Genomic DNA, 144,179 nt, shown 5'->3' on the forward strand with positions numbered 1-144,179 from the left:
TCGGTTATCGAGTAACCAAACCTGAATGGTTCGGTTCGGTTATCGGGTTATCCAATACCTAATATCCATTTAGATAGTCCTAATAGCAAGCATATTGAATTACTTACCCTGAAATATAACTCAATTTAATAGAAAATATGACTTTTTATAATAAATATGACTTCATAATAGCAAGTATATTTAATTACTTAATAGAAAATATAACCTTTTCTAATAGAAAATAAGACTTTTTATAATAGTAAATATTACTTCATAATAGCAAGTATATTGCATTACTTAATACTAGGAAATATGATTTTTTTTTCTAATAGTAGATATGATTTTTTATAATAACAAGTATGATTTTTAATAATAGCAAGCATATTAAATTATTTAATATACTTAATATGAATTTTGATCATAGTAAATATGATTTTTTATAACTATGCTCTGGTAATCATCTCCATTGATGGATCTATTTGGAGAATAAAGAAAAAGAGTGTTATACATTTTTTCTATAGTTAAATTATTTATATTAAATTATGTATGAACAAATACAGAGTTCAAAATTTTTTTAGGTTATTATTTTAGGGTTGTTTGTAAAACAAAATCAATTTTTTCCCGACTTGCAAAATTAGGCCAATTATTTTAAAGTTTGACGTTTTTGGGCCACATTTGGCTCCAATTTGATATTTATAGGCCACATTTTGAGCTATATTTGAACCCAAATGTGGCTCAAAATAATTCGATTGAATTCAAATATGACTCCGTCAAAATTTAAAATAATTAATTTATTTTTACAAATTCAAAATAAATTGACCTATCTTCACAAACTGTCCTAAAATAATAGCCTAAAAAATTTTGAACTCACAAATACATGTTTGCAAGATGCTACGAAGATTAATAGCCTCAGTGAATTTTCGATTTCCAAGATCTGTAGAGTTTATTGGCAGCTAAATATGAACAATAAAACCTTTCTGCACCATCATTTTTATCATTTACAGACTCGCATGAGAATCTTTCACATTCAAATTCGGCAAAGTCGGTTGTGTTAATATATATTAGTAGCCTAAAATATAAAAATAATTTTAAAAAAAGCCATAACTATAAAACTATAGTAAAAGTAGCCATTTTGTAGTGAAAAGACAAGTATATCCTCAGTGGGGTCCACAAATCCCTCTCTCTCTCCTCTCTCTCTCTCGATTTTTTCTTGCTTTCAAATTTATTTTGTTCCTCTATCTCTCACTCTCGCTCAGCTCTCTCTCGCTTACTCTCTCTCTCTCGCTCAAACTCTCTCCATCGCCAAGCTCCAGCCGCCGCCGCCAACTTCCACCGCTGCTGTCGAACTCGCCGATCACCATCAGCCGCCTCTTGCCGGCACAACAGCAGCTCCTTCAAGACAGCAGCAGCAGGAGCTGGGAGTCGTAGCAGCTGCTGTCAGCAGAACACGAGAGCAGTAGCCGCGCGCCGCCGCCTCGCCTATTCGCGCCATCACCGTGGAACACCACCACCCCTCCCTCCTTTTCCAGCTCCAAGCTCCCTCTCCGATCATATCTTAACAGCAACCGTTAAAGCAGGATAGCAGCTGTTCTGCTTAATCACGTCGCCACTCCAAACTCGCCAATAGAGCTTCGCCGGCCACCGTCGTCGCCGCCATCCTCGCACAATCAGCCGAGAAATCCGTGGAACAGAAAGGGAAACGCTGAGAAAAGCCCCCTGTTCTCTCGCTGAAATTAGAATAGAAGCACGAGTGGGCCCTCTTTGCCGGTTTATTTCGTCGCCGACCGGCCACGAGGCTGCAAACCGAGAACGCGTAGCCCTTCACCTATCTACAGGCTACCACCACCAACAATCGAAATGCTCAAACACTCTCTACATCTCCCAAACCAATAGCCGCAATATCCTCCGGCGAAACGACGTTAGTGAACGATCTCAAGAACGTTTCATCTCGTTCTTGCTCTCTCTCACGATCGCCTCGTCTTCTGCGACGGCTAGAGAGCAGGCCTATTGCCGCTGGACACCGTTCACTCTTTCTCTTCGGCCCTCACAATCGAGAATTCAAGAAAACAACCCTCTTTTCCTTCGTTTATTCACTTTAAAGTGAATAAAGGCTCTTGCGAACTCTCGTCGTTCGCCAAGTTAAACGCCGGGTAGCCTTCTATGATTTATAATTATAGATATTCGGCGATTAAGCGAAACTCGTGGAATCATACGAGTTGGAGACGATCGGAATTCGTCGTTTGCTTACGAGGCTAGGTAAGCATGGAAATGAAATATATCTTTTATTTTATTTTATTTTGCAAAGTTATTTGAATGGTAAACTTTGCATGGGAGTAAAGAAATGATTATTATATATTTATATGCTATTTATATATATACTCCCTCCGTCCACGAAATGAGTACCCATTTGTGGACGGCACGGGTTTTAAGAAATGTATGGAGTGTAGTGTGAATAATTTAAGGGTCCCACTTTTTGAGTGTATTAATTAAAGAAATGTGTGGGGTACACTTGCCAAAAAGGGAAATGGGTACTCATTTCGTGGACGGACGAAAAAGGAAATATGGGTACTCATTTCGTGGACGGAGGGAGTAATTATTATTGAAATTCGTAAAATGGTGGTGAGACGATTTTCAAATTATAATTGTTAAGTCATTTAAGAATTATTGATTTCTAAGTTTTCAATAAACGAGGAGTGTCTTGATGAGAGAAGAATGATTTGTATAAAGAAATTGTTTAAGATATGGATAAGATGAGATGGGATACGATTGTCACAAGACAAGTCTATCCTATTTGGAGTTTAATGTCTCATGGATTGATAGAATAAGACATGTGTTAAGCAGGAGAAACACGATTAAATTGTGGATGGATGGATTGTTGGAGCTTTTGTTGGTTGTAGGATGAAATTGTGCTTAAATTATGTAATCGTGTACTATTTGTGTACTGAAGAACCAGGTTTTGTGTACAATTTCGTGCACTTGATAACTATGGATGATGTCAGGTTTCGTGTACGTCTTTGTGTTCTAATTTATAGATTTCGTGTACTATTCGTGTACTGAAGAAATAGATTTTGTGTATGACTTCGTGTACTTGATATTAATAAATAATAACAACTTTCGTGTACTGTTTCATGTTTATGTTTATAGGTTTCGTGTACTGTTTCGTGTATCTGTTTACAGGTATTGTGTACTATTTTGTGCACTTGGGATAACCAGGTTTCGTGTACTATGTCGTGTATTGAAGAACATGTTCAAGTGTGCACGAGATATTGTACACGACTATGATCTTTTGAACACGGCACTAGACACGAAATCAAATAACATACTTTTAAATGATTTGGCATCGATATGGATGTTAAGATTTTCATTTTCATTGAGAATTATGCTTCAAATCTCAAAATAAACTTACTTAACACGTTTTTATTGAATTCTCTATTAAATTAGTAAAACTTAAAACTTACAACTTTGTAAGAGAATGTACATAAATATTAATGAAGTAACTTAAGATTTATACGAATAATAAGTTATATTGTTGTTTTAAAGACATTCTTAGTAAAAATTATGAAAACTACTCAATTGGCTCATTGTACCAATTTATAATGATCGATCAATTCAAAAATCGATCTAAAATCAAGCATCTTATACGGTGCACGAGATTAGGGTACACGAATCATTCGTGCAGTGCAGTGGTTCGTGCAGTGATTCGTGTACCCTAAGGATTCGTGTACCCTAATCTCGTGCACCGTATAGGATGACTGATTTTAGATCGATTTTTTAATTGATCGATCATTATAAATTGATGCATTGAGTAGTTTTCATAATCTTTACTAAGAATGTCTTTAAAACAACAATATGACTTACTATTAGTATAAATCTTAAGTTACTTCATTAATAGTTACGTACATTCTCTTACAAAGTTGTAAGTTTTAAGTTTCACTAAATTAATAGAGAATTCAATAAAATCGTGTTAAGTAAGTTTATTTTGAGATTTGAAGCATAATTCTCAATGAAAATGAAAATGTTAACATTCATATCGATGCCAAATCATTTAAAAGTATGTTATTTGATTTCGTGTCTAGTGTTGTGTTCAAAAGATTATAGTCGTGTACAATATCTCGTGCACACTTGAACATGTTCTTCAATACACGACATAGTACACGAAACCTGGTTATCCCAAGTGCACAAAATAGTACACAATACCTGTAAATAGATACACGAAACAGTACGAAACCTATAAACATAAACACGAAACAGTACACGAAAGCTGTTATTATTTATTAATATCAAGTACACGAAGTCATACACAAAACCTATTTCTTCGGTATACGAATAGTACACGAAATCTATAAATCAGTTTTAGTAACTGTTCAAAATGACCAACTAAAAACTTGTGTATGACAAATGGGATGATTGAGTTTAGATCGATTTTTGAATTAATCGATCATTATAAATTTTTAGGAGAATTAGAATCTCTAAATTAGTGGAAACAAATTTAGGATTATTTTTAGGAGAATTAAAATCTCTAAATTCGTGGAAACAAATCTAGGATTATTTTAGAAGAATCTCTAAATTAGTGGAAACAAATCTAGGATTATTTAAAGATAATCTCTAAATTAGAGGAGACAAAACTAGGATGATTTTTGGAGAATCTCTAAATTAGTGAAAACAACATAATTGTCGAACAAAAAATAAAAAAAATTATTAAAAAAAACATAATTTTCGAATATAAATAAACAAAATTTTAGAAAAAAATATTATTTCCGAAACAATAAAAAAATAATATATGAAAACAAAGCTATGATTATTTTTAAAAGAATCCCTAAATATGTGGAAACAAATAAATAAAACATAAATTTTGAAAAAGAAATAATTTAATCTTCAAAAAAAATATTAATTTCGAAAAAAATAATAGCAGGAAATAAATCTAGAATTATTTTAACAAGAAACACAAAATTATTGGTAACAAATCAATAATAATATTTTGAAACAAATAAATAAAAAATATCAGGAATAAAAAATCATATAGACATCGAAATATATGATTTATATAATTTTAGGAAATAAAAAACCGAAAAATAAGGCAACAAAAAAACGATAAATAAGGAAACAGAAAAAACTTAAATATTAAAACATAATTGTCGAAAAAGAAAATTAATCTTCAAAAAAAATATTAATTTCAAAAAAACAATTTAATTCCGAAAAATAAATGATAATATTTTGAAACAAATAAATAAAAAAAACCAGAAATAAAAAATAATATAAAATTCGAATTATTATAAGATTTATAAGAATAATTTTCGAAAACAAAAAATAGAAAATTAAAGCAGCCAAAAAACGGAAATAAAGGAAACAAAAAAAAGTCAACTATTGATAAAGAAGATAAACGAAAATTAAGCCTAATCTAAGGGAAGTAATTAATGGAGGATAATTATGTAAAACACCAAAATCATAAAAAACCCAACTCCTCTTAATAGTAATATCCCTTCAAACCACCAAAAATCTTTATTGTTTATTTAATATATTATAGTTATATTATTTGTGGTCCCCATTGAGGATATGTTTGTCTTTTTACTACAAAATGGCTACTTTTACTATAATTTTATACTTGTGGCTCTATTGAATATATTATTTATTTTATAGGCTAAATATAAATTTCCCCCAAATTGTAATAGCCTCATCAATTGCCAAGAATTTAGCTCTAGTATCCTCAGTTGTTCAGCTTCTTTACGACCAAAGCTCACCTCATCCCCCACCTCCCCCTTCCATCAACTCCTTGGCAGCCGCCGCCAAACTCTCCCACTTAACAAACCCCACTCTCAGCTACTCCGCCATCAACACCGTGTTAAGCGGCTGCTACAACAGCCACATTTCCGGCATCGACATAATCAGAACCCTCGCGCACATACTCTCCATCACCGCATTGGCTCAAGAACCCCGCTTCCCCCCATTCTCCACCCAAATCTGTCCACCACTCGCAACCCACAAAAATTTGATGCCAGATCTCTCCAACCCCGTCTTCATCTCCTCGAATTGCTCCGCGAGAGATCCCGGTTTGCCGTTGTTGAAGCAATGTAACAGTTCTTTTTTTTTTTTTTTTAAATAGTTGGATCTGGTGGATCGGGTGGGTCGCAAAAACGGGTCAACAAAACGAATAGGAAAGACCCGGTCTCATAGAAGATAATAAGAGACCGATCCTATGGAAGACCAGATCTCAAGTGGTTAATGCTTAAAACTAAAGGTTTTTTATTCAAATTCCCTTAAAATTTCTCTTAATTCAATCAAATATATATCCTTTGAAGAAATACTAACAAAGTAAAACTCATCACACGAGTATTATTGATCTTTTTACAGGTAAAAAATGTATTAGTTCCAGTAAATCTATGCACATAATGCCAAAATCATGGCAAGAATACGAGGCACAGGTATCAACATGTCGAATCAGTCGTAGCGACTTCACTACGGCAGATCTTGTGATTTGCTTTCATGCCTCAACTTGCAATAAGCCAAAAAGTGCAAAATGGGAATATAAAGGAACTGTAATTCGAGCCATAACAGTATAATGTCGAAGCAGTCGTGGGGACATCCTAACTAGGATGTTTACCTGAAAAAGTTGAGCATCTTACTGTCCTGATGAAGACTGCAATCATAAGATCTAGCTCTGGTATCGGGCGATGAATCTTGGAACTTTCATGCCAAACCCGTGCTTCGCCCTCTCCACGCTGTTCAAAAATCAATCATGTTGATTTTTTATCAATCAATGGAAAGGAACATATGCTTTTTGGAAATGAAATGGAATAGAGAAGAATCATTGAAGCTGATATGCAACATCAATACAGTTTTATTGGAGCAAACATGCAAAAATGAGCACTTGATACAAAAAGTGACCACAAAAATTGATATATGACACATCGTTCTCTTGCATAAAGATGGATCAACTTACGTAGGGGCAAGTTTGCCTATGCTCTCTAGCTCTTCCCCGGTTTCCTCGTCAACCACTTCTCCAGAAATCTTGACAAGATAAGCTCTGCCACTTAAAATTGGAAGACCTCTACCAGCAAGTAAGTCCAAATCCTTCTGGTGAAGTTCCCGGCCATTCACAAAAACCCCCGTGTTTCCAGCAGCACACTTCTCCGGCATCGGATAATTGAATTCCTCAATATTTGGCTGCCAACAAAATAAAATTTCCAACTTTTGAATCTTATGATGACTACATCAAATACTGTACATCTTTTCTTGTATGACATAAATTTTAATATTCAAAGAAGATCGATCAGATGTAAGCTCACCATGATAATGCCCAGACAAGGAAAGCCCATCACGCCCCAAAATCCAGCACGTATATCATACCTGGAGTTTTAAAACATTATGTATTAGCATTCTGGATCAAAACGAGAAAATCAATAAAATACTTTTTGAGGTCTAAAATGCAAGGTAAAAACAGTTGCTTGTGTATTTGGATGGAAATGCTGTAATTTAGTAATTTCAACACTTTTCCACTGCTACATGTGTATTTTTTTTAGAAAATGTTTCATCCAATCTAGTGAAATCATGATATTCACTAATGCAAATAATGTGACCCCAGTTCCATTCAATGTGAATATATATATATAATTTTCATGATATCCCTACACAACATAAAAATAGATAGAATAAATTAAAAAGTAGCAAGTGTGCCAAACATCTAGAGACTAACATGACATAAAGCTCTTTGTAGACTGGACCTAGCTAGCTGATATTCTATATAAAATTCATGTAGGAAAAAAAAAAAAAAAACGATGGCAAACTCAGACGCATGCCAGTTCTAATATGTAATAGACATTTTTATAAAGTGCAGATTGCATACCAGTACTCTCCAGATTGAATTGGTCCAGCCAACAGTTCAGCCTTCTGAACGAGATTTTCTGGTATCAAGCGCCCATTCACAAAAACTTGTGATGTACCGAGTTCTGCATTTGGTTCCCATTTTCTAAAGTCTCGAGATCTACTGTTGGCAAGACCTGAAGATGAAGACTCTGCACCTTTGTCGTCCCTTAAGTGCTGTTCTTTACTTTCTTCCCAAGTGTCCTGTGATATACAGCTCTTCGGAAATTCTTTTGACTCGATTTCAGTTGACACAGCCGAGTCTCTTTCAGAATTCTGCCAAGAGACATTGCGGTCGAACCCAGATTTTGTACCTTTATTCTCATTGTCATGTTGGCCGACTGCATTATCAGCTGAACAATGATCAGGGGGTTCCTCAGTAGACAAAATAGGATGCGGGAGTGACTCGACTTCTTCTTCTATATGTAGTTCTGCAGTTGAGGAATCATGTTTTTCAGATGGAAGAGTATCTGGCATTTGCTGATCCTTGGAGAGACTCGAAACTGAAGAAAGCGAATCTAACTGCTTCTCATACTCATCAGAATTTGACTTCTTGTCTGCTAGAGAAACCTTGGGAACGGAATCATCATTTGAATCGGAGCAAGCATACTTATCAGCTAAATTCGAACCACCCTGGTCGTAACCGACATCTTTATCTGCTGCCAAACTAGAACAATCATCCGTCTCAGTCGCTACATGGTCAAAACTTGCAGGAACTGGCGCAGCCAAAGCCTTGTTCCCGAGTTCAAACAAGATTATTGAAGAACAGGCCCCACATTTTAGCTTCTGTTGCCTTTTCGCCAGTGAAATGTGATTTATTGGAAGCCTCAGCGATTCAAAGCAACTGGTGCACGCTATGAAAGGAGCACCACCTGCAACAGGATGCATCATATGCACATCCCTACGAGCTTCCTCCATCTTTCTAGGACGACTCTGATGAATTCCATTGTTTTCAAAATCAAGATCCGTGGAATTCGGTGTTATAGATGGCTGGGAATGAGAACTATGCGAGTTGAAGCCTCCAGGACAATAACCCTGTGGCCCGTGCCCAACAGGATACGTATGATGATGATAGTTGGGATTCGATAGTACATGCGGAGGTAAATCCCAATCCTTATCAAAACAATGCACGCAAGAGCAGGTCGGACTGTGAATGAAGTTTTCATCTAGATGATTCAGACTGCCACCATAACCATGGCGACGGTCATGATAGGGCTGATGCAAGTATTTAGATTGTGGGTGGCCATACGGCCACCGGGGCATTTCCTGCTGATAAGTATTAGCATACGACGAGCCTTCATGTTGGTATCCTCTACGAAAATGTGCATCCCTATGGGCATAAGGAACATATCCAGGTCCTAGACCTATATGAGGGTGGTGTGCTTTCTCATCCAAAGCAAGGGGTTGCTGGTATACACCGTGTGAAGTAGGCAACGCTTCTTGAAGATAAGCAGCATGATTTCTGGGATAAGGATCATTTACGATCATGTCAGTACCCATCCTGTGCCCGGGTTTCTCTGTCACTTCACAAGACCGAGTAAGATGATCCTTCAACTCATCAAGTTTCCGTAGGAGCTCAGCCCGACAATTCTCCAGATTCTCAAACCTGGATGGCCCATCCATTTCATGATTCATATATCTTCTTGCCTCTTCACCCTGCTCATAATAAGAGTTCTCGTTGTAACTAGACGGCCCTTGATCACGATGGAGATAATAATCGTCTCTCCCCTGTCCAGGAGCTCCTCTGGCAGGCGAAGAAGAAAACACTGGCCCCTTACCAATCACACGCCTTTGGTCCATCGTAAGCCTCAACCTTAATGACTCAAAAACGGAATCCTTATATTAATCAAGATTTCTCCACACTGAAAGCTCACATATTCTGGCCAATCCACATTCAAGTTTCAATCTGTTCCCAAATTTCTTTTAACTATGAGTCTATGAATATAAAACCCCAATTTCAGCTTCTGGTCAATCCACATTCAAGTTTCAATCTATTGAGCTGTAAAACAGTTAAATACCATTACATAATTGTTTCAACTTCTTCTGCCAACAAAGATTTCTCATTGAGCACAACATCTTTTTTCTGAATAATCAAATAAATATGTATGTGCATCTAAACAATCTGATGCAGATATTACAAAAATTCACAGCATAATCACCTTTGCCTAAATGCAGCATCAGAAAAATTAACGATTCGAATTTTTTATATCGAGTTCACGTTAGTAATTAATTATATGACTCACTGCATTTCATCAAAGATTTGGACAAGAAAACATCAAGATTCGAACACAATTAGCTCGAAAACATCTGTATTAACAAATACTTGAACCCTAAAAATTCCCAACTGATAAGGGCACATTCTTTTTCAACACATACACACAGAATACACAAAGATTGACGCACACAAAATGAGTTGTACCTTTTTAGAGCAGCACTGCAGCAGCACACAGGAGGGGAGAGAGAGAGAGAGAGAGAGAGAGAGAGCTATGGGAAGGAAGGGGGTTTTCACGGCTGGTACAGCTGACCAGTCGCCAACCGTACATCAACAACTAATGCCATTTTCTTTAATTTTTCAACTGCAAGTTAGTTGACTAAGAAAACATATTTATTTCTAAATCTGTAATTTATGTCTGGATTCTGTCATTACACTCCACCAAATCAGAGTACAAACGAGGATATCTCAATAAGCAATTCCCTAAAAAAAGGTATTGGATCCAAGCGGCGGATCATCCGTGCACAAACCTCAACTCACTAAAAAATGATTAAATAAACACGTCAATGAGATTTGATTAGTGAACAGTCACATTCAAGAATAAAAAGTTAGAATCCTGTCGACTTTTCCGACAATTACAAATAACATAGGACCATGTCAAAAATAAAAAGAAACAAACTTTTGCTCAAAAAGAAGAAAGAAAAAAAGATGCTAATTTTTATATGGGATGTGATTTTTGGACACTAGGTGTCTATACCTTCATAAAAAATTGGTTTTTGCTTAAAAATTAATTTGATCGATTTTTTCTTATTTAGTGATTTGTCTAAAATATCATTTTCAAAAATATATTCAATCGATTTTGTTACTATTATTTTTGGTTTTTATATATTTTTATATAAAAAAATTAGTGAACTTGGAAAAAAAAATATAAAAATCAAAAATAATAAAAAAATCGGTTGAATATATTTTGAAAATGATATTTTAGATAAATCACTAAATAGCAAAAAATCGGTCAAATTAAATATGAAGCAAAAACTAATTTTTTTATGAAGGTATCTAAGACACTTGATGTCCAAAAATCTTTTTCCTTTTTCTATATACTCCCTCCGTCCCGCGAAGCGTGACCCACTTTCCTTTTTGGGTTGTCCCACGAAGCTTGACCTGTTTCTAAAAATAGCAAAAAATTTACCCTTTATTCACCTTTTCACTTTTTCACCTACCACACTTAACACACAAAATACCAATTTCTTAATTCCCGTGCCGAAAAGAAATGGGTGACGCTTCATGGGACGGAAGGAGTAAGATTTACTAGAAAAATATGAAATTTAGGGTTTCTTCCATAAAAAAGGGAGATTTTGGATTTTGGAGGGGTGAACTTGAAGCTTTGACTTGGTTGCCGACATCTTTTTGAGCTTTGACTTTTCTCGACGACTTTTAAAACCTTCTATAGTACTACTAGTATTTATTTTTCAGGTCATATTTTTTTCCTCAAAAAAGAACAAGTCATATTTAGATTTTTTCTGAAAAATAAAAGGCCGTTTGAATTTTCAATTCAAGCGTTTATTTGAAGTCCCATGGTGACATGGTAGGGTGTAATCAAATTGACTTGAGCTCAAGTTACTCATCAAATATATTTGAACTTAAGCAACTTTGTATATAGCTCAAGTCACTCATCAAATATATTTGAACTTAAGCAACTTTGTATAAAGCTTATTTGTATGTACGATGTACTGACATATGATGCATTCGACAATAAACATATTGGTTTTAACAAAAGTTCAAGTTGCAAACTGCTGTTTTCTTTGTCTTTGAAAAATACTCCCTCCGTCCCACGAAGCATGACACAGTTTCTTTTTTTGTATGTCTCACGAAGCATGACACGTTTCTAAAAATGGCAAAAAATTTACCATTTATTTACATTTTCACTTCTTCACCTACCACAATTAACACATAAAATACCAATTTCTTAATTTCCGTGCCGAAAAGAAGTGTGTCATGCTTCATGGGACGGATGAAGTATGTGTATTTGTTTTTGGGTTAAGGTGCAGATAGGTCCCTCAAGTGGAGGCCCTTAGAGCGTTTCAGTCCCCTTACTAACTGTGTGTGCAAATTGGCCCTCGAACTCTAAAAAATGGTGCAGATCGCCCCCTCTGACTTAACACCGTTATGGGCCGTTAGTCAGAGGGGGCGATCTGCACCGTTTTTTTGGAGTTCAGGGGCTAATTTGCACCTTTTCCCTTTTTAGAGTTCGGGGGCTAATCTGCACACTGTTCATTAAAAAAAATCACATCTCATCTTCTCCGACCAACTTTTCCAGCGTCAATCGCCGTCAGATGAGGAAAATCACGAAATCAAGTTCCCAAGCCCCAAATCGGGAATTCCAAATCGGCGTCATTGCTCCCGAAAATCACATAATCGAAATGGAAACTCGAATTCTCCCTCGAACGTCACCGCCCCCAATTGCAGAATCACCCCCAACGAATCGAACTTCGCCTCGCCGTAGGCGGTGATCGTGACCCCAATCGAGATCGAGATCATGTTGGCCATGGTCTCTGATTTGAAGGCGTCCTTCTTCAACAGCACGCCGATAGTGTAGATGGCGACGGGCATCGTCGGCCTTTATCACCGAATTTCGCCGGATTTGAGAGAAAGAGGCGACTCTTTATCGAGAAAAGCTAGGCGACTCCTCATCGAGAAAAGCCAGGCGGCGGCGCCCAAGAGAGAAAGAAAGGGGCGGCGCCCTCCGCCGGCCTCGCCGGAGCTTGAATCAGCGACAACGACGATCAAATTTTGACCGAGAGAGTTGAATTAATTAAAAAGTTAAAAGGTGCAGATTAGCCCCTGAACTCCGAAAAAACGGTGCAGATCGCCCCATTGACTAACGGCCCATAACGGTGTTAAGTCAGAGGGGCCGATCTGCACCGTTTTTTTAAGTTCGGGGGCCAATTTGCACACACAGTTAGTAAGGGGACTGAAACGCTCTAAGGGCCTCCACTTGAGGGGCCTATCTGCACCTTAACCCTTTGTTTTTTTGGATCGTCTTCAGAAAAACATACACTTTTTATTTTTGAACATTAAAGCATATTCATTGAGAAGCTTTAAAAAGGAGCTCTAAAAAGGTAGTTCTCACCTTAGAGTTTTCTCTCTCCAATGCATTTAGAGTCCTCCTTCTAAAAAAGGTTCTAATTTCTCTATTTTAAAATTAAAAATTTATTAAACTTTAAATTTGAAAATTGCAATAATTAAAATAAAAAATTATATTAAAAATTAAATAACAAAAATTAAAAGAAGTTAAAAAAAGCCTAATAATAAAAATTAAAAAGGGCAAAAGTCCACTATTCCAAATTAAATACAATCGCCTTCTTCTTCTCTTCTTCTCAGCGGGTGCTTCTTCCTCTTCTCACTGCGTCTCTTTCATGTACTCTCTCTCTTTCTCATAACACGTGCCTTACTCAAATGCCCTTGCACCTGACTCTTCCCCTCATCCTCGCTTCGAAGCGCCCCGATGCACTGGCGCGCGCGGCTCTAGCCGCACGACTCAATCCGGCCCTGGAGTCGCGCATTGGAGATGCTTTTATTTTACCATAATCCGGCCCTAGAGTCGCTGTGTTCCGATTACCGACGGCATGTGCCGCTGGTAATTGCGTGTTTTTTTTGTAGTGGATGCTCTTACATCAAATAAAAGAATTATTAAGGGGCTTAAGATATCTCAAGTTTTCAAACCATTTCAATAAACAATGGATATTATAGTAGACACTCCTTTAGTAATAAATATTTCATACTTCCTCCGTCCACAAAATATTGTCCTAAGGGAGGGAGGCACGAGTTTTAAAAAAAAGGGACGGAATTTAAAGTACCCACTTTGAGATGTCTTATAAAACTACCCACTTTGCAATTGATGGTGATAGGTTTGCATAGTTTTCCGTAAAAGTTCTTACACTTTTCTTACACAAGTACAATTGTGTAAGATAATGTGTAAGAGAGGTAGTTAAATATGACTCTAAATCTGAGGAAATGGCATTATTTGCTAACTTACGTCACTTTGTAACCCTAAAATACCCTAAAATGCATTAAGTTCGAAAAAATAAGGACATGTTTTCGTGTTATAAAACATCTATAAGAAAGTTGAAAAAATTTTAAATGAAGCGTATTATGAAACAAGTTTTTTTTTTTAAGCTAATACAACAATTACCCGCCTGTTAATCGTAGCCGGTAACAGTAGCCGGCTGGAAATGGATCCCGGCGGCTACTGTGAGCGGCTAGGATTAACTGGCGTCTAAATACTTCATTAGCTTTAAAAAAAATTCTAGTTTCATAATACTCTTGATTTTAAATTTTTAAACAGACCTAGTTTTTATTATTATTATAAACTTAAAGGGTGATTGGACAATTCACGGGTACAATGCAGCTTTATAGGGTGTGAATCTCTTTGCAGTAAATTCACGAGAAGGAGATTGACAAAATAACTCAATAAGTCTAAATTTAATTTAGTTTATTTGATTGAATATGAATTAATATTGTAACACATAAAATAATAGCAAATGGTGGATAAAAAAATTACAAAATCATATATTATGAATCAATGAAACATAATTGACCTTACCACCAAGTACCCGCTAGAACTCTGTAGCCGGCTGAAATAGCCGTGGGTAAGAAACTACTCACGGCTACTCCGTACTGGCGGGTAAGTTATAAAATATTTTTAAAATAATTTTTCATATCATTTTATATAATATTGGTATTTTTTACCCTTAATTTACTACTATTTCTTCTATTTATACACGAAAACCTATTTTTTTTTTATTATAGACTTAAAGGGTGATTGGACAATTCATACGGCTACAATGCAGCTTTATAGGGTGGGAATCTCTTTGCAGTAAATTCACGAGAAGGAGATTGACAAAATAAACTCAATAAGTCTAAATTTATTTAGTTTATTTGATTGAATATGAATTAATATTGTAACACATAAAATAATAGCAAATGGTGGATAAAAAAAATTACAAAATCATATATTATGAATCAATGAAACATAATAGACCTTACCACCAAGTACCCGCTAGAACTCTGTAGACGGCTGAAATAGTCGTGGGAAAGAAACTACTCACGGCTACAGCGTACGGCTACTCAGTACTGGCGGGTAAGTTATAAAATGTTGTTAAAATAATTTTTCATATCATTTTATATAATATTGGTATTTTTTACCCTTAATTTACTACTATTTCTTCTATTTATACACGAAAACCTATTTTTTTAAAAGAATTATAAACTTAAAGGGTGATTGGACAATTCATACGGCTATACAGATAGGCGAGAATCGCGGAAGCTTTATTGGGGGGATATACACGGCTTTATCTCAAATTCACAAGGCAATTTAAGGCTTGTTTGACCAAGAAATTTGAATTGGGGCCCATTTACATGTATAAGAATTAGAAGTTTTAACCTAGCCGCATTCACTCACGGAAGACGGCATCGGTTTATTTTTTGAGAGAGAGTGAGAGAGAGAGGGAGCCGAGAATACAATATCATATTTTTTGAGAGAGAGTGAGAGAGAGACGGCATCGGTTTATTCTTCGTAAGCATTATCATATTTTGCGTTTATAATAAAATATTGTTTGAAATAATATTTTTCTTCTTTGCAGACTTATTTGGAACGAGAATACAATCTGATCATGGAGAATGCGCACCGTATGTTTAGCTCTCCTTCATAGCAGCGTATTCTACGCTCTGACGCTCCCTATATGTCGTGGCAGCCGCACGCTAGCAAGATGTATTCAGTGTATGGCGAGGGTACCTCATCGACTCAGGGAGCTTGGTTGGATGCCATTGCGGTACACAATTACACCTACATCATAAATAACTTTGATTTAAAATAAAAAGGATTGTTGATCAATTATTTCTTCATGTACAGGTCATTGTTCCTGTATATGTTGAGGGACGTTTCGTTATCTGTAGCATTGATATGCTCACGGGTAAATGCCGCGTCTTCGATCCGAACTTGTTGATAAACATACATTTTTACCTCTTGTTGTGTCATTTTTGATGTTTAGTTATGAGGATTTTGTGTGTTTGTTGATTTATTTGAGCTTATATTGGTTTATGGTCAAGAACTTGTCACTTGCTTGTTGTTTGAACGAATTTTCAGATATAATGAAGCAGAATTTGGAAGAATGACTAAAAGATACTCCTCAATGTAGCTCGATCACCAACCTTATAACATTCTTAATCCATACCATCTTCCACCTCATAAAACCAGATTTTTCAATACGAGAAACCATCACAACACAACAATTATTTCTCATGATATTATGACTTTCTAAAGCATCCTATGTACCCATTTTTTTTTTCAATTTTTTTCTCTTTTTTTTTTCTTTTCTCCACCATTCTTTTTTTTTTTTCTTTCAACAACTTGTAGGGTACTAGGATTTTCAATTTAAAACCACAAAACATAACTCATGATCATTTATCTCCACAACCCAATTATCTCCTATCAAATAATCTCCAAGCTCCCACCCATAGCTAAATCAAAGAATATGGAAAAATAAGGCTCAAAGGGGGCGAACTATGATCATATAAAGATATAGGACAAAGATGGGGTATATAGGCTAGCAAAGACGGCCTTCTATCATCTCAAAGTTATTAAGCACACTATGTGACCTCGAGGGAGAAACCAAGACAAGTTCTAGTGAGAAACATGCATGCTCAAACAATCACTCAAGAATAAGAAATAAGACTGTAAAATGGTGACAGTCAAGGCTCAAATCTCACAGCTTATTTCATTGATTGCAACATCAAAAGAGACCATGCTTATCATTCATCAATCATGCTCAATCCCAACAATATCAACACAAACACATGCAACATCACAATTTTAAAGCAGAAATCATCATAAGCCAATTATCCAACTAATTCCTGCACAGCTCATATCATCATCAAGGTAACATCACAGAGAGAACCACCAAAGCAAGACTAAACAACTCAACGACGACACAAACAAGAACAACCAACAAAAAATGCACCCAGAAAGGCACATCCCCCCAAACTTATTCACCACCAAGGAGAATAAGTTTGAAAAGAAATTGTGGGGCACAAAAACAAACAAACTAAGCAAAAAGAAATGAACTAACCAAGATTGGGTTGCCTCCCAATAAGCGCTATTTTTAACGTCGTTAGCTCGACGATCTAGCAAGTGTAGGTGGTGGCCACTTTTCATGAAATTTGAGTACATCATCTGTTGCGAACCAATGATAAGGTGGTTTTCCAACCTTCAAATTTTCTTGAAAACTATGGCCATCTTGTGAACAATCAAAAGTACTACCACACTCCAAAAAGTGTTCATCAGATGAATCAAAATTAAAATCAAAAGATGGAGTTAGATAAAAGCTAAAGAGACAAGCCTTCAATGATTTTCCTTGGTCGATGCAAGTGTCGACTACATTTAGGACATTACGCTCTTCAACACTTTTAAAATTTTCATCCTTCAAGCTCATCTCAACTTTCAGAACTTCTTGCTCTTCTTCCATCGCTTGAGGCTCTTCATATGATGTATCACTTTCGAGCTCAATGGTCATACACTGCTCTTTTGGACTCACCACGGTATTGCTTGAGAATTGGCCCGACTGATATAGATTGCTAATAGCAGTGGTCATTTGAGTCATCTGAGTCTCAAATACCTTCATCTGAGTCACTACAGCAGCAGTGGTAGACTCAAGCTTCTCCATTCTCTCATCCGACTTGGAGATAAATTTCATCAGCAGCTCTTCCAAATTCGGCTTCTTCTCCTCATTGATGACTCCATTGGTGACTGAGAAGCCTGGTGGAGCCTGAAGCGCGTTATTCGGGCACCCTCCATGATAGAGCTGTTGCCAACTCTGATTGTTTCCCTGTTGTACTCTTTGAAATCCACCCTGCTGAAAATTCCTGAAATTCCAATTGCTGACAAAATTTGCCTCTTCCATCATCATCGGATTTTTCACAGCTGACTCCATCTTAGCAATACTCAAAGCATTTATCTTGGAAGACAATGCAGCGATTTGAGTGGCTAACAAAGTAACTGAATCAGAATTTGTGGTGGCAGCAACATTCTCCAAATATACCCTCCCGGCTGGCCATTGATAGCAATAGTGCCCATGCTATCAAAAATCTCCATAGCTGCTCATGCACTATCTGGAAAAACTCCAGAACCAAAAAAATAAGAACCAAAAGAAAAAAAGAGAAAATAAATAGAAATAACAAAAAAAAAATCCAGATTAGTATCAAATAATCAACAGATTGTACTGATAAAAATCAGTCCCTGGCAACGGCGCCAAAAACTTGTACGCTATTTTCTTTACACGCCGCAAGTGTACGGGTGCAATTGTGTATAGCAGTGACAAGGTCGAATCCACAGGGACTAATGGTTATCAATTCCTATTCTTAATTACTTTACTCTATCTGGAAAAACGAATTTTAAAGGTTTGATTTTGGAAAACAAACTTAAATTAAAATAAAGAAACACTGAAAAGAAATCAAGCTGTGAAAATGCAACAGAAGAAAGAGAGTTTCCCAAGGCAGAGGTTTCAACAGATTCTCCTAACCAACACGTTTGATTCAATTAATGAGATAATTCCTAAGGCAATCTCAAAGTTAATTCATACCCACTCCCGTGGCATACAAATCGTTGATTACATGCAAGGCTACCATCACTGGATCACACTTCTAACATGTAACTCCTAAAAGTTCCTAGGATTAAAGCCTTCACAATTATTAATTCCCTTTAGAATTAAAATAAATGTGTTCTATGTTCTTAGTTCAGGTAATAATTATCATCTCCCGATCTCAAATTAAAACCTATGATTATGCTAAATTGGTGATCAAGCAATAAAGCAAACAATTATAACAAGAACATAAAAAAGAATAGAAATCTCAATTAATTGAATCAACAGTCAGAAATTCGAATCATGTTTACTCCCTAAACCCTGGGAAAAAGAATTCTAGCCACACATAGACATATGACTAACAATCAAAATCTCAATAAAACTAATGAACATTAAACAATAAAAAAACCGTAGTGAAGTCGAGAATCTTCAGTCTTGCTCTTGCTCCGTGTCTCACAACTCTCAGGAAAAATAGAAAATGATCCAAAGTGATAAAAAGGTCCTTTCAATATGTTTCTGGGGAGTATTTATATGCCCTAGGTCTCAAAATATAGGTCAAACCCGTGTTGGATCGAAAAATAGCTGAAATAATAGAAAAATCGCGCAAAAACTGTGCTGTCACGCGGCCCAAGGCGCGGCCGCGCGCCCAGCCCGCATGAGGCGCCATGAGATTCTGACAGCTTTGCGCAGTAATTTTGTTTATTTTTGTTCTCCCTCGTTCGAACTTCGATTTACGATCCATTTGCGCTCACGAACTCCTCTCGAGACGAACTACAACTTGTATTTCAGCCAATTCTTCCACATTCTGCTTCATTATTTCTGAAAATTCGTTCAAACAACAAGCAAGTGACAAGTTCTTGACCATAAACCAATATAAGCTCAAATAAATCAACAAACACACAAAATCCTCATAACTAAACATCAAAAATGACACACCAAGAGGTAAAAATGCATGTTTATCACTTGTATCGGATCCAGCCACAGAGCCGCCACGAACTGCTGCGCGCTCTGTATCCTTTGGGCTGTCTTTTCTACCGGGTGCTTGAGGTATCCCGTTGGTTCGACAGGACACGCATTGTGGAGAACGCGAATCAGAATCTCCAATGGCGTTAGCTGCAGATCGAGTATGCCGATCCTGCCGAGTAGTTTTCACAGACCGACCGATGCAGCTCTGGTGTTTTCGCGTGCATGAACGTGGAGTGTTTGATCGCAGACTCGCCGAGCCTGTCGTGGGGCAATGACCATGTTCAGCAGTATAGGCACAAGATAGGCAGTGTCATCTACGAGTTTTGCACGACTCCCAACAAACTTTGATATTGTATTTTCATCCCTATGACTATTTACATCCTTATGACTATTTTGTTTACCAACATTTTTACATTACATTCTAGTATCGTTTTATCTATATTTACTGCCATGATGACTTGTGATACATATAAAACTGTTAGATAAGATGAATAAACTAATTAGCCGCCACAAATATGTAGCCGTGTGGATTAGCCTCCACAAAATTCACTACTAGCGGCTACAGTATATATTACATTTTCGTGGCGGCTAATTTGTTTATTAAACTTTAATGACATGTTTAATGCATAATCACATAATTTCAAGCTCTGTTATGGTATATACTAAATTTATTAGCAAGTTGTTCATTTTCCCAAATTCTCATTCATAATTCCAACTCATAATTGTAGTGACATGTAAATGGTGGTCATTGTTAAGTAAGTCTGATTTATTGTTTGAATTTGCCAAATATTAGAATTGAATATCTTTAACAACGTCCAACAAACCAAAATAGAGCAATTAGCCGCCACAAATGTCTATCCGTGAGGATTAGCCGTTTACTATTTCACTAGTAGTGGCTACAACTTAGGTGGACATTTTGTGGCGGCTAATGTTGCAGATAGTTCCTTTTGTATGTTTTAAACATGGTACAACTGAAAAAATATTGAAAATCGTTAAATTTAAACATAAATACAACTACACATCGGTGGCCGTACCCTTGCACGATCGACGTGTGTGACCAGACCAGCCACAGAGACCACACGTTTTGGGTGCTCGTTTCTTGCGACTACTTGATGCCTCCACTGTTGATGTGCTTTGAGTCGGCCTTTCACCTGCGGATCGAACTCGAGTTTCCTTTGGACGACCAGCTTGTCGCCGAGAGAGATTTGGTAAAACAAGCTTAGATGCAATTTCGAAAGGAATATTCCAATTCTCTATGGGAGGCAAGTGATTAACGTCACCAGAGTATGTGTCAACTAGTGAACTGCTCCAGTAGTAAGAGTGCATGTAATCCTCCACTGACTCGTTCGCCTCACTGCAAAACAAACGATTATATTTATTGATCATAATAATGGTAATTGTGTTCATAAATAGAAATGACACACGTAACGGCTGCAATCGCATGAGAACACGGCATCTGGTCCAAGTCGAATTCGTTGCATTCACAGCTCTGCTCTTGAAGGTCAACCATATAATGGCGACTAATAGCACGAATCATGTATTTTCTCTCGGTGGTCCTCTTGGCTGTGTAACGACGACTTTTTACAAGTTCTGCACTGAGCTTCTGTTTTGCCTCCGGAGTCAGATTTTCATCGCTCTCTTGTACGGCCGCAAGCCTGTCGTTGAACCACTGCTCGATAACTAATCTGATTGCCTCCAACATCGAGCAGATGGGAAGACGCCTGGCCCACAACAAACGTGCATTAAAACTCTCGCCGGCATTGGATGTAAGGAAACTGTAACGGGACACAGGACATTGTGATCGTGCCCACTTCTCCGGTCCTACGCGCAACAACTTCTTGTACGCCTTTGGCTTCAGAGCAGCCATGGCTGAAATTGCAGGCGTGTAATCTGATTGCTCGTAGGCGTATGCAGCTTGGCGGAAAAGCTCAGCAACACTGGGCCCGTAACCCTTGATCTTGTTCAACAAGTGGTAGTAGCAAATACCGTGAGTAGCATTTGGAAACTCGCTCTTCACAGCATTAGCGATGGAGACATGCGCATCAGATACAATAAGTAAGTTCTCGGGCTCGCCGCAAGCTTGTCTCAGATGTGACATAAACCACTTCCACGACGACTCATCATTCTCGATCGGACCGACACCGATCGCCAAGGGAAAAACTGCCTCATTTCCGTCTTTTGCCACAGCGACAAACAAAATGCCACTATTTTTTCCCTTCAGGTGTGTGCCGTCAACCACAATCACTGGTCGAAGGTGAAAGTAGAAAGGTGAGATGGAAGCCGCAAGAGCAACAAACAAATGTTTGAACCGGCAGTCTATGTCTACTTCCAAACCAATCAAGGTGCCAGGATTCGCTTCCCTCAGGGCATATAGATATCTTGGGAGCAGGAGGAATGAATCATCAACTTGACCGTATATCATCTTCATCCCGAGATTTCTTGCACGCAGCGCGACATCATATTTGATTTTGATGCCGAAATCGCGTACTAACTCCGCCATGATGGATTTCGACTTAATGACCTCTCCATCATCGCGTATTCTGTTTGCCCCATACGTTGTAACCACCTTCGAGTGCGCCTTGATTTTTTTAGCTGTGCGCAAGTCCCCTTAGCATGAATGCTCTTTCAACTTATGCACTCTTCACATCCCTCGGCCGTGACTAGACGCACGAAGATCAAAATTGCACTTGTCAGAGTGCTTGCACGAGAAATAGACCCGTCTCGGATCTGAGCAGACAACTTTTGTCTCAGTGCCTCGCTTCATGTTCCACAAACCAACAGCAATGATCAGGTCGTCTTTGTTGTTGTAAAAAGAATTCTTCTGCAGATCATCAACTCTAGAAGGGTCACTCTCGCGAGCAACCAGCGAAGCCGAGGCGTCCACTGGAATCAAGGGAACTAACCAGTTAGTTAGATCTCCGTTACGTGTTGTACTTTGTCGGATCCAACCTGCTCGCTCGGTCTCCGTAAAATCGATTAAATCGTCGTCTAATAAATCCTCAGAGGCATCAGAAGCAGTGCCCACCTCGAGCGCAGGGTCAAATTCTTCGTCATCTTTCTCAGAATCATCATTGTCTCCTGATGCAACCGAGGCTTCAGCTTCGTGCTCAGGTTCATCATTTGTCCGCACCTTGTTCAATCTCCCACATACTTCATTAAGCCTTTCGGTTTGATTCCATGCAGATTCGTCTAGCGGTTGTCCATCCCATGTAAAATATTATCGTGGATGCGAGCTCTGGACACCATGAAACGACGTATGATGATACGGCGTCTCATACTGACTGCATTGTGCTTCATCTACGTGTCCTGAAGGCTGAGCAAAATCAAAAGTAGGGATGCATGCTTCTTCAATCGGACCGTTGTAGTGCTCAACGTACACCATGGGATAGTCGGCAGTTGCCAACAAGGCTTACACGTCATCGTCCGTGGTCAAGCCACATTTCGTCTCCCTACCAAATAGATTGGTCGCCAAATAATACAATTGGTAGCTCGAGCTCAACGAATGCGTCCTCATAATATTGTTGATGCTGCACATCAGGTTCTCAATAGTTTCGTTGAAGAGGGGAAGGACCTCTGTAGCCCCACCAACATAGTATATACCATCGACGACTCCGTTGTATCTCACATATATGTATCTAACAAATTTCATCTATAAAAACACATAAAATGTAGTATTAAAATATGCATAAACGCTTTAAAAATTCATAATGAACCATAACAAGCAATCACTTAGTGTTATCTCATAAAATAACATCTTGTATTTGTAAATTAATAATTTATTCTCATAAATATAACATAAAACATTCAAACTATTAGTTACACAAACAATATATGAGAAAATCACCTCTTCAAGTAGAATTTGAACACCAATTGCACCACATATCGCACAAACCACTTCTCAAATCTTGAGGGTTTCAATTTCTCAATTTTTTAACTCAACTCACGAATCTACGAGTATTTGGATTTATGTTTTCTCATTCACAAATGCAGCCCTATTATAGACTAATATTAGATTCCTTTGTACAAATTCACGTGAAATGTATTGTTCACTCATTCAGTACACTTCAATCTATTATTCAATGTGCAATGAAATGCATGCAGATAGTGAGCATTAAAGCCTCATTACAATCCAAATTTGTGCAGTCACCTTATCTCTTATTTCATGTCGACATGTACTTTTTTTGACTAAAAAATTAACAAAAAAATAGAAATACACAAAAAAGGATACATATGTTACTTTCAAATATTCATAACAAGGTAAAATATTTTACAACCATATTTATTACTTCAAAATGATATTTTTTTCCCAAAAAAAATTTTAGCCGCCACGAAATCGTAGCCAGCGTCACTGGCTGTGGGTGAAAATTTTCACACGGCTAGTACGATCGGCTATGAAGTTCTGGAGGCTAATCTTTTTTTAGAGCTCAAATATTTTTTTGTTCAAAGTCCAGGAGTTTCAAGTGTTTTCTTCAAAAATAGCCTATTATTTTATGTGTTTACTGTATTATTTTGTGTTCAATCAAATCATGCATAAAGTGAGTATTATTACCCCCACTATAATCTAATTTTTTGCAGATTCAGTATCTCTCATATTTCACATCAATGTATACTTCTTGTACTATAAAAAAAATAAAAGTAAAAATTTAAATAAAAACTCTAAATTAAGGTATTCGTGTTATAATATAACATTACTAAGAGGGCTAAAAAATTCACTATTATGTATATTATGCAACAAAAAAATATTATGAAACAAATAGCGTAATTAGCCGCCGGAATTTCATAGCCACTACTCAGTAGCCGCATATATTTTGTACCGGCGGCTACGGTTCACGGTTATGAATTTCCGGCGGCTAATTACGCCATTTGTTTCAACATATTTTTTTTGTTGCATAATATACATAATAGTGAAATTTTTAGTCCCATTACTAATGTTTTTATAACACTAACGTAACCTAATTTTTTTATAACTTTTCAAACATAAAGTATACATTAATTGTGAAAGTGACGTGAGTTGGGCATTTATTGTATCTTCATCAGATTTTGAACCAAATCCATTTGAAATTGACGTGAGTTGGACGCATTACAAAAAATCAAGCATGTTAGGCTTTGACTTTTTGACTTTGGGTTTGAGTGGGTAGTTTTGTAAGACATGTTATAAAAGTGGGTAGATTCCCCTATTCACAGTAAAAAAAAATATATTTTTTAGTTATTGAGTGGAGAAAGAGGTCAACAAATGAAGAAAAATGGGAAAAGTTAATTAATTTAGTGAGTGGAGAAAGGGACCCACAAATTATTATTAATAATATATTAGGACAATTTTTTGTAGACTGATCAAAATGACAAACACAAAAACTCACGTGAAACCAGTTTCACAGGAGACCACCTGAATGACAAATTAGGACAATATTTCGTGAATGAATGAAGTATATTATACTCCCTCCGTCCACGAAAGAACTTCCTATCTTTCCTTTTTGGGACGTCCTCAAAAGAACTTCCTATCTATTTTTGGACTATACCCCACCACTTATAATCCTCTTACTTTTTACTTTTCACAACTCCCAATATTAATTATAACACCTTTTCACCACTTCCAATACACTCAACTACCTTTTATCCACTCTCAATACACTCAACAATATTTTTTCTTAAAACTCGTGCCACTCCCTCCTAGGAAGTTCTTTCATGGACGGAGGGAGTATGAGATTTTAATTTTTTTTAGAATGAATAAATAAATAAAATCAAACCACAAAATGCTACTCAATTTGTAAAATATTTCTCCTTTAATGGATAGATCGGTGTTCGAATCATTTAATAAACATGAGTGTCTGTGCATGTGAATTATAATTTTAAAAAAAATAAAGGTATAAGAGTATTTAAATTATAACATTAAATAATTTCAGTCAAATTTTTACGGGTTACACACTAATTTTAAAAAAAAAATAGAGGTATAAGAGTGTTTGAGTTTGTGCTCAAGTTGTGTATGTGCGATTTGACTGTGTTGGTATAATAATCACAAAAAACCAAAAGATTGTGGTGTAATTGTAATGTTTTAAAAGTTATGTTAGTAATTGTGAATTTAGTGAAACGAGGTGTTAAATCCAACAATTAACCTTTATTTATTTTGATAAGGTACGAATATTTTTATGTAAAACATTCTTCGAATTATGATATAATTTTGTTTTATCAAAAACAATATTTTTAGGGTTGAAAATTCTCTATTTTTACAATATTATTTAAATAAATAACTAGCACTTGCAGACGTGCAATGCATGGGAAATATTTTTATATATTTTATATATATAATAGATAATAATTCAATTATCATATAAAAAATTATAAATATATTAAAATTATATAAATTTAGTTCAACATTAAAAAAAAGTAAAAAAAAAAGGACTTCATAGTAATAAAAACTGATACTATGGAAAGCGAAAAAAGGAAAAAAAAAAGAAAAAAAAATAAGTTACAAGAAAAAAAATGAAAAAAAAACAGAATTAAAAATGGACTTGTTAGATAAAGGAGGAGAGAAAAAGAGACACTTTTTATTATTATTATTATTATTAATCTTTAAACAAATATAACTCTTACATTTAAATTCAATATTTATATAAAATATAGTATCAAATTAATTAAAAGTCTTGTCACAATATTAGAAAATAAATAAAATATAAAAATAAGAAGATAAAGATAAAGAAAAAGAGAAAGAAAACTAATACTCCCTCCGTCCATGAAAAAGAGTCTCATTTGGGACTCGGCACGGGTTTTAAGAAAGTTGTTAAAATAGGTGTAAGTGGAGAGAGAAGTAAATTTATAGGGGTAGTGTTAATAACAATTTTAAATGCTTAATCCTTTTAACTTCTAAACTTAATTAATTGCTTTATGTTCCTGAAAGTGAAGATTTAATTAAGGTGCACTAAAATTTCAGATTCAAACAAACTCAAATTTAAGAAACAAACTTGAATACATTTAAAATGAAAATTCAATCATGCACTGTAAAACAATGCACCGAATTCAAATTTAAGAAGAAAAAAAAGCTAATCAAGTGCAATCCACCTACAAATTTAAAATCCCCTGAATCCAAATCAAAATCCCAACAACAAATTCAACAAATCAATTTCACCTACAAATTTAGGAAATTACAGCAACAAATTCAAACTCTATACAACAAATTCGATTCCAGCAAATTCAACAACTTTTTGGATATTCAAAATAAATTCGAACGAATTCAACAACAAATTGGACAACAAATTCCACCAAAACAAATTCAAGCTCAGGTGGAGCGAGGCGGTGAAATCAGGGTTTCGAGCTCTGAGAGGCGGCGATTTGAGGGTACAACGAGGGATTGTCGTTGTTACCTGAGAAATAGAGAGAGCGAGGGATGAAGGGCGACGCAGAGAGAGGCGGTCAGCGGCGGCTGTCCGGCTGTGAACGGAGAAGTGACTGGGCTCTGCGGCGGTGGCCTTCCGGTCGTGGCGCTCGGGGGAGCGGTGAGAGAGAGAGAGAGATAGAGACGAAGCTAGGGGATTTAGGGTAGATTCTGGATTTTGAGGATTTAGGGCTGAGTGGTGAGAGAGAGAGATGAAGCTAGGAGAGCGGCGCTCAGGCGCGCCGGAGAGGGAACCGCGACGGTCGCAGCAGAATCGCCGGAGAAAAGTGGGCCAAGATAGGAGACGCAAAGAGCGGCGCAACCTTAGGAAATTTCTAGAGTTTTAATGAAATGGAAGATAAAGTTCAGCAAATATAATTAGGTAGGTGGGAGGATTAATTAATCTGAAAAATGGTTTAATTAAGGAATAATTGTCTCCATAATTGAGGTGTTTAAAAATATTAATGGTGGGGCCATCTATGGCAACTAAAGTAAATAGTGAAGTAAAATAAGGGTAATTTTGTCAAAAAAGTGAAACATGACTCTTTTTTGTGGACAAAAAAAAGAGGGGAAACATGACTCTTTTTCGTGGACGGAGGGAGTACTATATATTCTACAAATAAATTTTTAATTTTGTTATAGTCACAAAATTGCCATTCAATTATAAAATTGATTTCATATTAAAAATTATTTTTTTTACTATGTTATAGATTTTGCATGTAAAAAACAAGAGATGAACATCCAAATTCTTTCTGGTCAAAGGCAGCGAATTATTAATTAATTTTTAATAAAAAAGAAAAAAAACTACCCCACAAAAGATTGCAAAAGAGAAATAATCTATATATATATAAAAGCTCAACCTGAGCCAATTGGAGCCATTTTGGCGGGAAATTGTATCATCCTTTTAACCAACATGTATTCATTTTTTATTTATCTGCTGTGTAAATTTACAAATATTCAGAGGATCCACACCTCCAATACTTTGGGTCCAAGAAAATACTTTGGCTCCAAGAAATTAATCAATATAAATATCAATTTAATTGTTATAATTCCCACAAATCAAAGGATGCTTTGGCTCCAAGAAATGATCTAATATAAATATCAGTTCAGCCTCACAAGTTCTCATGCATTCTGTCATTACCATAAACCAGGGGAGAGAAGAGGAGATAAGAGGGAGCAAGATGGTTAGTGGTTATGGCCGATCAGTTCGACGGTGACGGCAGTGGATCGGTATTATGAAGAGGTGAAGAGAAATAAACAATGAAAAAGAAGTTACTGTAAAGGGATTGTGGCTGGACAGTGCTGCCGGGCACCGCCTGCGCCACGGCGGCCGACGATGAGAGAGCAAAGTGGCGGCGGCGGCAGGGGTGGCTGCTGCCCATTCTGATAAGAGAGCGAGGGAGATGGATGGAAGGCGGCACCGGATCTGGAGAACAAAGGCAGACGGCGAGGAAGGATGGATTCCGGCGAGGTGACGAGAGAGAGATGGTCAGAGGGGGAGAGATGTCGGAGGCAGAGAGAGAGAGGCGCCGATTCCGGCAATGGCGCCGGCGCGACGCGGCACAAGAGGAGCCGAGTGGGTGAGAGTATATGTGAGTGCGAGTGTGCTGTGTGTTTTGTGCTTTGAAAAGTAGAGAGAAAATGAAGAAGCTCACTCTACTTTACAAGAGAGAGAATGAAGAAATTGAAAAAAAAAATAGAGAGAAGATGAGATGATGCGGCGCTGCTTGGCTTTACAATTAAAATTAGGGTTGTTTAAATTGTACTCCATTTGCCTTTCAAAAAAGTTGTACTGCATTAGCTCCAAAAAAGAAAAATTGTACTGCAATTTGTATTCTTTTTATCATCATTTTATATTTTTTTAATTAGTTTTGTTTGCCTAGATTGTTGAAACTAATTGATTTTTTAAAACATGAGAGATTGATTTAATTAAATTTAGTTTGAGCTTTTTATTTCTTTAACGTAATAACTTGGGCTTTATATTTCAAATATTTTAATTCAATTAAGATTCCAAAATTACTTGGATTTTTATATTTCAAATATTTTAATTCAATTAAGATTCCAAAATTATCATATTATAGACGGATGGTTGATATATATATATATATATATATATATATATATGAGTTATATACCTTTTTATATAAACTTAAATATAATATTTACAAATAAATATTCGTTAATGTTAATTACAATTGTAAAATAAATATTTGTATATAACTTATTTATTTGAATTCAGGAGTATTCACAATCATTTAATGTATCAAATTGTGAAATAATATCTTCACTATTTATGTAAAATACTAAATGAAAAATATAAAATTAATAATAAAATATATTTTATATTTAAAATTTACATTTTAGATGGTAACCATATTTAGTTATATGATTAAATTGTTATCATATTTATTTATATAGTTAAATCAGTGTATATTGTTATATTGAAAACATTATTCTAATGATATTATTCGCTTTAAAAAATTGATACTAATTATTAATTTACAAAACTTTTTATTTTTGTAATTTACCTACCTTTTGAAATAGTACTACTAACTAATAAAACACAAATACTGATAAATCCTTATTGTTAATGCCTCCGTAGTCTGTCTAATATAGAGTCATTAGAGTGTAATAGAAAGTTAGGAAATGAACAACCCACTGTAATACCATTGCTCTAAGCAATAATAAGCATGCAACATGCTTAATTAATTGTTTTATAATTACTCATCGTTGATAATGATAACTAATTATTAGACAAAATGAACTTGCTTGAACATCAAACAAAAAAATCCATTATAAACAAATATGTAAGTTCAGAGAGAGAGAAAAAGAGAAAAATTCACTAAAATACGGATATGCGGGTACCGGCCTAATACTCACATCGGGTATTAGGGTACCCGACAGTAGCGTCGGGGTCGGGATCAGGTAGGGTAATTTGGAAATTTTTGGGGTTGGGTACCCGCAAAAATCAGACAGGGTACCCGACCCGCCCCGTTTAGCCACCCCTATTTTCATAGGTTGGATTCATTTTATGTTCGTATATCAATGGTTACTAATTATTGATATTTGAAACTTGAAAATTTTTATTCTCGATAATATTGTTTATATGAAACTCTATGAAATTGATTTATAGAAAATATTTTGTTATTTATTATATATATTTTGCTTTATTTAATATTATATTTTTTTTTATATTTATAATTATATTTCATATATTTGTGAATTTCGTACCCGTGCGTATGCACGGGTAAAAATACTAGTAAATTATAATTTTGCAGCTTCTCTCTGCTGTCTAGAGAAAGTAAAGAAAAATTGGAGTGGAATAACTAAGAGAGCTCTTAATTGTATTAATTCTCTCTCACGACGCACGTGGCTAGGGTATAATCGAATAACCGAATAGTGGTGTGCTCAAGTTTAATTTGTTCAGTATCGAATCGAATTCGAACTTTGCTTATCGAATGCTTTAAGATTCACGATCTTAATCGAGTCTATACAAACTTTCTAAATTTATATTTATATTCAAAATATTGATTATTTTCTTTTGAAAAAAATTTATTTTATTCAAAATAATAAATATATTAATTATTTTTATATAACAAACAGATAATTAAATATTTAATACAATTATTATTAATTTTAATGAATAAATATAAATTGTATCTACTAATAATTTATATTTCAAGCTAAATCACTTAACGAATTTATTTACGAGCTAATGAACCGAATATTGCGAAGCTCAAATTCGGTTCGTTTATTTATTGAACTTCTCTAAATGAACTTGAACCCGAGCACCGAATAGTTCACGAGCGGCTTGACTTGGTTTGTTTACAGTCGTACGGCACAATCTTTTCATGAAAGAGAATAAAAGCACAAAAAGGGCACATAAATCCGTTTAATATGTTTATTTTGTTTTTGTTGAACTGCAGTCATGAAATCAAACTCACCTAATTGTTCGTTTCTGGGCAAGATCTCGTGAGGCGGCCGCGGACATCACAGATAAATCAGAGCAGAACAATTTCGGTGATGGTACTTTATTAAAGAAATAAAACATACTACTAGTTTTAATATATATTTATAAAATTCGTATTGACTCAATAAACTCGAATAAATATACAAGTCTTGATGGATTTGATCAATTAAGCCACCTCCCCTTCCCACCCATGAAATAAATAATCATATTCACCTCATATCATAAGTTAGAGGCAAATATTATTACACCTGAAAATGAGTATATAGTTTCCAAACTAGCTTATTATAAATTTGCAATTTTTTTGCCAAATTTTCCATGCTTCTGAGATTTCAACATATAAAGATGGGATGCTGAAAAAGAAAAGATCCCTCAATAAATTCAATCCAAGACCAAGAAAAATAAAAATTGCTACACAAAAAATTCCAACTAACTAATAGTACCAGAATGTTTTCCTATACACCATATACTTGTAATAAAGAACACAGCTCATAACACAAACAATCAAATGTTGACACAAAACAAGCAATTTTACCATCCACCAAAACTCCAAACCCAGAAACAGATGCAAAAAAACAATCACATCATAGCAATATTCAATATCTACCTTTGGAACATCAAGCAGCAATCTGCCTTGTTCCACCCCTCCTCTTCAACATCATCTCTTTGAGATCTACGTATCGATCATGGTGAAAATCGATCCAAATGCACAACTGCCTTATTGCCTCTCTCTTCTCCTCACTCAGACTCAACATACCACTATCTTTCTCATTCATCTTCCTCTCCAATTCCCCCACCTTCTCATCCCTCTCTTCTATCATCATCTTCAACTCTTTCGCCTTCTCCTCGTGCTGCCTCACCATCTCAGTTAGGCTTTTCCTCTCCTCCTCGTTCTTCTGCAGTGTCATCTCCACCTCCTCAACCTTCTCTGTCAACACCAGCACTTGCTGAACTAAGCTCATAATCTCCTTCTTCATCTCATCCTTCTCAGCATTGTTCCCACTGACCCAGTTCACCACAACCTTGAGCTCATTCCCGATTTCATAAACCCGCGACTCCAAGTGGCCGTAGTCCTCCTCAAACTTCACACTAAATGTGTCAATCACATTCAAGGTCTGATTCATCTTCTCAGAGATTTCTGCAACCAAATTCAGTTGAGCTTCCTTGTAGATCGAAACTATCCCAGCCAACGAAGCAATCCTCTCTTCGAGCAACTTGTGCTCTTCCTGCAACTTCTCAACTCTCTTCTGGTGGATCTCTTCCTTCTCACTCAATACCTGCTCTGTGATCCGGAGCTTCTGACCTGACAGCCGTTGCTTAACCTCAGTAGCTCTCATGTTCTCCACCAATGAACTGATTTCATCCTCTTTGATCTCCAACTCCGACTTTAGGTCTTCTATGGTTTCTTCAAGCTGATCGATGTCCTGATTTTTCGCAGCCATGCTTTCCCGGAACTGATCGGAGATCTCCTCTGTCTTCTTCTCTGATATCATGAGACTCTCATGGCAGTCCCTAAACCGGACTTCCAGTTGCTTGTGCTCTTCACTCAATCTCAAGAGTTCATCTCTCTGTTCTCTCATTTCTCTCTCCTGTTCTACTATCTTGTGCCCTAATTCAGAGTTCCGAGTCTCAGCCAGCGATAGTTCCTCTTTCAAATTCTCAATCTGAACCAAGATCTCCGATATCTCTCCACGCTGTTTCTCAATAATCCTATCTGCCTCACTTTTCTGATCACTCATAAACCCTAATTGCTCTCGGAGATTGTTCACATCTGCAGTCAATGTCAAAATCCTCCCAGATGATTCACTCTCTCTTTCCCCAAATTTCTTCTGCAAATCGGATATTTCACTCTCTTTCTCCGTCAACACTTTCTCCATCTCAGAATTCCTAAATTGCAGCTGCGCATTTTCTTCTCGCAACAAGGAGACTTCGGCGCTTTTACTCTTCACAGAACTCTGATATTCCTGATGCAATGCTTCCTTCTCATCTACGGCGGCCGCCAATTTCCTCTCCAATTCTTCCCGCTCGGAGACGGACGACTTCTCCTCGATATTGATTTCAACTTCGCCGTTTCTTTTTCCCGATTTCGCCGGAGAATCATCGGAATCCGACGAATCCGAGCTCGACGAGGCACTGTCTCTCCCGCTCTTGCCGCGAAACTTATTCCTCAATTCTCCAGTTAGATGATCATGACGAGCGTAAAGCGACTCGAACTGTTTGTGGAAATCGTGAACTAAATCTGCCAGCTCCTCTTTCCTATCATCTCCGTCTTTTTCTTTCAGAAAACTGAAGATTTTCTGCACATTTCCATCAATTTCTGCAGTTTAACAGAACGATAATTAGAAAAATTATAGCCATGGAAGGTCTAAAAGAAGGTAAAAAGAAGTAAATAGTAGATTTTCTGCACCTGTTTTGATTCCTCTGAGCTGCTCGTCTTTACTAGGATCTATAAAGGATTTAAACGACTTGCGCCACCGCTGCTTCGGCATTTCTCTGTTGAATTCTCTGCAAATTTTCTAGATTTAGTACTTGAATTGCAGAATGAAGAACGAAGGAGTAATATTTTATTTTATTTTTGGGATTAATACATTTAAAAATGAGAATTTAGTAAGGATTAAACTTGCTAATTGCTATGATGGCGGACAGCTGGACCTTGGTTGCTAATCCTCACTGGCAGTTCCACGATTTCGATGATATTTATTTATGACATAATTTAGAATTACTATGCAAATCTAATCTTTTAGAAATTCAAATTCAAAAATATTCGGCTTTTACGTGTATCCTTGTTTTGTCTTTTTGGGGTTTTGAAGATAAATCAAATGGGAATCTAATTAGTATTCTTGACTATATAGTCTTTGATAATTGATGGCATAGCACAAAGTACTTTTATTTAATCACAGCACAAGTACAACTTTGGGTACTATAATGAAAAGAATAAAATTAAAGATTCATAATGTGGCCGATCACAGTACTCCGAAGAAATCGGTTCACTCGATGTGATTTACATGAAAATTATCGAATCAACCCTTCAAATAAAAATTGTTCAAATTAAAAATTAGGGAAAAGGTGCATATTGGCCCTTGAAGTAGTAGCTCTTATAGCGTATAACCCCTCTTAGTCACTGTGTGTAACTAAACCCCCGAACTCAAAAAAACCGTGCAATCAGGCCCCTCTGACTTAACGCCCTTTAACTCCCGTTAGTCAGATTTTTTTTTTTATTTTTTTTAAATTCAACTGTGTGGGGCCCTCACTTCAATCATCCAAACGCCCTCTCTCTCTCAAAAAAAAAAAACTCGCTCGGCCTCTCTCCTTTCAACAACATCGTCGCCTTTCGTTGGCAGCCACCGCAGTTGCAGTAGCTCCTAGCCATAGCCACGCCTTAGCTCCGAAACCACCATCACCTCTCGCTTATCTTTCTCTCTCTCGCGACCTCTGTCCGCCGCCGCCCTCGAGCCGCCGCTTGCCACCACCGCAATCCACCATCACCACTTTCACCTTCGTGCTTTTCTGAAGACCATCATAGTTACCTTGCAATTGTCGATTTTGGTTGGTGGCAGGAACCGGGGCAACATGTAGAAAGGAGTCTTTGGATCATAGAATTCGAACTTCGGGAACTGCAAACAAGAGATTGTTCACCGACGTCGCTTCGCCGGAGGGTATTGCGGCTGTTGGTTCGGGAGATGTAGAGAGTTTTTGAGCTTTTCGATTCTTGTCGGTGGTAGCCTGAAGATGGGTGAACGGCTACGCGTTGCCGGTTCGTGGCCTAGTGGCCGACCGGCAACGAAATAAACCTGTGAAGAGAGCCCACTTGAGCTCTTGTTCAAGTTTCAGGCGAGAGGGCAGAGGGGTTTTCTAGCATCTCCCTTGCGATTCCACGACCTCCTTGGCTGGTTTTGCGAGGGTGGCGGCGTAGGAGGGTCGTGGCGGTGGCAGAGCGAGGCGGCGGCGCGGCCGAGCTCGCGCACTGTTGCTGCGCTCGACGGCTACTGCTGCTTCTGTTCAGCTGTTGTTGTTGCTGCCGTTCAGCTACTGCGGTTGCGTCGTGGAGGAGCGGCTGGTGATGATGGTGGTGAAAGGTGGCGGCGGCGGTGGAATGGCCGAGAAGGAGAGAGAGCTGAGCGAGCAAGATGAGAGTTGACTAACGGGAGTTAAACGTCGTTAAATCAGAGGGGCCTAATTGCACGGATTTTTTGAGTTCGAGGGTTTAGTTGCACACACAGTGAGTAAGAGGGGTTATACGCTATAGGGGCTACTACTTGAAGGGCCAATCTGCACATTTTCCCTAAATATTATACTCCCTTGGTCTCATTGATATTGTCTTTTTTTTTTTTTGATTGTTCCATTAATTCAAGTGTTAGCATCTCCCGTCAATAGCTATGACGAGGTGATTCTCACCTTAAAATCTTCACTCTATAATTCAAGGATTCTAAGTATTTCGGTAGTGAAGAGTCCATATGCGCTCCTAAAAGTGGTCTCCACCATTTAAGAGTCCACACTCCGTAGTGAGAAAACCTCCATCGAGCTCTTAAATTTTAATTTTCATTTTATCATTTAAAAATATTACTTTCAATTAATTTTAACATTGAATTTACTAATAAAAATTTCATTAAAATTAAAATCAAACATTACATCAATTTTTTTAAGAAGACAATAATTAAAAAACATAACTACGGTTCGATAAGACTAAATCGTGCCCATGTATGCTCGATCAAATCATCTCGGAGGCAGGCGTGCAAACGACTATCACGAAGGGTTAGGTTTCAGGTCATATAGACGGCGAATTATGGCGGAGCTCCGGTATTGAACTTCGTTTGAGGACTGTTGCTTGATCCCTCACCACTGGTGTCAGTCTCCCAACTGTGACACGCTTTCATTCATCCTTGATTATCATGTTGTGCAATATGATGCACACAAACATGATGTTGCTCATTTGCTCATTAGATCCCGAAGAAGGCATGCATGATGGAAAGATCTTGGGTGCCACGACCTCAAGTATAATAGTGGGCTCGTCGTGATTCTCTCGAGTGTAAGCTCCATGCCACGCCATTGGACAATTCTTCCAAGTCCAATGCATGCAGTCTAGGCTCCCCAATATTCTCGGGAGCCCATGCTTCTCGTCGTGCATTGCAAGTAGCCTTTGACAGTCGGCTGTGGTTGGCCTTCTCAAATATTGTGCGCCAAAAATGTGGACTACAGCTGCACAAAAATGCTTCAAGCACTTCAACGTCGTGCATTATGCTATACGAAGGTATTCATCGCAATGATTTGCGACATTGCCATATGCCAGTTGCCTAATAGTTGCGGTGAATTTCTAGATCGGTGAGAAGCCTGAACGCCCACAAGCATCGTCGTGTTGTTGGAAGTATGGATCGACCTTCACCGTACTCACAATGTGCAAAAATAAAGCCTGCCTCATACAAAAACACCAGTGAAAAAATGAATCGCCGTAAACAGGCTCGACGACAATGTAATCCAGATGAAGTCGTTCTCTACCACTTTCACGCTCACGGAGAATGTTTCTCTGCTTCTTTTTTTCTTTTGGAGGATCGAAATTGATAGTACTTGTTGTCACACCCCTTGAAGGAATAAATATAATTGAGGTGTGACTGAATGGTATCAGAATCGAACATCTCGCAGTACGGTGTGGTTCGGGGACGAACCAAGCGGAAGCTAGTGGGCATGTGACGCCTGGGGCAGAAGTAAGGAGTGATCACCGATGCACAAGGCACGGACAAAGAGCGGCTCCTATAAGTGCTTTGAAGCGGAGGGGTACGTTAACGAACCGAAACACACTAGAAAGAGAGGGATTCTGAGAATATGCAGGTATGAAACTGCATATTCGATGATAGCTTAAATAATTTGATTGATGCTACTGATACTAACAAGATGCATCTTCTTTTCTGGTGACTACATGGAAGAACTCCAAGGTTGTTGGGAACTTTATGAAATATCCTAATCCTAGTTTTGATGATACCAAAATCAATAGGTTTCACTTGTAATAGACTAGAACTGTTCGAACTCAAGTGTTAGAGTTCTTTTTCTAGTTTAGTTGTTGTTCTGAAGACTGAAGACTGAAGATGTCGACTGATGTAACGATTAAGGCGAAGTCAAATACTGATTTTTGACTTATCAGTCGAAGGATCAGTTTCGACTGATTACTTAATGCGCGCCACGTGGATTCAGCGAACTGATACTAAAGTCAAGTATCAGTTAAACATTCTTCCTCGGACTGAACCTCCAACGTTCAAAGGAAGCCACACACTCCAGAAGTACAGCCGTATTAAATGCAGAGATCTTAGGATCGTCCTTTCTCTGTAGAGGCCATTCCTTTTTGGTGATTACCTTTTCAGAGATGTCACATCTCCTGCTCTCCAAAGTAGCCATTCTCACCAAACAAGGAACTTCGAATATTGAAGCCTAAGCCCAAGTTCAAATTACTCTCTAACAGAAGAAATCTTGAAGACCATCTCCACCAACGGATCTATTCAAGATGTCTCCTATAAATTGCACTCGAGGATCACTTCAATCTTCACCGATTCAACAACATAAGCTGAAACGCTGCCGAATTTGTTACTCAGCAAAATCAAGCCTCTCCAAAGTTTGAATCGAAGAAGAGAATCACAAAGTCAAAAATCAGTCACTGCTGATTACATACATTCTCTTAGAACTTAGGCGAATATTGTATATCCAAAGCCTAGGTGAAACTGACTGCAAAGAACTTGTTCTTTGTGGTTTAGTTGACAAGTTTTCAAACATCTCTTCAACGAACCGAATTGAATGTTTGTGTCGAAAAGGAGTTCAGACCAGTGTTCTGTCTTCGTGAGATCTTAGTGCCCAGTGCGCGCTAGGTGTGAGAAATCCAACCCTGTGTGTTGGTACTGAAGATAGGATCTTCAGTCGTCTCGGTTTGTTGTGCACTGGCAAGCACACGTTCAGGTTTGTTGTGCACCCATAAGCACACGCATCGGTTTGCAGTGCACCCGTAAGCACTTGCCCAGTGAAGTTGTTAGTCTGATCAACCGACCGTGGATGTAGGAAGTGTTTTCCAAACCACGTAAAAATTTCTGTGTTATTTACAACTTTCAGTACTTACCTTCTTACTTGTGCTCTTACCTTCCTAAATTGAAAACTGATTAATTGTAAAGAGAAACTTAACTGCTGGCAACGTGATTAACATCACAGGCAATTTTGAAACTAAAGTTTTCCGCTGCGTGTGTTATCAGTCTAACTGATCTATCTTCTGATAGTCAGTAAGATTCGTAACATCTCTCTGTTTATCAAACTCGACTGAAACCTTACGTGTATCAGTTAAAGTCTTTGACTTAACTGATAACTCCTTACTGAAGAGTATTCAGTATCAGTCGTCAACCCTGTTTTGTTAAAACTATTTTCATTAAACAGGTTGAGTCAGTTTGTATTTAAAGTTTCATTTTAACTGAGAAAAATAGCCCATAGGTGTATTCCCCCCCATACACCTATTCGAGACCCTCCGGACCTAACAAAGGTTAAGCGTACTTGGCTTGGAGCAATTTCAGGATGGGTGGCCTCCCAAGAAGTTTCTCGGGGAGCGTGCGAGTGAGGACAAAACACGCTAGAAAAGACTCAAAACACGCTAGAAAAAACTTGTATTAGTCTGTGAAGACAACCGTCAAACATAGAGCTGGGTTGTTACACTTGCCACTTGTATGAAGTTGTTGGCATTCCCACTTTCCATTGGCTTCTTGTATTATCTAGGGTTAACAATATTTGGCTAGAACTTTAAGGGTTTTCCATAAATCATTCTGAATTTTTGTTTTCTCTTAAAAATATCAAATTTATAACAATATTTATAAAATGTCCCACTATACAAAATTTGATGACATAAAATAACTCTTCATAAATTAATTGCAGTCAAGTTATGAATCTTACACCACCAAGTTGATAATTCAAAATTTCGCCGGTGAGATGAGTCATCTTTTGGTCACCAAATTTTGTATAACGGGACATTTTATAGAAAATATTAAAAGTTCAATTTTTTTAGGAAAATATGAAAATTCGAAACATTTTATAAAAATACTGAAAGTTCGGGATATAAAAACTATTAACCTTATCTATGTACTTAGGGTTGTAGAAGAACCAAGTCGCTTGTGAATTATTCGGAGCTCAACTAAGAATAAACTAGTTCAAAATTCTTTCATCATCTAAATGAGTCGAACTCAAACCTACATATGTTCGGCTCGTAAGCTCATTAACATGTTCGGCTCGAACCTGTTAGGAAGCTTTATTCGTGTTGGGAACCTTGTGGAATATCCTAATCCTTGTTTTGATGATACCAAAATTCATAGGTCGTAATTGTAATAGACTAGAACAGTTTTGAACTCAAGTGTTAGAGTTCGTTTCTAGTTTAGCTTGCCGTTCTGAAGATTGAAGACTGAAAAACGAAGGACTGAAGACTGAAGATACCAACTGAAGTATCAGTTGAAGAATCAGTTTGGAATTGATTACTTAATGCGTGCCACGTGGACTCAGCGGACTGATACTAAAGTCAAGTATCAGTTAAACATTCTTCTTCGGACTGATCTTCCAACGTTCAAAGGAAGCCATGTACTCACAAAAGTACAGCCGCATTAAATGCAGAGATCTCAGGATCTTATCTCTGCAGAGGTCATTCCTATTTGGTGACTACTTTATCAGAGACGTCACATCTCATGTCCCCCAAGAGAGCCGTTTCCACCAGACAAGGAACCTCGAAGATTGAAGCCTCAGCCCAAATTCGAATTGCTCTCCAACGGAAGAAATCTTGAGGATGTTCTACGCTAACGGATCTATTCAAGAGTTCTCCTACAAATAGCGCTCGAGGATCACTTCAATCTTCACCGAGTCAACGACATAAGCTGAAGCTCTGCCAAAATCGCTACTCAGCCTAAAGCTTAACCTCCCCAAAGCTTGAATCGAAGAAGAGAATTCCAAAGCCAAAATCAGTCACTGCTGATTACACACATTCTCTTAGACCTTAGGCAAACCTCTGTTTACCTAGAAGCCAAGGTCAAACTTGCTCTAAAGAACTTGTTCTTTGCAGTATAGTTGGCACCCGTTCAAACCTCCTTCAGACAGAAAGATTTGAGTGTTTGAGTGATTCGGAGTTCAGGAAGGTACTCTGACTCTGAGAGTCTTAGCGCGGGTTGTGCTAAGCAAGAGAAATCCGACACGAGTGAAGTGTGGGTACTGAAGAAGGGTTTTCTTCAGTGGTACAGTTGTGTGCACCCGGCAAGCACACGGTTTGGTTTGCAGTGCACCTGTTAAGTACTTGCGGAGTGGATTGTTGGTCTGATCAACCGACCGTGGATGTAGGAAAGGGTTTTTCCGAACCACGTAAAAGTCTCTGTGTTGTTTACAGCTTTCAGTTTTACTTTCCTATTTGTGTTGTTTCATTGATAAACTGAATACTGATTAACTGCAAAGAGAAACCTAAGACCAACAACGTGCTCAACCGAGGCTATTGCGAAACAAAGTTTAATTTTCGCTGCGTATGATATCAGTCTGACTGATCTATCTTTTGATAGTCAGGAAGAGTGTTATCATCTCTGTTTTAGCAAACTCGACTGAAGCCCATAAGTGCATCAGTTAAGTTCCAGTAACTTAACTGATAACTCCTTACTGAAGAGTTTTCAGTATCAGTCGTCAACCCTATTTGGTCAAAACTATTTTCAGTTAACAGGCGTCACTATTTACGTGTAAAGTTTCGTTTTGATCTCTATTTGAGATCCCTATGTTTGAGGAAAAAGAAAAATAGCCCATAGGTGTATTCCCCCCCCCATACACCTATTCGAGACCCTCAGGACTTAACAATTGGTATCAGAGCAGGTTGTTCGCAAGAACACTCTGTATCTGATTAGGTTCTAATTGAACTAGATTCTTTTTTCTCAAAGGTCTAGAAAAAGTTTTCTCTTTCTTTTTGTGCTTGCTGTTTGTTCTATCTGTTGTTATCTGTTCTCTCTTTTTTGATGGAGACTAACCACAGCAGTTTATCTTCTCTACCTATGTTTAGTATTGAAAAATACGACATATGGAAGTTTCGGCTTGAAAGCTTCCTCACCGCCCAACATTGCCGAATGTGGGAAGTCATCACCAAAGGACCAATCACCATCACCGAAACCGTCAAATGGGTTCCTGTTGATCCACATCAGGATCATTACGATGAGGTCCAACCCAAGCAAAAGGCAGACTTCACCACCGAAGAAAGGAAGCAAGATGAGCTTGACAACCTCGCCAAAAGCATCATCTTCGGCACCGTTCCCGACAAGCATGTCATGAAGATCATCAAGTGCGGAACCGCAAAGGAGATGTGGGACATTCTTGAAAGAATGTGTGTAGGTTCCGAGGAAATCAAGGAGAATAAGCTATCCATAGCTTGCCAGAAGTTCGATTCTTTCCTCATGTTCAAGAATGAATCTGTCGAAGAAATGGAACTCAGATTCAATCAAATCCTGAATGAAGTTCAATCCATTTCTAAAGACAAATACACTCAATGAGAAATCAACCTGAAGATTCTTCGAGCACTGCCACGAGGAGAATGGCAGATATACTCAGTCGCTCATCAGCATAAGCCCGGTTTCAGTCAGCTCCCGACAAACAAGCTTTTCTCTGATCTCATGGCAAATGAGTTCGACCTTCAGAGAAATCTTGGAATCAAGAAGGCTGGAGGATCAGACGAAAATGGTCCATCAACCTCAAGAGGAGCAGTACTGAAAGCTTCAGCAAGAGAAGGCAAGAAGCAAATCAAGGAACCAGCGGAACTCAACCCTGAGGACTTCTTCAGTCAATATGCTTTGTTGACTGAAAGATTCAACAAAATGGAGTCCAAGTTTCGGAAGTACAGATGGTTCCACAAGCAGCACTACAAATGAAAGGAAAGAGAAAGCAACTCCAGACATTCCACTGATCGAAGCGGAGAAAGGAAGTCAGCCGCTTACGACATCAAAGACATGGAATGTTTTGGATGCAGAAAGAAAGGGTACTTTCGAAATGAATGCCCTGAACTGACTCAATCTGAGCGCAAAGAGCTAAAAGCCAAGAAAGATCGCAGCTTCTCAAAGAAGAAAGCGATGGTTGCTGACGATGTTGATTCTTCCAAAGACACTTCAGAATCATCCGACTTCGACAGCACCAGCTCAGACGATGAGAGTCAAGCCTTGACGGCCAATGGAGAAAGCTCATCCGATGAAACTGACGAGTTTAATTAGCTCATGACTGATCACTGTCAGTTGAGAAAAATGTTCGAAGATCTCCTCAAGCAGAATCAGAAAATGGAAAAGGAGATCAATGATGAACGAGCTAGGAATCAGACAATCATCTACTTTCCGGATGAAACTTGTCTTGATCAGCTAATCATGGAGAACGGTCGACTGGAAGAAAAGCTCAGAATCTCCAACTCGGAATGTGATAGAGCATCTCATGAGATCAAGAGGCTCAATCACAAGCTGGAAGAAACAGTCAAGGACTGCATGATGAAGTCACCCATGATGAGCAACTTTCCATCAAAAGGTCTTGTTGAAAACATTGGAGGAAAGGTTGCAGCTGACAAAGGAAAGAATATCATGATCGTTTCAAAGGACGATACTTCTGAAGTCACAACATCAGAAGAACCAAGAGATCATGATATGGATGAAGTTCGCAAACGCAAATTGATGGCTAGATCAAATGTTCCACCTCCATGGAGCTACAGACGAGCAAAGGAGGCCCCCAACCAGATCACCCTACTAAGAAGACTGGAAAGCAGATTTCAGTCAAAGATCGGGGAAGGAACATTAGGAATCAAGAAGAATCTTCCTCATCAGCCCAGGGGGAAGAACGGCCACATCAGTCAGAAACTGAAATCAGTTCAGTTTCAGAAAGAACAACATCCATGGAGACAAAACAATGATGAGTCCAGACGAGCTAAGCGACATCCACGACGATAAGCAACTGGACATCAATCGACTCATGTTCCACGACATTAGTCAAGTCTCCATCAGTCTGGAAAGACTCGAGTATCTCAAGGAAGATACTTCACCGAGCAAAGAAGACCTCAACCACTCATCAGACAGAACTCCTACAAGAGTGAGGCCTTCAAAAGAAAATCTCAACAGAAGAATGATCGTGTGCCAACTGAAGCGCCAACAACTTCAGTCAGACGATCAGCAAAGCGCAAGAGATCAGCCAGACCAATTCTGAAGCAGATATGGGTTCCAAATGGAACTCGAGCTAACATCGAAGGACCCAAATCTTGATTGGGTACCTGAAGTAACTCTTCCTTGCAGGTCAAAATCAGGAAACACAAAAAGAAGGAAGAAGTTAAAGCTTCAATCAGAACATGGTATCTGGATAGCGGCTGCTCGAAGCACATGACGGGCTACAAAGAATATCTATCTCAGTATGTTGAGAAAGCTGGATCCAAAGTTGCATTCGGAGATAACTCAATCGGAGAAACAAAAGGCTATGGTGTGCTCAATATGGGTAACACCAGTATCAGTAATGTTAGCTTTGTTTATAGTCTTAAACATAATCTGTTGTCTGTGAGTCAATTTTGTGACAGCGGTTTCACAGTGAAGATCAAAAATGATGAATTCACTGTTAGAAACAATCAAAAGAAGGTGGTTCTGAAAGGTTTCAGACAAGGGAGTCTCTACGTCGCTTCATGGGAAGACAGCCCACCAGAAACATGCCTCATCAGCAAAAGCAGCTTGGAGCTCAACTGGCTGTGGCACAGGAGACTCAACCATCTCAACTTCAAAACGATCAACAAGCTTGCTAAACATCAACTGGTAGAAGGTCTGCCTTCTATTGTGTTCTAGAAGAAGCAAGAATGTGAAGCATGTCAAAGAGGAAAGCAGACGTGAATGTCATTCAAGTCTAAGTCAGGACACTCCTCTGGAAGAATTCTTCAACTACTTCACATGGATCTGTTTGGCCCAATCTCTCCAAGAAGCTACAACGGTAGGAAGTACACCTTAGTTGTTGTGGATGATTATTCACGATACACTTGGGTTATCTTTCTCTTCAAGAAGAAAGAGACACTGGAGGAACTGCCAAAGCTGCTGAGAAGACTGAGCGTGGAAAAGGAAGTCAACATCATCAGCATCAGATCAGATCGTGGGACTGAGTTCCTCAATACTGTCATTCGTGAGTATTGTGATGAACAAGGAATCAGTCATCAAACTTCTGCAGCAAGAACTCCTCAACAGAATGGAGTTGCAGAAAGAAGAAACAGGTCTTTGAAGGAAGCAGCAAGGACGATGCTAGCCGAATCAAAACTCTCCTTGATGTTTTGGGCCGAAGCAGTCAACAACGCATGCTACAAGCAGAATCGTTCCTTCCTCACTCAAAGACATGGAAAAAATCCATACGAGTTATGGAAGAACAGGAAGCCTTCAATTGCCTATTTTCATGCTTTCGGTTCTAGGTGTTTCATCCACAAAAATGAAAAGAAGAGGTTAAACACATTTGATAGTAAGGCTGATCCAGGAGTCTTTCTTGGATACTCTGGAACAGAACGTTCGAGCAAAGCCTATTGAGTGTTTAATTCTCAAACTCTTTGTGTTGAAGAAACACCTCATGTGATCTTTGATGAGTCTACAGATGATTTCAGGGAACAGAAAACTGAAAGGTGTGTCCAGAACACTGAAGGTTCCAAAGCTGAAATCCACAACACCGAGCCCTCTACTGTCTTGGTGTGGGGACCAGGAAAAGATGAAGATACTGAGAAGCTTCAGTATCAAAAGATCAGCCAAAGGTCTGAAGTTCAGACTGGAGCCAATGCAGATGGCATTAGTCAAGGGGGAACTCCAGTTGCTGAAGATCGAGTTGAACGTGCCGAAGCAGCTCCAGCTCAACTCTTCCCTGCTCCAGAAGGTGCTCAACACTTCAGAACCATTATGACTGAAGAAGCCCCACCATCTCCAGAAGAGATCAAGAAGTATCGAAGATGGTTTGAACTCCACTCAAAGGAGAACATCATTGGAGAACCATCAGATGGCGTCAAGACTCGAAGATCAATGTGCAACCTCGTCTTTGACATCAATCAGAACTGCATCAGCGAAGATAAGATTTTCAGCTGTTTCTTATCATCTACAGAGCCCAAGGATGTTGAAGAAGCTCTGAAGTCCACTCAATGGGTCATCGCAATGCAAGAAGAACTCAATGAATTCAACTGGAATTTAGTTTGGGAGCTTGTGGATCGACCAGACGATGCAAAGGTGATTGGTTTGAAATGGATTTTCAAAAATAAGAAAGACGAAGAATGAAACGTTGTGAGAAACAAAGCAAGGCTTGTAGCAAAAGGATACAGTCAAGAAGAAGGAATCGACTACAATGAAACGTTCGCTCCAGTTGCCAGATTGGAAGCAGTCAGACTCTTCTTAGCCTTCGCAGCTCACAAAGGTTTCAAGGTACACCAAATGGATGTCAAGTGTGCATTTCTCAATGGAGTGCTCACCGATGAAGTCTATGTGGAACAACCTCCAGGCTTTGAGGTTGCTGGACCAGAAAAGGTGTACAAGCTGAAGAAAGCGCTCTATGGCCTGAAGCAAGCTCCAAGAGCGTAGTATGATACTCTCTCGGAGTATCTTGTTGAACAAGGTTTCAAGAAAGGATCTGTGGACATAACTTTGTTCACTCTCAAAGAAGGAGAAGATCTCTTACTTGTTCAGATTTATGTCGATGACATAATTTTCGGATCCAAATCCGAACGCATGTGCAAAAAGTTTGCTGACATCATGACCAACAAGTTCCAAATGTCCATGATGGGAGAAATGAATTTCTTTCTAGGATTGCAAGTCAAGCAGACCAGCGAAGGAATACTGATCAGTCAGTCCAAGTATGCCAAGGAACTGATAGCCAAGTTCGGTATTCAACACATGAAATCAGTCAAGATCCCAATGAACACAAACTGGAAAGTTGATACAGGTTCAGAAGGAAAATCTGTCTCTTCGACGAAGTACAGAGAAATCATTGGATCATTGTTGTAGTTGACTGCGAGCAGACCAGACATATAATTTGCAGTCGAGGTATGTGCAAGATATCAGTCGGATCCAAAGGAAGCTCACTTGGATGCAGCAGAGCTAATTCTGCGATATCTCAAAGGCACACCCAACTTAGGATTGTGGTACCCAGCAGATGACGACTTCAAGCTCACCGGATATTCAGACTCAGATTTTGCTGGATGCAAAATTGATCGCAAATCAACCCTCGGAACCTGTCAATTCCTAGGCAACAAGCTCATTTGTTGGTTTTCAAAGAAGCAGACTTCAGTCGCCACCTCCACAACTGAAGCTGAATATGTTGCTGCCGGAAGCTGCTGCTCACAAATCCTGTGGTTAGTCCAACAGTTGAAGGACTATGGGATAGATGAAAAAGAAGTCCCAATCTATTGCGACAGCTCCAGTGCTATTGCAATATCCCAGAATCCAGTTCATCACACCAGAGTCAAGCATATTGCTATTCGACATCACTTCATCCGTGATCACGTTGAAAAGAAGAATATCTCTGTGGAATGGATTCCAACTGCTGTTCAGAGAGCGGACTTGCTGACCAAAGCTCTTCCAGAAGAAAGGTTCAACGATCTGTGTGGAAGGATCGGCCTCATCAACCCTGAAGAGTGTTGTGTTTGAAGACTTTCTCAAACAGTCATGCTGACTGGTGGTCAACCAACTGCTATTCTACGACCGCTGACGTGGAAAGCAAATGAAGTCAAGCGCTCATCTGAAGAGAAGCCATCCTGATGATTCAACCAGGATCAAGTGGTATCGACTGGCTACAATGATCAGTCGATCAGTAAGTATTTCTAAAAGCTTACTATTTAAAAATCAGTTATTTCAGTTAAGAGCCTTGAGTTTTAATTCAAAATCTTTCTCTAACTGATCAGTTTCTTTTAAAACCTTTAACTGATTGTTGGAAATTGGAATATCCGAGAAGGACAAGTGTTTTAAAAGGGAAAATCTGTTTTGATTGAACTTGTCAAAATCTTCTCTAAAAATCTTTACAACCTGTTGCCTCTGTGATAAAATTTCTTGAGAACCTCATTGACATGACATAATGCAATGATACCTCTCACCTTTTTGAAACTTCAGTCCCCTACAGTGATGGCGGACGTGAATTTTTCTTCAAAAACATTTTTGGCACAATTTTCGAAAAACATTTCATCTTCTTACTTAGTACAAATTTTGTCTATTTATACCATGTTGTCTTCACTCTTTTTCTGCATCAACTAACAACTCTCCACAGCCTTCACTGTGAGAAAAACTTTCAATCTTTCCAAAGTTGCAGAGAAAATTTCGTTCCGACTAAAGGAGAAATCTATGACTGCAAAGTCATGGAGTAGGAGAATGACGCTCACATACTTGGTCTTCACCGGACCCTTCCACTGGATCTCAACGTCTCTCCGACGTTAAAGTTTGCTCCCTCACTTGTAACCAGCGAAGCGAGTGTCTTCCATCCTCATGCCCAGACCATACGGCTTGAAGTACCTATCTCAAGAAGACGGACTTCACCTGTTTCTCAGGCGAGCTTATCACCTTTTTGTGAAGCTTCCATGTGGTGCAACAACAATGAGCAGGAGCTCGTTGTCAACTGGCGCAACATCGACAGTGTCTATCCTCACGATAGCCGCTGATTCGATTTTTCTTTCCCACACACCTCTTTTCCTATGCTTCTATCTCTTCACCAACAACCCTCTCCTCAACCTCCTTGGGTTTGCATGATTGCTGCTCTCTTCTTCCCAGTCTCGAGAGCCATGCAAATCCATCCCTGCCCCTTTCTTCGTTTCCCTCATTGTTTTCCTCCCTTCTCCATCTTTCACTTTCTTCTTTTTCTAAACCTCCGCATTCTCCGTCTACCTCTTACCCTCAACATCTTTCTCTGGACCATTCTGCGATTCTGTTTCCACGTAGTAGGTCTTAGCTTCATCCTTAAGTCAAATCCCACCTTTTTTATGTTGCCAAAAAGGGGGAAAGTTCTTAAGAGACTTATTCTCAAAAGACTGAAGACGATCAAGCAAAATGATTATCCGATTTCATCCGATGATCATGAGGAAGATTAGCCAAAAGGATAAGACCTCAACTCAACGGAAAACAAGTGAGAGTGGAACAAGCTTAGGAACATGAAGACACGAAGACAGAAGATGAAGATCAAGAAGTTCAAAGGCGCATCCAAGCAGACTGCTGGAGTCCATGGGTTTCCCATGTTGTTTTTGTTTTTCTTTTTTACTCCAATGTAAGTCTTGCTCTGTACCTCGACTGATGGCTTATCAGTCTTTCATTAATGAAAAGAACTTCTTTTTTATCTCAACCTGAAGACAATGACTCTTTGTCCAGGCTATGATTATGTTTTTCTGTCTTCTCCTTGTTCTGTTTTAGAACTGTTTCGTTCTTAACTCTAAGAACAAGTTTTTAGGTTCTTTTGTTAAGGGGGAATTGTATTCACACCAGTTTTAGAACTTGTGCTGTGAGTTCAGTCTTTTTGTTGTCTAGAACTGCTGTATGGTTTTGGCATCATCAAAAAGGGGGAAATTGTTGGGAACCTTGTGGAATATCCTAATCCTTGTTTTGATGATACCAAAATTCATAGGTCGTAATTGTAATAGACTAGAACAGTTTTGAACTCAAGTGTTAGAGTTCGTTTCTAGTTTAGCTTGCGGTTCTGAAGACTGAAGAACGAAGGACTGAAGACTGAAGATTGAAGATACCAACTGAAGTATCAGTTGAAGAATCAGTTTGGAACTGATTACTTAATGCGTGCCACGTGGACTCAGCAGACTGATACTAAAGTCAAGTATCAGTTAAACATTCTTCTTCGGACTGATCTTCCAACGTTCAAAGGAAGCCATGTACTCACAAAAGTACAGCCGCATTAAATGCAGAGATCTCAGGATCTTATCTCTGCAGAGGTCATTCCTATTTGGTGGCTACTTTATCAGAGACGTCACATCTCCTGTCCCTCAAGAGAGCCGTTTCCACCAGACAAGGAACCTCGAAGATTAAAGCCTCAGCCCAAATTCGAATTGCTCTCCAACGGAAGAAATCTTGAGGACGTTCTACGCCAACGGATCTATTCAAGAGTTCTCCTACAAATAGCGCTCGAGGATCACTTCAACGACATAAGCTAAAGCTCTGCCAAAATCGCTACTCAGCCTAAAGCTTAACCTCCCCAAAGCTTGAATCGAAGAAGAGAATTCCAAAGCCAAAATCAGTCACTGCTGATTACACACATTCTCTTAGACCTTAGGCAAACCTCTGTTTACCCAGAAGCCAAGGTCACACTTGCTCCAAAGAACTTGTTCTTTGCAGTATAGTTGGCACCCGTTCAAACCTCCTTTCAGACAGAAAGATTTGAGTGTTTGAGTGATTCGGAGTTCAGGAAGGTACTCTGACTCTGAGAGTCTTAGCGCGGGTTGTGCTATGCAAGAGAAATCCGACACGAGTGAAGTGTGGGTACTGAAGAAGGGTTTTTCTTCAGTGGTACGGTTGTGTGCACCCGGCAAGCACACGGTTTGATTTGCAGTGCACCTGTTAAGCACTTGCGGAGTGGATTGTTGGTCTGATCAACCGACCGTGGATGTAGGAAAGGGTTTTTCCGAACCACGTAAAAGTCTCTGTGTTGTTTACAGCTTTCAGTTTTACTTTCCTACTTGTGTTGTTTCATTGATAAACTGAATACTGATTAACTGCAAAGAGAAACCTAAGACCAACAACGTGTGCTCAACCGAGGCTATTGCGAAACAAAGTTTAATTTCCGCTGCGTATGATATCAGTCTGACTGATCTATCTTTTGATAGTCAGGAAGAGTGTTATCATCTCTGTTTTAGCAAAGTCGACTGAAGCCCATAAGTGCATCAGTTAAGTTCCAGTAACTTAACTGATAACTCCTTACTAAAGAGTTTTCAGTATCAGTCGTCAACCCTGTTTGGCCAAAACTGTTTTCAGTTAACAGGCGTCACTGTTTGCGTGCAAAATTTCGTTTTGATCTCTATCTAAGATCCCTTTGTTTGAGGAAAAAGAAAAATAGCCCATAGGTGTATTTCCCCCCCCCCCATACACCTATTCGAGACCCTCAGGACCTAACAATTCGTGAATAAGCTCGAGAATAAACTCGCAAATATGTTCATGTAAATAATTTTTATATATTATCAATTAGTGTATTTATTTTACTATTTAATTTTCAAAACTTATTCTCTAAATTTTTATAATTGTATATTTATTTTTTTAATCAATCATCAAGAAATATCATCAAATACTTAATCATCAACAATGAATTTAATGATATATTTTCATATATATTAAAATGGAAATCATAAAAATTAACAATTTATTGTTATAATTTTGATATAAGATGCATATATATTACTTCCGTCCCATTATGCTCTACACACAGTTCACGCACTCTGCCGTTCCATTCCACAGCTACGAAAAAAAAAACTTCGCGAAGATGAGCAAAGGCACGGCGGCTGCGGCGGCAAAGGGCGGGAAGAAGAAGGGGGTTAGCTTCGTGATCGATTGCTCGAAGCCGGTGGAGGATAAGATCATGGAGATCGCTTCGCTAGAGAAGTTTTTGCAGGAAAGAATAAAGGTCGGCGGCAAAGCTGGTGCTCTCGGCGATTTCGTTACCGTCAGCCGCGACAAGAACAAGATCACCGTCACCGCGGATTCCACTTTCTCCAAAAGGTATTTGAAGTATTTGACAAAGAAATACTTGAAGAAGCATAATGTGAGAGATTGGCTTCGTGTGATTTCTTCCAACAAAGAAAGGAACGTGTATGAATTGCGCTACTTCAACATTGCTGAGCAAGAAGGCGAGGATGAAGATTAAATATAGAGAGATTAGTTTCATGTTCCTTTTATGCTGTGCCAACATTTTCAAAACCACTTTTTGGATCAATTTGTGTTGTTTGTTCTATTTTTCTAAGATTTTTGAGGCTGCTTATGAGATTGAATTTTGATGTGGTCATTTGCTTTTTATTCTACTTAGTTACAAACTGTAGCAATATATATTACTTCCGTCCCATTATAAATGTATCATTCCTCTTTTGGCAACATATTCTCTCTCTATACCTAACATTTAAATAATTTCCACCAACCCATTTTATCTATTAATTGCACATTATAATCTCCGAGCCCAAAAGTAATGAGACATTTGAAAAGGGACGGAGAGAGTATAACTTATGTATAAGATAAAAATATCCATATATATTTTTAGTATTGTATAATATATTGAAAAATTAAAATAAATAAAAATAAAAATATAATAATAGATAAAAATAGTTCTCAATCGAGCCCGAGCTCGAATAACACGAGCCGAGCTCAAGTAACAATTCGCAAAAAATTGTCGAGCCAAACACGAGCCGTCATGAGCTAAACAATTTCACAATTCTAACTATGTCTAACGGATCTAGTAGGACTACAACATAAAAGCATCATAAAAAAATATCATGTAAAACATCATAACGGCCAAACATGTACCTGAACAATTAGAACACATACCTTGGAGTCGATGCAGCGCATGAGTTTCGAATGACTAGGCTTGTTTAATCTCTTAAAAGATTTTTTTTTAAGCACGAGTCTACAGGAAAGTAGACCCGCTCTGATACCACTATGTAACACCCCAATTTTCATAAACTTTTCAATTTAAAAACTTTGAAGAACTAATAGTTAAAATAAAATTTCTTGAATTATAAAAGTGTAACCCAATTTAAAATTTACTTGCCAAAACTAAAGTAGTAACATGAAATAAAAATAAAAAATAAAACGATAAACTAAAACTTTACAAATTCAACTAAAAGTTCAATCTAAATCCCCTATCTCTAGTCATTCTCCACTTCCATGGCCACCTCGACTCTAGAACTGCAAAACTGAAAAGATAAGGGGTGAGCATATTGAAAATATACTCAGTGAGAAACCATGCAAATATTCACGTACGCATAAACATGCAAATAATTCACATTGTCATACACATTCTGAATTCTGAATGTTTCTGATCATGTACTTGAACATGATATTCTGAATTTCTGATCATGTACTTGAACATGATATTATGCGTTTCTGATAATGTACTTGAACATGATATTCTGCTTTTCTGATCATGTACTTGAACATGATATTATGCGTTTCTGATCATGTACTTGAACATGATATTCTGAGCATGTATCTAGACATGTAGCTGAGCAAGCATAATCAAATATGAACTAAAAGCACATTCAAACATACATGAATATAACAACAAGCATATAATCCCTCACCTTAATGTCGTAGACAATAAAGTCAACAAATTCCGAGATGAAAATCTTAAATGCCCCGCACCTGAATCAAGCGACAGATTAGTGGAAAAGAACTTCAAAGAAAAAAATCGCTTCTGCCGAAAATTCTTGCGTGTGTGTGTCTTTTTTTTAGAGTTGATATTATACCGCTATTTATACAAGTCTTTGAAAGAGTTTTGATAAATACAAAAATTTATTCTATATATATCTTCTAATAAAATAAGGAATAAAGATTATAAAAAAGAGTTCTAGTTCTAATAGGAATCGAATTAATAATAATAATAATAATAATAATAATAATAATAATAATAATAATAATAATAATAATAATAATAATAATAATAATAATAATAATCTAGATAAAATTAATGATGCATATCTATATGGATCATGTAATTATCTAAAAAATAATAAGTTATACAAGAAAATACTAATAATCAAACTTATATAATAAATCTAAATATTTGGGGTGTTACAACCTATCCCACTTAAAAATAATTTCGTCCTCGAAATTTCTAGTCATGCTTCATTCGTGTCATCTAAACAATTTCACAATTCTAACTATGTCTAACGGATCTAGTAGGACTACAACATAAAAGCATCATAAAAAAAATATCATGTAAAACATCATAACGGCCAAACATGTACCTGAACAATTAGAACACATACCTTGGAGCCGATGCAGCGCATGAGTTTCGAATGACTAGGCTTATTTAATCTCTTAAAAGATTTTTTTTTTCAACACGAGTCTACAGGAAAGTAGACCCGCTCTGATACCACTATGTAACACCCCAATTTTCATAAACTTTTCAATTTAAAAACTTTGAAGAACTAATAGTTAAAATAAAATTTCTTGAATTATAAAAGTGTAACCCAATTTAAAATTTACTTGCCAAAACTAAAGTAGTAACATGAAATAAAAATAAAAAATAAAACGATAAACTAAAACTTAACAAATTCAACTAAAAGTTCAATCTAAATCCCCTATCTCTAGTCATTCTCCACTTCCATGGCCACCTCGACTCCAGAACTGCAAAACTGAAAAGATAAGGGGTGAGCATATTGAAAATATACTCAGTGAGAAACCATGCAAATATTCACGTATGCATAAACATGCAAATAATTCACATTGTCATACACATTCTGAATTCTAAGTGTTTCTGATCATGTACTTGAACATGATATTCTGAATTTCTGATCATGTACTTGAACATGATATTATGCGTTTCTGATCATGTACTTGAACATGATATTCTGAGCATGTATCTAGACATGTAGCTGAGCAAGCATAATCAAATATGAACTAAAAGCACATTCAAACATACATGAATATAACAACAAGCATATAATCCCTCACCTTAATGTCGTAGACAATAAAGTCAACAAATTCCGAGATGAAAATTTTAAATAGCCCGCACCTGAATCAAGCGACAGATTAGTGGAAAAGAACTTCAAAGAAAAAAATTGCTTCTGCCGAAAATTCTTGCGTGTGTGTGTCTTTTTTTTAGAGTTGATATTATACCTCTATTTATACAAGTCTTTGAAAGAGTTTTGATAAATACAAAAATTTATTCTATATATATCTTCTAATAAAATAAGGAATAAAGATGATAAAAAAGAGTTCTAGTTCTAATAGGAATCGAATTATTAATAATAATAATAATAATAATAATAATAATAATAATAATAATAATAATAATAATAATAATAATAATAATAATAATAATAATAATAATCTAGATAAAATTAATGATGCATATCTGTATGGATCATGTAATTATCTAAAAAAATAATAAGTTATACAAGAAAGTACTAATAATCAAACTTATATAATAAATCTAAATATTTGGGGTGTTACAACAAGGACCTTTAAACTCTTCAAAGAAAGAAGGATAATTCCTCAAGAACCTTGTGACTTTGATACCAGCTTATATAAAATTCTGAGCCTTTTTTGGAGACAGCTGAGATGGGAATAGAATATTTGTCATGAGGTGAGGAAGATGTTGTGATAAAGAAATTTCTTTCACAGGAGGAGCATGAGGCACAGCCGCACAGGAGGAGCAGATAGAAGTATCCGAGACTGAGTGTGCTGTGTTTTGGGAAAATTTTAGAGGGCCAAACCGATGATCGCTGTGAACACGACGATGGGGATGGAGCTAGGAGAGAAGCGGAACACTTATCGGGTTGATGTCGACGTTCTTTATGACGAGGGAGCTAATGTGTTTGGAGTGGGAGCTATTATCAGAGATACTGAGGGATCGGTGTGTGCGGCGATGGTGAAGAAGACGACACCCTCATCCAATACCATGGTGGCGAAGGTCATGGAGCTCGAAAGATATCATTTTATTTGAAACTTGAAAGACGATAATTGAATTTTGAGCTAGCATTATCTTGAATGAACTTGAAAAACCATAACTAACTTGCGAGCATCATCTCATCGATCTAGAGTTTGAAAGACCATAATTGAGTTCTAGTGATCATCTCGAAAAATGAAAATTGAGTTTTTTGCATTATCTCGTCTAAAAGTTTTAGAGAGCTTTATCACATGTGAAATTATATTCAATCATCTCCTATGACCAACTCCCTAGCGAACGAAAATTCTAACAACTTAATTAATAATAAAAATTTCATTATTATAATTTGTGTTTAGTAATTCATAGTAATTAATATTTATTATGCCATATCTAATGATTATATTTAAAAAATTTATCTCTCGTATATCTTTCTCTTGATTTCCGGTCCCCCTAATTATAGGAATGAGATTGCAGATAAACATAGCAAAGTAAGGACTGATAATTACAATCAAGAAAAAACATATTTAAAAGTAAAAGTGAATTATTTTTTGCTGTCAGAGTGTGATATTTAAAATGAGTTGAATTATTTATAAGTTTTAATCAACACACAAAAAGAAAAAATGTTGAATATTTAAGATAACTGTAGCATGATTATGCCTGATTTTCTTGGTAAATGAGATAATAGAAATATAATTTTTATATAAGTTTTCATTTCAAATTTCATATAAAAAATAATTAGGACATGGAGATATTACATAGCATGATTCTCTCTTTTGAAAAGAAGTAAAATAATTTTTTATATGCATTCTTTTATAGTATTTTATTAAAAAGAAACACTAAATTCATAATTGGTCAAGTTAAAATTAACAAAAATAAAACTATTTATTTGGTCTTCAAATTTCGGTACAAACAATACTACTTGAAAATTAAAATCGGTAAAATTTAATTTGACAATAAAAAATATAATTTTATTTGGTCAATTAATTAATTAGCAAAATTATATTTGACTTAATTATAGCATGATTATGATTGGTTTCCTTGTTAAGTGGGAGAATGGAAATATCATTTTCATACAAGTTTTCGTTTGATAAAATTCCATATATTAAAAAATGACTAGAGATTAGAGATATTACATATTGTTCGTGTATTTCATTTGTCCCATTTTTACGTAATTTTTTTTATCTTAAAATCACATTCTTTTATCTTACGCCGCCGCCGCCGCCTAAAAATTCGCTGGCGTACCACCGCCGCCCTCATCTCTCTCTGTCTTTCTCCCTCCTCCCTCAACTCACCGAACCCCCAAAAGCAGAAATCCTAAATCCCCAAAATCGTTAAAAGCCCTAAGCTCCCGCCTACCCATCCACCGCCTCCTTCATCCGGCGAAGTCGTCGCCATCAGCGACTATCGGCGACAACAGCAGCTGCGGCCGACGCCATCGCCACCTCCTCTTTCTCTCCCTATTTCTAGCAGACGGCCAGTAGGAGCCTCAGGCCACCACCGCCGTCGCCGGATCCTCCCCTTCCTCCTTATGCCGCCTACGGCCTTCCTCCTCCGTTCCCCCAGTCGGACCACCCCCAAGACTCACGCACACACACATCAGCCCCAAGTTTGTGTTTTTCAGTTCTTTAATAACATTATTAGAAATGCAGAAAACAAACATATTATGCAAGATGATGTATCTCTATAGTTGTAGCAAAGATAATAGTGATATGTTGATGTTGTTGTGTTGGTGACATTTGGTTATGCGAAAAGTGGCTTCTTGATTCTGTAACAGTGGTGAAGAGAGCAAATCTTAAGAAGGTTTCTACTATCTGTGTCCGTAGGAATTGGGTTCCAAGTCTGGAATTCTGCAGAAATTCTGCTATGATGGGATTTTGATGCTAATTTGCAGAAGTCTGAATTGTGATTATTGATTTGTCATGTCTGTGTATGGCTTCGTTTAGAGGATGGAGATGAGTTGATGATTGAGCTTTTATTTATGGAGATTTATGGAGATTGTGTGGGGATGTTGTGTCTGCACAAGAATATTAGAAGTGAAATGAGAATGATTTGAGGTTGAGCTTTCAGCAAATGAGTTGACAATTATACTCCCTCCGTCCACTAATTGTTGGCCTAGGAGGCAAAACACGGATTTTAAGAAAAAGTGTAGTGAGTGGAGAAAGGGACCCATAAAATATATTGTTTATTAGTTGAGTGGAGAAAGGGACCCACAAAGTGTATTGTTTATTAGTTGAGTGGAGAAAAAATGTATTGTTTATTGGGACCCACCAATTAAAAAATTATAAAGACTTACTATAAATGGATAGGACATAAATTGGTGGACGGACCAAAAAGGAAAGTAAGCCAACAATTAGTGGACGGAGGGAGTATATAGGAAAGAATGGCTACGCGGAAGAGCCTCATTCATAAAAATTTATACATAAAAAAAATCAAGGTATCTAACTACTGTAGCTTGCTTGGAGAGGAGGAAATTATGAAATGGGCCAAATAGCTGTTGGATTTTAACGGGCTGGGTTTTTAAATGGATGCATGTCAAAAATTCAAAATGGATCAATATGCTAATTCAAATGATTAATCCCAATTGCAATTAATCAAATATATATATATATATATATATATATATATATATATATATATATATATATATATATATATATATTACATCTACTTAACACAATTACATAAATCAATATGCAAATCATAATATAAATTTTACTTTAAAGCTTTCAATAAATCCTTTGTTGGAAATAAAATATTTTTCTCCGGAGTGCGAATCAACTTAATTCTAAACTCAATAATTCTTCTAAAATCATATTAAGAAAAATTCAGGGTATTACAGGGTCAGCAATCAGAAAATCAGTTTTTGAAAAAAAAAATTGGGGGGAGGGGGTGTGGGTGGGGGTCGGTCATCAATCAGAAAATCAATTTTTGAAAAAAAATAAATAAATTTGGGGGGTGGGTGGGGTGGGGGTGGGGTGGTGAAACTACCAGATTTATTAAAATGAAATGCATTTTTTGTATAATTTAATGCATTTTTATGTGAAAATTTTATGCATTTTTGTTTGATTTTATATGCATGTGAAACATGCTTATTTTCGGGGGGTGGTAATGGGGAGGGTTGGGGGGTGGTGTGGGGTGGATTGGGGGGTGGTATGGGGTGGGGTGGTGAAAATACCAAAACTGTAAAAATCAAATGCATTTTTCTGTTCAAAGTTATGCATGTCTTGTGAAAACTTTATGCATTTTCGTGTGAGACTTTATGCATCTAAAATATATCTATTTTGAAAAAATCTAAAAAATTATATTTTTTTCAATTATTAAATTCGAAAGTTACATTCTAATTTTACCCCTCCAGATTTTGCCTTGGAATGCTTGGAAGTTCCTTGCCACGTGTCACCATCTTGATGCGTCACATGTCATAAATGTGTGGTCAAGATTTGGACCTACGGATCTATTATAAGCATTGGATACTACATGATCTCATTCCTATATATATATATATATATATATATATATATATATTATAATTTGAAGTGAATATAATTATCGGTAGACAAAAAATATATTGCGGATATTAGTTTGCATTTATCACATACTCCCTCCGTCCCGCTATTCAAGTCCCATTTTCCTTTTTGGGTTGTCCCACCGATAATGTCCCGTTTCCTAAAAAGGAAATAATAAGGGGATGTTGATCACTAATTAACTCACTAATTTCAACTGCTACCTACCGGACTCCAACCCACCATTTAATTTTCTCCCAATTTTTCTCCATTTGAGTCCGCCGCAAGTCCGAAACCCTAAAACTACTCTCTCTCTCTCTCGAATCGCGATCGGCGCTCTGCCTCTCCGATTCTCCGACGCTCCGTCGTCGACTTTCTTGGGTTTCAGCCGCCGCTCCTCTGCATTCGTCTCTCACCTTCAATTTGTCTCACCCATCTGAATCCCTGTGATTTTACTCCGTAAAAATCTGAAGCTCTCTCTCTCTCTCTCGCTTTCTATTTCGTCGCCTTTGGTCGAAATTCGATTGTTCTGAGGGATTCCACCGATTCTATGCCGAAATCAAATGCAGAGAAGTCCGATTTCGCATGGATGGTTGAGTTGGAGACTTGGATCCAATTGTTGGTGATTGAAGATGGATGCAAAGGTTGGCGTCGCCGGGCTGAGATCCATGAAGGTAAAATGATTTCGTCTACACCTAGTTCTTCCACCGGTGACGTATCGGTTTCATCTGGAAACCCTATTTCTTACCCTGATTCTTTTTTTCTGTGTGAGGAAAACTGGCAACACAGGGATATGTCTGATGCTGTGTTGTTGATGTTGAAAAGCATGCTCCCTGATTTTTTTCTGGTGAGATCTACCCTAATCTTCATTTACAACTACTGGTGTTTCTAGATCTCGTGTGGGATTTGGTTTGGTTTAGGAAGTTGCATGTGGGATTTTGCAGTGTTAGTCATATGTGGTATGTTTGGTCCATTGGTCTGAAATGATGATTGATGCTCAACTTTATATGTCCCTACTTGGTTTGGTCCAATGATCTATGATTAAATGGCATTATTTTGACTATGAGTGCATCCTGATTCTTACTTGTTCCCCTGTTCTTACTGGCTTGTGTGGTCCAGTTGTTCTAGTTTATGTTTTGGGTGTGTGGTGTTGTTTATGTGTGACTGTTGGTTAGGTGTGGTTGAATTGGTGTTATGTGTGGCTGCTGTTGTTTGATTTGGTGTTATTGGTTTGGTTGCTGAAACTGATGGTGTTGGGTGGCTGCTGTTGTTTGATTTGGTGTTATTGGTTTATGCAGACTGCAATCACAACATCAAAGCATTATAGCATCACATTATAGCATTATAACATCCACATCATTTTAGCATCATTTACAAAATAGAAACCTTTCTACTGCAGTCTTGGAATATGCAGACTGCAATCACAACATTCATTTACAAAAAAAAACCTTTCATCACAGGTTTTATCTACAAAAAAGTTGTGCATCATTTACAAAAAACATCCACCTTGCACTCCCATATCACATAACTTCAGTTGATTGAATTTGAAGTTGATGCACCATCAACTCAACCTCATCTGTGGAACCTGCATTAACTCCCAAATTCTGCATTAGTGTATCACTAATTGACAAAGCTCCATTGTCAATTAGGTAGGATATGCACTCCCTTACAAGTTCACTTGGAACTTGGAGATTCAAGGGCAGCATATCCTGCCTAATCAAAGCATCATTCCCTAAATGAGGGATCTTATAGCTATTCCTCCCCTTCACTTTCAGAATTTCCACCATACAACTTTGCAAGCTTAAGAAAACTTTATTTAAAGTTGTTGGGCTTAACTCATTGAATGAATTAATCACTGCATTCACTAGGCCATCCACATTTGTAGACACTGATTCAGTTTGGAGGCTTTGTATTGCCCTAAACCACCCCAAATCATTAATGTTTGTGTCTGGGGAGTTTGGTGGTTGATGCACCAAGTGAATATCAAAGCCATCAGCTGAAGCAACAGCCCTGAAATCAGGGTCTGAGTCTTGAATGTGAGGCCTTGCATTATCTTGCTGAATAAAGATGGTTTTGCTTGCATTGGCTGGCCACTTAGCTTTAATAGCAGGAATTATCTGTGTTTTTCCATAAAAAAAACAATGAAACTAACTCAGCATTCATTCTTACATACCCACTGCATTACACCTTACAAAGCTGCTGCTATGCATAGAAACAGTCATATATACACAGTGCATTGCATGTCTCAAATCATCTAAGCATACATAGAAATAAATTGAACTTGGAACATGCTATTGTTACATTTAGGGCATATCTCATTCACCCTATATACCTGGTATATCAGGCAGTCTTTCACCACTTGTTTGGTGATGCTTTGAATTGGCTTCCACTCCATAGTGCCTGCAGCCCTGTTCTTACTGTTCATTTTTGCTGGAACAAGTTCAGTGAATGGAAAAATTCCAATTTTTCCATCAAACAAGCACTCACCATTAGCCCCAAACACTGGCCTACATACAGCACACATGAACATCACCTTGGTGATGAACTTCTTGTTCTTGCATGTCCTATGAGGTTCTACGAGTTAAGTAGAACCTTTGTGCACTTTTTGTGATGTAGAACCATTTCTCATCAATGTGGACTGTGTTGTGCATGCTTTTAAATGTCAAACTCCTCATAATCCTATCATATTCTAGAGCTTCTAAGGAAAACCGTAGCCTAAGCAACTTGTTTGGAGCTGTGAGATCAGGTTTAATTGCATTCGAATGAGCCCTGATCAGTCCAGTTTTTGCCCATCTACCCACTGTGCTTTTACTGCATTTAACCCCACATGCAAGCTTTCTAATTGTTGATCTTTTTGACAAATCTAGGCTAGCAATTAACTGTAAATCCAGAGCTACAAGTTTTCTCCTTGGTCTCATTATTTTCTTACTCACCGAACTCATTACCTCACCATTTGCTCTTCGTTCTTTTGCAGCTGCCCAAGTACGACTGATCGTCCGCCGGCAGCAGCTCCATCTCTGAACAGCAGCAGTGATCTTCCCTCGAGATGGCTTTCCATTTTTGCTTCCTTCAAGCAGAAACTCGATGATGGCAGCCCTCTCAAAGGAAGAAAGATCCTTCCTTCTAGCCATGTGGAGCAAAGTGTGGTGTTTTGAGTGTTTTTTGTTTTTGGGAGTTTAGTTTAGTGATAGTGTTGGCTGCCCTATTTATAAAGGGCATAGCAATCTGAAACAATTTGAAAATTGTGGGAAATTTGAATGTTGGCCAATTTTTAATGCTAAAGCTTCTTTTTTTTCAACTGCCGCCACTTTTTTTGTCCATTGCATTGTGTTTCAATTTTTTTAAGTTAATGCATTCCAGTTTAGTTAGGCAGATTTTCGAAGGAAATTGTCAACTTATGTCCATTAATTTTTAATTTAGGCAGGTAAAAATTTCATTAAACAAGCATAAAATTAATATAAATAAAATTACAGATTATATAAAAATAAATTAAAAAATTAAGTCTTTTAATAATAATAAATTAGAAATAATTAGTTATTCCTTAAACACAAACTAAATCATGTGGACCACACTCTTAAATCATCTAATTTGCTTCTCCTTAATCTCCGTGCCGAAAAGAAATGGGACTTGAATAGCGGGATCCGTCTTAATTTTTTTAATTTATTTTTATATAATCTGTAATTTTATTTATATTAATTTTATGCTTGTTTAATGAAATTTTTACCTGCCTAAATTAAAAATTAATGGACATAAGTTGACAATTTCCTTCGAAAATCTGCCTAACTAAACTGGAATGCATTAACTTAAAAAAATTGAAACACAATGCAATGAATTGAAACACAATGCAATGGACAAAAAAAGTGGCGGCAGTTGAAAAAAAAGAAGCTTTAGCATTAAAAATTGGCCAACATTCAAATTTCCCACAATTTTCAAATTGTTTCAGATTGCTATGCCCTTTATAAATAGGGCAGCCAACACTATCACTAAACTAAACTCCCAAAAACAAAAAACACTCAAAACACCACACTTTGCTCCACATGGCTAGAAGGAAGGATCTTTCTTCCTTTGAGAGGGCTGCCATCATCGAGTTTCTGCTTGAAGGAAGCAAAAATGGAAAGCCATCTCGAGGGAAGATCACTGCTGTTGTTCAGAGATGGAGCTGCTGCCGGCGGACGATCAGTCGTACTTGGGCAGCTGCAAAAGAACGAAGAGCAAATGGTGAGGTAATGAGTTCGGTGAGTAAGAAAATAATGAGACCAAGGAGAAAACTTGTAGCTCTGGATTTACAGTTAATTGCTAGCCTAGATTTGTCAAAAAGATCAACAATTAGAAAGCTTGCATGTGGGGTTAAATGCAGTAAAAGCACAGTGGGTAGATGGGCAAAAACTGGACTGATCAGGGCTCATTCGAATGCAATTAAACCTGATCTCACAGCTCCAAACAAGTTGCTTAGGCTACGGTTTTCCTTAGAAGCTCTAGAATATGATAGGATTATGAGGAGTTTGACATTTAAAAGCATGCACAACACAGTCCACATTGATGAGAAATGGTTCTACATCACAAAAAGTGCACAAAGGTTCTACTTAACTCGTAGAACCTCATAGGACATGCAAGAACAAGAAGTTCATCACCAAGGTGATGTTCATGTGTGCTGTATGTAGGCCAGTGTTTGGGGCTAATGGTGAGTGCTTGTTTGATGGAAAAATTGGAATTTTTCCATTCACTGAACTTGTTCCAGCAAAAAGGAACAGTAAGAACAGGGCTGCAGGCACTATGGAGTGGAAGCCAATTCAAAGCATCACCAAACAAGTGGTGAAAGACTGCCTGATATACCAGGTATATAGGGTGAATGAGATATGCCCTAAATGTAACAATAGCATGTTCCAAGTTCAATTTATTTCTATGTATGCTTAGATGATTTGAGACATGCAATGCACTGTGTATATATGACTGTTTCTATGCATAGCAGCAGCTTTGTAAGGTGTAATGCAGTGGGTATGTAAGAATGAATGCTGAGTTAGTTTCATTGTTTTTTTTATGGAAAAACACAGATAATTCCTGCTATTAAAGCTAAGTGGCCAGCCAATGCAAGCAAAACCATCTTTATTCAGCAAGATAATGCAAGGCCTCACATTCAAGACTCAGACCCTGATTTCAGGGCTGTTGCTTCAGCTGATGGCTTTGATATTCACTTGGTGCATCAACCACCAAACTCCCCAGACACAAACATTAATGATTTGGGGTGGTTTAGGGCAATACAAAGCCTCCAAACTGAATCAGTGTCTACAAATGTGGATGGCCTAGTGAATGCAGTGATTAATTCATTCAATGAGTTAAGCCCAACAACTTTAAATAAAGTTTTCTTAAGCTTGCAAAGTTGTATGGTGGAAATTCTGAAAGTGAAGGGGAGGAATAGCTATAAGATCCCTCATTTAGGGAATGATGCTTTGATTAGGCAGGATATGCTGCCCTTGAATCTCCAAGTTCCAAGTGAACTTGTAAGGGAGTGCATATCCTACCTAATTGACAATGGAGCTTTGTCAATTAGTGATACACTAATGCAGAATTTGGGAGTTAATGCAGGTTGCACAGATGAGGTTGAGTTGATGGTGCATCAACTTCAAATTCAATCAACTGAAGTTATGTGATATGGGAGTGCAAGGTGGATGTTTTTTGTAAATGATGCACAACTTTTTTGTAGATAAAACCTGTGATGAAAGGTTTTTTTTTGTAAATGAATGTTGTGATTGCAGTCTGCATATTCCAAGACTGCAGTAGAAAGGTTTCTATTTTGTAAATGATGCTAAAATGATGTGGATGTTATAATGCTATAATGTGATGCTATAATGCTTTGATGTTGTGATTGCAGTCTGCATAAACCAATAACACCAAATCAAACAACAGCAGCCACCCAACACCATCAGTTTCAGCAACCAAACCAATAACACCAAATCAAACAACAGCAGCCACACATAACACCAATTCAACCACACCTAACCAACAGTCACACATAAACAACACCACACACCCAAAACATAAACTAGAACAACTGGACCACACAAGCCAGTAAGAACAGGGGAACAAGTAAGAATCAGGATGCACTCATAGTCAAAATAATGCCATTTAATCATAGATCATTGGACCAAACCAAGTAGGGACATATAAAGTTGAGCATCAATCATCATTTCAGATCAATGGACCACACATACCACATATGACTAACACTGCAAAATCCCACATGCAACTTCCTAAACCAAACCAAATCCCACACGAGATCTAGAAGCACCAGTAGTTGTAAATGAAGATTAGGGTAGATCTCACCAGAAAAAAATCAGGGAGCATGCTTTTCAACATCAACAACACAGCATCAGACATATCCCTGTGTTGCCAGTTTTCCTCACACAGAAAAAAAGAATCAGGGTAAGAAATAGGGTTTCCAGATGAAACCGATACATCACCGGAGGAAGAACTAGGTGTAGACGAAATCATTTTACCTTCATGGATCTCAGCCCGGCGACGCCAACCTTTGCATCCATCTTCAATCACCAACAATTGGATCCAAGTCTCCAACTCAACCATCCATGCGAAATCGGACTTCTCTGCGTTTGATTTCGGCATAGAATCGGTGGAATCCCTCAGAACAATCGAATTTCGACCAAAGGCGACGAAATAGAAAGCGAGAGAGAGAGAAAGAGAGAGCTTCAGATTTTTACGGAGTAAAATCACAGGGATTCAGATGGGTGAGACAAATTGAAGGTGAGAGACGAATGCAGAGGAGCGGCGGCTGAAACCCAAGAAAGTCGACGACGGAGCGTCGGAGAATCGGAGAGGCAGAGCGCCGATCGCGATTCGAGAGAGAGAGAGAGTAGTTTTAGGGTTTCGGACTTGCGGCGGACTCAAATGGAGAAAAATTGGGAGAAAATTAAATGGTGGGTTGGAGTCCGGTAGGTAGCAGTTGAAATTAGTGAGTTAATTAGTGATCAACATCCCCTTATTATTTCCTTTTTAGGAAACGGGACATTATCGGTGGGACAACCCAAAAAGGAAAATGGGACTTGAATAGCGGGACGGAGGGAGTATTTTAATTTCAAAAAAATATTTATAACTAAAAATAGTGGCTATACTGAACTTTCTATATATCTATATATATGTGTGTGTGTCCGCGTCAAATTTCATGTTTATATGTATCAAACTTTCTTTTTTCGTGTTTTCTCACCAAATTTTTCGATGTCAATAAAATGTACTTTTTGGTGTTAATAGTATATACTTTATCTGCATTTATATTATATTTATATAATTTAAGTAACATTCTAAATAAACATATGAAAATTTTATCCAAAAATTTAATAATCAAATTAAAATGGATTACTAATATTTTTTCCAACACCTACTATTTCATATATATATATATATATATATATAATTTAGTAATAATAAGTTATATATAATATAAAAATATAAGTGTTATAAATATGTTTCCATAAAGTGAAGAGAGAGGTCATTAATATAGTGTGAATATAATTGATTATTGAAAATAATATCTAAAATTAAGATGATAAAAACTGAAATTTAGAAAATTAAGAATATAATTTTATAGGATTGCCACACTAGATAGAGAATCATTATTGTAGCTTGAACAATTAAATATTGTTGTTACACCCTCTATCCCATATATATAAGCTGATTCAATTTATACAAATATTTTTTTAAAAAAATCATTGAAAAAAAAATAAAAAAAAATTCCTAGTATACTCAAATTTATTAGTTAATGATGAATTAAAATTGAAGTAAATTAAAAAATTTGATAAAAATATAATAATAAGTAAAAAAAAAAATACTCCTTTTATATAAATAAGACATCTGAAAAAAAAAATAAGTTTATATATACGAAACAAAAGTCTATATATACGAAACGAAAGGAGCATATATTTATTGATAGATAGATAATATTTTCATTAAATAGAAATTTATTATTTTCAGTCTCACTAAAGTATATAAGAATTAATTTAATAATTACTAACATAATTGTTACTAAAATATTTACCTCTGCGTGCCATTGTTGGGGATCTGCCACGCCGAGAATCTTATCTAACATGTATGTGATGTGTCTACTAAAAGAAGTTAAATCAGAAACTCATAAAATTATGAATAATTACAAATTTAAATTATAGAAAAGCCCTAAAGTTAAAAGGAGCTTCAATTTTGAATACTCCAAAGAGAAAATAAAGAAATAATTTTATGAAACGACAAAAGTACTTGGTATTTTCCTAAAGATAATAAAAGGTTGGAGGGCGGCTCAATTTTCTTTAATATGAACTATTTTCGTCTTATTGGCTAAACAAGAAATTAAGATAGAAAAATAAATAATGAAACGAAAAATTAAAAACCACAATTGATGAGAAAGTAAATGTATCATTAAACAAAACAGCAATGAAAGAGAAATTAACAAAAATGAAGAGTGATTCAGCGACGGTCGTCGCGATCATATCCATTAGCCCTTCGTCTGAGATCCTCCACAAATTTGTCGGAGCTCCGCTCCTCCACGCGATCATCACCGTCGCCATCGGTTAACGAGTCTCTAACGTTCTCGGCGGCGTCCAGCATGCCGTCCACCGTTTTCTTCGCCACCTTCCCAAGCTCGAGCCCCGCGTCCATGGCTCCTGCCGCTGCCGCCTTCGCCGTCTCAGCCGTCGTCTCCCTTTGCTCGTCGTACCTATCTCCCTTTACTACATCATGCCTTGTTGCCTTACTATCTACTTCGGATCGATTGTAAACTTTGCTAAACTCTTCTGGTGTTGTACTTGTAGTAGTAGTAGTAGTAGTACCCTCGAATTGATTAAAAAATAAATAAATAGCACTTCTTAGTCGTTATATTAATGAAAAATCGTACTTAACACATCAACTTATCGTCAAATTCTTTTAACTTACACGAGCTAAAACATTTAATTAACAAACTTTTAGTTAATTTAACCTTACACATGAGCTAAAAAATTAAACTCTTAGTTATTCTAATGTTTTATACTATTGTCAATTGTTATTTGTTAATAGTACGGTGAATGCCTGAAATATATCTACATAACTTAAATAGCCATTGAATTGAATGTCTACGCCATTTCAGCTTCTCAATGACGTTAATTTGAGATTTCAACTAACTATAGTATTAATTCGCCATAAATAGACAACAGTAAAAAAATAAAAATAAAAATACTCTCTCCCTCCACGACAAAATGAACACTTACATTGCTTTTGACACAAATTTTAATAAAAGATGAGTAAAGTTGACAGTGAAATAAGAATCTCACCTTAAATGTGAGGTATTAAGCCTACTATTAAAAATAGATGTGTTATATTCTTTATGGACGGACGAATATGAAATTATAGTATAATTTTCGTGAATGAAAAAAATACAAATAGTAAAAAATTATATACATAGAAATAGAATTTTTAATTCATGTATAAAATTAAAATCAATTAAAAGTTTGTGTATTCAGCAACAATCATTTCTATATTAAAATAAATTGGATAGAAATAGGGTGATTTTGCAAATTAAGAAACTAAATGAAGAAATTGTATATGGTGATAGTATACCTGATTTTTGTGGGAAATGGATGTGAGAGGATTGGAACGAATGAAGGAATTGGCTTGGTAGAGAAGAGATCTTCTGCTTTGCAACATCGTGTTTCAATATAATCTGAAATTTTCTTCTTCTAAATGAATTTATAGGAAAACCAGGAATCAGTGAATGTATACATACGTATCTGCTTTGAGTGACACGTGTATTACAACCTTTGCTTTACTTGACACGTCACTTAGTAAACTAAAATATCAATTCCAAATTTGGTTATGCCTCGTTTAAGGTTACTGATAACATAAATTATTCTTCAAATTCCATAAATTACTTTTAGTTGAGGAACGTTGGTACTAATTTCTGTTTGAGGAACGTTGGTAGTAATTTCTTTCTTTTTTGAATGAGTAGCCCTACTGTGCGATTGTAGGCCATTCAATTTATAGCTGTCACATAAAAATTATAAATTTAAATATAAAATTATATATTTTATTTTATAGGGCAAAGGTGCAGATTCCCCCCTGAACTACACCCCCTAGAGCTTTTAGCCCCCCATAGTCGGTCAAAGCGCGTTGACCTCCCCAAAGTCTCGGAAGAAGGGTGCAATTAGGTCCTAGGGTGAAACGGGCGTTTAACGCCGTTAACTTAAATTTTTTTTTTTTTTTTTTGGGGAGATTCCGGCGAAGGGGAGTTTTTGGAGGAGATTATCTTCTTCACAATTTTTGCTTCATGCCTGGGGAATTTCACGCAGCCACAAAAGAGGGCACCTCAAATCTGTCTCTCTCCCGATGTTTGAGAAAAAGGAAAGGGGGATCCGAGCAAAAAACCAACCTCCAATTTCTGAAATCACGGAAAACCTTTCCCCCAAAATCTAATCCCAGCCAATCCTCTCCAAAATCGGACATCCTTCATTTTCGGGAGGGGGTGATGGGTTTATTCATGATTTTTCTCCAATTCTCCAAAATAGCCATCTCCAAGAAAAATTGCGACCCAAAATCTGAAATCGCACACCCACGAAGGAAAAAGCCCTAATCTCCATGTACAACAACGATCTGCTAAGTGATGTCAACGAAGAGAACTCCGGCAGCCTCCGCCACGTCGCCTGAGGCGACCCATATCATTAATGCTCCTTGCATTTGAATTCCGGCGCAGAATCTAGAGGCCCCAAATTGTGCGCCATTCCTCTCAAAATTTTCTCCGTAGCCTGCCGGGAATGCGCCGATGTCTGCTGGGAGCACGTCGGCGAGGGATCGGGCGAATTTGAAAGGGAGGATTTCTATTTATTTGAGATTTCCTCAATTAATTTCATGATAAGCTCAGTCCTCCTTTCATTCACTTATTTTGGCTTATAATCTCTCTCGATCGCAGTGTCTAGTTCATTCCGGGAACGGGAGAGAAGGGGACTGCGAATTCAACCAACGGGTTCTCCTCCATAAATCCAGCGAGCAAATCGCCGTTCTTTATTTACGGCAGAGGAGGGTTCTCACGGTGCTTTGACCGGGGAACGGAATTGGTACCCCTTCGCCGGAATCTCCCCCCAAAAAAAAAAAAAATTAAGTTAACGGCGTTAAACGCCCGTTTCACCCTAGGACCTAATTGCACCCTTCTTCCGAGACTTTGGGGAGGTCAACGCGCTTTGACCGACTATGGGGGGCTAAAAGCTCTAGGGGGGTGTAGTTCAGGGGGGAATCTGCACCTTTGCCCTATTTTATATTTTAAAATTAAATTAAATACTCCCTCCGTCCTTATCTGAACATCTCAATTCAATAGGTCACTTCCAAAAATAGAAAGTCAATACATATAACAAACAATTTTACATAACTTATTATTTATATCATATGTCGTTGTGGTCTAATCATAATCACCTCTCTTCTCATTTAAAAAAGAATATTTTCATTTATCTCACCTACTTTTTTGACAAAAAATGCTCACGCCTTTTTGAAAGGGCAAAGAAAGCTCGAACTGAGCTGGACCGGATTCAAAGCAATCTTGACCAGGATCTAACAAATGCATAGCTTAGAGAAGGGGAAATACGTGCTCCAAAACATGCCACTAACCTTGACATGGCAGAAAAAGACTTCCTCAAACAGAAGGCTAAAATCCAACACCTCAACTTTGCTGATAAAAACTCCAACTATTTTTTTTCCTTGATTAATAAGAGAAGCACAACTAATACCATCTCTTTTTTTATGCAAGGATAACGGGGAAGAAACGCACAATATGGCAGAAATAGTGGAGTTGATCACAAACTTCTATGAGCAACTGTTTGGTACTCGAGAAGAAGTTACGTCCGTGGATAACAAGGTCTTCCAAGAAGGTCCTCTTTTGGAACACACGGATAGGGATTCAATGATTGCCCCGGTGACTGAAGATGAAATAAAAAATGCACTATGGGACATTGATAACGATAAAGCCCCTGGGCCAGATGGATTTTCCTCTTGCCTTCTTCAAAAAGGAGTGGCAAATCATGAAGAAGGATGTGATTGAAGCAATACAAGAATTCTTTAACTACGGGCTGCTTAAAATGGAGCTAAATCACACTGTTGTAGCTCTTATACCAAAAACCTTGCATAATCCAACAGCCTCAGATTTTAGACCGATTGCTTGTAGAAATATTTTGTACAATATAATCACAAAAAATCTTACAAATAGGATGCAGCCATCTTTGAATTATCTTATTCATCCGTCACAATTTGCATTTGTTAAAGGTAGAGTAATAACTGATAACATCTTTTTAGCACAGGAACTTATAAGAAAATATGAGAGAAAGCGGCTCTCTCCCAGATGCATGTTTAAGATTGATCTCCAAAAGGCCATGATTCTATCTCCTGGACTTTCCTTGACAGAGCTCTTCGTGGCCTTGGATTTCACCCAGCCTTTATTCATTGGGTGATGACATGCGTCTCCTCAGCCACATACACAATTGCCATCAACGGGGGACATCACAAATTCATCCAAGGCAAAAGGGGCCTACGCCAGGGTGACCCAATGTCACCTACCTTGTTTCTTTTTTGTATGGAGTACCTTTCCAGGTTCCTACTCCTAAGAACAAGGGAAAGGGAGTTTAATTTCCAATGGTCGAATTTACCTTTCAATAAAATGTACTTATTTTTTCAATTCTCCAATGGTCATTTAAAATAAAATTGTAACTGTTGCATTCTCGAACGGCCACGTTAAATAAGAAATGGTAACCGTTGCGTTCTCCAACGGTCATTTAAAAAAATTGGTAACCGTTGCATTCTCCAGCGGTCACTTTAAAAAAGAGTTGGTAACCCTTGGATTCTCCAACAGCCATTTAAAAAAAATATAACCGTTGCATTCTTGAACGGTCATTTTAAATAAGAAATGGTAACCGTTGCATTCTCCAACGATCAACCCTTATAGATTATAAATATATGAACCCTATACTTCATTCTCATCATCTAGAGAAACAATTCTTCCCTATTCGATATCTCTCTTCATAACATCAAAGAAATTTCAGTGATGTCTTCATCTTCTTCTGAGGATGATGCTGAAGACACAACCGCAACTGCAGCTAAAGCTGAAGCTGAAGCCTTTATGGAAGAGTACATGCGCCAATAAATGGAGGATGACAGTATCCATCAACGTGTGCTTCGAGCAATAGCGTCAAACACACGTCACACGAGCAGAGGCATGGCTTTGCTGGAATGCTCGGGAGTCTTGATTGTATGCACTGGACATGGAAAAATTGCCCAGTAGCATGGAAAGGCCAATTCACCCGTGGCGATCATGGAGTCCCAATAATTATGCTTGAGGTGGTTGCATCTCAAGATTTGTGGATCTGGCATGCTTTTTTTGGAGTTGCAGGGTCCAACAATGATATAAACGTGCTTAATCAGTCTCCACTATTCAACGACGTTCTACAAGGGCAAGCGTCTTCCATCCCATTCACAGTAAATGGCACGCAATATGCCCATGGATACTACCTAACAGACGGTATATATCCTGAGTGGGCAACTTTTGTCAAAAGCTTCCAACATCCTCAAGATCCAAAAAGAAGGAAGTTCAAGGAAATGCAAGAAGCTGCGAGGAATGATGTAGAACGCGCATCGGTTCGAGTCGCCTATGGTATAAAGAAAACATCACTGACATTATGTATGCTTGTATTATTTTACATAATATGATAATTGAAGATGAAGGGAAAATGGCAAGCCAATGGGTCGAAGACGAACCAAGCACGTCGAGCAACAATATTGCATGGAAAATAAATCGTGGTTTAGTAGGAGGATTCAACGAGTACATCAGAAGGGGTGCTAGAGTACATGACAAAACAATACATCACCAACTTCGATCCGATCTGGTTGAGCACGTGTGAGCGCGATTCGACGATGATTAGTGTCATACTTAATTTTTTTCAAGTTTGTCATTTGGTATTTAAATTAAGATGTTGTGTGTATTTAAATTTGTGTTTTTAATTTTGGTTGTGTGTTGTAAGAAATTAATTTTCAATAAAATGTGCTTTTGAATTTTAATTTTTTTTAGCATAATTATATTAATTTTAATAGTATATGTTATCATTTAAATAAAATAATTTATTCGTATAATTATATTAATTTTAAAATTATATTATACTATTTAAATAAATTAATTATTCATATAATTATATTAATTTTATTAAAGTAAAATATAATACAAAATTAAATACACAAATATATATATATATATATATATATATTATATAATGGTAAAAGTAATAATAATAATAATAGTGAGGTCCATGAATAGTTAAAAATGAGGTAGTGCTATAGTGGAGAAAATATGGGGTAGTTGAAAAAGGAGGTAGTAGATGAGGTGGCACACATATGGCATCCACTATGGATAGCACCATAATGGATTATCCATAGTGGATGCTCTTATAGTGGGATGGCCCAAAATGAAATACAAACCATTTTTAGTGGACGAAGGGAGTATAATTTTAAGATTAAATAAATATATAATTAATATTTGATTATATGGATTTATTAACCAATTAAAAAATATCTTGTGTCAAATTTATATAAAATATTAAATATTTTATGTAGATAAATATAAATCTTGAGTAGCCAATCAAATCGCACAATCTCAACCCTAAAAGCCCAATATGACGGGCTAAAATCCACATGCCCACTCCATTTTTCACCTATAAATAAGGGTCATTGGTGAAGTCAAAAGAGACCGAAAATCATTTAAAAGAGCTCAATAATTGAAGGAGGATTGTACTACTACAAAGTCATCTCCAACAATCAAAGCATTCGTACAATAAGTCAAGACTATCTACAAGAAGACCATCGCGTTCTTCATCAAAATCATCCAAGTCAACGTTTGATTCATAAATAAGGTGGAAGCCCTCTGGATTGACGTCATCAAATCAAATTCAAGTTCAAGGAGATCAAGAAATTATATTTCATTCCAAGGATTTAAAGAAGTTCGAAGAGAAGAATCAGATGACCAAAGTAGAGAATCGCAACCTGCAACAAATTCACTTCAATCCATATATTTTGGATCTATACACATTTTTGTATTTCATTTCTTGAATACAATAAAATTTGTGTTTACAAATTTTGGCACGTCTAAGAGCATCCGCATCGGTTACACGATAGCGGCCTACTCGTGTAAGGTTGCTATCGTGTAATCGATGCAGCCCTCACTTACACGAGGGCTATACGTTCTATCATGTAGCCCATTTGCCCAATAGTATAAGGCGCGTGTTCACACGCGTGTAAGTGAAAAGCATAAAAATCATGTAGGCTATCATGTAACCCCAATGCAGCCTCTTTACACAATGTGGTCCCCCCTCATAAAGTAAGCTATCATGTAGGCTATCATGTAACCCCAATGCGGATGCTCTAATGAGACTTCTATATCTCTCATCTCCTTTAGAGCTGGAGACCTCAGAGGAGATGAATGAGTGACAGATTAATGTTCGGGGACCCTGAGGCGATGTAGATCCAGGATGAAGGGACAAAAAGATATTTTTAGCTGGAGGTAAAAAGGGATGCACCTAGGAGAGGTTGTTGTAACCGCCTTGTAGGTGGTCCTTTTGATTGCTTTTTGCAGTTACTGGGACAAAGGAAAGTCTGATTGTCGGCCCACGTGAAGAAAATACGAAGATACCCATAGGGAAGAAGGAGGAGGACTTTGAAAGGAAGGAAATACCCCTCTTATACTCAGAGCTGAATTTACCAAAATACCCCTGATTGTAATAATATATAAATAGTGAGAACTTACGATTGTAATACAATAACTTTTTCATCTATAAATTACTCCCTCCGTCCCACTGTAAGTGGAACCTTTTTTTTGGGCACGGAAATTAAGAAAAGTGTATTTTGTGTGTAGGTGAAAAAGTGAAAAAGTGTTTAAAGGGGAAAAATTTTACCCAAAAGGGAAAGAGTCTCACTTACAGTGGGACGTCCAAAATAGAAAGAGTCTCAGATACAGTGGGACGGAGGGAGTAAATTACCTTCATTTTTGTGAAATCCTCCCGTGTTCAAATTCAATTTAGATATGATACAATATAGTCGTTTCCTTTTTAAAAACTGGTCGAGAATATGAACTAAGAAGAAAAGTGTTGCAAGCAATTCGATTTCCTCGTCAGGATCCAACTTCGGGTCCGATTGGAAGTAAAAAGCATTGGGATTTATAGGTTGGTGTTTCTTCTTTGTCATTATGTATTTTTAGTGTTGGTCGGAACTGCTTTCGCCAATTTTATATCCTTACATTTATGTTGATATATACGTTTATAGATACATGTAAATATTATTGTATATTTAATAGAACGAGAATAGTCCTCAAGGGGACATCAAGCGGTGTGACTTCCACTGTGTGAACAGTGAGATCCCGAGTTCAAACCCCTGCTTCCCCTCCCCAACTCCCCCCCCCCCCCCCCAAAAAAAAAAATAGAACGAGAATAAAACTTTATATTTTGTTAGTATAGCAAATAATTACTATGATTAAGAAAATTAACTTATAATTCAATTGAGACAATAAAAATAAAATCATAATAATAATTATTACTACTAAGTAAATTAATTAATATATGAATAATAGGACTGATTACTAGAATTTTTTTTCTACATCAAATTTTTACCGTAGCCATTAAAAAATGCCCAGTACAATTTAGTGTAGCAAATTAAAATTTTCTACATCAAATTTTTTACTCTGTATGAACTACAACCACAGGTCCACAGCTTGATAAAATCACAGTTGCTACCACAATCTCAATATCACTTATACGTACAAATTTAAGATTCAAGTAGTTACTATAAAATCACCCAATTTGATTGAATAGGGACTCTATTGATTTGAACGTCTCAATTCATACAATATAAAAATTTCGAGTCATATATTATTAATAAATAATAAAATTTTAAATATAAAAATTACTATCTTAAAATAATATTAATTTTTTAAAAAATAATGTCTCATGTGCATTGCACGTGCAAAAAACTAATTGCAAAAAAAACAAGACTCGGAATGGATTGATCAAAAGAAAAGAAATCCTGAGTTGGAGGATGAGAATTGGAGATCAAACCCAAAGAAACGATAAAATTTGTGATCAACGAATTTATTAATTAAAAAAAAAACAAAAAAAAAACATAATTTATTGCTGGAGCAAGAAAGCCACTGATAAGCAGTAAATAGAGAGATATCCAAGATTATATATGATCACCACACGACTCAATTCCCTGAACTTTGTCCTGCATTAATATCTCAACAACTACTGATGAATTCATCATCTACAGACTACATGAATATTACATCAAGCTACAAATGTTTCTTTCTATACGAAAGTTGGGAGTTTCTAAGCTCTCTAGTGCTTTAATATCGACCAAGTCTGGCGAAACACTAACATGAAAATGTAGTTCCCCTTGCAACTCCTCTTGTTCCTCTACTATCTTTTTCAAAGACTTTACCAATGACATCGTACAACTTGACAATTCAATTGATTTCAGTGTTGATATTTCTCCAATTTCCGAAGGCATCTCGTCCAACCACCCTATCAAGTAGAGACGAAGTTTCTCTAGGCGTGGCAAGCCAGAGCCCTCGAGTGTCCAACATTCTAGATGCTCACACATGTTCAGTGACAAGTATTTGAGGTAGGGAAACTGGCCTTCAACTATTTCCCACTTGCTACTTCTGAAGTATCCACCCCACAAATGGAGCTTCTCAAGGAAAGGCAACCAACCTATCTTTTCCAATATGCCCTCCACATGAAAGCTTTTGCTCACCCTGAGACTCAACTTCTTGAGGGAGTGTGGGAATGTAATCTCTTGCAAATGGTCATTGCATCTACACTTCAACAAGGAGCGTGGGGAGGCGAGGTTCTTCTCATGATCAGGGATCGTGCAATCGACCTTGCAGTGTAAGGATTCGAGTTTACCAAAACATTCAAGATATTTGAGACAATAATAATCACCACCCGGCCAAACTCCCTTAAACTTGTGATATACTATTCCCAATTTCTTTATGTTAGGAATTCTCTTAACTACCGCCTCACTACACTTGAAATTTGTTACTCCGACAAGTGTTTGCAGGTTTTCCATGACGACAATGTCAATGTTGCTGCTCAGACTCAGAGGATGTGTGAGGTGAAATCTGTTACTCTGATAAAAGTGGACATGCCTAAGTTGAGGCATTTTCCAAATATCAAATGCTGTACGCGGCCACTCAGCATCAGAAACAATTAGCGTATGTAAATTCCAAAGATAATTCACAAAAGAAAGGAATTTTGGCATCCAAGGAGCACATACATCAAAGTACCTTAGATTAACTACCTGAGACACATTTTTTGGAAAACATTCATTGCTTGGAACTAACCACCGAGGACTCATACCACAATGTTGGCTATTTATGAATCGAGGACTAGATAACCCTAGCACATCATAAAACCTTTCTTCATGAGCTTCTTTTTGGGCGAGGTCCCTCACCAAATCATGAATTTTATATGTTTTTATGTTTCCTATAGACCCCAACTTATCAACTAGAATGAGATTTCTAGCAACTAGCTCTTTTAAGTACTCTTTTCCAATTGTTTCCAAGCTTTTGCCACTCATTGGCTTTAAAAAACCTTCAGAAATCCATAGCTGGATGAGTGTTGTGACATTAAAGTCCTTCTCAAACACCCCCATATACAGAAAACCTGGCTTTAGATAGACCGGCAAATGATCATAGCTCATCTTCAACATTTTCAAGCAATGATCATGATTCTCCGAATTCACCATTGAATTTATGTTTCTCTTTATAGATTTCCACCACTCTTGTGAATGTCCAAATTTTCTAAGAAGACCTCCCGTAACAATAATCGACAGAGGAAGTCCTCTGCAATTTTCTACAATCTCCTTCCCAATTTCCTCCAATTCAGGTGGACAACTTCTCTCTCCAAACACAGTTTTGGAGAACAAATTCCAACTATCAACCTGATTAAGAAATTTCATTTCAAGGCCATAGTTGTTATCCAGTTGATAACCTAAGTTTGATAACCTAGTTGTAACCACTACCCGACTCCTTGTGTTATTTTGAGGAAAGAAGTATTGTATCTTATCCCATGCCTCAATGCTCCACACATCATCCATTACAATCAAATACCTTCTACCTGATAAACATTTGTAAAGTGCTAATCCCACTTCATCTTCACACATTTCACTAGTAAGCTGTTCCATGCACTCATTTTTTATTTGTGAAAGAAGTTTCCAAACAATATCTTTTATACTATATTGTTGAGAAATTGTTGCCCAAGCACAGATATCAAAATGCTCCTTAATAAGGGGATGAGCATAAATATTTTGAGCCAGAGTGGTCTTACCGATTCCGCCCATCCCCACAATCGGAATGGCCCGGCGGTCGAGTCGTCCACCCGTGAGCTTATCCAAGACTTGAAGCAACACATCATCATGGCCCACCATCACACTCTGCCTAGCATCAAAAGGCCCTAAGATGCTTCTCTGCGGCTGGTTGCTTCTCTGCAGCTGATTTTGGACTCCCCTTTCCTCTTCAACGATCTCCATCGCTTCTGACTTGATCAGATCCATTTCTTCAACCAATTGCTCTAGATCTTGATAGAAGTTTATGCAATTGATTTCTTCTACGTGATCGATTTCTTCTTCAGATTCGATCTCATCACCCCAATTGAGTTCTTCTTCACGGTCGATTTCTTCTCCAGAACCGATCTCATCAAGCCAACTGAGTTCTTCTCCACAGAAGATCTGATCACGGAAATTGAGCTCTTCTCCATGCGAAATTGTTTCTTCTTCCGAAACGATTTCTTCTCCGGGATCGGTTTTCGCGTAACTGGATGGATTGAACTCAATTTCGCAACCGATTTCTTCATCGGAAACCATTTCTTCACCGCGGTCGATTAATACGCCATTAAGCATAACGACGCGTGCTATATAGGACTCAATAGCAGCTTCTGTGGCACGAGCTGCATCTGCAATGCGAATCTGCAAAGGATCAGCTCCATCGATTTGCCCAAAAGGAGAGTTATAGCATTGGAGAAATTCCTCCAAAAAGGTAGCATTATCTGTGAGAGATTGAACTTGTTTCTCGTCGAGAGAAATTGGAGGGAAAGGATGACGCTGAAGCCGATCTATCATATTCGAAAGAGAAGCCAAAGCTGCGTAAGCTGCCGCCATGATCAATCTCGCAGTTGAGTGGAAGCAGCTGTTTAAGGCGAGTTTGATGGAAATTGAAATTTAGGATTGAATTTAGAACTTGGCTTCTATTTTTTAACTTATAAAGTATGTTTCCCTTACGTGCATGTGTAATTTTTTTGTATTTTCAGGATTGGAAGTTTGTGTGTGTGTGAACACAGCTAATACAATATTACCACTTAATTAATATGAAATTGTTAATGGCAGGCCCAGTAACGCAATATTAGGACTTTTAAAAGAAAAGGTACAAGAATTTAACATTTTTTTATGATGAAAGATAGGAGTCGCCAATGTAGACTAATATCTTCATCTTGTGCTAATTGAGACCCTAGAAAACTTTGTAACAACTAATAAATTTGTGAAGGCCAACTCAATTTCAATTTGGGACAATTTGACACTCTAAACTATTTTTAGCTACCGTATAAGTAAATTTATGTCCCAATGAATTTCCATTAGAAACATTTCCGTCGAACCATTCGCGAATGGCTATTTTTTTATTGTTTAATTTGTTCCTTAAATTTGATTCTAGTATCGTATTGAATTAATATATTTATATATAGGGGTGTGCTAAAATAAAAATACATCTTCAAATATAAAATATGAATCATTTTCAACCCTTAGATCATCAAGATCTACGGTTGATTCATCACCTTGTTGGATGCATTCATGGTCCCGAGTTCGTAATTTTTTTTTTCACAAGTCATACATTTACACAGCGTATTCATACGTGTTCTACATAAAATTCATACATTTTAGCTAGTTCGTATTTTATATGTTAAGAAATGTTAAGAAGTGGTAGTTACAACCGAATTGCAAATGGTCCTTTGCTACTTTTTTGTAGGAAGCGCTAGGGGTGAGCATCGGTTCGGTGCAAAATCGAACCAAAAACTCAAAACTGAAAACCGAACCGATAATTAAAATTGGAACCGAACCGCACCAATTGGGGGTCCGGAACCGAACCGATAAAACCATCGGTTTCGGTTCGGTGAACCGAACCGAACGATTCAATTTTTTTATTTTATTTTATTCGAAAATACCAATTAAAAATTATAAAATAATGTAAAATACACAAATTTCAAATGTCAAATCCCCACAACATGAACATGATAAATAATTATATATTATAATTGTGAATTAGGGTTTTAGTTTTAGGTTAAAAAATTAGAAAAATAATTATATATTATAAAATAATTATATATAATACAATATTAATATGTATCGGTTCGGTTCGGTTTAAAACCGAACCAAAAAATGGAAACCAACACCAAATCAAAAAAATTTGATTTTTAGTTTTCAAAATCGAACCGAAAACCGAACCAATAGAATTGAGACCGAACCACACCAATCTGGTTCGGTTCGGTTCGATTTTCAGTGTCGGTTCAGTTTCTGCTCACCCCTAGGAACCGCTATCGCTAACCCTCAACTTGTCGGCTGATGTGGAAGATACCTTAAAGTTGATAAGACGATTTTACCCCTAAGTGGAAGGAAGGAAGGAACCGAAAAGGATGGAAATACCCTCTCGTATTAAGGGTGGTGTTACCAAAATGCCCCTCATGTTGAATAGTCTATAAATATCACAAAAAATAACCTACATTGTCACACACGTTTTATCTCGCAAATACATCTGATCCCAAGTTTTGACGACTTTACTGTTTTTAAGAGTTTCCATTCAAAAATGTTACCGTTGAAATAGTGAACGAGAAGGAGAAAAACGGAAGGCATTATCAGGAAAAAAGAAGAGCCAGTTCACGAGTTATCATCCGTTTAGCAAAGTCAATATTTCTGACCCAGGAAAGATTCTATAAGTTAATACTATAATTTAATATGTGTTGGTAAGAATCACCTTCACTACACAGTGTGATGAATTGTGTCAGATAGAACTTTTAAAGCATTTCCAACCATATAACCATGAAAAGACATTATTTAGACAATGCGATCTTTCAAAATGCTCATAAACATGAAATAAAGCTTCTATGGAACATAAAATAAACACATAATCATGCTAAAGTCAAAGTATGATAATTGTGTGATCAATTGTGTAGAGAAAAATGTTTTAAGTCATATTTTCGGATCAACTGTGCAGAGAAGAACGTTTAAGTCATACTTTCGGATTTCCAACTGTGTGCTCATGTAAATGCACATAAAATCCATTAAATTCTCCTAAAATGAATTAAGGCTTCTATAATACCTAATATAAATACATAATCATACGAAATTCATATGCGACTTCTCTTCTGAAATTGATAGCCAAATGTCGTATTTTCATATGCGAGGATGTTTCACTTAATAAGTTATTAAGTTTTCCAGTTTGATACTTCAAACTTAGCACACCAAAATCCTCCATTTTCCCCAATTTCAAACATACTTCTCTTACTACATCATGAAGTTTGTAGCTCAAATATTTTATTGTAGGTGTGACACCATTGTAAATTTTGACTTGGACTATGGACCTGGAGATAGGGGTGTAATCGAACCGAGCCGAATCGAATAGTGATGTGCTCAAGTTTGGTTTGTTTAGTATCGAATCGAATCCCGAACTTTACTTACCGAATACTTTGAGGCTCACGAGCCTAATCGAATCTATACGAACTTTCTAAATTTATATTTATATTCAAAATATTGATTATTTTATTTTTAAAATAAATGATTTTATTTAAAATAATAAATATATTAATTATTTTCTTATGACAAATAAGATTAATTAGAGATTTAATACAATTATTATTAATTTTAGTGGATAAATATAAATTGTATCTACTAATAATTTATATTTTTCAAGCTGAATCATTTGACGAACATGTTCACGAGCTAACGAGCCGAATACTACTAAGCTCAAGTTTGGTTTGTTTATTTATCGAGCTTCTCTAAACAAACTTGAACGAGCTTTTTTCGAGCCGAGCTCCGAATAGTTTGCGAGCGGCTTGGTTTGTTTACACCCCTACCTGGAGACCAACTCACCCAAGTAGAACTCCGCAATTTCAATCAAAGTTTTGTCCTTGTCTCGAACATTCTCATATGAAATCATGTCTTGTGCTATCCATCTAGTATATAGATCCTCAACATATATATCTTCATCCTCATGAAATAAACCCATATAGAGAAAGCAAGGCTTCAAATAATAGGGTAGACTTTCATAGCTTAAATTTAGAACTCCATCAATCTAACTTTCATCTCTATATATATGTTTTTTGATATCCTTAATTACTAACTCCTATTCGATCATCGATTTTTTATTCCTCAAGACCCCACCGAGTAAAGAAATTGTTAACGGCAAATACCCACATTTCTGCACCATTTCTTACCCAATTTTCTCAAAATCTTCTTCCAACGCAAACTCTGTATTGAAATTACAAATGATAATTAATTTTATAGTACTACACAACTTTATAACTTAGTTAGACCCTTTCATCTAATTTGGAATCAATGATGCAAGAAAAGAAACTACCAGAAGTCAAATTCAACTAATTGTAATATATAGAAACTAAAGCACCATATATATCATACATAAACACAACTAACCTGGAATGTTGGTGTGGGGAAATGCTTTCTTCTTGAGTAGTTCCAAAGCATCTTCCATATTTAGAAACCCAAGCTTTACTGGGCATCCAATCTCTGCAACTTCTTTTCTTTGCAAATCATGGACAAGGAAATGATGCTTCAACTCATTCCAATCACAAACTTTCCAAAGATCGTCCAAGACAATGAGGCATCGCTTCTCTCTTTGTGTCTTGCATAGTCGCTCATTCAACTCTGACTCGCTCAGACTTGGAACAACGTCCCTTATTTGTGGCTGTAGCTGCTTCAGAACATCCTCCAAACTGATTTAAAACTCCGACAGTACTGAGTGATGCAAACCCATGTGGAACGATCAAAGCCAGTCTCGTTATAAAGCTTTTTTGCAATGGTGGTCTTGCCTGATCCCCCCATTCCCCACACTGATATAACTGTATCCTCATTTTCTTGCTTTAAGAGCTTACCGAGCTGCTTCAGCTCATCCTCCATCCCCACAAAACAATCTCCGATCTCAAATTCGGGGAAAGTCTTCCTTGACATGTTGTTGGCCCCTCCATTTGTATTGTTGATGATTCTCTTCTTTGTGCCGCTATCTACCATTTCCTTGTTTATCATCTCAATACGAAATTTGATTGGAGAAATCTCCGAGCTTAATGGTGGAGCGAGTTGTATTCTTTCAAACTACAACTACAGACGAGCTGTCTGAGACCTCAAGGGTGTTTGGCTGAGCTTATTATAAGCTCCTCAAAACAGCTTATAAGCTGTTTAGGAGCTTATAAGCTCCTTCAAAGTGTTTGGCGAAATAAGCTCCTAAACAACTTATAAGAGCATTCCCAGCAGAAATCCCAAAATTATGCTCCTATATTCCTCCATAAAGCTTCCCTATTTAATTTTAGGATCTCGATTTTATAAATGCATACACCAGATCTCTTATTTTCTACATAAAAACAATAATTATGTGTGGGCCATACTAATTATAAGCTTAAAATAAATTTAGGGTGGGTGTAAATTTAAGATTGAATTTAGGTAGGTGTAAAATTTTTTGTGGGCCCCATCCAATTTAGGAGATCTCCTGGATGCATTTTTTATCTCATTTTTAATTGTTTTAGCCTAAATTTAGAGTTAGTGATGCACTTAGGTGATCTGCTGTGACTGCTCTAAGTTCCAAAAATAAGCTCCAAGTGCTTATAAGCTCCTCAAAAAATAAGTTCCGCTACCCCAACTTATTTTTTTATAATCTCATATGTAACAATCATTTTACAAATATTTTTCAACTATAATTTATTATTTTCATCATTAATCATTTAAGTTCATTTCTCTTCGATTTTCTCTCTCTAGCGAAAAATTCTCTCTCTAGCTTATAAGCTCAATTATCCAAACACTTTGACAACTTATAAGCTCTTAAAAATTACATCTTATAAGCTCTTAAAACATCTTATAAGTAGGGGTGTAATCGAACCGAGCCGAACCGAATAGTGGTGTGCTCAAGTTTGGTTTGTTTAGTATCGAATCGAATCCCGAACTTTACTTACCGAATACTTTGAGGCTCGCGAGCGGCTCACGAGCCTAATCGAGCCTATACGAACTTTCTAAATTTATATTTATATTCAAAATATTGATTATTTTATTTAAAATAGTAAATATATTAATTATTTTCTTATGACAGATAAAATTAATTAGAGATTTAATACAATTATTATTAATTTTAGTGGATAAATATAAGTTGTATATACTAATAATTTATATTTTTCAAGCTGAATCACTTGACGAACATGTTCACGAGCTAACGAGCCGAATACTACAAAGCTCAAGTTTGGTTTGTTTATTTATCGAGCTTCTCTAAACGAACTTGAACGAGCTTTTTTCTAGCCGAACTCCGAATTGTTCGCGAGCGGCTTGGTTTGTTTACACCCCTACTTATAAGTTCCAAGAACTTATAAGCTTAGCCAAACACCCTCCTCGTCTTCTCCTTGAAGACACTTGATAAGCTGCGTGTCTTTCAAGGCAGCTTCGGCTTTGTACACAAGATCTTTGATCACCGAGATCCAATTCAAAATGGTTTCGCTTCCATGTCGTCTTCTATCGGCATCTTTGAGGAGACACTTCATCTCTTTGAGCTGGATCTCGAGCTCCTTCACTTCATCGCCCACACCAAATAAAAACTTTGCCTCTTCCAACAACAAATCGTGCAAGATTATTAGAGCAGTCGACACCACTGCTTCTGCCATTGCAATAATCTGGGGGAAGCTCAGATTTCTTTGAACTAATTGATTGGTGCAACACTCTTTATATGCTTGTGGTGAGAGGGAAGTTAATTAGAAAAGATAAGGAGCATGCATGTGGTCGTAATTGTAGAGCTGGTGGGTACAAATACCCTTCACCAATAGTCAATACATATTAAATAGTTTGTCGGCACACAGCTTTTAGTAAATAGTTAGAAAATGCGTTTATGTGTGTTTTTTAGTTGGTCGCCTTCTTAAATTATTTTGTGCTTTAATGGAATTTGATATATATATTTACGTGGTTTTGGTTCAGGAATTAAAGAGATGAATGTTGGTGGAGGCGAGAAGAAAGAAGTAGAATTGAAAGTGATTTTGATGCAATTATCAAAGAAGCAAAGATGGAAGAAATAATCCTAATATATACATGTCACATTTTTTAACTTGGAATAAATGGGCTTTAGCTTATTATTGGCCATGAATGCGTATGGTGGCTTAGATTAGGAGATATATTTGAAGGGAAGACAATCTGGACATTTGAGAAAAATTGGTTTTAATTGATTTTATGATTGACATTGAATTAAGTGTTTGAATTAATGCTCTTTATGTGATTTTTTTTCAAATGGATTCAATTTGCATAGGACTTATTGACATTGGGCTTTTGATCTGGATTTCATAATATGAATTGGGCCTCGTAATTGGTGAGCCTAATTTAAATTTGTTGGATCTCTTAATTAAGGTATGGGTCCATTTCCGTAAGAGTGGGCCGAATTTGTTTACTTTTTAATAGCCCATTTTCTGTTACTGATATTTCTAATAGGAAAATAACCATTTTCATCTTCAATGAAGCTTTCAAGTTCACAATACCGAGTCTGTTTATAGAGTCGAGAAGAACAAAAATTGAAGATAATACTCAACTTTATTGAAATCTTCAAGTAAATATTATGAATCATATTTAATTTTATTTTAATAAATTGAAATACCAAAAAATTATATACCCTAATTTCAAATTTATTAACCCTAATAACGAATATTTAACTATTAAAAATGAAATTAAATGATAAAAATAATTATATACCTTAATCGAGTGGAAAACACTAATTAATAATAATTGTGGAAAAAATGATGAAAGAAAATAAAATAAAAATTAAAAAATTGGAAGTCATGGACATAAAATTTGGCACAGTGGACCTTAAGTGGTGGTTCTGAATACTTTCTACCAAAATTCACTCATTGTGTAGAACTAACCAATTACATTATAGCAAAAGTTGTTCATCATCGGTCGAAACATACAGCCGATAATTCAATTAAGAAACCCTAATAACGAATATTTAACTATTAAAAATGAAATTAAATGATAAAAATAATTATATACCTTAATCGGGTGGAATAAACACTAATTAATAATAATTGTAGAAAAAATGATGAAAGAAAATAAAATAAAAATTAAAAAATTGGAAGTCATGGACATAAAATTTGGCACAGTGGACCTTAAGTGGTTCTGAGTACTTTCTACCAAAAATTCACTCATTGTGTAGAACTAACCAATTACATTATAGCAAAAGTTGTTCATCATCGATCGAAACATACAGCCGATAATTCAATTAAGAAACAAGATTAATATAATGAAGTATATTTCTTATAATATACCCCCTCCGTCCCTAAATAGTATTTTTAGATTGTTTGACAAGAATTTTAATAAATATTAGGTTGATATATTGTGAGTAAGAAAATAAGATCATTTTTGTGAGTGGATTGGAGAATTAATTATGGGCCATAGAAATGTGATCATGTCCACAAATGAGTAGTATATAGTCTTATGAAACAAACGAAAATGGCAAGTAAGCATCTCTTATGGGACGGAGGGAGTATATAGATATATGAATATTTTACCAAATTTGCCCTTACTAGTTAGCCAAATAGTGTGTTTTGTTTAAATCAATACAACCTCAATACTTTAAGGTCATTCCGTAAACTACTAGAATTATAAAATAACAAAATTTAAACTAAAGCATACAAAATTAAAAATTATAGAAAAAATTATGTAAAAACACAAAAATAATAAATAAAAAAATTGGAAGTCGTTGAACATAAAGTTTGGTGCAATTTGGTATTGATTAATACTTTCTACCTAAACTCCACGCATCGTATGTAACTAATCAATCACATATATTAAAAGTTTTTATGTGATCATATATACCAAGAAAAATTCACAATTTGTAACTTTTTTCTTTGGTGGGCTTAATGTATTTACTATCAATAATTAGATAACCAAATATATGAATAAACATGGGTGCTCAATAAAGTGCGTACGTTGATCTAGTGATAGCGTGGTTAATGTCTGATTTGTGTAGATTGTTTTATCATATGTAAAGAATTTGGCAGGTTGATTATTTTAGATAGTTAATCTCCAAATTATAAGACTCATTATTCTTGCCTGAATATACATCTTCAAGTAAGGCTCTTCTTTCAACCCTTTGACTTCTTAATACTAGTATTTACTTATTTTAATATATTTAATAAAAATTAACGACTAATATATATTGATAGCTTATTATTATTATTATTATTATTATTATTATTATTATTATTATTATTATTATTATTATTATTATTATTATTATTATTATTATTATTATTATTATTATATAACGAACGAATATTTTTGTCATACAAAGTTTGAAGGGGCAAAATTGATGGTACATCAACTCAACAATGTTTAAATGCTACAACAAATTAGACAATGATACTTAGTGTTTTTTTAAGTCATCTTCATTTTTCTTTTTTTTCTCAAGTCCAAAAAACTTGTTGGTAAGTAATAAATTTAAATTTTATAAAAAAATATTATTAAAATAATAAATAGAATAATGGGATACTCATACCTAAAAATTATGGAACATTGAATCTCATCCATTCAACACGAAAACATGCTTCACTTAAAAATAAATAAAATGCATAAAAACTAACCATTCAGATTAGATGTCAAATACAGTGAGGGAAGAAGTAGTATTGATGAATCAATACATGCATTTGTGCAAGAACCATTTTTTTAATTCTTCAATGTAATTTGAAGCGTTTTCATACGACATAAGTAAAAAAAAAAAAATATTTATATTGCTCAATTCTTATAAACCTGGATTTGTAGTAGCTCTAGATCTGTCAAGTGTGACTTTAAACTTGCGATAATAAAAAAATAATATGAATATAATAGTTTATTTATAAATTATAAGCGTGTATGATTTATATAATTAGACCTTAGATGGGCCTAAAATATTTTATTTGGGCTTTCATTATCAAAAAGGGAATCCCTAGCTAATTTTATCACCACCTATATCAATTCAATCCTCATAACTAGGGTCGTAAACGAATCGAAGCGAATATCATTGTATTCAATTTGTATTCATGAAATTATTCAAGATTCGAATCAATATTCGAATACCTTTCGAATAATAAATCTGATTCGTATTCGATTCGAATTGATATTCGAACTATTCGTATTTGATTCAAATATTCGATTCTTTTATAATGCACGAATAATCATTTAAACCTGTGTTCCAGATCTGGATAATACAAAAATTTCACCAATTAACTGAATTATGACTATTCATGTTTTACAAACAATTTATTCATAGACTTTTATACTAACTTATTCGTTATTGTCATTTTTCACAAAAAATAATATTTTCACTTGATTTCAACAAAATATAGTTGAATTGGGAGATTTGAGTTCGTTGAGCTAGGTAGTGTGTGATTGGACTGGCTGACACGGTTTTGCACCGACCGAATAGTGATTGGATGGTTGGCTCAGTTTTTCTTTGAAATTAGAAAAAAAAGAAAGAAAGAAAAGAAAAATTGAACATATCACAACTCACAAGCAGTAAACAATGATTTTGAGAAATTTGCTGTGTAAAATCGAGATGGCTTATGAAGCTCTTGATAACCTGCAACAAACCTTAGATCAGATCCTAGAATACCGTGACGATCTCGTCACTCATTCTGTGAAACAAGAAATTTTATCCATCCGCGTCCAAGCTGCTGTCTTGCAGTTGAATCTCAAACTTTATCCAAACAAAGGGAAAATCAGAGAGGCAGCGAATACAGCATATGAGATTATCGAATATTTCTTTTTTGGGGAATATCTTTCAGATTGCGGATCGACAGAGCCAACGGTCATACTTGCAAAGAAGCTGAGGGAAGTAGCAGAGAGAGTGGAGGCAACCGTTGGAGATGTGGTGGATTACATCAAGGGTAAGGCCTCACTCAGCAGCGCAACTCATTCTCCTGATGTTAGTTCATCATCAGGATCAGCGATCACAAGCAGCAAAGACGACGACGTGGTTGGTTTTGAAGAAGATCTGAAAATGATCAAGAATCGGCTTTTATGGGGACCGTCCACACTACAGGTCAACCCTATTGTTGGAACGGGAGGCATTGGTAAGACCACACTTGCTAAACTTGCTTATAATGATCCATTGATTGTGCAAAATTTTAGTACTTGTGCTTGGGTCACAATATCACAAGATCATAGTGTGGAACGCATTGTTCTAAATCTTCTAGATTCCATGAAAGGAATTTCAGCAGTAAGAGACGGTGAGAGTGACACTCCTATGGAAACCTTAATTTGCGAGTACCTAACGGGTCGGAGGTATCTTATTGTAATGGACGACATATGGAGTAAGAGAGCTTGGGATGATGTAAGGATGTTGTTTCCTGATGCCGGTAATGGCAGTCGGATCATAGTCACTACAAGGGTGCAGGACGTGGCTGCTTATGTCGATTCTTCTAGCTTCATTCATACGATGAGTTTGTTGGATTCACATCAGAGCAGGAATTTGCTAAAGCGAAAGGTGTTCAGATATAAAGACATTCCTATTGAATTGGAAGACATTGGGTTCAAAATTGCTAAAAATTGTGGAGGGTTGCCCCTTTCAATCGTGGTGGCGGCAGGACTTTTATCTAAGATTCCAATTCATAATCGAGACTCATGGAAGCGAATTGCTGCAAACGGCGGGCAGCTTGAAACAATAATTTGTTTGAGCTATACCCATTTACCCAAGCACTCGAAGCCATGTCTTTTATATATGGCTGGCTTTCCAGAAGATTATGAGATTCATGTCTCAGAACTTATTCACCTTTGGATATCCGAAGGTTTTATAACACTTTCAAATGGATCTAAAAGCTTGGAAGAGGAGGCAGAAGATTGTGTCGAGGATCTTGTCGAAAGAAGTTTAGTTTTGGTCACCAAGAGAAAGTGTGATGGGAAAATAAAGAGTTGCAGCCTTCATGATATTGTGCGGGAATTTCTCGTGAAGGAGGCTGCAAAAGAGAAGGTAATTCTTTCTATTATGGATTACTTACCCACTCCTATCTTGCGAAAGTATTTTGTTCCACGTCTCATAAAAGATCATCACATCATAAGTGCTAGTTCGTATGATCTACATCTCAAAGACTACACGCATAGCTCACACATTCGTACCATAATATGTATTCCAAAGAAAGGGTATAGATCTGTGGGCTCTGTAGAGAAGTTTAGTTCACTCAAGGTCCTTCATGTTTTACGTAGAAACAATCATTGGGATTGGGAGCCGGGTCAAGTGTTCGATCTGGTTCATTTAACTTACCTTGCTTCCAACATTCCCAATAGTATTGTTCCTTCAGCTATATCAAAGCTTCAGAATCTTCAGACTTTAATTATTTATAGATATGAGGTTCGTTTGCCCATGGAGATTTGGAGGTTGCGACAATTAAGACATCTTATTGCTCTCTCATTTCTACCCTTACCAAACCCTGAAGGGGAAAAAAAGCCCCTCGAGAACTTGCAGGTACTTTCGCTTGCAATGGACTTGGTGTGGAGTAAAAGAATGGTAAAAATGATTCCAAACATTAAAAAGCTGGGAATATGTTACTCCAGGGAGAAGTTTGATGCGGATACGCGCTATCGCCTCAACAATCTTAAATATCTATGTCAACTTGAGAAGTTGAAATTGGAGATGCATGTAGATTTTTCATGTATAGAACTGGAATCGGAGAAGCGTGCACATGGAGATTTTTCATTTAGAGGTCTAAACTTTCCTTTACAGTTGAGAAGGTTAACCTTGAGTGGCTGGAGGCTTTCTTGGGGTGATATGACAACCATTGGTTCATTACCAAATCTTCAAGTGCTTAAACTAAGAAACTATGCTTGCAAAGGCATACACTGGAAAACATCTAAGGGACAATTTCGTGAACTGAGACTTCTGCTAATCGACGAATCACATTTGGTTGATTGGATAACTGAAGCTAGCCACTTTCCGAAACTCGAGTGCCTAATGCTTCGTCAGTGTCCTAGTCTATATGGAATTCCAAGTAATATTGGATATATTCCTACACTTAAACTGATTGAGGTTGACGATAAGTCATCCGAATATCTTTTGAGAACGGCAAAATTGATGGAACAGGACCCGAAGAAGTTCGGATATAGCTTTCAAGTTCGTGTGAAGCGGTCCTGATAAGATATGCTGCTCTTTTGACAATTTAGATACTCCTTTTCAGCTTAGAGATATGTAAAATTCGAATAATTTGGTGCCTTTATTTGGAAACTGTTATTTTTAGATATAATGATGGAGTCATGAAGTCATCATTTTCAGATTTAGTTTTTTTCCAAAAAATTGGTAAAAATGCACACGCTTGGTCTAAGCATCTTCCTCACTTTTTGAAAATTGAATTTCCTAATTGGAGTTTCAGCGGTTTTGTTATTTTCATACTTTTCTTTACAGATGCAGAGTTTTAAATTGCCGTTGATTATGATCTAGCTACACAAATACATCAAGGCAAGGAGTTGATGGTAAGACTATTTCCGTGGACAGCCTTCAATACAATTTTATATCATTCAAGGAGCATTATTATTATTATTATTATTATTATTATTATTATTATTATTATTATTATTATTATTATTTGATAAATTACATAATTAAATAAATAAATTTAAAGATCGAACGACAGTGGACTCGAACACAACATTAACTTGTTGAATGGTTGTTGTTAGAGCAGGGTCAAATCTCTATCAATGAATTAGAGACAAAAGGGAAGAGAGTTACCAATTTAGGTATCTTTCTTCGTGAAATTGAGAAGAGAGCAACAAGTGATTCGCCTGAAACAGCCCAACACTTTGATGAAGGTGCGCACGGCGGTGGTTGTGGCAATAATGTACGGCGACCAGTATATCGCCGGAGAAGAGAGATAAATTCAAGTGAGAGGGTTGGGCTTTCTTTTTGGTTGGGCTCTCTTTTAATTTTCAGACTTGGGCCTTTTATTTTGTACTAGTAGTTTTTATTGGGCTTTTGCCCACTAAATTTAGACCTCATCGTTTGTGATTTCTGGAAACTATTAAGGAGGTGTTACGTATAAAATCGCGGATTTTTACGACCGAATTTCGTTAATATTTTTAAAAATATTTATAAAAAAAGTACTTCCTCCGTCCGCCAAAAGTGGACCACTTTGGCTGGGCGCGGAATTTAATAAAATTGATGATAATTTATGAGATGTGTGGTTGAGATTGAATTTGGAGTGATTTTTTTTTAAATAAAGAGTGTTTGTAAGGATAAAAGATTAAAGTGGATGGTGAGACCACTTCTATAAAAGGAAAGTGGTATACTCTTTGCAGACGCCCGATATAGTAAAAATAGTCCACTTTTGACGGATGGAGGGAGTAGTAACCAACTATTATTCGATCGTTATATTAAAACAAAAACATAGAAATAAAAAAGACCATCATTAGCAGTTAATTTTTGTCAAAAATAATAAAATAAGTAAATACTATTGATGATCGAATAATCAGTCGTTATTGTATTCGTAAGATAAAATATTAAATCAATTATGTTGGCCACCGAAATTATTCGGTTGTGAATAAGTCAATAAAATAAATAAAAATAATATTTAAAGATCGATATTTCGATTGTTAAATATAGAAATATCGTTTGAAGCGTGGAATGGAAAAAAAACCCGTTGTAAGTGATTCCTTCTCAAAACAGGGAAAGTTAGATGAAAAAGGTGAAAAACTCATCTTCATTGGCTATAGTGATGAATCGAAAGGCCACCGCCTACTTAACCCTCAAACTAACAAATTGGTGATTTCTAGAAATGTGATTTTTGATGAGAGCACAGCATGGAAGTGGGAAAATGAAGCTGCACAATTGTTCCTATGGAACTTGCATCACCAAAGGAGACTCTGGATCCCTCGAGTAGTAATGCTCAAGAGAACGATTCCAATTCAAATTTGGACTCGAAAGATCATCCGAGAATGTATCGCTCTCTTGAAGATATCTATACCTCGTGCAATTTCGCCATTCCTATATACCTTCTCTGCTCCGTTTTTTGTTTACTCTACTTCTTTTGCAGGCGAACCTCAAAGTTTTGAGGAAGCTGTAAAAAATGCTAAATGGAGAAAACCGATGGATGAAGAAATGAGAAGCATTGAAAAAAACTCAACGTGGAAGAAATTGATGGATCTACCAGAAGAGAAGGAAGCCATCATCTTGAAATATCTATAAGATCAAGTACAATGAAGATGGAAGTGTGCAGAAATACAAAGTAAGATTGGTTGCCAAGGGCTACTCTTAACCGCCTGAAATTGACTTTACTGAAATGTTTGCACTAGTTGCGTGGATGGAAACAATCAGAACAGTTCATGCCATTGCAACGCTACTGAAACTACAAGTTCTTCAATTGGATTTCAAATCAGCATTTCTTAATGGAGAGTTGGAAAATGAGATTTATGTCAAATAACCTCAAGGATACGAAATAATTAAATGGCGAAGAAAGAAAAGTCAACAAATTGCAAAAGGTTTCCCAGAGAGACGTACACTGGTTGTGTGGCGGTCATGGTAGGCTGCCCTTGTGGAGTGTTCTTTCAAATCAGGGGTTTCAGGGTCCTTCTATTTGTGGTCTTTGCTCCGAGACATTTGATCATTTATTTCTTGATTGCACCTTCAGTAGTCGTATTTGGGACTTCTAATATTGATAAGCTACAGGGGTGGGCTTAGCATGCTTTGAACCAGAGAGTGAGGCTGTGTACAAAGATCTAGTTAAGTATCAGGCGAGTAAAGAAGATCAATAGCCTATGTTGCACCTGTTGACCGATTATCATTGGGAGATTTTCAAGGGGTTCATCCGGGTCCATCTCGTCTCGGGCTAGCTGGAGCTCTTGAGCCAGTCGTTATAGGAACATCAATTGCTCTCGTACTATTCTTACGAGATTGGTAGGAAGAAAGGAGTTCGATCTTCTTTGCTTCGTCTTCCAAATCAAAAGAAAAAAGGGCTCGTTGGGAAGAAAGATGGAGTGCGGTCTGTAGAGCACATGTAAGGCACAGTCGGGTTGCTCACGCAGCGGATCTCTCTCTATCTATAGATAGAGAGAGAGGCCTTATGGCCGCCCCTCGACTTGTGGCCTTTACGCTACGACCACCTTAAATCGTTTTTTTAGTCTTCATCATTTACTACCCTTCATTTTAGTAGGCGCGAGTATTCTTCATCTGGCCGTCTTGTCTTAATACGAATAGGGGGCCCGTTCGGGGCCTAGGTCCATCCCTGCAGCTAAGCGGTTTTCTTGCTAAATAGTTCCTGTTGCTAAACCAAATAGGGGAGCTCAATATTTTCTTTCTCGGTTGATACCAGCACGGCTGCCCTAGCCGATATTCCAAATTTGGAACACCTTCACTAGCTCCAGCCATCATCTGACAAGAACGCAGCTCAAATAAAATTGCACAGATATTATCATAAATGATATACCCAGCTCTAATTATAATAAGACCCCAAAAAATCCATTTCAATAATAAGCAGATTTTCGGATACTTGATTTTAAAATAGCCATATACGAGTTGCCAATTCGAGTTTTAAACTCCCGCATACTTGTTTCATAGTTTTCAACTGATTGAACACCCATGATTTGTGTCACAGCCCGACCTAAAGTAGTGAATAGTTAAGTCGGGAAAAAGAGTGAATGAAAACAAAGTAAGAAAATGAAAAAGAAAATAGATCTCAATAAAAATCACTAACCTGCTTAAACAATAATTTACCAAAATATTTGGTAATCATAAACAATCTTTTCTAAAACTCAAAAGCAGACAACTCACAATACATAACGACAAGTTGTCTAAGTATCAAGTGACATAATTTTGTAAGCTATTAGTTTGAAATCTTTGCAACACATCAATAAAGTAAAACGCACTAAGCGTTGCAGCGGAATAGCTTAAGTGGATTACATGTATGAAGACATGGAATCCTGAGCCTAATTTAGTACTTATGTTTCAAAGCTTCGCTCTGCTGACATCCATCTGCATCACAGCTTAACCTACACATTTAGAAAACATATGCAGAGCTGAGTACTAAAAAGGTACTCAATGGTCATATGCCGAAATAACTTTAAAGCTTGCTCTTAGAGCTATATATTGAACTTGCCATCTCAAACATCACACAGGAGTTTTATTTAAATAACTTGTGCACGCCAAAACTGTAAAACTTCTATATACATATCATAAACTTCATATGCGTCTGCAGACATACTTCTTTGTACTATACCATATCTGCAATGATATCTGTGTGCCGAGAAGGTGGCCACCTTCTACGGTCACTGACCGGCCGATGTGCTAAACCGGCTCACGGTCCTAGACCGGCCGATACGCTAAACCGGCTCACGGTCCTAGGCCGGCCGATATGCTTGATCGGCTCACGGTCCCTTGTGTACACTAATCCTGTCTAACATCTGGATAGAACATGATCCGAATTCGATTAACTTCTGGTGTCAGATAGGTATCATACAAGCTCATAAAATAATTTTGGCAAGTCAACAACTTTAATATAACTTCATTCATGTAAACATCATGAAATAGTGTGCACTTCATATTTTGAGTTTAGAAAGCCCACCTGATACGCTTAATGAAGTAGAAATCCTTGCTTGTTCACTTTATAAAGCCACTCGAACCTTCATTATAATGAGGTTCCCAAGGTAAGATTGGATAGATAGACAAGGAATAAATAGAAAAGAAGTCTTAGTTGAAACTTATATCTCTTGAAGCTTTAGGGTTGCTTCCTCTAATCTAAGTAATCTACTTTTCTGAACGTAACTTATTAAAAGCATACTAACATATTATCTAAACCACAACTTAAACTACGATAATTGTAAATCTGGCGTTAATCATAACTCCGCTCACATTAACTAAAATAATTCTACATGTCTAGGCCATTTAATAAATCAAACTAATTATTAGCTAATAGCTAATAATCCTTTATACATATTTACTAGGCTCAAAATAATATAAACTCAGCTTAATTAATAATTAGGGCGTAATTGTATATTAAAATCATCATTAAATTAATAAATAAGCCCAACAGCTATCTTATGCTATCTAAACTCATTAGAAATATTAATAGGTCCATTAGAATTTCATGTCCAGTATTTTGCAAGCCCAACTAGAAATAATAATAAGCCCATCAGAAATAGCTTAAGCCCAATTAAATATACAAGTTTAACAAATAATCAAATCCATCATCTTCTTCTCAAAGTAAAGAAAATCGTATTTCTTTCTCTCTCCCCGTGCTCTCACTCACCGCGTCTCTCTCTCTCCCTTCGCTCCCTTTCTCAGCCGGCAACTTCGCCGGTCCTCGCCTCCTCCGGCCGCGAGGCCGGCCCCTCTTCTTCCCTCCTTCTCTCCTTCCCTTTCTCTTCCCTAAATTCTCAAATCAGAAATAGAGCTAGGGCTTCTTCTCACTTTCCCCTCTGAATTTCACCCCCTCCGGCAAGCCCGTCACCGCCGCTGCCGTCCCCGTCGTGCCGTCGTCCCCTCTGTCTCAGGTAAGCCTCCCCCTCTCTTTCTCTCTCTCAAGACCTCTGTCTATATCTCTCTCTGTTCTCCTTCTTGGTTTCTCTCTCTCTGCTCTCTCGCTCAAACTCTCTCTGTTGTGGTGGCCCCCGCGGAACGCCGTGGCATGGGCAGCGCCGGCGGTCGCTGCCGTCAGTTGCGCCTCCGCCGCGGTGGCTCGCGGCTGCTGCTGCTGCCGTCCCTTCCCTTTGTTTAATTCTTTCCCTTTTTCTTACTTATTCCTATTTAATACCTCATAATAATAAATCTCTAACTATTTCCCTATTTCAGGAATCGTTGATTCAAGATATCTCCACGTGACAACTCTCCTACATCGCTGCTCTGTTCAAGACTCTACCTTTCTTCCTTTCTTTTTATTTATCTGGTTGCAATATCAGCTGTTGAAAATTAGGATTTTGAGTGCTGTTATAAATTGCGTTTCTATCTACTTGGTGTAGCTATTATTCATCTCTACAAATCTTAGTTGCTGCTCTTTACATAACAAATTATGGAACTGAATAAAAGGAATACTACCTGCTTTAGTGAATTCCGCAAAAGACTGTTGGGGATAAATGACTGTGGAAGATATGTGTTTGAATGGATGATTGCTATTGTGTTCAGAAAGAAGGAAAAACGATTGAACGTGAGAAAGGATAAACTTATAGCGTATTGGAGGCGGTCTATATGAGCAGCTGCGTCAAAAGTGAAGAGCTACGTGTTCCTCTACTAGCTAATCTGTCTTGACGAATCTATTTGATAAATTAACTCTAATTAGAAGCTAACTCACTAATAATATAGTTTATAGAGAATTGGATGTGGCTTTCTCATCCTTTCCTTAATACTCTTGGCCCAAAAAGAAAAACACTTATTGGGCTGCTATTGAATATGAGAAGTAATTGGACTAGGAATATAAATTAAAACTCATTAAGTTTGGGCCCCTTTCTACATAACCAAAACTCTTGGCCCAAATATATAGTTATTGGGCTTTTTGCATAATAATTGAGAATTCTCTTTCTTCTTTAAAATAATAGAAAATAGAAAATAATATTAATAATATATATATATATATACTATAGTGAAAATGCCGGGTGTTACATCAATCTTTCAAAGGGGCTCTTTATATGCCCTTTTTTCCCTTCCTGCATATCCATACAAGACCCGAGTAGGCGGGTCGAGGTCCTACGAGGTACCCACTACTCGGAGTACCCTCCAAAAAGGAAAAAGATGTGTCTGTCAGGTTCGGTTCTTCTTAGTTGGGTTGGGCGGGTTCGACCAGAAATGCTATGCTTACACACAAGATAATCGTAACCACCTTAAATGAATATATTAGCAATTGTTACCTTTTTATATCCTTGTTGGAAATTGGTTGTGAGTAACCAATGTTTGATAATTTTTCGAGTACCGAAAACATTTAATTTAGCATAATTAAATGGGACAGGATCGATCTACGTTCCGAGTAGATGATCGTAGTATAGTTATTTACTCAAAACCGATTTCCGGTGAGTGAGAAATAATTATTTAAAGTTGGGTACTTGAAACATGGAGTTGTGGGAAAAGATAAGCATTAAATAAGATTTAATGCTTATCCCACGTCGGAATGTGGATCACATTTATTACAGTATAAAAGCTATTACATCACAGGATGTAATAAAACTGTGTACACACGTGATGGGTTGCAAAGCCCACACGCGCGCGCCGCCGCCGCCCGCCTGGCCCTGGCCCCGGCCCCGGCATCCGACGCGTGGCCGTGGACTTGGATCTTGGCAATTGGTCTTTGGGCTGGCCTTTGGGCCTACGCTAGGCCCATACCAACTCTTATCTTTTTGGACCAACGAAAACTTAGTTCGAAGGGGACGAGGCCCAACTCGGTTGGGCCTACGCGCACGCACACGAAGCCCGCTAGGGCTTGGCCCGGGAGGACCTTTGGTTTCCCAGGAAGCTTCCCACGTAACTGCTGCTGTCGGAGGAGTGAAAGCAAATTCAAATAGCCTTACTGTTACGTCTGTTACTGCCTGTAACTCCCGACACCATTTGAATACCATCAATGGTATTAATCCCGCAGGCTCCCCCTATTGATGTGGACTGTGCCTATAAATAGGACAGCCTCCATGCATCATCCACACATCTGAAACAAGCATTACACACAAACTCTGCTGCATTCTGCACCATCTGTTAAGTTCTGTTCTCGCCTCGTTCCAGTTCGCCGGAGCTCGTTGGTCTGCGGTGCTGCTACCTACGAGACGAAGCCGTTTCATCTTTGGGGACGACACGCCAAACCGAGAGCACTACCGGGGCGTATCTCGTCTTGCGGACAGAGGACTCTCCTCGACTCGGCTGCATTTCCTGGTTTATTACATTGTAATTTCAATACAGTTTTTGCCTTGTAATCTCATCTACATTTCTGTGTTTCATTGTAACTACGCCCGCGAGCTTATATTCCAACAATCGCAAGACGAGATAAGCTTGCAACGTGGGAGTTTTGAACTTGTAATTGAATATAATATTTTCGAAACTTAAACACCTTTGCTGGAGATGTCGACCGGTCCTGCGAACTCCACCGAGGCTGCCAACGTCGTTGCCGCAGCCAACATTGCTGCCGCTGCTTCTGTCGCCGCTGCTGCCGCCGCCTCCGCCGCAGCCGCATCAACCGTGGCACCCGCCACCTCTGCCGCTGCTGCCTCCACTTTTAGTGGTGGACATTTTGGTGGTCCAACACCGCTACCTTTCTTGTTTGGTGCTAACCAAACGACTCTTGGAGGAGTTAGTTCCGTGCAAGGAACGGTTGGCCAAACCTCGTTTGGATCAACGATTGGTTCCACTTCGAGTGGTTCCGTGGGGTCCATTTTTGGACGAACGGTTGGGGCCTTCGGGACCAACGTGGTGAGCTATGGCAACATGGCGGGATCGGTGCCAATGCAGCCCCCGAGGGCAAATGCAATAGCCGAAAAGCCACCTAAGTTTGGTGGGTCACACTTCAAAATGTGGCAGCACAAGATGATGTTCTACATCACGACTTTGGGCTTGGTCGATTTCCTGTGGGAAGACGAGCCTCCTGCGCCGGCGGAGAACGAGACCAATTTCTGGGTGCATGCCGCGTATGACGATTGGCGCTATGGCGACTATCTTTGTAAACATTTCATTTTAGAAGGTTTAGAAGATAGTTGATACAATGTATACGCCAATGTAAAGACCTCCAAACCACTTTGGAAGGCACTAGAGAATAAGTACCGTAGTGATGATGTAATAGCTAAGTTCTTAGACTTTAAGATGATCGATGGTAGATCGATCATGGATCAAGTGCAAGAATTCCAACTTATCTTGCATGAGTTGGAATCCGAAGGGATGAAAATGCCCGAAGCTTTCATCACTGCGGCGGTCATCGAGATGCTACCGCCGAGCTGGATTGACTTCAAGAGCTACCTTATGCAAAACAAAGAGGAGATGACTCTTGAAGATCTCATGGTTAAGCTGCGCCTAGAATTTGACGTGAGGGAATGTATGACCAAGGTTGAAAACTCATCTCAAATCAAAGGCAACTTGTTGGAGAAAGGCGGTCCCTCCAACAACAAGCGTTCTCGCCCAAATGCCAAGGACAAGGGCAAAGCAAAAATGAAGGATTGCTACAATTGTGGCAAACCGGGTCACTTGGCAAAGGATTGCTACAAGCTCAAAAAGAAGAAGGCGAGACGTGATATCATTATCATTGAGTAGAAGTTGATCAAGACAACTTGGCGGCTTAGACTAGAGTTTGAGTCCAAGTTGTTATAATCATTGTTTAGATAGCACTTTGGTAGAGCATAGCCAATGAGCTTATCTAACTCAATAATAATAAGAATGAGCTTATTTCTTATCTATTTGAGTGTTGTGATTTATAGCATTGTAGACATGTGAATCTAAATGCAATAAAAAGATCAGTAAATATGGATTTACTAAAAATAAACGAGTTTAACACTCAAATCAAATGTCAAGTTTGTGTTGAAGCAAAAATGACAAAGTCTCCGTTTTATTCTGTTGAAAGGAGCACTAAACCTTTAGAACTAATCCACACCGACGTGTGTGATCTAAAGTTTGTGCAAACTCGAGGTGGCAAAAAGTACTTTATCACTTTTATTGATGACTACACAAGGTATTGCTATCTTTATCTCCTACGAAGTAAAGATGAGGCTATTGGAGCTTTCAAGAACTTCAAAACAGAAGCCGAGAATCAACTTGGTAGTCGAATTAAGATGGTTCGAAGTGATAGAGGAGGAGAATATGTTGCTCCGTTTGAGGAATTATGCAACGCTAGTGGTATAATACATCAAACAACTGCTCTATATTCACCTCAATCTAATGGTGTTGCTGAACGCAAGAATCGAACTCTTAAGGAGATGATGAATGCCATGTTGATTAGTTCTGGATTACCCCAGAACATGTGGGGGGAGGCTGTTCTATCAGCCAACTATATCCTCAATAAAATACCACTCAAGGGAAGGGACGCCACTCCCTATGAGTTGTGGAAAGGCAGAAAGCCCTCATACAAATACCTTAAAGTGTGGGGGTGCTTAGCCAAGGTACAAGTGCCTCCACCCAAACAAGTCACAATCGGTCCTAAAACAATTGATTGTATCTTTATTGGGTATGCACTAAACAGCAATGCACATCGTTTTTTGGTTCACAAGTCAGACATTCCAACAATGACTGTAGGAATGACGATGGAATCAAATAACGCTGTCTACTTTGAGAATATCTTTTCTTGTAAAGACAAGGAAAAAGAAGAAGCTAGTACAAGCAACAATACTAGAAAAGAAGCTACTAGTTCTGAACCTGTTGAGACAGTGCCTGAATCGCGAAAGCGACCAGGCTCTGACCTTGAAGTGTCAGAACCAAGACGTAGTAAACGAGGCAGGATAGCCAAGGACTTTGGTCCAGAATATATCGCCTTCATGCTAGATGAAGAACCTTCATCTATCAAAGTAGCGTTCTCTAGACCAGACGGACTACTCTGGAGGGAAGCAGTCCAGAGTGAAATTGATTCAATCATGCCAAACCACACTTGGGTATTGGTTGATTTACCTGAAGGTTGTAAACCTTTAGGATGTAAATGGATCATAAAAAGGAAATATAAAGCTGAATGATCAATAGACAAGTATAAGGCGCGCTTAGTCGTTAAAGGATTTAAGCAGCGTGAGGGGTACGATTTTTTCGATACCTATTCACCAGTGACGAGGATTACATCCATTCGAGTGCTTCTCGCGATTGCTGCTCTGCACAATCTTGAGATTCATCAAATGGACGTCAAAACTGCGTTCTTAAACGGTGATCTGGAAGAAGAAGTCTATATGGAGCAACCTGAAGGGTTTGTAGTACCTGGACAAGAGAAAAAAGGTATGCAAACTAGTAAAGTCTCTTTATGGACTAAAATAAGCGCCGCTGCAATGGCACTTGAAATTTGACAATGTCATGTTGTCAAATGGCTTCAAAATCAACGAATGTGACAAATGTGTCTACATCAAGAGCACTAGTAATGGGTACGTTATGGTGTGTCTCTATGTAGACGACATGTTGATTATGGAAAGCAACAATCGTATCATTGTTGATACAAAGAACATGTTAAAAATAAGTTTTGACATGAAAGACATGGGGTTAGCTGACGTGATCCTTGGAATGAAAATTCTCAGGACCACCGATGGAATAACTTTGACACAATCTCATTACATTGAGAAAGTGCTCAAAAGGTTTAATGCGTTTGACAAATCGCCTGTAAAAACCCCATTAGAACTCAACGTTCACATGAAGAAGAACATGGGTGAACCTGTTGCACAGGAAGAATATGCAAGAATCATTGGGTGCCTTATGTATATTATAAATTGCACTCGACCTGATCTTGCATGCCCAGTGAACAAATTGAGTCGCTATACAAGCAATCCAAGTAAAGAACATTGGAAAGCACTTGAGAGAGTTTTGAGATACTTAAAGTATACTCTAAATTTTGGAATACACTACACGAGATACCCCCCGGTACTTGAAGGGTACTGTGATGCTAACTGGATATCCGACGCGAAAGACTTGTTATCAACGAGTGGTTACGTGTTCACTATAGGGGGAGGAGCAATCTCGTGGAGATCTACAAAACAAACATGTATTGCTAGATCCACCATGGAATCAGAATTCATCGCTTTAGACAAAGTAGGTGAAGAAGCCGAGTGGCTTCAAAACTTTTTGGAAGACATTCCATGTTGGTCAAAACCCGTGCCGCCTGTCATGATAAACTGCGACAACCAAGCAGCTATTGGGAGGGCGAAAAGTGGGTTGTACAACGGTAAGTCTCGACACATACGTCGACGACATAATACCGTAAGACATTTGATCGAAAGTAGAGTTATCTCAATTGACTATATAAAGTCAATAGATAATCTGGCCGATCCGCTCACTAAAGCTTTGAATCGAGATCAAATGTATAAATTGCTAGAGGGAATGGGTGTAAAATCCACAAAATAAGGATGATCATAGTGGTAACCCAACCATGATGACTGGAGATCCCAAGAACGTGGTTCAATGGGAAAACTAAGCTATAAGATTCCAAGTAGAACATTCAACTACTTGTATTCCCTAGAGAGCAACTGAGTGTTGAAACCTGCTTAGTGGTAAGGTTAAGTCCTTGACTTTTAATGATTCCTAAACACCTTAGGGAGGTTGAGTATAGCAGGATACTCGGAAAAGAATCACCTATATAAGTGAGATGTGGGGGCCGCATCGACCTAACACTTATGAATCCAAAGAGTTGTCCAAGGCCCGCAAAGGACAAAAACGTGAGAACGAAATGAGGTTGAGGCGTTAGTGTGTTAATACTGTTGTCTCGGTATACACGAAGGAGAAATGGTTCAAAGACATCAAGTTCTACCAATTCACCAGTTTATCCGATAGTATTAACAAAGGATGGTTCAAGGCCGCAAACCACCTATTCTAATGCACTAAGGTCTCTTGAGAACAGAGCTTGTGTCTGCATTTGCATTTGGCTATTTCCACTCATGTGGGGGATTGTTGGAAATTGGTTGTGAGTAACCAATGTTTGATAAATTTTCGAGTACCGAAAACATTTAATTTAGCATAATTAAATGGGACAGGATCGATCTACGTTTCGAGTAGATGATCGTAGTATATTTATTTACTCAAAACCGATTTCCGGTGAGTGAGAAATAATTATTTAAAGTTGGGTACTTGAAACATGGAGTTGTGGGAAAAGATAAGCATTAAATAAGATTTAATGCTTATCCCACATCGGAATGTGGATCACATTTATTACAGTATAAAAGCTATTACATCACAGGATGTAATAAAACTGTGTGCACACGTGACGGGTTGCAAAGCCCACACGCGCGCGCCGCCGCCCGCCCGGCCTCGTCGCCCGACGCCCCGCCCCGGCCCCGTTGCCCGGCCCCGATCCCGGTCCTGGCCCATCCCCGTCCCCATCACCCGACGCGCGGCCGTGGACTTGGATCTTGGCAATTGGTCTTTGGGCCTACGCTAGGCCCATACCAACTCTTATCTTTTTGGACCAACGAAAACTTGGTTCGAAGGGGACGAGGCCCAACTCGGTTGGGCCTACGCGCACGCACACGAAGCCCGCTAGGGCTTGGCCCGGGAGGACCTTTGGTCTCCCAGGAAGCTTCCCACGTAATTGCTGCTGTCGGAGGAGTGAAAGCAAATTCAAACAGCCTTACTATTACGTCTGTTACTGCCTGTAACTCCCGACACCATTTGAATACCATCAATGGTATTAATCCCGCAGGCTCCCCCTATTGATGTGGACTGTGCCTATAAATAGGACAGCCTCCATGCATCATCCACACATCTGAAACAAGCATTACACACAAACTCTGCTGCATTCTGCACCATCTGTTAAGTTCTGTTCTCGCCTCGTTCCAGTTCGCCGGAGCTCGTTGGTCTGCGGTGCTGCTACCTACGAGACGAAGGCGTTTCATCTTTGGGGACGACACGCCAAACCGAGAGCACTACCGGGGCGTATCTCGTCTTGCGGACAGAGGACTCTCCTCGACTCGGCTGCATTTCCTGGTTTATTACATTGTAATTTCAATACAGTTTTTGCCTTGTAATCTCATCTACATTTCTGTGTTTCATTGTAACTACGCCCGCGAGCTTATATTCCAACAATCCTCACCTTTATCTTTCAAGGGGCTTACTCCACTCTATCTTTAATATCCTAATAAGTTCAAAACTAGAACTCCCTTCAACCTACTCAAGCCGGTTTGGAAGCGTCAAACACAAGAAAAAGAGAAGCCAAAAACGTGAAGTAGAGGGTCCTTACGGATGAGCCAGATCTGCAGCCAGTGACGAGAACTAAGTAGTTAGTAGTACTTTCCAGGGACGATCCACTAGAATAATAAGCCCGTAACGGAAAATAGCCTTTCTTTTCCGTTCGATCCCGAAATTCAAAAATGAAGCAAGGACTTGGTTATCTGAGCACAGTAGTCTAGTCGTAACTGCTACAGTAAAAAAAGTCAAGTAAGAAATGATAGAATGAGGTATCAAGACCCAACCCTTAAACAAGGTATATTATGTTTATCATTGTGAAATGCGCCCTTACTACTTACACTTCACACTAAAAAAATCTTCAATTGAAATAAAGCTCCTCAAGGATAAAAACCCGCGTTAACCTGCACTCCCACTCGCTCACCTGCCTAGGATCGCTTGAAACAAGCTCCACGAGCTTGGAACAACAAAATTGATGCATATTTCTTGAAAAATAAATTTGTGAAAACTCCGTTAGAATCTTCACTCTATGTGACGAAGACAACAACTGATTGATTTCTTGATGGTTTGTCTTTATGTTGTTGATTTAATTTATGTAGGAACAAACGATGCAATGGTGAGATCCTTAAAGAAAACAATGATGAAAGAATTCGAAATGATGTATTTCCTTGGAATCCAAGCAAAGCAAAAGAAATGAGAGATCTTTATTTCACAAGAAAAATGTATTTCAGATTTGTTGAAAAAGTTTCAGACGGAGGATTGCAAATCGGCGGAAACTCCCATTGCCTGGAATGAAAAGTTGAAGCAAGATGATGGAGCAGGAAAATCATATATTTTTTTTTCTTTATAGAAGTCTTGTTGATATGTGGTCTCAGTGAGTGTAATTTCTAGATTTATGGGAAATCCGAGCAAGATTCATTTTTCTGCAACAAAAGAGTTCTTCCTATACTTTAAAGGAACTAAGAAATTTAGAATCATCTATGAGAAAGAACAAAGCAACAAGTTGGTTGGCTTCACAGACAGTGATTGGGCCAAATGTCAAGATGATAGAAAAATTATGTAGGCCTATATTTTCTGTGCGGTTCCAGACCAGTTTCATGGAGTTGAAAGAAGCGAAGTTCAGTTGCATTATTATCTGCTGAAGCAGAGTACATGTCAGCATGAAGCTGCACGAGAAGCAATTTGGTTGAGGAGAATTCTGAAAATTCTACGGCAGGATGTCTTTGAATCAACTCCAATATTCTGTGACAATTTGACTAAGAATCCAGTATTTCATGCAAGATCGAAACACATTGAGTTCGACATCATTACATTAGGGACATTATTCACAAAGGGAAAGTTTTCTTGGAGTATATCAATTATCAAGCCCACAGATCAACCCGCTGATATATATATTCTCACCAAAGCCGTGGGCATTGAAAAACTTCTTCAGTTCAAGGATGCTATATATGAAGATTATAAATTAAGAGGGGGGTGTTAAAAGTTAATTTGTAATAGATTCATGAATGTGTCTTAAGTTCCTACAAGAGTCTATCGAACTATCTTAATTATATTTATGTATGTTTTTAGATGCATCCATCATCTACAAATACCTTCCTTGGTATGTAGATGTATGTCATCAAGTTTTCAATCAATATCAAACACAACCTAAAAGGCAAGAGCCGTAGATTTGCCATTTCTTTCAAACTCTTTCGTTATCATAAAACAATCTACAACAGATTCTTCTAAAGTTGAATTGCATACAAAATAAAAGAAGGAAAAAATGCTTCATGACTCAGTTTTGTTGACATATTTCCTAGGATTTTCTTAACTATTGTCTGACGTTGACTTGGTTAGAACTGGAGAATAAAAATGATATGGGTTAATTCATTAAAAGCGTGCATTCCATACAATTTAACCAATTTTTCAAATTTTGATAAGAGAATCACGACCTTTCAAAATAATTGGAAAAATGGCCCGAGTTGAAAATTAGGCACTGGAAACATGATGAGGATTGCCGGCCTCATAAGAGATTGGTGATTTTTTTTCTTTTTCTTTTTCTTGAATATTTAAAAGGCCATATTATTTAACAACGCAGACTAAAGGCCCGACCATAAAATGTGCTTCCTCCGCACACGAAAAATTTGTCACATTATAGACGACATGGGTAAGGGTTTCATTACAAGTGGTTGTAAATGGGAGTAAGGGTAAGATCAGTGGAAAATTGTGGACCCTAAAGGTGTGTTTGCTTTTTATCCCTCTAAACGGAAGGATAATATAATGAGGTATAAATTTATTAGGGTTAATAACAACTAAATCCATGAGGAATTTTTATTTTCTGGCATTTGTCATGCCCCTAAAATTTGGCTGCTAAATCGATCAATTTGTAATTTAATCTATTTTTCCCCCGGCGAGAAGCTCTGATGAAATTGAAACGGACGTGTCGCCTATGTGGCAAAATCGATTCTGACGTGTAATTATATTAGTAAAACATGTTTTTTTTTGCTTTATCAGAATGAAACGACACCGTTTCGTTGCTGACTAATCTCCCTCCAAATCTTAATTAGAATAATATAAACGGTTTGAAGAGTAAGAAATGAAAAGTCACATTCAAGTTCTTTACTTTTTCTGTAGATAAACCCTATATATTATCACTACTAAACAAAAGGCAAAGTGTGATTTCGTTGATTGATATCCAAGAATTGCTTCACTATGCGACAAGGACAACATGAGGAAGGAAGGTGTGGTGGTGTAAACCTTTGCGGCTGATAGGGAACAGGTAGGTCCCCTTAGGTTTAACTTTTTTTGTACTTTTGGTGACTTTGTGCGAATAAAAAATGAACTGAGCATAGTCTTTTAGATTTTTAATATTTTCTTAATAGCAAAACTTGATTTTTGCAATGCTAATCACGATTATCATTAGGGTTTTTGGGTTAAGCACTCCCTTATTTGCGATTTTGCTGTGCAGTGATAGGTTTGCTGTATTTGTACATCATCATGCTGTACTATGACTTAGACCCCGACAGATTTGGGTACTTTGACCTTGTAGAACTACTGGAGAAATCAGGGTTCGTAAGTTGGGAAAAATTGCATTACCAAATTCCTAACAAAAATTCATTTAGGATAATAAGGAGTGATAAAGAAGTTAAGGATATGTTAACTTTTTTTATCATTTAATCTGAGATCTTTGCATGTCTTTGTTGATGGGGAAAGAAGGTCTACAGGAACTCCAATTGAGGGTAGTAAAACTGTGGTAGAGGGATTAGCAGGTATGGTGGACGTTGTATTCCACCAAATAATTCCTGCAATTCTATCAAGAATTAAATGAGTATAGCAATAAGCAGGGTCGAACCACAGAGAACGGGTAAAAGCATTCAATTTCCTAAAGATCTAATTTGGTGTAGCCACCACGCCTTAATTTTGAGAAAATATTAATTAACCTAAGAAAGCAAATTAAATCAAATAAAATAACTCTAGAAAATAATCAATAAAAAGCAACTCGGCTCGAATAAATCCAACTAATTTAATAATTATGTTCATCGACGCAAATATAAATTAATCCCTATCAACCAACCAGTTATAGAATACCGTGATACGCACTGACATACCCCAATTCCTACTTACTGTGTCGATAGACAGCTGTAGACGACAGACCTGCCTATTTCTCTTATTAAAATATAACCTAGTTGTAGACGCCATACCTAAATTTAATATTCTAATAACATTAAGAGGAAGGAACCCAGTTTAGACCAATTATCCTAGATACGCTAGTAATAATCAATCTACCAATTTATTCCTACTACGAACATGGTAGCTTTATCACTAATCAGCCCTATTCCAACAATTACGGATTGGAGGAACCAATTGACTTTAATCCAATTTAATCTAAGTTGATCAGGCTTAAATAAAATCAAAATTATCTTTAAACACAAGGAATAAATCGAAATCAATAGGAATCAATTATATGATCAATTAGGTCTCACAGATTATTAAATCAATACTTCATTATTCTCGCCAAATCAAAGAAATTAATTACTCATAATTAAACTAAGAACAATCAAATAATTAAAAGCAAATATTAAACTAAGCAAATAAAACTTGAATTGAAAATAAAACTGAATCACCAATATTGAAATAACCAAAAGTCGTCTGCCACTTTCTTACTCCAACCGCCAAGTTCCAATCACCAAGCTAGAGAAAAAAAAACTAAAACTAAAGTAAACAAAAGTAATTCTTCCTATCAAAACTAACGTGTAGTGCCCAAGAGAGAAATTAAAATAAAACTCTAACTATTATCCTCTAATGTGCGGCTCCCCTCTGTTGATCAAACTTAAGGGATTTAAATATCCCTAAGTAGCCGTCCCCTAGCAACATGGGCTTTGGCACCTTAATAAAAGAGTTTAAAGCCTATGACATCTAAAGTAAATAATTCCAAGTCCAACTCTCATGCATCTCCAAATCCAAGCTAAAACTTCATCAAAATCTCGTTTTCCCTCGTTCCATGCATCCAACTTTCTCTAATTACAAACCATGCAATTCCTGCACAAAACATACCACAAGTCGGATAATATCGCATGAAAAATAACGGCAAAACACTCTAATCTAAATAATTAAAACACACACATCAAGGTACTCCCGGTGAGGGTAGTAAATCACAAGCTATTGATTACAAAGGTAAATGTGTGGTAGAGGGATTTAGTGAGGCAGATGTCAGGGAGGAGGGTGATGGGAATAAACTGAGTAGTGATGAGAGTGATGGGAATCCAGAGGGTAAGGATGTAGCAGATGGTAGTGATGTGAGTGATGGGAATTCAGATGATGATGATAGTGTAGAAGCTAATGCTAACCTGAATGATGATGAAATGTTTGATTAAATAGAAAATTATGTAAAGACTAATGAAAAAGAAGGTGAGGAAGAAGGCTGAGAGTGATGGTGAGGTATACACTTCTGACAATGAAGAAGAGGGTGAGCCTGTAAAAATAAAAAGGCCTAGGATTGTCTATGATCCTAAATGTAGACACAAAGACCTTAAGATTGGGTTGGGGATGCAGTTTGAGAGTGGATACCAGTGTAGGAAGGCACTTAGAACTTGGGCTATAGAACATGTGAAATTTATTCACTTCAAGAGAGTGAGTGATGTGCAGTGTGGCTATATGTGTGAAGGGCTGTAAGTGGAGAGTGTATGCAAGCATTGTGAGGGTAGATAAATCATTGAAGGTTACTGCCTTATCTAATAAACTGTTAACATCCGAGTGGATAGCAAATAGGTACTTGGAAATGTTTAGAGCGAACATGAACTGGTCTGTAAAAGAGTTAAAGGGTGACATTCTCCGTAGGTTCAAGGTCACCGTACCCAAAGACAAATTTTACAAAGCGAGAAACATTGCAAGAGAGCTTGTTAGAGTCACGGTGGTGGAACATTATGCTTCACTTACTAAGTACTTGGCTGAGCTTAGAAGAGTGGATAAAGAAAGAAGGGTCATTTGAGCTATTGGTTTAAGAAGATAATGTCTTTAGGGGTCTTTACTTGGGTCATAGTCCACTGATAAAAGGGTTTAAGAAAAGTTGTAGACCAATTGTAGGTCTAGATGGGTGCTTCTTAAAGACATATTTAGGGGGAATATTGTTCGCTGCAGTAGGGAAGGACGGGAACAACCAAATGTTCCCAATAGCATGAGCATGTGATTGAAAATGAGGTTTGTTGGAGATGGTTCCTTAAACATTTGTTTAAAGGTTTGGAGATAACACATGAGGCTAGCTGGACATTTATATCAGACCAGCAGAAGGTAATGCATTGCTTATCTTAATATGTTATTTTAGTTCTAATGTTATGTAATAACATTTGTACTTATATTTGCCTTATAGGGTCTGGAGAATGCAGTACACAACCTTGCACCTAGGGCCGAGCACAGGAAATTGTGCAAGGCGTGTGTATATGAACTGGAAGAAGAATGGACACAAAGGGGCCACTCTAAAGAACCTCTTTTGGACCACTGAACTTGAGGACTATAAGGCTGTTGTGCTTGAGATCAAGAAGGAAAGTGTTGATGCCTATCAAGACTTCATTTCAAGGGATGTGCCCAGATTTTGTAAAGATTTTATTTTAACTGATCCTTTGAGTGATATGATTGATAATAATATTAGTGAAACCTTTAACGGTTATATTCTTAAGGCTAGAGGGAAGCACATAATCCACATGTGTGAAGAAATAAGAAAATCATTGGTGGTTAGGCAGGTTAAGAAGAGGGATGAGATGTCTACTGTCACAAGTAGGATTTGTCCACTGATTTTGAAAAAATTGGAGGCTGTTAAGGTGATTTCAAGCAACTGTGCTTCACTCCCTACATTAGATAACAAATTTGAGGTTGTTATAAATGGGCTGCAGTATGTTGTGTCAGTGAGGGATAGGACCTGTTCTTGTAGGCTTTGGGATCTTACAGGCATTCCATGCAAACATGTTTGTTCTGCAATCATGTACATGTACCCCTCGAATTATGTCCATGATTAGTATTCGGTTGGTAGATATTTGGGGGCTTATGAGTTTGGTTTGGAGCCTATAACATCTGAAAAGTATTGGCCCGAGGTAACAAGTCCTTCTATCAAAGCACCTACAATTCCAAAGAAGGTAGGGAGACCCAAAAAGAACAAAAAAAGGGATCCGAATGAAAGGGATCCAAAAACTCCCAACAAATTAAGGAGGATGGGTCAAAGAACAACATGTTGGCACTGTGGTCAAGAGGGGCACAATATAAACACTTGTCAGAATGAAGCAATGACATTGCCACCTGCTAGGAAAGGTAATACTTATGCTAAATCTACTTTTTATTGCTAATTAACTGCTAAACACTTGTCATTTTTTTTCATATAGAGGGGTAGACCAAGGAAGAATCCTGCTCCTACCATTGAGATAGTCGATGGTCAAAGCAGGCTTATGGGAAGAGCTAAAATGACACTGGAGCAGAGGGCAATTGTTGCCAAAGAGAAAAAGATGGCTAGGAGTGGTGCTGGTATATACATCAACGAAGGAACTGGAAATACCTACATGCATATAAGTATATAGCTATCTTTTGGTGTATGTGACTTGATATTTGGGGTTGTTAATAGACTTCCTTGGTGTGTAGATGCCTGCCTGAACGAGGGTTACAGATGTGCAAAATGCATTTAAAGCATACAGACCACCAAGGAAAACAAAGGCAAAGGATTCATCATCTAAAGCTAATGAGGGAGAGGAGCCGAGGCAGCACTGTTGGTGTTTCGAAATATACCCGAGGCAGCAAGAGCTACCGTCGTCGTTGTCGTCTTGGCTCGACTGAACAGGGCCGATTTCGATGCCTTTCTAAAAGCTAAGTTATACTTGCCTTGATTCTTATGCAGTGATATGGTAAAAAAGCCTATGGACCTTTTTGCGTAAGAAAAACAGAACTTAATACCTTATGTGTGTGAGTATACTATGGCTGTATTTGTTCTAGGAGTTCAGGTGTTCCTTTCTCTACTCGCTTGTGAAGTCTAAAGATGCTACAGAGTGCCATGTAACTAATTAATCATGATCATCTTCCACTAGTAGTGTTTAAAGACCATGCTCTGATGATGTGTGAAGCATGCACAAGGAGATAGTGAACGAGGATTGAATGGTTACCTTGAGAGTTTGCTTTGGTTGGAGGTTGCAGTTGAATTAACAAAGCAGCAGGTGTTCTGAAATAATGAAATTGGTCTTTGCATTAATGCAGGTGGAATCATGAAAGAAGGCAGAGCATTGAAGTCAAGCTTACCTTGAGAATACTTGGCAGAACGAATTAAAGGCTCCCTTCCATTCGTGCAGTCCTCATATGAAGAATGAAGAGAATGCAACAATTGTTGGCTGGTTTGAATAACAAAAGGGTTTGGCTGGAAGCTTGTGTACATGCGAAGAGGTACAATCTAGGGTGGCTGATTGACTTGTTAGGTGTACTTGGGCATGGCATACTGCTGCTGCAGAAAGTGGGGATGGGTCGGTGGCTTGCAAAGGGAGAGGGAGTTGACCTGCTCTAGCCGCAGAGAAGGGGGAAAAAGGGAAGATAGCTGCTGCTACTACAGCATACGTTTCTCCTTATTTCTTTTTATCCCTTTTTCCTTTCTTTTCCTTAATCTTTGGGTGTTGGCAGATGGTAAATTTGAAGAAGCATAGGTGTGTAGGGTTGTAAAGTTGTGATGTGATCTAAATATATGATCTAAATAAAAATCCTTCAGTGTTGGTTGCTCTGTATTTGTAATACTGGTTTCGTGTTTTGCTAATATCGTTCATTCGCAGTCGAAACTGGTCGTTCTAATAATCTGTTTTTTTTTTCGATATCTAATTTGTATTGATATAACGATAGATTGCTAAATTAAATCCATAGATTTAATTCATTCATCTTTCTAATATTTAAATTAAATCCGTAGATTTAACTAGCTTCAAATTGGAAGTAAACCACGACTTAAGTAACAATATGAATAAATATAAAAAAACTCCATCTTGATTAATAAATAACACAACTTCGCTAAGTTGGTTATAACTTTGAATAATAATTATTCATCGACTCAATGATTCACGTCGCGGTCTTAAACACGCGAAGATAAATAAATGCATACTGCTAGTGTAGTGACTCTGTCTCCAATAATACATAATTCAGAATCAGAGTTGAATTCATAAAGTGCTTCATTTACTAAAAGATAGATTAATAAACACGCAATACTGGATTTAAAATATAAAAAGAGCGGGTTGTTACAAGACTCCTCCCAATTGCACATAACTATAACAGTTTCCTCCGCCTCCACATGCGGGAGGATGGAACTTTTCTGTCTGCGAAGGATGAAAGACTAGATGTAAGTTTTTAAGTTTAATCAAATATTAGTAATACACAATAAAATATATTTTCTAACAATTATGCATTGTGATGTATGAATTAGGCGGAGATTCGTCGAATTGCTGCTGAGACTGGGCGAGAGAACTGCCTGGATGAGGTCTACCTTGAGGTCGTACAGCCCGACAGGTCACGGCTCTACGGCACTGGAAATGCCGGTCGGAGCCAGGTTAGTAGGGGCTCTATTCACAGCACAGGCACTTCCACGATGTCTCAGCAGTTGTATGAGACACGGATCTCTACGCTGGAAGAGCGGCTACAGAAGGCGGAAGAGGAAAGGGCTGCAGAACGAGCGGAATTCCTGGAGCGGATGGCTGTGATGGAGCAGTATATGAGGCAGACGGGTCAGCTACCTCCATCGTCTTGACTATTATATATTTAGATTTTGTTGAACTAGTTATTTCATGTATATTTTGAAATAACATTACTCTTGACACTTTGTTTTATACATTTATGTTTTATTGAACTATTTATTTCATGTTTAGAAACAACATTGCATTTAATTAACATATGCAAATGAATTCAAAATATATTCTAATTATCAAATTAAAATCCTTATATATGATGTATAAACTAGATTGACAATATATATATATATATATATATATATATATATTAAAAAATAATTTATGATATTTTTTCGACATGAAAATAAGGACTTAAACACTTAAACAAATAAATTCAAAATACATTACAATTACCAAATTCAAATATTTTTGGTGTATAAACTAGATTGATTAAAAGAAAACTAATAATAAACAAAATATATATATTTTTCCGACATAAAAATAAGGACGGATACGAGACCGATCCGTTATTAACAACATCTGTTGGATGTCATCTCGACATATTCTAATGTTATGAATGTATATGATATTGTATATTGAAATAGACTTTAAATGAATTAATGAGTAGTAGATATATCAATAATACGAGTGTTCTGTACTGTTGACCACTCGAAAAGAACTTCAAGGTTAAGCGTGCTTGGCTCGAAGCACAAGTAAGATGGATGACCGACTGGGAAGTTCGTCTAACTTATGCAATACTGTATAAATACGAAAATAAATTGTGGATATCAATAAATAAAATAAATAAAACCGATAAAATAAATAAAAAAATAAATTCTAAAAAATTTCGGCTGTCGCTGCCGCCGGTAATTAGCGGCGGTTCTACGCCGCCGGTAATAGTCCGGCTAAGATCGGCGAGTTCGCCACCGCCGTCCGGTGAACATTACCGGCGGCGTTTCCCGCCGATAATTCTCCGGCTTTTTACGGCGATGTCACCGGCGGCCGGACCGCCGGTAATTACTGGCGGCTTTTGTTTGCCGTCAGTAATTCAATTACCGACGAGGACGACGCCGACGGCATGTGTCACGATTACCGACGGTAAATCGATTAATCAGTCCAATAATCAGTTCGATTACCGGTTAGGGAAATGGCCTTTAATCGGTTCCGATTAACCGATAAACCGGTTCGGTTTTTACCGAACCGACCGGTTTACCAGCCCTAATGACAAGGAGAGAGCAGTGAATTTACAAAGGAATATGATGAATGGTTTGTAGAGGAAGAAAGGGGTGGGGAGAAAGAGAATAAAAGAAAAAGATAGAAGAAGGGGAGGGACGGCGGGGTTGGTTTCTTTTTTGTTTTCTTTTATTTATTTGTTAATTTTGAATTTCTTTTCTTTATTTTATTTTTATAATTTTGATTTTGGATATCTTTTCGGAGAGGGAGAGAGCCGTTACTTTTTTTCAATATTTTTTCTTTTAATTTTGATTTTGGATTTTTTTGATTTTAAAATCCTAAACTTTTTTACTTCCTCTGTCCACGAAAAAGTGCCCTACTTACCCCTTTTTTTTTTGTCCACGAAAAAGTGCCCTATTTACCTTTTTGTACATTCATACCCTTTACTTTTCAATTTATTTACAACTTATGTCATTAATAAATCCACACTTTTATTTAATCTATGCAATTAACCCACACAATTAATCCCATTTATTTATTTATTTTCTTAATTTTCAGTTTATTTATTTATTTTCTTAATTTTCAGTTTATTTATTTATTTATTTTCTGAATTTCAAGTTTATTTATTTATTTATTTTTGAATTTTTAGTTTATTTATTTCCAGTTTATTTATTTATTTATTTATTTCCAGTTTATTTATTTTCTGAATTTCAAGTTTATTTATTTATTTATTTTTGAATTTTCAGTTTATTTATTTCCAGTTTATTTATTTTCCAATTTATTTATTTCCAGTTTATTTATTTACTTATTTATTTATTTATTTCCAGTTTATTTATTTTCCAGTTTATTTATTTATTTATTTTCTGAATTTTCAGTTTATTTATTTATATATTTATTTTCTGAATTTCAAGTTTATTTATTTTTGAATTTTCAGTTTATTTATTTATTTTCGAATTTCCAGTTTATTTATTTTCCATTTATTTATTTATTTATTTTCTGAATTTTCAGTTAATTTATTTCCAGTTTATTTATTTATTTATTTATTTATTTTCTGAATTTCAAGTTTAGTTATTTATTTATTTTTGAATTTTCAGTTTATTTATTTTCCAGTTTATTTACTTATTTATTTATTTATTTCCAGTTTATTTATTTATTTTCTCAATTTTCAATTTATTTATTTATTTATTTTCTGAATTTCAAGTTTATTTATTTTTGAATTTTCAGTTTATTTATTTATTTATTTTCGAATTTCCAGTTTATTTATTTTCCATTTATTTATTTATTTTTTTCTGAATTTTCAGTTAATTTATTTCCGGTTTATTTATTTATTTATTTATTTCCATTTTATTTATTTATTTTCTGAATTTCAAGTTTAGTTATTTATTTATTTTTGAATTTTCAGTTTATTTATTTTCCAGTTTATTTACTTATTTATTTATTTATTTCCAGTTTATTTATTTATTTTCTCAATTTTCAGTTTATTTATTTATTTATTTTCGAATTTTCAATTTATTTATTTTCTGAAAATTTTATTTCCAATTTATTTATTTTCCATTTTTTTATGTATTACTTTTGGATTCTTTTAAATTTCTACCTAATTTTTAAATATTGTAATATTTTTATTTATTATATTTTATTTTAATTAATGTAATATTTAAATTTAATTTTATTGAAATATTGAATGTTAAAATTGAAAAGTAAAATTGGGATAAAATGAAAATGAGGAAATTAGAGCCCCTTATAAATTCAATGCACTGAAGAGGGGAGGCTCGAAGGTGGGGACCATAAATTAGAGCCCCTTTTTAGAGCCTCCCACTGGAGATGCACTAATGATCGATTAGAATAATTGATCGATATTATTTTTGTAATTAAAATGTTAAACCAATAACAACCGATATTATTCGGTCTTAATATAGTCAAGTTTTTTTTTTGTTTTTTTTTTTAAATACTACCTCCGTCCATATAAAATAAGTTCAATTTGTCATTTTCGTTCGTACCACATAAAATGTATCCAATATATTTTTGATAAGTTTTCCACTCACAATAAAATGAGACTCCAATTACTTTATTAAAACACATGCCATTTAGAAGTAGATACATTTTATGTGGACGAAGGGAATAATTATTGATTTTAATGCTACATTTTTCTCGACTGTTATTTTCAATCGCTAAAAGGATATTTTCTTATATTGTGATAAAATGTGATTGATAAAAATAATCCAACTTATTCAAATGATTAGTATGCATGTTTGGGCTGTGATGAATAACTTAGTCCACATTTTGATCATTAAATATTAGATAATTATATTTATCATTCTAAACCTGAATTGATTATTTAATTATCCTCCAGTCTTACTTTATCTTATCAATCTTATCTATTTTACTCACTCTAACAAAAAATAATTAAACTCGTCAATAAAATTGTTTAAACAAAGAAATCTGGTAGATCTAAACCTGGTCAATGAAATGCAAAAAAATATATTCAAACAAATAGTGGTTGGATCACTCGGTTTTGCTTTGATGTATTCAGATTGAACAGATGACAACTCACAACCCAACAAACATTAAGTTTGACAAATTGTTTGTGAACAATCAAGATGGCTTATGAAGCTCTTGATACCCTGCTTCAAACCTTAGATCATATCCTAAAGCACGGCGATGATCCCGTCATCACTCACTCCGTAAAACAAGAAATTTTATCCATCCGCATCCAAGCTGTTGTCCTGCAGTTGAATCTCAAACATTATCCAAATACAGAAACAATCAGAGATGCAGCAAGTACAACACATGAGATTATTGAATTTCTCTTTTCTGAAGAAACTAGCACAACTGGAGTCAGACTTGCAAGCGGGCTGAGGAAACTAGCACAAAGACTGGAGTCAACCGTTGAAGATGTAGTGGATTACATCAAGGGAAGCGACTCAATCAGCAGTGTAATTGATTCCCCTGATGTTAGTTCATCATCAAGATCAGCAATCACAAGAAGCAAAGATGACAAGGTGATTGGTTTCGAAGAAGATGTGAAAGATATCAAGGATCAGCTTCGCAAAAGATCATCCAGACTACAGGTCCTCCCAATTGTTGGAACCGGCGGCATTGGTAAGACCACACTTGCTAAAATTGTTTATAATCATGCATCGGTAATGAAAAATTTTGATACTTGTGCTTGGGTCACAATATCACAAGATCATAGTGTAGAACGCATTGTTCTAAATCTTCTAGCTTCCATGAAAGGAATTTCAGTAGTAAGAGATGCTGAGAGTGACATTCCGATGGAAACCTTAATTTTCGAGTACCTAATGGGTCAGAGGTATCTCATTGTAATGGACGACATATGGAGTAAGAAAGCTTGGGATGATGTCAAGATATTGTTTCCTGATGCCGGTAATGGCAGTCAGATCATAGTCACCACAAGGCTGCAGGATGTGGCTGCTTATGTCGACTCTTCTAACTCCATTCATACTATGAGGTTGTTGGATTCACATCAGAGTTGGAATTTGCTAAAGGAGAAGGTGTTCGGATATAATGACATTCCTATTGAATTGGAAGACATTGGGTTCAAAATTGCTAAAAATTGTGGAGGGTTGCCCCTTTCAATCGTGGTGGCAGCAGGACTTCTATCTAAGATTCCAATTCATAATCGAGACTCGTGGAAGCAAATTGCTGCAAACAGCGGGCAGCTTGAAACAATAATTTGTTTGAGCTATACCCATTTACCCAATCACTCGAAGCCATGTCTTTTATATATGGCTGGCTTTCCAGAAGATTATGAGATTCGTGTCTCAGAACTTATTCACCTTTGGATATCCGAAGGTTTTGTAACACTTTCAAATGGATCTAAAAGCTTGGAAGAGGAGGCCGAAGATTTTATCGAGGATCTTGTCGAAAGAAGTTTAGTTTTGGTCACCAACAGGAAGTTTGATGGCAAACTAAAGAGTTGCAGCATTCATGATATTGTGCGGGAATTTCTCGTAAGGCAGGCTGCAAAAGAGAAAGTGATTCTTTCTGTTATGGATTACTTACCTACTCCTATCCTGCGAAAGCATTTTGTTCCACGTCTCATAAAAGGTCATCATAGCATAAGTGCTAGTTCGTATGATCTGCATCTCAAAGACTATGTGCATAGCTCACACATACGTACCATAATATGTATTCCGAAGAAAGGGCATAGATCTGAGGGAGTTGTAGAGAAGTTTAGTTCGCTGAGGGTCCTTCATGTTTTACGTAGAAACAATCATTGGGATTGGGAGGCAGGTCAAGTCTTCGATTTGGTTCATTTATCTTACCTTGCTTCCAACATCCCCAATAGTATTGTTCCTTCAACCATATCAAAGCTTCAGAATCTTCAAACTTTAATTATTTATAGATCAGATGTTGGTTTGCCCATGGGGATTTGGAGGTTGCGACAATTAAGACATCTTATTGCCTTCTCATTTCAACCCTTACCCAACCCTGAAGGAGAAAACAATCCCCTAGAGAACTTGCAGGAACTTTCACTGGCAACGGACTTGGTGTGCAGTAAGAGAATGGTGGAAATGATTCCGAACATTAAAAAGCTGGGAATATGTTACTCCGTGGGGAAGTTTGATGCGGATGGGGGCTATCGCCTCAACAATCTTAAATATCTATGTCAACTTGAGAAATTGAAACTGGAGATCCATGCAGATTTTTCATGTATAGAACTGGAATTGGAGATGCGTGTACGTGGGGATTTTTTATTTAGAGGCATAAACTTTCCTCTACAACTGAGAAGGTTAACCTTGAGTGGTTGGAGACTTTCTTGGAGTGATATGACCATCATCGGTTCATTACCTAATCTTCAAGTGCTTAAACTACGAAACTATGCTTGCATAGGCAATTTCTGGGAAACATATGAGGGTGAATTTCGTGAGCTGAGACTCTTGCTAATTGACCAATCAGATTTGGTGTATTGGAGAGCTGAAGCTAGCCACTTCCCAAGACTCGAGTGCCTAATGCTTCGTGAGTGCAGTGGTCTACATGAGATTCCAAGTAATTTAGGATATATTCCAACACTTAAACTGATTGAGGTTGACGATAAGTCGTCCAACTATCTTTTGAGAAAGGCAAAATTGATGGAACAGACCCGGGAGATGTTCCGCACTAATAGCTGGGATATGTTCCCCATTAATAGTTTTCAAGTTCGTGTGAAGCGGTCCGCTCTTTTTGAGACTAGATATATGTAAAATTTGAATAATTTGTGTGCCTTTATTTCGAAACTTCTCTTTCTAAGTGTCTTAGCATAACATGTGAATGACTTATTTTACCGTTATTATTTATTTTAATAAATATTTAAAGGGTTTGGGATTGTAATTCTAATATTTTTATACATTAATGGATTACATTTAGAGGGTCTTATTTGGGTAAATAAACTTTTCAAAGATTTAGTCCTTAACAATCTATCTATCTCTCTATATATAATATCTATATATATAATAGCAAAATAAATTAATAGAAAAATAAATTATATCCTAAGTGGTCTCCATTCTAATTTTTCTCAGTTCTCATTCATTCTTATTTTTTTCTAAACTTCTAATTAATTTCCATATCTAAAAATCATTATGTTAATATTTCGTAGATCTTGATAAATCCCTATATATATAACCATAATATACAACTACATTAAAAAGGTATCAAATAAAAAAATAAATAAACAATCTAATACGTCAAAAAATCATAAAAAATTAAAACATAGAACACGATGAACATGAATGTTTCAGAAATTACATATTTCAATAACAAAAACATAATTATGAATATAAAAAAGCATAATAAAAATTACAATAAAAATGTTAAAACTATAAAAAAAAGAAAAAAAAAAGAGAAAAATAATTACCTTCATCCATCTTCACATATACCAACGATTGCAGAGTAAAGAATTAATTTTTTGTCACTCGAAATCTACAATAATTGTATATAGTTGAAAGAGAAAAACTTTGAGAAATAAAGTAAATCAACTAAGGTTGTTCACGTTCAGAATGGCAAAAAAACTAAAACAATAAAAAGAAAAAAAATGCAAAGGAAAAATAAAACATGAAAGTGAATAAAAAAAAACAATGCTAACCTTAGCAATTGTCTTCCACAATCACAAACGTAAAGTATCACCAATTAATAGCAAAGAATTTTGCTGCTAATGAAACCAACCAAGAATCGGAAGAGCTAATTTGTGTGTTCGAGTCCCTTTGATTTGATGTTCTGGATTTGCACACCAGGATTGAGTCCCTAATATAGAAAATATTTTACAATAGATGATAGATATGATTTGAGAATTGGAGAAATATTAAAACTTGGAATAATTTATATTTAGCGTTCAATTTGTTCGCAATATGTATGTTAATATTTTTTATTACCACAAAGATTTTGATATATATAAACAGATATACATCTATACCAATTATTCTCTTCCATAGAAAATTAGAACTTCAATTAGTTTATATTTAGAGTTCAATTAGGGGAAAATTGCACCTAAATACACAAACTTTGTCGAAAATCCATATTTGACGCGAAGTTAGGATTTTACATTTTAATACACCAATTTAAGAAGTTGTTCAATTTTGATACAATTTTGAATTCCGGCGACCGGGATATTGATGTGGCAGACGGAATCGCCACGTCACACACACACACACACACTCCACCCTCTCTCTCTCACACCCCACTCTCTATTTCTCTCCACACGTCAGCTTCCCCCCACCCCCCCCCCCGGGTCGGACCCTCCCCCTTCCACAGAACCGCGTCGCACCGCCTCTTCCACCACCGGCTTCCCCCACCACCATCACTCTCTCTCACCACATCTTCCACCGCCGCCCCTGCTCTCCCCACCACCACACCTCTTCCTCCACTTCCTTTCCCCACCACCATCACATATCCCCCCCCAGCAGAGGGGGCTGGAGAAGAAGCGTGGGTAGGCGGCCGTCGGACCCTCCCCCTTTTCCCACCGCGTCGGACCCTTTTTCTTCCCCCACCACCCGCCGCCACTTCTCCCACAACTGCCGAGCCCATCGTCGGAGTACCGAATCGAGGTCGTGGTCCTCAGAAACGCGTTGTCGGAGTACTGAATCGGGGAATTGCAGAGGTGAATTCGGGTTTTGGATTTTGGATTTGAGGAGAAATCGAGCCCTAATCCCTTGTAGATTTTGTTGGTGGGGAAGGGCGGTGGAGGGAGAGAGTCGTGGGGAGTGCGGTGGTGGGGAAGGCGGTGGAGGAAGAGGTGTGGTGGTGGGGAAGAGTAGGAGCGGCGGATCTGTGATGGTGGTGGGGAAAGGCGGTGGAGGAAGAGGTGTGGTGGTGGAGAGAGCAGGGGTGAAAAAAGTGGAGGAAGAGGTGTGGTGGTGGGGAGAGCAGGGGCGGCGGTGGAAGAGGCGGTGAGAGAGAGTGATGGTGGTGGGGGAAGCCGTTGAGGGAAGTGGCGGCGGGTGTGACGCGGTTCTGGGAGGAGGAAGTGGCTGACGGCGGGAGGGAGGGAGGGTTTGCGGCTGGGGGCTCGACGGCGGCGGTGCGACGCGGTTCTGGGGGAGGGGGAGGGTCCGACCGGGGGGGTGGGGGGAATATGACGTGTGGAGAGAGAGAGAGAGAGAGAGAGAGAGAGAGAGAGAGAGAGAGTGGGGTGTGAGAGAGAGAGGGTGGAGTGTGTGTGTGTGTGTGACGTGGCGATTCCGGCTGCCACGTCAATATCCCGGTCGCCGGAATTCAAAATTGTGTCAAAATTGAACAACTTCTTAAATTGGTGTATTAAAATGTAAAATCCTAACTTCGCGTCAAATATGGATTTTCGACAAAGTTTGTGTATTTAGGTGCAATTTTCCCTTCAATTAGTACACAATATTTTTTAATTAGCATCGCTTAAGAATAATACAAAATCATTTTATTAATCTTTAATTCACTCTAAGTCATTATTTAGAATTGTGATTAGTGTGGGATTCTTTTATGCATTTAGATATAACCAAACGTAAACATATATCTCATTTAAATTATCTATACCTATTATCACTTGTGCCATATATGGCTTCTTAATTTTTAACGTTTTTTACAATTCTAAAAAATATATTTCTTCATGTCTCTAGCTAGGGTTTCTCACGTGCCCTAGTTTTGTCGTTCGATGTCTACTACGCCTTCTGCCCGGTCTCCGGCTGGAACTAGCCCTCAGGCAATCATCCTCAAGTCCGGAACAATGACAGATCCGTTGTCCTTTTCAACTGGAACCATAGCAGCACAGCCGCCCTCTCCAACCAATGTTTTGACATGCCCTCATGATCAAGCTCACGCTGCTTTAAACCCTAACATTGTTCTACCACAGAACTTGGAGAGAAACATCGACCATGACTCTGGGCAAAAAGGGTCGACAAACCCTAATCTGAGTAATTCGTCCAAAGTGGTCGGAGTTGCTGTTACTAAGCCTTCTTTTGCGGCTGTCACCGCTCCAAAGCAAGCAAGAAAATCGGATCTCATTGCCCACAGGTATTCAAGGTTCCAGCCCGAATGTACTGGCGATACTTACACTATCACAATTCCTATGGATTTCTACAAATAGCAGGTTCAAAATTTTAAGCATGCAGTAATAGGCCGCTTATTATTACGGAAGGGAGATAAACCAAGACCTATTGGAGAACTCAAACAGGAACTTCAAAATCTGTGGCAAGTCAAGGACTCATGGTCCCTTATTCTAATGGGGAAAGGCTTTTTCACTCTCAAATTTACTTCTGCTGCATGTTCGCTAATTTATTTGACACGCCGCAAGTGTACGGGTGCAATTGTGTATAGCAGTGACAAGGTTGAATCCACAGAGACTAAATTAACCAATTTCTATCCTAAATTATTCTACTCTATCTGGACAAACGAAATTAAGAGTTTTGGTTCTGAAAACAAATTAAATAAGGGTTAAGTACCAGATTCCCCCCTATCGATGGCGTCCCTATCGCGTTTAGCCCTCTACCGTCAGGGGGGAGAGCTGCCCACTACCTCAACGTGGCTTTATCGCACCAACTTCCCCCTGCCTTTTAACGGATGAGGGTTGGTTGACTCGCCGTTACGTCGATAATTGAATTCGTCTTGGAAAAATCAAGAATAATTCGAAAACTCTCAAGAGAGAAATAAACTCACAATTTGATTAAAGGTAGGCTGAAAAATTCATCCACACATAACAAGCCTTATATAGGCAAAGACTAAACCTAATCTAATAAGGAAACAACTTATCTAATCAAGCCCTAATTCGAAAATAACTAATCAGCCAAACAAGGCCCTTAAAAATTCAAAAATAATAATAAGCTAAAAACTATTGGGCTCGAAAATAACAAGGATGAAAATAAAATAAATAAAGTCTTCAAACTTCGGCCCACTAGCACATAATGAGATTAATCAAACGTGGATTGTCCAATCCGCCAACTCCACCATCTCCAATTGGCTTCTTCATCAACTCTTGATTCCAAACTTCTTGGATTAAGATCACCAAGCTCTCCTTCAACTTCTTAGCTCGTGCTTTTGTAACTGGACCAACAGGAACATGTACCAGGTCTTGCACTAACGAACCTTGGGCTGCATCATTGAAACTAATTTGTAATATATTGAAATTATATAATTTATGAAAATATTGTTCTTTATTGTTATTATTATGTTTGACTTTTAATAAAAAATAAATGCCTTAAATATAGGGAGCACCTAAAAAAAATTCCCGAGAGTTCAACCCCCTCTCAACTTAATTCCTGGCTCCGCCATTGGGTGTTATAGGTTAATTAATTTGTACATAGATTCATAAATGTCTCTAAAGTTCCTAAAAGAGTTTGTTGAACTATTTTAATTATATATTTATGTATTTTACTAGATGTATCCATCATCTACAAATACCTTCATTGGTATGTAGATGTGCCATCAAGTTTTTCAATCAATATCAATATACAACTCAAGCTCAGCCGTTGACTTGGTTAGATTAATTGAAAGCATGCATTGCATACAATTTAACTAATTTTTCAAATTTTGATAAGAGAATCACGACCTTTCAAAATAATTGAAAAAATGGCCCAAGTTCGAAAATTAGGTTCGGGAAACATGATGAGGATTGCCGGCCTCATGAGACATTGGTAATTTTTTTTTCTTTGTCTTGAATATTTAAAAGGCCATACTATTTTTACTATGCAGACTAAAGGTTCGGCCATAAAATGTGCTTCCTCTGCACACGAAAAATTTGTCACATTATCGACCGCATGGGTAAGGGTTTCACTACAAGTGGTTGTAAATTGGAGTTAGGATTATATCAATGGAAAATTGTATATATAGACCCTAATATCATAAACTAAAAGTGCTAGATTTTTCGTGAACGAATTCAGAAATAAATTGTGACAAATTTTTCGTGAGCGGAATATCTATGGAGGTTGCGACAATTAAGACATCTTATTGCCTTCTCATTTCAACCCTTACCCTACCCTGAAGGTGAAAACAAACCCCTTGAAAACCTGAGGGAACTTTCGCTGGCAACCGACTTCTTTTGCAATAAAAGAATGGTGGAAATGATTCCAAACATTAAAAAGTTGGGAATTTGTTACTCCAAGGAAAAGTTTGATGTGGATGCGCGCTATCGCCTCAACAATCTTAAATATCTATCTGAACTTGAGAAATTGATTGGAGATGCATGGAGATTTTTCATTTAGAAAACCGAAATTGGAGAAGCGTGGAGGTTTTTCACTTATAGATCTGGAAGAACATAAATTGGAGATAGATGGAGGTTTTTCATTAAGAGGTCTACACTATCCTTTCCAGTTGAGAAGATTAACCTTGAGTGGTTGGAGGCTTTCTTGGAGTGATATGACGATCATTGGTTCATTACCGTATCTTCAAGTGCTTAAACTAAGAAACTATACTTGTTTCGGCAGAACCTGGGAAACATTTGAGGGAGAATTTCGTGAGCTGAGAGTCTTGCTAATTGACAGATCAGATTTGCGTTTTTGGAGAACTGAAGCTAGCCACTTCCCGAGACTCGAGTATCTAATGCTTCGGCGGTGTGATCATCTATATGAGATTCCAAGTAATATTGGATACATTCCAACACTTAAATTCATCGAGCATGATGCCAAGTGGCCCGGAAATCTCTGGAGATCAGCAGAAATGATACAAGAGAAACAACGGAATTCTGGAAATGATAGCTTTCAAGTTCGGGTGAAGCGTTCTTTTGGCAATATAGATACTCCTTTCCAGGTTAGAGATTTGTAAAATTTGAATAATTTCGAAACTTCTCATTATAAATATAAGGATGGAATCATGAAGTCATCATTTTCAAATTTAGTTTTTTCCAAAACAATTGGTGAAAATGCACACACCTTGGCCTAAGCATCTTCCTCTCGTTTGAAAATTTAATTTCCTAGTTGGTATTTTAATGGTTTAGTTAGATGACTCCTATAGTTTCTGTTGTGAAAGGTGGCTTCGAATTTGGCTGCAATCTCGTTTCCTCTGGCGGATGATTTCTCTGGCGGACGATTCCTCTGGCGGATGATTCCTTTGGCGAATGATTTCTCTGGCGGTCGATTCCTCTGGAAGGCGATTACTCTGGATATCGATTCCTCTGGAAGTCGATTCCTCTGGCTAGCGAAGAGTCATTCCTCTGGAGTCATTTCTCTGGTGTCAGAGGGATAGCATGAGTTGCGCGGATGAAGTGTTATAAGTCGCGTTTCTTATCTATTTCATGTATTACGTTTCTGTTGAAGCGGTGTCGTTTCTTGCTCCATATTGAGTGAGTTAGTTAGGGTTTTAAATTCGATCTTTCACAGTTAGAAACTACTGTAACAAGAAAAGAAAGGAGTGTAGTTGGTGAGTGCTGTGTAGTCTTCTTGAGTTGCGTTTCTCAAGATTTCCGGTCACGTTTTGTAATTCCGGCGAGCTCTCAAATCTGTCAATAAAATTTCTCTTCACCCTCCGTGGACGTAGGTCGTTAGTGGCCGAACCACGTAAATCTTTTTTTCCGTTGCATTCTGTTATTCTCTGTTTTGATCTTACATTTGGCGCCGTCTGTGGGAATCGGATCCACAACGATGACTTCGGCTCGATTTGATTTCGAGAAGTTCAATGGGAAAAACGATTTTTCCATATGGAAGATCAAGATGGAAGCCACGCTCATTCATCAGGGATTGGATGATGCATTAAATGCTAAATTGGTGGATTCCAAGGAAGATGACAAGGGAGGCAGGATGAGTCGTCAAGAGATGGACAAGAAAGCCCGCAGCGCGATCCTCCTATGTCTTGGCGATCGAGTTTTGCGTGAGGTGTCCAGGGAAGATACCGCAATCAAGGTATGGAAGAAACTCAATTCTCTCTATATGGCTAAAACCATGGCGAATAGATTGTTTGTCAAACAACATCTATTTCAGTTCAAAATCTCAGATGATAAGGATTTATCTGAACAACTTGATGATTTTCAAAAATCGTTGGATGATTTTGAATCTGTTGATGGAGAGATGAAGGATGAGGATAAGGCATTGTTATTATTGAATGCGTTGCCTAAATCCTATGAGCACCTGAAAGATGCTCTGTTAATTGCCAAGGAGGATCTGATCACGCTGGAAGATGTTCTTGGGGTTCTCAAAGGAAAGGAGAAGAACAAGAATACAGTAGATAAGCAATCTTCTCAGCATGAAAGCCTAAACATTCAGAAGGGAAAGCCCACTAAATTCAAGAAAGCGAATTCTCAGGGAAAGAAAGGTGCTCAACAGAAACACAAGGATGGTGATGGAGAAGATGTGAAAAAATGTTTTCACTGCAAGAAACCAGGGCACATCAAGAAGAATCGCTATTCTTGGAAAAAGAAAATGCAACAACAAGGCACAAATCAGAACTAGAATTCAGTAGATGTAGCTGAGGAGACAGAGAACAATGAAGCTCTAAATGTGATGAAATCTACCGTGAGAGATTCCTGGATTCTGGATTCTGGATGTTCTTTCCACATGTCACCCAACAAAGAATGGTTCATCGACTTGAAAGAAGAAATCATGGGAACAGTCATTTTGGGGAATGATCAGATTTGTCAAGTCAGAGGAATTGGGAGTATCAAGATAAGAGTTCACAACAACTCTATAAGAACCTTAACTGATATTAGGTATATTCCTGATATCAAAAGGAATCTGATATCTTTAGGAATTCTTGAAAAGAAAGGTTTTGATTTCAAGTCACATGCTGGATCCATCCTTGTTTTGAAGGGATCAAATGTGATACTGAAAGGCATAAGGAGAAATGGCCTTTATCATATGGATGGAAGCACCATTGTTGGAGAATCAGCAATAACATCTCATGACAAAGGGAAGCTATGGCATGGCAGGCTGGGGCATTTAAGTGAGGGTGGCATGAATCATCTGGCTAAAAAAGGGATTCTTAATGAAGGTGGAGCATTCAAACTTGAAAGCTGTGAATACTGCACTTTGGCTAAGAGCAAGAAGCTCCCATATCCTGAAGGCAGACATATTTCAAACAAACCTCTTGAATATGTTCATGCTGACTTGTGGGGCCCCAACAGAACTGCCACGATTGGAGGAGGAAGGCATTTCCTATCCTTGATAGATGACTTCTCTAGAAAACTGTGGTTGTATGTGATGAAGTCAAAGGATGAGACCTTTGTGAAGTTTAAGATATGGAATCAATCTGTTGAGACAGAAAAGGAGTTGAGGTTGAAGTGTCTGAGAACAGACAATGGCCTTGAATTCTTATCAAATGAGTTCAAGACCTACTGTGATGCAAAAGGGATCAAAAGGCATACCACCGTTCCAAGAAACCCTCAACAAAATGGGGTAATTGAAAGGATGAACAGAACAGTCTTAGAGAGAGTAAGATGTATGTTGCTGTCAGCAGGACTACCAAAGACATTTTGGGGGGAAGCTGCATCTACTGCGGCCTATTTGATAAATAGATGTTCTTCCTCTGCCATCAACCATGAAGTACCAGAAGAGAAATGGTCAGGGAGATCAGTAAACTACAGCTATCTCAGAACTTTTGGATGTCTTGCCTATGCTCACATTAAGCAAGACAAGCTGGAAGCAAGAGCAAAAAGATGCTTATTTCTGGGATATCCTGAAGGTACTAAAGGGTACAGACTGTGGTGTTTAGAGCAGGGGGAAGGGAAGATCATTATAAGCAGGGATGTAACTTTTGATGAAGGGAAAATGCCCTATCAAAAGTTGACTGATATTCTCCCTGAAAGACAGTCAGAAGCAGACAAAGGTAAAGCAAAGGTGGAGGTGGAGCTGAATCCACAGCCTGATGATCCTCAACTCCAACGTTCCTCAGATGATGAAGATAATGGATATGAGTCAGATATCCCAACAAGTCAAGGGCAGCAGGATCTTGGTCAATACCAATTGGCCAAAGACAGGGTGAGAAGAACAACTCAACCACCTATCAGATTCAGAGATGAAAGTTTCACTGCATATGCACTAATGGTTGCATCTGATACCTTGCATTCAGAACCAAACAATTATTCTGAAGCAATTAAGAGTCCAGATAAAGAAAGGTGGCTGAAGGCCATGAAGGAGGAGATAGATTCCTTGATGAGAAACTTTACATGGATTCTTGTGAACAGACCACTTGATCAGAAAACAATTGGATGCAAGTGAATATTCAAAAGAAAGATTGAGATGCTGAAACAAGAGATACTAAGATTCAAAGCCAGATTAGTGGCAAAAGGATACACACAGAAGGAAGGCATTGACTACAATGAAGTTTTTTCACCTGTAGTCAAGCACAGCTCAATAAGAATACTGTTGGCTTTGGTTGCTCAGTTTGATCTGGAATTAGAACAGTTAGATGTTAAAACTGCTTTCCTTCATGGAGACCTTGAAGAAACCATCTACATGGAGCAGCCTGAAGGTTTAATCCTTCTAGAAAACAAAGACAAAGTATGCTTGTTGAAGAAGAGTCTCTATGGTCTGAAACAAAGCAGCAGGCAATGGTATTTGAAGTTTGACAGTCATATGAGGAAAATTGGATATTCAAGATCTCAATATGACAACCGTGTGTATGTAAAGAATGCTGGACAAGATACAGTATCTTACTTATTGCTTTATGTTGATGACATGCTTGTAGCAAGTAAGAGCAAAAGGGAAATTCACATTTTGAAGAGAGATCTTGAATCTATATTTGAGATGAAACAGCTTGGTGATGCCAGGAGAATATTAGGGATGGATATCAAAAGAGACAGAAAGAATGGGAAGCTGTGGCTGGTGCAGGAAGCTTATGCTCAGAAAGTTGTGAAAAGGTTCAACATGCATGAAGCAAAAGTGGTCAGCATTCCTCTGGGGCCTCAATTCAGATTAACTGAAAAGCAGAAGCCTAAAGATCATAATCAAAGAGCTAAAATGGATAAAATTCCATATGCAAGTGCCGTGGGGAGTATCATGTATACTATGGTCTGTACAAGACCTGATCTTGGTCATGCTATCAGTGTTCTCAGCAGATACATGGCAGATCCAGATTTATCTCATTGGGAAGGCATGAAATGGATTATGAGATTTCTGAAAGGTTCTGCATCAACTGGTATTCTGTTTGAAAGGATAAAGGACTTCGATGGGGAAGCTCTAGAAGGATTTGTAGATTCTGACTATGCTGCAAATATTGGCAACATGAGGTCACAGACTGGTTATGTATTTCTGCTATATGGTTCTGCAATATCCTGGAAATCTAGTCTGCAAAGTGTGGTATCTTTGTCTACAACAGAATCTGAGTACATGGCTCTCACAGAGGCAGTAAAGGAGTCAATATGGCTTAAAGGAATACTAAAGGAATTTGGGATTCAGCAGAAAGCAGTGAATGTTTACTGTGACAGTCAGAGTGCCATATGTTTGACAAAGCATAGTGTATTCCATGAAAGATCAAAGCATATAGATGTTCGACATCATTTTGTCAAAGACATTGTTGCTAAAGGGTTGGTCAAAGTTCTCAAAGTTGGAACAGAAGACAATCCAGCTGATATGTTAACCAAGGTTCTTCCTTCTACCAAATTCAACCATTGTAGAAGATTGATCAACTTGGTGTCATGCTCTGATCTCTGAAGTGGAAGGGATGCCCTGTAGTGGGGCATGGTTTTGAGGGGAAGGAGATACATATTTTGTTGGCAGCAATTTCTTGCCAAGGTGGAGATTGTTGTGAAAGGTGGCTTCGAATTTGGCTGCAATCTCGTTTCCTCTGGCGGATGATTTCTCTGGCGGACGATTCCTCTGGCGGATGATTCCTCTGGCGGATGATTTCTCTGGCGGTCGATTCCTCTGGAAGGCGATTACTCTGGATATCGATTCCTCTGGCTGGCGAAGAGTCATTCCTCTGGAGTCATTTCTCTGGTGTCAGAGGGATAGCATGAGTTGCGCGGATGAAGTGTTATAAGTCGCGTTTCTTATCTATTTCATGTATTACGTTTCTGTTGAAGCGGTGTCGTTTCTTGCTCCATATTGAGTGAGTTAGTTAGGGTTTTAAATTCGATCTTTCACAGTTAGAAACTACTGTAACAAGAAAAGAAAGGAGTGTAGTTGGTGAGTGCTGTGTAGTCTTCTTGAGTTGCGTTTCTCAAGATTTCCGGTCACGTTTTGTAATTCCGGCGAGCTCTCAAATCTGTCAATAAAATTTCTCTTCACCCTCCGTGGACGTAGGTCGTTAGTGGCCGAACCACGTAAATCTTTTTTTCCGTTGCATTCTGTTATTCTCTGTTTTGATCTTACAGTTTCTTATATTTTTTTTCAGCCGCGAAGTTTTGAATTGCTCAAATTGAAGAAGGCAAAGAGTTGATGGTAAGAGTATTTTTGTGGACAACCTTCAATTTAATTTTATATCATTCAAGGAGCATTGTTTGAGCAAATTCAAGACTCTTCTACTTCTCTTTTTCATGTTGTTGTAATTGATGCTCTGTTCATGTATATATTTTCGACAGCTGAATGTGGTGGATTAATCAACATTATTTATTGTATGTATTAGTTGTTTTTTTGTGTTAATTGCCTCTAAATCCTTAAACTATACTCAATTTTCGTTTTTTCTCTCAATCTTTGAACTTTCTATTAAAATCCACCAACTATTGATTTTTCCCAATTTTCCTATGACGGATTTTTTCCGGCCAAATCCGTACACACGTGGCATCGGAATTATCCGACGTGGACATGCCGGTATTTAATAAAAACGACGTCGTTTCTTGCTTGTTCTTCTTCAATTAAAATTAGGGTTCTCGCGCTGAAACCCTCATTTAACAAATCTCCATGAAATCTGCGAAATCTTGCAAGAATTGAAGAAAATTTCTTTGGCATTTACTTAAACTGAAGATCTCGCAGGTATTGGGAAGGATTTTAGGACCTGGACGGTGGCGATCGCCGTTGAGTCAGTGAGATTTGAGAGGGGTGTCGGGTTGGGGCACGGCGTCAGCGACGTCGCTGCTGCCAACGCCATAGAGCCGAGACTGAGGGAACTAGGGTTTCTGATTTTGGAGGTTTTGGTGATCGAGGGTCAACTGAAGAGAGAGGCGATGCCGGGATAAGGAGGCGGTGATCGAGGGTTTTTACAATATAGATACTCATTTTTCAGGTTAGAGATTTGTAAAATTTGAATACTTGTTCTTTATAGATATAAGGATGGAGTCATGAAGTCATCATTTTCAAATTTAGTTTTTTCCCCAAAAATTGGCGAAAATGCACACACTTGGTCTAAGCATCTTCCTCACTTTTGAAAACTTAATTTCCTAGTTGGTATTTCAGCGGTTTTGTTAGATGAGCCCTATAGTTTAGAATTGCCGTTTTTGATGATCTAGCTAAACAAATACATCTAGCTAAACACATACATCAAATTAAGAAGGCAAAGAGTTGATGGTTGGGTATTTCCGTGGACAGCTTTTAATTTAATTTTAAATCATTCAAGGAGCATTAATATATCTGTTTCATGTATTTCCGACAACTGAATGTGGTGGATTAATCAATATTACTTATTGTATGCGTTAGTTGTTTCTTTACAAAGATTGAATAGTTTGCAACTCAAGTTCGTGTGATGTAGTAATAAAATGGGAAAATTGTACCTAAATACACAAACTTTGTCGAAAATCCATTTTTGACGCAATTTCAGGATTTTACATTTTAATACACCAATTTAAGAAGTTGTTCAATTTTGACACAATTTTGAATTCCGCCGACCGGGATATTGACGTGGCAGTCGGAATCGCCACGTCACACACACACACACACACACTCCACCCTCTCTCTCACACCCCACTCTCTCTCTCTCTACACGTCAGCTTCCCCCCACCACCCCCGGTCGGACCCTCTCCCTCCCCCAGAACCGCGTCGCACCGCCGCCGTCGAGCCCCCAGCCGCAAACCCTCCCTCCCGCCGTCAGCCACTTCCCCCTCCCAGAACCGCGTCGCACCCGCCGCCACTTCCCTCACCGGCTTCCCCTACCACCATCACTCTCTCTCACCGCCTCTTCCACCGCCGCCCCTGCTCTCCCCACCACCACACCTCTTCATCCACTTCCTTCACCCCTGCTCTCCCCACCACCACACCTCTTCCTCCACCGCCTTTCCCCACCACCATCACAGATCCGCCGCCCCTGCTCTTCCCCACCACCACACCTCTTCCTCCACCGCCTTCCCCACCACCGCACTCCCCACGACTCTCTCCCTCCACCGCCCTTCCCCACCAACAAAATCGACGAGGGATTAGGGCTCGATTTCTCCTCAAATCCAAAACCCAAAACCCGAATTCACCTCTGCAACTCCCCGATTCAGTACTCCGACAACGCGTTTCTGAGGACCACGAACCCGATTCGGTACTCCGACGATGGGCTCGGCGGTTGTGGGGGAAGTGGCGGCGGGTGGTGGGGGAAGAAAAAGGGTCCGACGCGGTGGGAGAAGGGGGAGGAAGAGGTGTGGTGGTGGGAAGAGCAGGGGCGGCGGTGGAAGATGTGGTTAGAGAGAGTGATGGTGGTGGGGGAAGCCGGTGGTGGAAGAGGCGGTTCGACGCAGTTCTGGGAAGGGGGAGGGTTCGACCGGGGGTGGTGGGGGGAAGCTGACGTGTAGAGAGAGAGAGAGAGTGGGGTGTGAGAGAGAGAGGGTGGAGTGTGTGTGTGTGTGACGTGGCGATTCCGGCTGCCACGTCAATATCCCGGTCGCCGGAATTCAAAATTGTGTCAAAATTGAACAACTTCTTAAATTGGTGTATTAAAATGTAAAATCCTAAAATCGCATCAAAAATGAATTTTCGGCAAAGTTTGTGTATTTAGGTGCAATTTTCCCTAATAAAATCAAATACTTCAAATTACATTAACATGTTGAATGCTTGTTGCATGTTAGAGCTCTATCAATGAATTAGAGAGAAAAGGGAAGAGAGTTGCGATTTAGATATCTTCTTCGTGAAATTTAGAAGAGAGCAACAGGTGAGTCGTTTGGAATAGCCCAACACTTTGATGAAGGTGTGCACGGCGGTGGCTGTGGAAATAATGTGTATCGCCGTAGAAGAGAGAGAGAGAAATTCAAGTGAGAAGGTTGGGCACTCTTTTTCATTCTTAGACTTGGGACTTTTCTTTGGTATTGGTTTTATTGGGCTTTAGCCCACTAAATTAAACATTCCTCATCGCTTGTGGTTTGTGAAATGGAGCTGTTACGTACTCCCTCCGTCCCGTGAGTCTTGACACGTTTGGGTTCGGCACGGGAATTAAGGAGTTGTAGATTAGTGTTTTAAGTGTGTAATTAATAATTAATAAAGTATAAAATTGATAAAGTATGAGAGAGAAGGTAATAAAAGTGATAAAGTAGGAGAGAGAATATAATAAAGGTGATAAAGTAGGAGAGAGAAGGTAATAATTATTACCAAAAAAAGAAACGTGTCAAGATTCGTGGGACGGCCCAAAACGGAAAACGTGTCAAGATTCGTGGGACGAAGGGAGTATAAAATAGTGACTTTACGATCGATTAATGTTTTTAAAAATTTATAATCTATCTATAATCTATACTATATTTAAAAGGGAGTTTTCAATTTCAAATTGATTTCAAATCAATTTAAAAATTGAGTGACAATTTTGTAGTTAGAATAAAATTGAAGGTTTATTTATAAGCTATACATCTTTTTTTTTCTTCTTTTTCTTTAACTTCTTATTTTTCTATTTTATTTCTTTTTTAAAATTGTGAAATTCAACTAATTATAAAATATTTGATATGTATATCAAATTAAAGATCATGTCAAGAGCTTTAATTTGATACTATATGTTATGTAAATATTTGATTTAAAATATAAAAATTATATTTATTTAAAGATTAAAACTTAAGAAAATTCTCTCTCCTCTCTCCTCTTTTTTCTTGAATAAATCTATTTTTTTCAATTATCTTTTAACTTATATTGTTTTCTTTTTTCACAATATCATTTTTTATTAATATGAATTATTCTTTATTATTTTTACATTAAACTAAAATATATTTATCTTAAATTATAGTATTTTTAATTATATTTAGAATTTTTATATAATAATCAAATGATGATAAATTTTATATATAATAAAATATAAAAATATTTTTTCGTGCGTTACACGAGTGCAAATGCTAGTATATTATAAAGATAACTTTCAATTTGAAATCAATTTCAAATTAATTTCGAAATTGAATGGTAATTTTGTAGTTATAGTAAAACTGAAGGTTTATTTGTAAATTATATATTTTCTTTTTATTTCCTTTTTTATCTTGTTACTCCCTCCGTCCCGCGAGTCTTGACACGTTTGGGTTCGACACGGGAATTAAGGAGTTGTAGATTAGTGTTTTAAGTGTGTAATTAATAAAGTATAAAATTGATAAAGTAGGAGAGAGAATGTAATAAAAGTGATAAAATAGGAGAGAGAATATAATAAAGGTGATAAAGTAGGAGAGATAAGGTAATAATTATTACCAAAAAAGGAAACGTGTCAAGATTCGTGGGACGGCCCAAAAAGGAAAACGTGTCAAGATTCGTGGGACGGAGGGAGTATTTTTTTTTGTTTCATTTGTTTCTAAAATTGTAAAATTCGATTAATTATAAATATTTAATATGCACATCAAATTAAAGATCAGGATAAGAGCTTTAATTTGATATATTTTATGTGAATTTTGATTTATAATGTAAAAGTTATATTTATTTAAAGATTAGTTTTTTTAAAAAAAATCCAAGTAAAAAAAAGAAATTTTAAAAATTCTATCTCCTCTCTCATCTTTTTTTGAATAAATCTATATTTCATTTTAACTTCTTTTTGTTGTCTTTTCATGATATCAATTTTTATTGTTGTGATTTTTTCTTTATTATTTATTATTATTTTAATATTCATATAAAATATATTCAGTTAATTTTTTTTATTATATTCATAAATATTATAATTGAGTTAGTATCAATTTTATATAAATATAGAAATATACAAACATTTCTCGTTTATTGCACGAAGGACAAGTACTAGTATTTCTTAAAAAAGTAGTAACCAACTAATATTCGATCGTTCTATTGAAACAAAAAATAAAAATAAAAAAGACCATTATTAGCAGTAAATTTGTGTTAAAAATAATAAAATAAATAAATACTAAATTAACAATAAATAATCTATCGTTATTATTTTCATAAAGTAAAATATTAAATCAATTATGTTAGCCACTGAAATTATTCGGCTGTGAATTAGTCAATAAAATAAATAAAAAATAATATTTAACGATTGGTATTTCGATTGTTAAATATACAAAAATTAAAATAAATGGTGTCACAGTCCAACCTAAGCTAAGTAAAGTTAAGCCGATGAAAAGTGTGACTGGAAAAATGGTAAGAAAATGAAAAAGTGATACGTTTCAAAAATAATCATTAACCTGCTTAAACAATAGTTTACCATAATGTCGGGTAATCATAACCAATCACTTCTAAAAACTCAAGAATATACAACTTACAATAATACAACGACAAGTTGTTTAAGTATCAAGGGGATAATTCTCTAAGCCATTAGTTTAAAATCTTTACAACACATCAATAAAGTAGAATTAATACACTAAGTAAAGGATTCCTTGTCAACGATCGAATATTCAGTCGTTATTATTTAAAAAAAAAAACTGAAAAAATAATAATTATCAATTAAATTGGATAATTATTTCTCACTCCAAAATTGGATTAAACAAGTATCGTGAATAATTTAAAGATTTCGGTAGAGTTAATTTATAATTTCTGTACAATTGATTTATAGATTCAATGAAATAATTCTAACTATTTTCTCAATAAGGAGTTTAATTGAAATAAGGAGAATCTGTAAGTCACAATGCTTATATCTCCTCAATTATTGTCAGAAACTTTATGTGGCTACCTTTCTTCTACCTTCAGCTTTCACATTATTGCCAACTGCCAAGATAAGAAATGTCGGTTGGCTCTACAGTTTACTAGTCGTTGACGTCGCCTAAATTAAGATTCTATCAAATTCTTGTCCAAAATTCTCATAATTATACTGTTTCCCTTCAACTGATATCGATCATGGCGGCCTACGCAGCCTTGGTTTCTCTTATGCATATCATAGACGACCTCGAGCGCCACCATTCCCCTCCGATTTCTCTCGACAAACAACAACTTGAATCCCTCACTGAAAATGTCACGTTCTTGCAGGAGTTTCTCGTAGCTTATAACTCCCCTGTTTCCGACGAAGCAGATCCATTGGAGATGCGTATTGCAGATGCAGCTTATGCAGCTGAAGACGCCATCGAATCTCATATCGTGGCCAAGATTCAGCTGAGCAGATCCACAGAAGCTGATAACTCCCCTGTTTCCGACGAAGCAGATCCAGAGGATCCAAATAATGTCTCATCAAATCATGATGATGATGAAGAGATGAACTTGTTTCAAGATGTGCAAAATGTGATATATGAAATGGATCAGATCAAGGGTTTGGCGATGCAGACGAATACAGAGAAGGTGGTGCTCCATGATAAGCGGCGTAGCTTCGTCTCTGCTTCTTCTTCCACCGGGAAGAACAGTAGTGGCATGGTGGTGTGCTCCGAGGGTGTCGTGAATGGAATCTTAGAAAAGCTCGTTTCGGACCAACGTGAACGCCAAGTCATCCCGATCACAGGAATGGGCGGGATAGGTAAGACCACTCTTGCCAAAACTGTTTATTCGAAGAAAATTATTGAGCAGCGTTTTGATGTTTGTGCTTGGGCTACTATTTCTCAACAATACAACACTAGGGAAATTCTTTGTGAACTTGTTTCTCAAGCCACTAACAAAAGCAAGGAACAACTGAGTGAAAAGAGTGAAGATGAACTAGGATTAGAGCTCTACCAATATTTGTCAGGTAGAAGGTTTCTTATTGTGATGGATGATATGTGGAGCATCAATGTATGGGATAGGATACAATGTTTCTTTCCCGAAAATGAGAATTGTAGTCGGATATTAGTGACGACTAGGCTTTCAAACTTGAGTTCCCAATTGAACAACAATTATAGCCTTCAAATGGAATTTTTAGATGAGGTTAGAAGCTGGGAACTCTTCTCAAAAATTGTGTTTGGGGTTGGAAGTTGCCCTCATGAGTTAGAGAAAATTGGAAAGAAAATAGTGGAGAATTGCAGAGGACTTCCTTTATCAATTGTTGTAGTGGGGGGTATTTTGAGAAATAGGGAACACACTCTAGGAGTTTGGGAATCAATTAGGAAGAACTTAGCTTCAGAAGTGAATTTGGAGAATGATAAGAATTGCATGAAACTGTTGAAAATGAGCTATAATCATTTGCCAGTTTATTTAAAGCCATGTTTTTTGTATATGGGAGTATTTGAGGAGGATGATTCGGTTAAAGTCTCAACACTCGTGAAGCTATGGGTTTCTGAAGGATTTTTAAAACCCATGAATGGCAAAAGTTTGGAAACTATTGCCATAGAGTTCTTACAGGACTTGGTTGATAGAAATCTCATTCTAGTTGGTAAAGTGGGGTCTACAGGAAACATAAAATTAGTCAAAATTCATGATTTGTTGAGGGATTTATGCTTGAACCAGAGCAAGAAAGATGGGTTCTATCATGTCATAGGGCAATCTAGTCCTCGAGGCATAAGTAGCCAACGCCGCGTTGTTATACCCAGGAACATGCCAAAGAAGAAAGTCCTTGATGACTTGCAGTCTATGCCACGTGCTCGTTCCATTATCAGTGAATATGGGAAAGTCCCGCGTATTAAGAATTCCGGGTTGCTTAGAACATTACATGCATACAAGTTTCGTTATCTTGAAGATGAAAGCTACCTTGCATCTCAGTATGTTAACCTGCGCCACCTTGTTGTTGTAGTTGGTAGCATGTCCTCGATCTTTACCTCGTTTACTCACCTCTGGAATCTGCACATATTGATCGCTTCTAGTTGGAAGGAGTTCACTGCACCTGCTGAGATTTGGAGAATGCCACAACTTAGGCATATTGAAATGACTAAAGGATGTATTTATCTTCCAGAAGCTTCGAGTGATGATGTCGTCGTCTTGGAGAATTTACTGGTGCTTGAGAGAGTAGCAAATTTCAAGTGCAGTGAAGAGGTGGTTAAGAGAATTCCCAATATCAAAACATTGGGGATAAAGTATTTTGGGAGAGGGGGAATCGAGCAAGATGATTATTATTGTCTGAACAATATCAAACGTCTGTTTAAATTGGAATCCCTCTCCGTATGGTGTTGGTATGATTTTAGAGCTTCTCTGTATGTGCTCACATTCCCCCAAAGCCTCAAGAAGGTTGACTCTTGACATGAATGATGGCTTGGAATGGGAAAAAATGTTGGAAAAGATAGGTGCATTGCCCCTTCTCGAGAAGTTCGAGTTGTGGAGCGGACGCTTTGGAACAGGCAAGTGGGAAATGGTTCAAGACCAGTTCCCTTCCCTCAAATATTTGGGATTGCATTGGTGTGCCAGTTTGAAGCATTGGACTGCGGAATCGAGCTCCATCTTTCCACGCCTTGAGAAGCTTCATCTTGATAATATGGAAGAGTTGAAGGAGATCCCGACTCAAATTGGAGACATACCGACCCTGCAAAAGATATGGATGCACAATTGTGGCGAATCTGCTGTGATGTGCGCAAAGGAGATCGTAGAGGAACAAGTGGAATTACAAGGGGAAGATCTTCCATTTTATGTTCAAGTTAGGCTTCTGGGTAAGAACGAAGCACTGCAGAGCTTGGCAGGCCCCAACTTCAAAGTTGTAATAGCTAGCTAGGTTTTACTACCATTATCTCTCTTGTGTTTGTGTGTTTGCTTATGTTTCTTCAATCGTCTACAATCTTCCTCCCTCTCATCTCATATCATCTCCCAAGAGAGAGAGAGAGAGAGATGGTTCTCAAGAAGGGGCAATGTATATCTTTCCCAACATGTCATCCAAAGCGTCTTGACTACGTTTTTTAAAGCATGTTTTGACTCAGTTTTGTTGACATTGACTTTGTTATAAAAGATTGGATAAAACGTTTACCATAAGCGTGTTTACTTTTTAGAATTAGTTTGAGAGTTAGCTTAGAGGGATAAAAATAATACTTCCTTCGTCTTATTAATAATAACCTTCTTCTTATTTTCGTCGACAGTCCTATCGATAATGGCTTAATCTAAAAGTAGAAATAATTAAGGCCTCTAATCCTCCTTAATTCTCATGCCAAACCTACTTCACACTCTAAATAAGTGGTCACCACTTGCTTTACACCATAAACTTACTTTACACATTATCCTTATAATTAGTCCCTACTTACTTTACACCCTAAACACTTCCTTTTTGATTCATGTATTAAGATAACGTGAGTCATTATCAACTAGAATTGGAGATAGTTGGAGGTTTTTCATTTAGAGGTCTAATCTTTCCCTCACAATTGAGAAGGTCAACCTTGAGTGGTTGGAGGATTTCTTGGAGTGATATATGGCCATCATTGGTTCATTACCTAATCTTCAAGTGCTTAAACTAAGAAACTATGCTTGCAAAGGCGAAAACTGGAAAACAACTGAGGGAGAATTTCGTGAACTGAGATATCTTCTAATAGACGTATCGTATTAGGTTGATTGGATAACTGAAAGTAGCCACTTTCCAAAACTCAAGTGCCTAATCAGTGCTGTGGTCTACATGAGATTCCAACACTTAAACTGATTGAGGTTGACGAACATCTTCTGGGAAAGGCAACAATTGGTGAAAATGCACACACCTTGGCGGCGGTGGTGGTCGGAGCATCTTCCTCTCGTTTGAAAATTTAATTTCCTAGTTGGTATTTTAATGATTTAGTTAGATGACTCCTATAGTTTCTTATATTTTTTTCAGCCGCGAAGTTTTGAATTGCTCAAATTAAAGAAGGCAAAGAGTTGATGGTAAGAGTATTTTCGTGGACAACCTTCAATTTAATTTTATATCATTCAAGGAGCATCATTTGGTGATGTTTGCTTGAGCAAATTCATGACTCTTCTACTTCTTTTTTCATGCTTTTCTTGTAACTAATGCTTTGTTAATGTATTTCCGACAGGGGCGGAGCCGGTGGGTGGGGGGGGGGGGGGGGGCAATGGGGTCACTGGACCCTCTGGAATTTCCAAAAATCCCAGGGGTATTTTAGTAATTTTACAAATATATTTAAAAAAATAAAAAATATTAATTTTATCTAATTTTTCTAATTGGAATTCCAATCCCTAACTTCTGCGAATTTCAATCCTTAACTTCGCTGCACATCATCTATTTCTTCGCTGCTCTCCGTTCGTTCTCACTCGCAATCGCCATATCCCAGTTTGACTCTACCGTTCGTCTACCGCTGAGCTGTCTCCGTTCGTCTCCCTCAGTTCATTTACCTTTCGTTGCTCCGCAAGTAAATGTTGTGTTTCCTATTCTTGGTCAATAATAGCTCAATGCTCACATAAATTTATTTAAGAGGTTGTGGGGGAAGTTCATGTTCCTTAGTCCTTGCTCCTTACCCACTGTTACTCTAGTTTTATTTAAGGGGTGTGGGGGAAGTTCATGTTCACATAAATTTATTCCAGTGTCCTTCCAAAAAATAAAACAATAAATTATCGTACTAGTTTAGTGATGCTAGACGACTAATGTGGTGATTATCTCATCTGCAATAATAATAATTCAAATGCATTTACAGACAATATTTCTGGTATGATGTATTATGTATATTGTGACAGAACAAAGGTAATGTTGCTAAATGGTAAGGTATGTCTTTTCTAAAGAAAACATATGCTATAATTTGAGACTTTTCTAGTTTTCTGCCCCGCTTCTGTAGAGCTTGCAAATGATGATTTTGGGTATTGACTTTACAATATAACTTGTGCTTGGTTATTAATATGCTTGCTAATTGTTATATTGGACTTTTAAAAAAAAATAATTATGTTTAATTTTTTAACTTGTTATATAATTTAAATAACATTATAATTATATTAATTATTATTATTTATTTTTTAATTTTTTTTATTTAATTATTATTTTTTTGAAAAAAAAAATTTTTGGACCCCCCTAAGTTGAAAGTCTGGCTCCGCCCCTGATTTCCGACAGCTGAATGTGGTGGATTAATCAACATTACTTATTGTATGCATTAGTTGTTTCTTTACAAAGATTGAATAGTAAAAATTATATTTATTTAAATATTATTTTTTTAAAAATTCTCTCTCTAATCTTTTTTTTTTTTTGAATAAATCTATTTTTTGATTTTTTTTAATTTTTTTTTCATTTTAACTTTTTTTTTTGTCTTTTCATGATATCAATTTTTATTGTTGTGAATTCTTCATTATTATTTTTTATTTTTTTAATATTCATCTCAAATAAACATAATTAAAATTAATTTATTATTATAAATTTAAATATTATAATTAAATTAGTATCAATTTTATATCAATATAGAAATATAAAAACGTTTCTGGTGCATTGCACGAAGGGCAAATGCTAGTATTTATTAAATCTATAGATTTCGGTAAGAATTAATTTATAATTTCAGTAGAATTGATTTATAGATTCAATGAAATAATTCTAACTATTTTCGCAAGGAGTTTAATTGGAGCATCCCATTGCTGAGGCAGTCCATTGGAGCGTCCCATTGAAATAATTAAGAAGAAGAAACAATGTAGTCAAATGGCCATAATGAAGATTGAAAATCAATTTTTGGCCCCTAATCTTAAAACATCAAAATATGGCCATTAATTAGGTGGTATGCCTAATTTGCCCTTTTTACTTATATTTCCCTTAATGCTTATTGCGTTTTTTTTTTTTTTTTTTGATATATTTGGTTTGAAAGTTATCATCTATATATAAATAGTGAGTGATTTGAAAGAGTTCAAGCTGATTTAGAATTGTCATAGGAACGAGATTCTTGTGTGTTTGTGGTTAGGATAATATTAGTAATATGATGTTACATTGTTGCCCTTAAAATAGATTTAAAAATAAGGACAAAATAGACAAATCAAATTTTGTAAAACAAAACACTTTTATAATAGGTATAGATATAGATTAATGCTCTGTTCATGTATTTCCGACAGCTGAATGTGGTGGATTAATCAACATTACTTATAGTATGCTAGGACGGATTCAGGGGGCAAGAGCCGCTTCCTCATTTTTGAGTTTTTTTTTTTTCATTTTCATTTTCATTTTAAAATATATATACAAGACATAATATATAATGCATTAATACATTATATATTTTAATTGCTTAACATTTTAAAATAATTTGTTATATTAGTTTGTCAAATTTGTGTTATTTTTGTCATATTTTCTTTTCTTAGTTAATTTTCAATATTGAATTTGAGTCAATTTTAGAGTTAAAATAAAGTTACAAATTATTAATAATGAAAATTAATTTTTTTATTCATTAAAGATTAACATTTAAAAGAAAAAAAATGCATAAAGTTATGTTTTTATATGCTTTCACTATACTTGTTAAATTAATGGAATGCGAACAATTATTTGTTATACTAGTTGTCACGGTTCTAATTCTAATTTCATTGAATTTCTATTTGGACATAAAAATAATTATACAGAATACTCAAAAAAAAAAAATTATCCCGATCCTCCCGCCCTTGAACCGCATGCAAATACTTTTTTTTTTTTTACCCCGTGCAAATACTTTCGCACACCATACTTTAGCAAATTCAGCCCCCCCTAACTAGGAATCCTGAATCCGCCCCCTGATTGTATTCATTAGTTGTTTCTTTTTTTTTTTCTTTTTTTTTTTGACAGAAAGCAACTTATATCATTAAACCGAGATATGGTTGGTGATTACATCAGGAATGGAGATCGAAGAAGAAAGCTCAGCACGAGACAGTAAAGCTACATTAGCTAGGTGATCTGCATTAGCATTTCCTTCCCTCAGCGTCCAACTAAATTCCACGATCCTCAGGGTAGCCAACTCATGGATGCTTGCAAGGATATCCCCAAGATAGGATCTATCTTCATTTCGATTGGTAAGCATCCAAAACAGGCCTTTGCAATCTGTCTCCACAATCGCATCATCCCCCACCCAAACTTACCCAGTAAGTGCAAAGCCTTCCAAGATAGCAGCAGCAGCTTCTCCCTCAAGCACCGAGAAAGCCCCCCCAGGAAGAAAACCAAACCGGCAGCACAGCACCGAGTCGGAAGGTCCAGTTACAATAGCACCAATACCCACCCCAGCTCCTTGCTTAACAGCAGCATCGCAAGCAACAACCACTTTATTGTCTCTGCTCCGTCTCACCCTCTAAGGATTGGAATGGTGATAATCCGGATTGCAAGTTGGTTTTGTCCAGTATGCACGTTGCACAAACATATTTCTAGCATACCAAATAGACCAAACCAAGTTAGCGAAGGCTTTATGGACTTCCTTCTCATTAGTTGCTCTAATTTTCTC

General features: G+C 37.2%; 10 protein-coding genes and 3 long non-coding RNA genes across 16 annotated transcripts; 6 read left to right on the forward strand and 7 right to left on the reverse strand.

Moving 5' to 3' along the window:
* Nucleotides 1–1,200: 1,200 nt before the first annotated feature.
* LOC131017836 (uncharacterized) lies at nucleotides 1,201–3,287 on the reverse strand. Its single transcript, XR_009099875.1, has 2 exons — nucleotides 2,753–3,287; nucleotides 1,201–1,926 (listed from the first exon to the last, which is right to left on the reverse strand). It is a non-coding gene; the product is annotated as an uncharacterized LOC131017836 (long non-coding RNA).
* Nucleotides 3,288–6,245: 2,958 nt separating this feature from the next.
* Nucleotides 6,246–10,587, reverse strand: LOC131017832 (uncharacterized). Its single transcript, XM_057946570.1, has 5 exons — nucleotides 10,256–10,587; nucleotides 7,820–9,835; nucleotides 7,263–7,323; nucleotides 6,917–7,140; nucleotides 6,246–6,695 (listed from the first exon to the last, which is right to left on the reverse strand). Exons 2-5 carry the CDS (start codon nucleotides 9,634–9,636, stop codon nucleotides 6,629–6,631), a joined length of 2,169 nt encoding a protein of 722 aa, XP_057802553.1. The 5' UTR covers nucleotides 9,637–9,835; nucleotides 10,256–10,587; the 3' UTR covers nucleotides 6,246–6,628.
* A 20,750-nt stretch (nucleotides 10,588–31,337) lies between these two features.
* Nucleotides 31,338–33,800, reverse strand: LOC131017833 (COP1-interactive protein 1-like). 3 transcript variants are annotated; one of them, XM_057946573.1, is made up of 3 exons: nucleotides 33,636–33,800; nucleotides 33,391–33,488; nucleotides 31,338–33,300 (listed from the first exon to the last, which is right to left on the reverse strand). In XM_057946573.1, exons 2-3 carry the CDS (start codon nucleotides 33,470–33,472, stop codon nucleotides 31,601–31,603), a joined length of 1,782 nt encoding a protein of 593 aa, XP_057802556.1. In that variant the 5' UTR covers nucleotides 33,473–33,488; nucleotides 33,636–33,800; the 3' UTR covers nucleotides 31,338–31,600. The 3 variants fall into 3 exon arrangements, with proteins under 3 accessions (XP_057802556.1, XP_057802554.1, XP_057802555.1); XM_057946571.1 differs by having other exon boundaries at nucleotides 33,572–33,677; XM_057946572.1 differs by having other exon boundaries at nucleotides 33,604–33,654.
* A 16,558-nt stretch (nucleotides 33,801–50,358) lies between these two features.
* LOC131017834 (60S ribosomal protein L22-2-like) lies at nucleotides 50,359–50,950 on the forward strand. Its single transcript, XM_057946574.1, has one exon. It carries the CDS (start codon nucleotides 50,421–50,423, stop codon nucleotides 50,799–50,801), a length of 381 nt encoding a protein of 126 aa, XP_057802557.1. The 5' UTR covers nucleotides 50,359–50,420; the 3' UTR covers nucleotides 50,802–50,950.
* Nucleotides 50,951–59,559: 8,609 nt separating this feature from the next.
* Nucleotides 59,560–61,170, reverse strand: LOC131018444 (uncharacterized). The gene is made up of 3 exons (XM_057947166.1): nucleotides 60,632–61,170; nucleotides 60,372–60,546; nucleotides 59,560–60,156 (listed from the first exon to the last, which is right to left on the reverse strand). The coding sequence occupies exons 1-3, from the start codon at nucleotides 61,168–61,170 to the stop codon at nucleotides 59,560–59,562; spliced, it is 1,311 nt and encodes a 436-aa protein (XP_057803149.1).
* Nucleotides 61,171–62,076: 906 nt separating this feature from the next.
* Nucleotides 62,077–63,687, forward strand: LOC131018445 (uncharacterized). The gene is made up of 3 exons (XM_057947167.1): nucleotides 62,077–62,615; nucleotides 62,701–62,875; nucleotides 63,091–63,687. The coding sequence occupies exons 1-3, from the start codon at nucleotides 62,077–62,079 to the stop codon at nucleotides 63,685–63,687; spliced, it is 1,311 nt and encodes a 436-aa protein (XP_057803150.1).
* Nucleotides 63,688–66,431: 2,744 nt separating this feature from the next.
* Nucleotides 66,432–67,751, reverse strand: LOC131017838 (uncharacterized). 2 transcript variants are annotated; one of them, XM_057946576.1, is made up of 2 exons: nucleotides 67,628–67,751; nucleotides 66,432–66,865 (listed from the first exon to the last, which is right to left on the reverse strand). In XM_057946576.1, the coding sequence occupies exons 1-2, from the start codon at nucleotides 67,712–67,714 to the stop codon at nucleotides 66,503–66,505; spliced, it is 450 nt and encodes a 149-aa protein (XP_057802559.1). In that variant the 5' UTR covers nucleotides 67,715–67,751; the 3' UTR covers nucleotides 66,432–66,502. The 2 variants fall into 2 exon arrangements, with proteins under 2 accessions (XP_057802559.1, XP_057802560.1); XM_057946577.1 differs by having other exon boundaries at nucleotides 66,432–66,857; nucleotides 67,626–67,732.
* Nucleotides 67,752–71,024: 3,273 nt separating this feature from the next.
* Nucleotides 71,025–72,164, reverse strand: LOC131017839 (uncharacterized). The gene is made up of 2 exons (XR_009099877.1): nucleotides 71,300–72,164; nucleotides 71,025–71,139 (listed from the first exon to the last, which is right to left on the reverse strand). It is a non-coding gene; the product is annotated as an uncharacterized LOC131017839 (long non-coding RNA).
* A 3,194-nt stretch (nucleotides 72,165–75,358) lies between these two features.
* On the reverse strand, nucleotides 75,359–78,235 carry LOC131018446 (putative late blight resistance protein homolog R1B-23). Its single transcript, XM_057947168.1, has one exon. The coding sequence runs from the start codon at nucleotides 78,233–78,235 to the stop codon at nucleotides 75,359–75,361; it is 2,877 nt and encodes a 958-aa protein (XP_057803151.1).
* Nucleotides 78,236–87,819: 9,584 nt separating this feature from the next.
* On the forward strand, nucleotides 87,820–91,376 carry LOC131017840 (putative late blight resistance protein homolog R1B-14). Its single transcript, XM_057946578.1, has 3 exons — nucleotides 87,820–89,315; nucleotides 90,741–90,808; nucleotides 91,018–91,376. The coding sequence occupies exons 1-2, from the start codon at nucleotides 87,870–87,872 to the stop codon at nucleotides 90,774–90,776; spliced, it is 1,482 nt and encodes a 493-aa protein (XP_057802561.1). The 5' UTR covers nucleotides 87,820–87,869; the 3' UTR covers nucleotides 90,777–90,808; nucleotides 91,018–91,376.
* Nucleotides 91,377–95,527: 4,151 nt separating this feature from the next.
* Nucleotides 95,528–96,270, forward strand: LOC131017841 (uncharacterized). Its single transcript, XR_009099878.1, has 2 exons — nucleotides 95,528–95,815; nucleotides 96,114–96,270. It is a non-coding gene; the product is annotated as an uncharacterized LOC131017841 (long non-coding RNA).
* Nucleotides 96,271–116,991: 20,721 nt separating this feature from the next.
* On the forward strand, nucleotides 116,992–119,598 carry LOC131018447 (putative late blight resistance protein homolog R1B-14). The gene has a single exon (XM_057947169.1). The coding sequence runs from the start codon at nucleotides 116,992–116,994 to the stop codon at nucleotides 119,596–119,598; it is 2,607 nt and encodes an 868-aa protein (XP_057803152.1).
* A 17,262-nt stretch (nucleotides 119,599–136,860) lies between these two features.
* On the forward strand, nucleotides 136,861–139,095 carry LOC131018449 (putative late blight resistance protein homolog R1A-10). The gene has a single exon (XM_057947170.1). It carries the CDS (start codon nucleotides 136,861–136,863, stop codon nucleotides 139,093–139,095), a length of 2,235 nt encoding a protein of 744 aa, XP_057803153.1.
* Nucleotides 139,096–144,179: the final 5,084 nt, after the last annotated feature.

This window comes from Salvia miltiorrhiza, chromosome 3 (assembly GCF_028751815.1).
Source record: "Salvia miltiorrhiza cultivar Shanhuang (shh) chromosome 3, IMPLAD_Smil_shh, whole genome shotgun sequence".
NCBI classification, from domain to species: Eukaryota; Viridiplantae; Streptophyta; class Magnoliopsida; order Lamiales; family Lamiaceae; genus Salvia; species Salvia miltiorrhiza.

Bases quoted from the DNA above. Each gene is read 5' to 3' on its own strand.
- LOC131018445 (XM_057947167.1), top strand. From the start codon at position 62,077: ATGGCTAGAAGGAAGGATCTTTCTTCCTTTGAGAGGGCTGCCATCATC. The intron at 62,616-62,700 runs GTTCTACTTAAC...TGCTGTATGTAG, and splicing joins ATCACAAAAAGTGCACAAAG to GCCAGTGTTTGGGGCTAATG. The intron at 62,876-63,090 runs GTATATAGGGTG...GGAAAAACACAG, and splicing joins AAGACTGCCTGATATACCAG to ATAATTCCTGCTATTAAAGC.
- LOC131018446 (XM_057947168.1), bottom strand. From the start codon at position 78,235: ATGGCGGCAGCTTACGCAGCTTTGGCTTCTCTTTCGAATATGATAGAT.
- LOC131018444 (XM_057947166.1), bottom strand. From the start codon at position 61,170: ATGGCTAGAAGGAAGGATCTTTCTTCCTTTGAGAGGGCTGCCATCATC. The intron at 60,547-60,631 runs GTTCTACTTAAC...TGCTGTATGTAG, and splicing joins ATCACAAAAAGTGCACAAAG to GCCAGTGTTTGGGGCTAATG. The intron at 60,157-60,371 runs GTATATAGGGTG...GGAAAAACACAG, and splicing joins AAGACTGCCTGATATACCAG to ATAATTCCTGCTATTAAAGC.
- LOC131017838 (XM_057946576.1), bottom strand. From the start codon at position 67,714: ATGTTGCAAAGCAGAAGATCTCTTCTCTACCAAGCCAATTCCTTCATT. The intron at 66,866-67,627 runs GTATACTATCAC...AATCAATTCGAG, and splicing joins CCATTTCCCACAAAAATCAG to GGTACTACTACTACTACTAC.
- LOC131018449 (XM_057947170.1), top strand. From the start codon at position 136,861: ATGGCGGCCTACGCAGCCTTGGTTTCTCTTATGCATATCATAGACGAC.
- LOC131018447 (XM_057947169.1), top strand. From the start codon at position 116,992: ATGGCTTATGAAGCTCTTGATACCCTGCTTCAAACCTTAGATCATATC.
- LOC131017834 (XM_057946574.1), top strand. From the start codon at position 50,421: ATGAGCAAAGGCACGGCGGCTGCGGCGGCAAAGGGCGGGAAGAAGAAG.
- LOC131017840 (XM_057946578.1), top strand. From the start codon at position 87,870: ATGATTTTGAGAAATTTGCTGTGTAAAATCGAGATGGCTTATGAAGCT. The intron at 89,316-90,740 runs GTAATTCTTTCT...TTTTCTTTACAG, and splicing joins AGGAGGCTGCAAAAGAGAAG to ATGCAGAGTTTTAAATTGCC.
- LOC131017832 (XM_057946570.1), bottom strand. From the start codon at position 9,636: ATGGACCAAAGGCGTGTGATTGGTAAGGGGCCAGTGTTTTCTTCTTCG. The intron at 7,141-7,262 runs GTGAGCTTACAT...TTTTGTTGGCAG, and splicing joins CTTGTCTGGGCATTATCATG to CCAAATATTGAGGAATTCAA. The intron at 6,696-6,916 runs GTAAGTTGATCC...ATTTTTGAACAG, and splicing joins ATAGGCAAACTTGCCCCTAC to CGTGGAGAGGGCGAAGCACG.
- LOC131017833 (XM_057946573.1), bottom strand. From the start codon at position 33,472: ATGCCGAAGCAGCGGTGGCGCAAGTCGTTTAAATCCTTTATAGATCCT. The intron at 33,301-33,390 runs GTGCAGAAAATC...GTTAAACTGCAG, and splicing joins GCTCAGAGGAATCAAAACAG to AAATTGATGGAAATGTGCAG.